At 36.6% G+C, this 144179-nt stretch overlaps 1 protein-coding gene across 3 annotated transcripts; it reads left to right on the top strand.

Annotated features, from left to right (window-relative positions):
- The first annotated feature begins 68792 nt into the window (after nt 1–68792).
- On the top strand, nt 68793–138710 carry LOC131048284 (uncharacterized). 3 transcript variants are annotated; one of them, XM_057982179.2, is made up of 11 exons: nt 68793–69163; nt 70509–70604; nt 78144–78295; nt 78452–78545; nt 78732–78802; nt 78912–79018; nt 110838–110959; nt 137619–137698; nt 137788–137859; nt 137935–138042; nt 138140–138710. In XM_057982179.2, the coding sequence occupies exons 1-11, from the start codon at nt 69007–69009 to the stop codon at nt 138260–138262; spliced, it is 1182 nt and encodes a 393-aa protein (XP_057838162.1). In that variant the 5' UTR covers nt 68793–69006; the 3' UTR covers nt 138263–138710. The 3 variants fall into 3 exon arrangements, with proteins under 3 accessions (XP_057838162.1, XP_057838161.1, XP_057838163.1); XM_057982178.2 differs by having other exon boundaries at nt 68794–69163; nt 137610–137698; XM_057982180.2 differs by having other exon boundaries at nt 68795–69163; nt 137610–137698; nt 137788–137847.
- Nucleotides 138711–144179: the final 5469 nt, after the last annotated feature.

Raw genomic sequence — 144179 nt, 5'->3', positions numbered from 1 at the left:
GTCTCCCTGTTAGAATCAGGCATAGGATGAGACGTAGGGTCTGTGGAAGGTGTTTCCAGTTCAGGAACCCAAGTGGTCTTTATCTGTGCTTCTCCGTAAACAGGGATGTCTTTGCATGGTGGAGGTGGTGATGTGTCTTCCTCATTTGAAGTGTTAAGCTGTACAAAATCAAATTCCCACTCATGTGAGTCGGTCTCTGAGTCACTTTCCAGCATCCGATTGCTATACCATACTGGGATGTCATTGGACTTAAATATCGCAGGTGTGATTGGTTTATGGACCTTTATAGTGATCGGTGTTGCAGGAAGTTTGATGGGGATCAAGGAATCTAATATGGGGAGTATTGGTAATATTGACTCAGTGGTTTCTGCTGGAACTACTGGTGCCATAGATACTGCTGCAGGCTTCGATACAGTTGCTGCTGCTAATGGTGTTATTGATGGGATTATTGATTTGCTTGGTGGGATGATTGGTATTGTAGATGGTGGTGTTGGGTTTGTGAGCCTCGATGGGGCAGTGGGGATAGTGTTTGATGCTGCTTTAATGATGAAAGGTGTCCTTTTCGCAGTAGGCTGACATAATGGTTTGCTGGGTTTTCCTTTGAATCTGAGTTTAGGAAAGATTTCTTTCTCAAAGCCTAGGCCTGTATTACCTTTGGGCTTTAATTCTGGCAGCAGAGGTTCATGTCGTCCTTGTTTGCAATATCCCAAAGCACTCTGACCATCATACCCCATTCTTTGCATAATGAGGAGACCTTTGCCATATTGATCTGTAGGAAGTTTAACTGGTGGGATATCAGTGGTGATGGGATCTTTATAGATCCATTCCGCTAGGTCCTCATATTAGGTTTCTTCCTCTTGACTCTTTCCAAGGATGAAAGGCGTCAAAGCACATGCTGTCATGATCAGTGGTTGCTGGAGTAACTGTTGTGGTTTACCATGTGTTCTAGGAGAAGTGGGCATTTGTCCCACACAAAAGAGTTGACTCAAATTGTATTCTCCAGGACCTTCCTCTGCTACTTTCATCTTAAGCTTTTCTTGCTTGGGTATAGTGGTGTTTGAACTGGCAAGAGAGGTTGGGCTTATATATGATGTAGAGGAAATGGCTTCTCTATTATTAGGAATGGTAATCTCTGGCTGATGGCTGATATTATGGCAAAAAGCAAAGGGATTTGCATCGCCCAGGATTGTCATCTCTGTACCGTTATGTGGGAACTTGATACATTGATGGTAGGTAGATGGGACTGCTTGCATGGCATGTATCCAAGGTCTCCCTAGTAATAGATTGTATGGTAGAGGAAGGTCTAGAACCTAGAAGATGATGTGCTTTACCACAGGGCCCACTCGGATTGGGAGTACCACAGCTCCTTTGGATGAACGCTCTGCATCGTCATAGGCTTTGATGGTGATCTTCTTACGAGGATCTACTGATTCTATCGCATATCCCAATGCGGTGACCAACTGTAGTGTACAAATATTCAGGCCTGCTCCATTATCGATCAAGACTCGCTTGATCCTATGCTAGTTGATAAAGCCTTCAATGTGTAGCGAAGCATTATGAGGTTGCTAGAAGGAAGAGTTGTCACTTTCAGAAAAGGTGAGACAAGGTGATGACTTTAGACTTCCAACCATGGCTTGAAATTGGTCTGTATTCAGATTTGCAGGGACTGATGCCTCTTGGAGTGCTTGATCCAAGATAGTTTTATGAGATGGTGATAGGCGTAATAGCTCTAAAATGGATATAAGCGCAGGTGTTTTGTCTAATTGTTCCACAAGATTGTACTGCTTTGGGATGGAGGTGGTACCTTGTGGAGCTGCTTTGATGGTGAACTTGCCACAACGTGTAACAACATTGCAATTTGAGTTGGGATTTTTGAAGGTTATAGTTGCAATTTGTTCACTGGCATCATACAGATGATTTATAGTGTAATTATACGCAGCCTGTGTATAATCAGTGGTATCAGTGCCTTGCCTGGAAGTGGAAGGACCCCTTTGGTCTTGTGATGGAAGTGATTTTTGAACATCAGATGATCATTATTTGTTGTTTTTGGGTCATGTCCTTCTATTTCAATTTCTCCTCGGTCAATAAGATCCTGAATGAGATCTTTCAATCGGTGACAATTACTTGTCTTGTGTCCTCTTCCTTGGTGGAATTCACAGTGTTCAGTATCTCTCCACCATGCTGGTTTGACTTGAGGCTCGTAGTTTGATAGTTTAGGTAGAGTGACCAAATTTTGAGAAATGAGTTGTCTCAAGACAGTTTCAATGGGTTCCCCTAAGGGAGTGTATGTGCGTTTCTATTTTTGCTGACGAGGTCTGGGCTCATCGTGAGATGTGATGCGACCTTGATTTGAGGAAACATTTGTGTTATTCTGAGGTGGAGGATTTTGTCCTGCAAACCAAACCACAGGTTGTGCATTTTGAATAGTCCGGGCATCTACAACCCCATCATTGACGATATTCTTGTTTTTATTCCAGAAGCTTGGTTTATCGCTATTGAACTGCGGGCGAGGACCATCTTTTGGTTCATTAAAGATTTTGATGAGTCCTTTCTTGATGAGTGCTCTTTCACATTTCAAACCCTTGGTGATCGTATCATTAAAAGAGCCTGTGTCTTTGACATCCAGGTGAAATTTCATTTCTTCATTTAAGTTGGAAATGAATATTTCCACTAGTTCTTGTTCAGGTAACTGAAGAGAACGTCTACTAGACATTTGACGCCATCGTTGCAGGAATACTGAGAATAGTTCACCTGGTTTTTGTTTGGTGTTGCATAGATCAGCCATGGTGATGTCGCATTCAATGTTATGAGAATAATGAGCCAGGAACTTCTGGATGAGTTCCTCAAATGTTCTTATGCCACCTGATAGTCGAGAAAACCATGATGTGGTGGCTCCTCCCAAACTTTGGGGAAAAAGGCGCATTAGGTATGTGTCTTCATATGCCACTTCGAGGCAAGCGGAATGAAATTCTCGGACATGATCATGAGGATCTCCCTTTCCTCTATATTTTTTGAATTTTGGTGTTTCGAACCCGCGTGGAAAGGGTGGCATATAAATATTCCTATCAAAAGGATAGGGATAGATGTCGTTAAGTGAGAATTGATTGGTCTTAACACCACTATGAAGTTGTTGGGTGAGATTCTCGACTTGTTGCCGCAACATCTCCATTTCATTTGGAGGAGGAGGTGGTGGGTTACCTCGAGGAATGTTATATCTGATGGGATCTCTACCTCTTTCCTCTTCATGGCGACTTTGTCTTTCTGATGCTTGTCTTAATTGGGCAAGATCAAAGTCAGAGGGGAGTTTTTCTCCTTCTTGAGCGAGTCTTAAGAAGTGAGCATCTGCATTGCTCCTGACTATTTCATCAAACAATCTGTTAAAGAGAGGGTTATGCTGAGCCCTTTCAATTGTTGCAGGAGTGGGAGTACTTGGGTTTTCATCATCTGCATTTCCTCCAAGTGCTTCTTGAAATTCATTGAGATTTTCCTCTTCTTCTGCTTCTCTTTCTATTTCACGTTGCCTTGATTGGGATTGGGTTTGAGCCATTTTGGTTATGAGTCTTTGTTTGAAGTTTGAGTGAAAAATGATGATGAGTTTGTTTGATGAAATGAAAGATTGACGATTGGTAGATTGGTGTGGTATGTGGATCTCTAACACTTTTAAGGTAGATGTAACCAGAATTCCTTCTTTGAATTGCTTGCTTTTTTCTTTTTTTTTTTGATAAGTTTGGATGTGATAAGGTGTAGAGAAATCTGAGATGTGTTACAGATTTAACTACCTAGTAATGAGAGGATTCACTCATGAACTAGTTTTAACCTATGTAGATGTGTCTCTTAGGATGAGCTTATCCTAGATGTAGAAACAATCTAAAAAGTGATGTGATGTGTTTGATTCAAGCAATATCTAAAAGAGAACTTTGGGACGAGAACCTCTTAATGTTTTGAGAGTTGCAATGAATTGATAATGAAGTGATGATGGATAAGTAAGATAATGGATGAAAAATGTTTTCAACTTCAATAAAAACTTTGTGTTACAAATGGGACAAACTCTACCTCTTCCCTTTCGGGTGTTGGTGGTATTTCTCGAGCTGTGTTGTATGTGATACAGACGTTTGGGAAGAAGTTGGGATTAATCTTTCCTCCTTGGTTTTTGTGATAACTCAGAGCTCTATATTGCATAAAAGCTCTGCGGTTCAATGATTCTGAATCAAATTCGTTTTTTTTGCCTTGAAGGTAAAGACGCATGCGATGCAGAAAGACTCTATGTGAGACAAAGATTTGTCTATTTATATAGAAGAATTTCCACTTTTTGATCAAAGCCTTTGAGCTTAATGGTCTTCTTTTCAAGTTGATATTCTGATGACGCTTCTTCTTTCGCAAGATGTGAAGAATGGTCATAAATTTTGACTCTTTGTTGTTTGCACTTTGTTTTTGATGTGTTTGGTTGGATGAATACTTTGTTTTTGGGTTTGATTTTCTGATTGATGTTTCTTTGACAAGAAAACAAAGCAAGCACACAAACACAAGAATGTTGCCTAAAAGGCACAAATGAGTATGGGTCTAGATCAACCCAATCCTTGGACTTGTATATGACCCTTCCTTTAAATGTATTTTAAGGTGTATTTCCAAAACCTGAAGTCGGCTCAATTTGCACTTGGTCTTTAAAACGAACACACTTCAAACACTTTTTATCCCTAAGGTCAAATGGCCAGTTGTGATAAATTTAGCCCACATCTTGATATATTTCTTCGACTTTGGTACTACATACCTTATGAATCCCGTCGTGGCAGGTAAGGATGTGATATACTAAGTCTTGCATGAGCATAACAAATAGATGATCCCTATGATGGGGGAGTCACCACTTTTATCAAGCCACAAGTGACTTTTCAAAAAGCTATGTTTCTACTCAAGGAAATATGTATGGTGAGTATCTTGGGAGCAAAACCATCTATGCTCTTGCACTAAATTATATCACAAAATATCCTCAATCAATAGAACGGGTGGGCTACTACTTAAAGGTGTTTAGTCATGTTCGATGTTTTTGGACATAAGTTCATTCTGCAGTGACTCACTTAAGAGCCTTGTAACTAATGGTGGGGCCCATTTGTCCTTTCGACCAGTTACACTGTAGGAACAGCTATACCCAAGGTTACAACTTTCGCTCTCACCTGATTTCTATAGCGGCTCGAAGGATTTATCGCTCGAGGTCGTTCCCAAGAGTATCGATCCCTTGGCAGGCCTCTCTTTAAAAAGATAAAATTTTGAGTGTTACTAACACTTTTCTCTTGCACCTAGGACCACGAGAGCCAAGGGAGAGGATAGTGTGTGTTAGAGGTAGGACCACTCGACTGACTTTTTGCACAAGCGTGCCAAACACGTAAAACACTTGTTCTTTTTAATCCATCATTTCAAAATGTGGTCTAACTATTTGGAGATGTTGCTCCAACAGCCATGGTGTTCTTTTTAACTTTAAAAGCAATGTGTTTTGTAATCTAGAATTCGAAAATCCTGGTCAACTTAATGAAAAACACGTTTTTTTTTTTTGCTTGAAGTAAAATTTGTTTGCAAAAATCAAAAACAAGTGGTTTGTTCTTTTTACTTGCCCAAAATTGAAGTGTGGCTTGTGATTTTTAAGTTTGATGCAAGGAAAGAAACTTTGTTTGTTGATTTTAAGCACCAAAAAGACAAATGGTCCTAACTAGAAAGCATGAAAAGTTTCTTTGTTTCAAGTTTTTAATGCACCAAAAGGAAAATTTGTGATTTTTAGGGGTTAGTTTTAACCTGCAAAAACCACAATTCGTTAGTAAAGTCTATGTCCAACGGAGGCTTCCACAAGCCTAAGATTTTCAATTTTTTCGGTTACAAGGTGAGTTTTACAATATTCTGTTGCAATAGCGCTAGTCTGCGTTTACACAGAAGCGCTATTTTACACAGAAGCGCTGAAAGAAGGGTAAAACCAGAGAGACAAAAGTGCTAAAAGATCTTCAATAGCGCCAGAATAATGACCAAAGCGCTAAAATAGGGTCAAAAGTGCTGAAACTTTTACAATAGCGCTATTTTAAGAACAATAGCGCTAAAATAAAAAGTGTCGGTAGCGCTAGAACGTGTTCAATAGCGCTAAAGCGCAACCTCTGTGACACTTTCAACAAGCAAACATGTTAGTTTTTTAAAAAATGATATGTTTTTGGTGTTCGATTCACGTCGGGTTCACCAAATGATGCCCTGCAAAATGGCACAAGGTTAGTCAATGATAAAATAACACAAAAGACACAAAACCATTATTGTTAGTCAATCAAAAACTAATCTAAACAGGCATATCAAGAGAGACACTAAAAGCATGCTAATGTATCTAACTAAAGAAGCAAAGATTATGAGACATCTCCAACTGCCTCTTAGCGTGGCCTTAGCTCCTTCTCCCTTGTTCCTCTCCTCTCCAAGTTCCAAAATAGTGTAGCTCTCAGCAGCGTTTTGGACTATGGATGCTTATGGAGGATTGAGATTGTAGTATAGCTCTAAATGTGAAATAAAAAGCTAAATACTATGATATTGATGCTAAAAATGATATATTTTAACCAAAATGATAAGATATTAGTTGATTATGCTAAAATGCTCTCTTAAAATGCCTATAGCTTAAATGCATACAAGTTTTCAGGATCTGGATTATGAAGAAATGGGCTCTATTTATAGGAAAAATTGAGCAATGGATGGTTGAGATTGAGCAATCTCAACAAGGGTCAAGATTGAATGATTTCAAATCCATGTGAGGGCTTTCAACCCAATCCCAGGATGACAAGTGTCAATGTGAGATAGGTTGAGAGGGGGGGGAATAAGCATTAAATGTTTGATATGACCTTGAGAGTTTAAAGTCAAGGTTGGTTGAATGAATAAACTCTTTATTCAAAGAATAAAGCTTTTATCCAATGGATAAGCTCTTGTGCAAATGTGAAATGGATGAATATGGTCAAAACAATAAATGTTTGGGGAGACAAGTTTGAAATAACCATAAATGGTTATGTAAGAGCCATAAATGGTCATGTAAGAGCCATTAGTGGTCTTGGAAGACTTTGGGGGTTAATTTGTTGAACACACAAAGCATTAAATGTTTTTCAAAGACTTTGGAGTCTTTGAGAAGTGACTTCATTTTGCTTAGGAATGTGACAATAATTAGGGGATGGATCAGGCTAATTAGGAAGGGATTAGAAGAATCTAAAAGGGGATTAGATTTGCAAGTGGATTTGGTGGGTGAGGGAAAATAGGATTTTATTAAAAATAAAAATTCATTTATTTTAATAAATGTGTGCAAGTTGCATTTGTAGGAAAATGCAAGTTGGGGGGAGGATAATGATTTAAATAAATGTTTTATTTAATTTATTTAAAAGAGGAAAAGGGGGATTTAATTAAATAAATTGATTTTATTTATTTAATTGAATGGAATTTGATTTAATGAATGAATTAAAATAAATTGAATAATTTATTTAATTAATAGAAGAATGTTTGGAGATGAATTAATTAAATATTAATTTAATTAACTGATGGCTAGTGGATTTTTAATCAAATAAATACAAAATATTCATTTAATTAAAATGGACAGATTTGTGTGACTACATATATATATATATATATATATATATATATATATATATATATATATATATATATATATATATATATATATATATATATATATATATATATATATAGATAGATGTGTGTGTGTGTATGTATGTATGTATGTATGTATCTATCTATATACATACATACATACATACATGTGTGTGTGTGTGTGTGTGTGTGAAAAATCAAAAGCCTATAGACTCTACAATCCTGGCACCAAGAAATTTGTGGTGATCTTCTTCAGTAGAAAATAAGAGAACTAGGAAATATATGAGCAAGAAAATGCAATTGACCAACAAGATATTTTTTCCTTTCTTTCCTATCAACCAACCCACTTTGAAGAAGTAGTAAAAGAGGAACATTGAGTTGAAGCAATGAATCAAGAAATTGGAGCAATAGAAAAGAACAACACTTGGGATCCTGTTGACCTACCAAGTGACAAAACCAACATTGGTGTGAAGTGGGTATATAAGACAAAGTTGAATAAAAATGGAAAAATAGACAAACACAAAGCAAGGCTAGTTATATATGTGTGTGTGTGTGTGTGTGTGTGTGTGTGTGTATTACATGTATATACACATATACACACACACATATATATATGTATATATGTATATATACATATATATATATACATGTATATACATATATATATACATGTATATATATATATATATATATATATATATGTATATGTATGTATAGATATATATGTATATATATCTATATATATGTATATATATCTATATATATACATATATGTGTGTATATGTATGTATATACATACATATATACATGTATGTATATATATATAGACACACACACATATACATATATACATACATATATGTATGTATATATATATATATACATGTATATATACATGTATATATATATATATATGTATGTATGTATATACATACATATATACATGTATATATATCTATATCTACATACATGCATATATGTATGTATATATATACATGTATATATGTATGTATATACATACATATATGCATGTATGTAGATATAGATAGATATACATGTATATAGGTATGTATATACATACATACATACATGTACATATGTATATATGTATATATATATATATATATGTACACACACACACACACATATATATATGTATATGTATATGTATACATATATGTATACATATACATATACATATATGTATATATGTATATATATACATATATCTGAAATAGAAGTTACAGTATAAATTCATAACAGAAATAAAATGGTTTTTTCTGAAATCATGAACCCATTAAACCCCAAATTTAATCAACGAAATCAATCTAACAAATATTTAAAGGAAAATAAATGGATAAAGAGCAATTTAGGATTGCAAAGGGCAATAGCCACAAAATCCAATAAGCCTTTTTGAATAACGAATCCCAAACATGAATCCAAACAGTCCCAGATTTAAACCCTTTTTTTTTAGAATTAAACCCAAAAAAAAATTAAAACATGCAAGAGAAATAACCAGATTTCATACCTCTTTCGCTTTCCAGGAAAAGAACAATGAAGAAGCAATGTATACAGGATATCAAACAGAGAGCTCCAACCAAATTTTACAAGCAATTCCTCAAAATCCTTTCCCAAAATTTCATTTTCCAAGAGCCAAAAATATTTCCCCAATTTCTTCCTCTCCAAAAATCCCCAAACCAGATAACACGTGAGAAGCCAAAAAAAATCCAAAGCAAAAATTCACAGCAAACTTTTTTTCAAAAAGCCAAGAAACCCAAAATAAAATATCCTTTCAAAAATGTAACTCCTGACATGCAGATTCCTCCACATTAAAATTCATTAATTATTTTATTTATTAATTTGTAACTCCCACTCACATGCAAAATATTCTAATTAAATATTAATTCTTTTCTTTAAAATTGATTTTTAAAACAAATAAGAAATAATTGTATTTTTAATAATTTAATACAAAAGCAATGAAAATACTAAATTGAATATTTATAATTTTCTATTCAATTAATCCTTCCAATTTATAAAATAATCTAAGCCCTCAAGTTACTCAATTAAACAAGCCAAATGAAGAAACTATAATTAATTATAATTAATTAATATTTAAAATAGACAATTACTCCTTTTGAGTTAATTAAATAATTTAAATCTTAAAGTACCACCAATTCCAACTTATTAATTAATTAATCAACCGCATACCAAATACTAAGAGGGGGTAAAATATTAATCGTTTCACAAAATTATTGATTATAAGCAAGAGCAACAATTTACGACAACTCAAAACACTGAGTACTAACAAAGGGTGATGACTAACAAGACCTGACAAACAAGGAACTAGGGTGCCTGACGGGGTCTGACTGGTATCTCCTTGTCCACTTTACCATTGGGTTGGAGAGCATGCTGAAACCTGAAGATTCAGGTGGAGTCGATGCTCGGTACCTACAACTACATAAACAAACGTCGAACATGTACATATAAACCACATAATATCATACCGTGAATAGGGAATGGAAGCGATGTATCTTGCCTGTAAAGAGCAGTGTGTCTCTTTTACCTTTCACCCAAGCACATCAAACATAGAAGCAGTGTAAATCAAGTCAGTTTATGTCAATGAATGTAAAGAACTCATAAATAAACTAATCCAATAATGAAATATCTTATATGAACAACATCTAAATAATCACATCAGAGATCATAAGGAATGCAAAATCAAACAATTATGCATCTAAGATCATCAAGATAGAATTCTATTATCACCAAAATATCCCATCTATAAACATGTAACATACACATAGAGTGAAGAAATATCAAATAACATCATTATTCTAACTATCCACATAACATGAAATATCATAGTCATATAGAAATCTAGGGAGCATAAACAAGCATCACACTCCAAAACCAAAATCAACGAACACCAAAATAAGGGTCGAACCACACAACGCAAAACACAAGGTATGGAAACCCAAAATAGGGAGGGGCACTACACTTTTGGTCTTACAATGTCGAAGCCCAAATAGGTAGCAACTATAACTTTCTCCATACCATGTAGAATGTTCTATCTAATCAAAACCCTTGTCAATGCCATAATCATTGCCTTTAATTCATTCAAATCTATCAATGAAGAGGGGAAATAGGATGAGATATTTGTATTGACATGGTATATATCAACCAATGCTATTAATTCCTTCTCTAAAACCATCTTAATTGTCTCTAACATTAATCTATTTTGTTCTACAAAAAATTCCTTCAAACTCTGATCTTAGATAAGTCCTAGAAAAACCATATGTTGACAAGGGCATACCAATTGGATAAACATCTCCATTATTATAAAAATTATTGAGTGACACCTCAAATTAGCGTTCCCACTTAATTTAAGAACCTTTGTTGTTTAGTTTGCACATACAATCTTAACTCTACCAATGAGAAGTTATGATTCTATCATTAATGTAATAGTTGTATTCTTTTGATCACCATAATACCACATTGATACTGTGAGAGTGTCATTCCTTGAATATGTGGTCATGAATAGTTTAAGGGTCATCTACAAGTGGTTGGGCTAACTCAAAACACCTAACCAAAATAAGGCCTCCCCTTGACATCCTATGATGATCTCTATTAATCACTTCTCCATAGTGTCCACTATAGTAGCATTGGCAAAACATTCTACATTTTCATTTTCTTCTTTATATGTGTGTTTGGTACAGAAGTTTCTAAAGATGTGTGATTTCCAAAGCCACTTTAAGCAATGCCTAAATCTTCCAACTTAGAGTGTTATCTCTTTTGATTGCATTAATGCATAGTCCATGTTGAGAGCCTGAAACTCTACCTCATTATCAGTTCCTCTATGGAGAGCTCTCAATAGATAACATTTTTTAATATTTTCTAGTCTCTTACAATACACCTTGCTCTAGATGCTTCCAAGTTTCCCCTTGAGGCTCTGTCAAAGTTCAACTTGTGCTAACCATGTTGCAAATCCTTCCATTCAACCTGAGCTCTCAACATCGAAGTCTCCAAGCCCCTTGGCTTTAAGATAGGGGTGAATTTTAATCCATACCAATGTTTCTTAATCTTTGTATCCTAATTTAAAATTTTGAATATTGAGTTCTATGACTAATTAGCTTATTATTTGCTATTTCAACCACTACTAACTCTACTTTATTCAATATGGAGTACGAACCCATCTCCCTGTCCTAGAAGATCTTTTAGTTCCTCTCTTTCCATATCTCCAATATTAAGATGTGTGGGCTAATAATTGATAGACAATAGAACATAACTAAATTATTTAAGATTGACCAATATATAAACAATCTTAGAATATCATTCTAGAAGAGCACATTCCCATCCAAGTTTAGCACAAAGCTACCTCCAACACTCCTACACAAATGGACATCCCAATAACAACTGATCAAATTTTTCCTTACTACCCCTACAAAGAGAGCATATGGATGGTCCATAAAAACCCAACTTTTTTAACTTCTCTAATGCTAATATATTTCTTTGTAGAGTAACCTGAGTGAAGGTGTCAGCTTTGGGTGGATAGAATTTATGCCAACAAATGTGAATTGGTATGAGGATACCTTTATTCTCAATATCTCTCTCAAGCATCTTATACTCATATTTTTCATTGTTTTATCCAGTCTTGGATCCATTCAATACAATGGTGTCGTTCCCATCCTGAGATGGATATGACTCTCTCCTTGAGGGATTCCTTTAGCTTCTCAATCTCATCCCTTGGTGGAATTAAATAATTTAGATCCTTATAGTACCATCCATGAACTCCATCCTTAAAATATTTCTATAACTACCCCTTACATGAAGCCCCAAAAGTGGCTCTAATGCTCCTTTTTGTTTTTTCCACTTTAATAACCTTGTCTAAACAAATATACGTGCCCCGAGAGTGTTCTTAGAATAGGGATAATTTTCCATCATGAATACCCACGTAAGATAAGTAGTTAATAATGTCCTACAACTCCTCATAAAACTCCAAAATCGTTAGCCTTGTAGAATGTTTTTTGCGGTGAGGATACTTGATGAATCATTGCCCATTAAATACTTATTGTGTAGAATTTTAATCTACTTTAAATTTAGTTCTTTGAATGTTCTCCCTACTAATATTTCTCCTAGCACCTTGTTCTAGAGTATTTATTTCTCAAGTCCAACACTCCCTCTTTTTCTTTGCAAACCTTATCCTACGCAATCGAAGCAATTTTGTCTTTGTCCAATATGCCCTACCAAAAAAACCTTCCCATTTTTCTCATTTTTTGACTTTCCCTAACAAAAAGAGAGAGAAATGACAAGTATATGGGAAGTATAAATAATATCCTTCAACATTGTTATTCTACTAGCCTAAGACAACCACCAATCCTTCCACGAGGCCATTCAATTAGAAATTATTTTCACCTAGTGGATGCCACAATCTAATTTTCCTAAGTCCCTTGGCCAAGGGAAGTCCAAGATAAGTGCATGGGAGTTGGCCTTTATTAAATTTGTCAGTTCTAATAATTTATCGTTCCTTCCTAACATTGGTTAGAAAGAAGTGAATTTCTGACATATCCTTGTTGACCTCCTGACCAAAAGCATTTGTGTAAAGGTTCAAGATTTCATTTATTTGTTCCACTTCTTCCCTCTTTGCAACACCAAAAAACATTGTTTCATCTACAAAATGTTGGTGAGATATGGAAGGAATGTTGTTGGTAACTTGTATTCCCTACAACCTACCACTAATAGAGACCTGATTGAAGGTTCTATCCAAGGCTTCTATCATCACTATAGAAAGGGATGGTTATAGGGTTCCCCCTATTATAGACCACTTGAAGCCTCAAAGAAGCCCTCAAGAGATCCGTTGATGACTACCAAAGCCCTTGGTATGAGAATGTAATTGAAGGTCCAATCTAGCCATTGTCTGCTAAATCCAAAGACTTACATCACTTTGAGAAGAAAATTACATTCCACCCAATCGTAATATTTTTGACATCCAATTTAATAAATAGAAATTTTTCCTAGTTTAATGAATAAATATAATATTCTTGGGCAATTATCACATCATTCAAAATTTATTTGCTTATAACAAACCACGTTTGTTCATTCAAAATGATGGTGGACAAGATTCTCTTTAGTCTATTTGCCACAACTTTTGTCATTATCTTATATGTGCTATTACAATGTGAAATCAATTGAAAATCATCCAAGGAAATGACTTGTTATTTTTTGGGAATAGGTATAATGAAGTTCTTGTTTATTTCTCTTAGTATGTTCTTTGAATTCTTTAATTCCTTGATTGCTTCCACCACCTCCTTCCACACTATATCCCTACACTTTTAAAAGAAAGTGGTCGTGAACCCATCTAACCTTGGTGCTTTGTTGAGATGTCATTATCTAGTAACCAACTTTATTTCTTCTATTGTAAAGCTTGGTGTTAACATTTTTTTTTTCTCTTATCTAATCAACCTAGGGATGTTTTGTAGGATTTTTTCCTAAGACAACAAGTTATATCCTTCCCTATTGTTAAGAAGGTCCTTGAATAAATTTATTGTTTCTCCTCTAATTGCCTCTGGGTCTTCAGGATGAGTCCGATTTGCTAACCTGATTTTTGTAATTTTGTTAATATTTTTGTGAAACTTTGTGATATTATGGAAGTATTTGGAGTTCTTATCCCCTTCCTTAATCCAAATTTCCCTTCATTTTTGCTTCCAAAAGATCTATTCCTTTGCTAATATCTCTTCATACTCTTTCATTAGGTTCTTCTCCTTCATGAATCTATCTTGATCCATATAATTTAGGAAAACCTCCTTGTTGACTTCTTTCAAATCCTCTTCTAATATTTTCTTAGTCTTGAAGATGTTTTTGAAATGCAATTTATTATACTCTTTTGGATTTTACTTAGCAAATTTTAATTTGGTCGCTAATTTAAACATTTTGGAGCCTATTGTCTACCCCTCCCCCCACTACCTCTCAATTAATTTGAATAAATATAGGTTATTCATCCACATGTTTTCAAATTTGAGTGGACATCTCATTGGCTTCTTTTCCCTTGTGATGTTTCATTTGATTGGGAAATGATTCGACCTAGAGCAAGGTAGAATGTTTGTTTCTGGGCCAAATGGGAAAACTCCCATGTCTCCCTTGTAAAGGAACGTTTCAAGTTTTTTAGCCATGTTACCGAAACATATTCTCCTATTTGTCCATGTGTGGGTTCTATTGATTGTTTAAATTTAAATTAGGTGTTTTCTTTCAACTAGGTATTCAAAATCTAATTGGGACTCACATTTCTTTGTACCCCTCCCCCCTTTTTTTTTGGTCGGTAAATATTTAGTTTTTTATTAAAAAATAATTTTTTTTCATACATCTTCATCAAAGTATCTCAGAAGTAAAGAAACCCCAACCCTTACCCTTCCAAATCTAAATCCATCAATCAGGTATACAAAAATTCACCCATGGTAACTTCCACCTATGTCCCATTCCAAAAAATTCAGTAATTTTAGTAAAATACATGATGTACAATATAAAAAAATGTAAAAAAAAAGATGACATTTCAAAATATCAAGCCTGCATTTGCTTGCCCCTTCTGCCTTCAACTTGCTCCACCTCCCCACACCTTTGATTCCTCCTGGATCTTCGACCTCCTACCACCCTTCTGCCACGGGAACCTCAGCCACTATGTATACCCCGATTTTGCTCGTCCTGCCAATAATCTACTAGCTTGAACTTCAATTGGGTAAGATCTACCATCTCATATGGAACCCCAAAGACAAGAACAAGCTCCCAGTCTGTAATGTATTCCCTCACCACTCACCACCCTTTGACCTCTTCATGTCTTCTTGCATTTATGTCCTCTATGGCCCTTCAAAGAGTGAAGGGGTGCACATGTAGAGGATAGATAGGCATGACCACCCAATCCCCCAAGGACATGATGAATCCTCTGCCTAACTCTACCCATTCCAACAATGCGTTCAACCCCTGCCTCCATTTTGGCTTCACGCATCTCTCCATGATTCTTTTCACCTCTCGTATGTTTGAACATTCCAAACTCCATGCACAAAACATGGAATATATATATCTATGTTTGTGCGATATTTGCGGTTTACAAGTAGGAAATCATACTTGAGGACCCATCACACCTAAATAAGGAAAAATGGATCATCAGTAGTGAAAACAATCTTCATGCACTCAATGGTGATCTTGCCCCAAAACACCATTTGTTGCTTGGAATCTTTCAGACTAAAATTTGCCTCCATCTTCCACATACATATTTCTCCACACACAACATGAAATGAAATGAATAAACACACTATGGATAAAAATCCCCCAAAGCGTGACATCCATGATGCCCAAGAAAGCAATAAATTCTTCATACTCGTATCATGCAAGTAGTAAATGCAAATCAGCCACATCCTCCACCTCAATGTATGTCGACCATCCTATCAACCCAAAAGTTGCCAAGTTCAAATGAAATAAACATGATAATCATACTGCCTACTCAAAATGTTGCATTTTCAATTTGCCTTCAAACCTACCAACTGGGCCACTATGTCGACTCCCTCCATGTCATCCTGCCACATCGATCGCCATCTTGGATAAAGAGTCTACCAACATATCACCCTCCCTATACACATGGGTCACTTTTAAAAAATTGAAGCCCTATATTTTCTTTCGAATAATACTTACCCATTTTTCCAATTTCTACACATGAGCACCCCCATTGGCTATCACATTGATGACAACCTGGGAATCTCCTTTCAGTTGCAACTGTTCAACTTAAAATAAGTTTGCCGAAACACCGCCATCAATTCCACGTGTGCTTCAACATCATTGTTGGTGCCTATCCCCATAATTTTCCTTTTGAAAGCAAGAATGTTGCCATCAACATTCTAAGCAACACACCCAACACTTGATGGTCCAGGGTTCCCTTTTGATGCTCCATAGAAATTAATTTTCACCCATCCAGGTTTTGGTTTGGATCATTCTACATCCTCCCTACTCTTTCTAGGATCAACCCTGTGATGCTCATTAGCGAGCATTGTACCCCTCCCCCTTTATCACAACTATTAAATATTGCATTAAAATTCCCTCTTAGAATGTGAATTTCATTTAGGAAAGCAACAATAAACTGTTCTATTTCTACCTAAGTTTCCTTCCTTTTCATGCATGTAATGAGACAATATATTTGCTTATATGAATAGTAAATCTACAATTAGGCTTCTTATCTTATCACCTGTACATTGATTGTGGTCTCTAAAATATAGAAATCCCTCCTGATGCACCTTCTAGTTTTACCCATTTAGCCTAGCAAAACTTTGATTTCCTTTTGAAAAGTTCTCCTTTAATGTTGGTTGGCTTTGTCCCTTGGATCACGAATATGTCTACATTTGAAACCTCCTTCGACTAGTTGTTGTTTGTTAAAGGCTTTTAATCCCTTAACATTCCATGACAAGAGCCTCATTGATGCTTGAGAAGGGGGGCTCCCTTCCCCAATCTTAGAATTTTTTTTATATTAACTTTTCCTTTTTCACATTCTCATCAATGCAATATTTTTCTTGACCCATCTTTTTTCCCATCCTCTTCTCTCCATAGTCTAGGAAAGTTTTAAGTTCTTCCTTTGGCAGATTCATAATTTCTTTGCACCCTTCAAAGGCTCCATTGAGTCCTTATCCCTCTCTTAGTTCATTAGGGAAAGGTTCCCACCTTCTTCTTCTATCTCTTCCTCATTCCTTATCTCAATATAACCTTTATCACCCCTATCCAAGTGAGGATCCAGAGCCGGATTCATCTTAACCTCCCTAGATGTCTGAGTCATTGTTTATTGGTTATCCCAAATAATTCACGTGCAACATCTACGATAGATTTGTTTTTGTCTATGGAATGATTGTGGATTCCTTCTATTATTTAATTGAATGAGCTAGGGGGGGGCTCTATATCCTCCAATATTTCCTTCACTCCCTCACTTTAGGTTGAGATAGTTGAATATCTTGCTCTATGGTTTGCCTAAGTGGATTCCTGTGTGAATTTCGTGTTCTCTTCCCACTTTCACCCACTTGGTAGTGAATTCCTCCAAGTTTTTTTTGTCCTTCTCACTTTGATCATTCCTTTTCATTTCCTTTTCCTTAAACAATTTCAATGGTAAATTGATCACATCTTCCATTTTAGGTTGATGTCTAACAACCCTACCCCTATTGTTGACCCTTGAATTTTCAAGCACTTCCTATTGCTTCCACCTCCTTCCATTACAATTTATTATTACATATAGTAATCAACTTATAGATCTATTTCCACAAAATTCCAAACTCTCATTTAACAAAGTTTTCATCAACCTCCACAAAGGATCCCACCTCTTCTCTTACCTACTCCAATGATTGTTCATGCCAATACTCAAAGCGTAAGTTGTATAGTCTAATCCAAATTGGAGTCTTACCAATTTTGTGTTAAAGGATCAGATTTTGGCACCCAATCTTTGAGATAAAATCCCAATCCATCCATCATCAACAAATATTCTTTTAGGATCTCCTTTTTGAATTATGTTGTGTTACACTCAATTAGTAAGTGATCATTTGGGGTAGCCTTGACATATGCCCCTCATCTATTTGTCCACCACTTTATGATTCTATTTGATCTTGATGGCCATTGACTAACCATTTTACAAAGAAATCTCTATCCTTACTTGCACCTTAATGGGTTCTCATTTTTTTGTCAATTTGATAATTGCCTTGCTAATCAAAAGTTTCCATAAACCATGCTCCTATTTGTCACCCCCATCAATACCAAAGCCCTGGTTTTGAATCCTCTTATACCTAGTCCATTTCTATTTTCCCAATATTTCAAAAAGCTTGGTGTGGGTCAATCCTCCCTCTATAGATGTGATTTACATAGTCTCTACCCCAATGGTATCCTATTTCCCCTCGTCGTGAAAGGGGAACCCCCTTATGTTGAATTCTTCTACGTGTATTTTTTCTATCATTCCCTACTTGGTTTCTCATTCAAAATTCTTCTTATTGCATATGTTCTGATATTGCTACCCCAGTTTCGGTTACATCATTTTCTTTGTGCTATGGATATGACTAAATTATCATAAACATAAGTAACATCTTCCATTCTATCAAAGGCTCCTAGCCATTGATATTGGTTGTACTTACATCCATATATTTTTACATCATAACATCCATTTGCATATTTTACCATTGGTATTGGTATTTTACACTTCACATTTTACAACACCTATATATCTCCCTTGTTTCATTGGATGTTTGGACTTTGTAGTAATTATAGTGAAATCTAGAAATGCTTGATTATGTTCCTTAGATTCTTGATGATTTGGTTGTTTGATAAATTTATCCATCTTCCTATAATTAATTTACCACTCATTTTTGGTTATAATAATTCAATGCAAGTACTATTACACATTTAGCTAATTTTTAATTTGATCTCTTGTAAATGATATGCAACGACAAATTAACCATCTTAGCACTCTTGTTGGAAATAACTAGCTTATGATAAAATATTGATCTTTAACAAAAGTAATCTTGAATATACCTTGTTTGAATGAATTTTTTTCCTTTGTTGTCGATGTTTTAAATATTTGTTAACATGCAAAATTACAAAGCTCAAGCATCAATTCTTGCATAATGTTTGCAATGCGCTTCTTAAAATTAAGAGTGAGGAAAGAATCATGGCATGAGAAATGATATGTTGTACATAGTTAATTAATTCTGGAGTAGTACAACAAGATGAGTATGATATTGATAGTGAATATGAAAAATGAGTAGTAAATTGTAAATGAAACAAAGAAATACAACAAGTATGGGTAGATAAATTATTAGAAGGACAAAGGTCTAAAGTGTAATATTATCATAAAGAGGGTCAATGATCATATTATTTGTTGCAAGCATTAAATAGAAATACTTGTCTAATGAAGAAGATAAATAGTAAGCATGAAATGGTCATGAAGATATTACCACGAACAAAAAATAATATATAATTTTAATTCGCATATACATATATAAATATATGCAATGCAAGTGCAATAATTTGATAAATAAAGTTACATAAATTTTTGATATAGATTGAAAGTACAACAACTATTACAGATATTGTAGTCACATAAATCTGTCCACTTAATTAAATGAATACTTAGTATTTATTTGATTATTTAACCATCAATTAATAATTAATTAAATTAATATTTAATTAATTCATCTTAATCCTCTTCTCCTATTAATTAAATAAATTATTCAATTTATTTGATTTAATTCACTTAACCAAATTCATACCATTAATTAAATAAATAAATCATATTTGTTTAATTAAATCTTCTCTCACATTTAAATAAATTAATATTTATTTAAATCCCCCAAAATCCCACCTCTCACATTTAAATAAATTAATATTTATTTAAATCCCCCAAAATCCCACCTCTCACATTTAAATAAATAAATCATTTATTTAAATCACCTTTATCCTCCACCCACTGGTATTTTCCTACAAAAGCAAGTTGCACAATTATTTTAAATAAATAATTTATTTAAATCACCTTTATCCTCCACCCACTTGTATTTTCCTACAAAATCAAGTTGCACAACTATTTTAAATAAATTATTTATTTAAAATTCTATTTATCCTCACCCACTTGAAACCTTTAATGGTTTCCCTTAAAGTATTCAAACTTGATGGCTTTAAAGTCTTCAAACTTGATGGCTTCCTTCTATAGTCTTCTTAAGACTTTAATGGTTTTCCTTAAAGTCTTCAAGCCTTTAATGGTTCCCCTCAAAGTCTTCAAGCATTTTAATGCTTTATCTTCCTTTTTCTCATTTAAATAAATTAATATTTATTTGAATATTTATCCAAATACAACTTGCACACATTTATTGAAATAAATGAATTTTTATTTTTATAAAATCCTATTTTCCCTCACCCACCAAATCCACTTGCAAAATCTAATCCCCTTCTAGATTCTTCTAACCCCTTCCTAATTAACTTAATCCATCCCCTAATTATTGTCACATTCCTAAGCAAAATGGAGTCACTTCTCAAAGCCTAAAAGTCTTTGATAACCATTAAAGACTTTCAACCTTCAACCACTAAATGTCTCAAAGTCTTGGATAACCTTTGAAAGCTTCCAACCTTCAACCACTAAATGGCTCAAAGTCTTTGATAACCATTGAAGGCTTTCAACCTTCAACCACTTAATCCCCAAAGTCTCCAATAACCATTAATGGTTACCTCAAACCCTCCCACATGGTTAAAACATTTGTTTTGACTCAACCTCTACCCAACCCAAGGGTCTCATCAAGCCTTTAATGCTTTGACCATGATTATCTCTTAATCATTTGCACAAAGGTTTATCCTTGCATTAACTCCTAATCCAGTGGGTAATCATAATTTAGGCTTGACCCTTACCTTCTAGATAACCATGAGGTCTCCTCAGGCATTTAATGCCTCCAACCTCTTCTCTCAACCCAATCTTATGTTGACACTTGTCACCATTTCATTGGTGCAAATTGTGCACATGGATCCCCAACTTTCAAGCTTGACCCTTGATTAAACCTTTCAATCTTGGCCATCCATTGCTCCATTTTTCCTATAAATAGAGCCCATTCCTTCATAATCCAGATCCTGAAAACTTGTATGCATTTAGGCTATAGACATTTTTAGAGAGCATTTAGCATAGCATAACTAAAATCTTGTCTTTTTGGTAAAATCAATCATTTTAGCATCAATAGCATAGTATTTAGCTTTTCATTTCATATTTGAAGCTTAATATTAAATCTCAATCCTCCATAAGCATCCATAGTGCAAAAAGCTGCTGAGAGCTACACTCATTTGGGACTTGGAGAGGAGAGGAACAAGGGAGGAGCAACTATGAGCATCTTGATTAGCTATTTTATTCTATGTTTATATGTTTTCTATTTCATGCTTAATATCTCTCTTGATATGCCTGTTTAGGATAATCTTTTGTTGCTAACACTAACGTTTGTTTCTTGTGCTCTTGTGTGTGTTGCCATCAAACAGATTTTCTAATCCTTTTTGCAGAGCATCATTTGGTGAACCCGGCGTGAATCCAACACCAAAAAGATCAACTTTTTTTTTTTTTTTTAAAAAAAACCAATAACATGTTTGAATGTTGAAAATGTCACACAGGTTGCGCTTTTGACACTGTTTTGGTGCGTTTGACATTATTTTGGCGCTATTCACCCTATTTCAGTGCTTTTCCCTTCTTTGTCTTTCCCTTTCTTTTAGTGCGTTTGTGTTAAATAGTGCCTCTGTTCAAACGCAGACTAGCGCTATTGTAACAAAACGTTGTACAAATCACCTTGTAACCAAAAAAAAAAAAACCAAAAAAAATAAAAAAATTAGGCTTGTAGAAGCCCACCAAATAGGCGGATTTTACTAACTATTTTTCTCTTTTGTGCAGATTTAAATTAGATTTATATTTTTTACTAACTTGTTTTTTGAAGTTGGTTTTAAAAATGAATTCACTTTTTATTTTGGTTTAAAATTAACTTCACATTTCAAATTTGGGCTTTTAAAAAAAGAACCACAAACTTATACAAAAACAACTTTATTTTTTTGCAAGTTAGGAAACAAACTTCGTTTTGGTGCTTAAAATAAACAAGGCAAATTTATTTCTTGCATCAAGATAAAACTCACAATCCACACTTCCATTTTTGGTGCAAATAAAATTCACAATCAACTTGTCTCATTTTTAAAGCAATTTTACTTCATGCAAACGTATTTTTCATTAAGTTGACTAGGATTTTCAAATTCTAGTTTACTCAAACAATTGCCTTTGAAAATTAAAAAGAACACCATGATTGTTGGAGCAACATCTCCAAATAGTTAGATCACATTGCAATGATAGATTAAAAAGAATAAGTGTTTTTCGTGCTTGGCACACTTGTGCAAAGAGTTGGTCGAGTGGTCCTACTTCTAACACACACTATCCTCTCCCTTGGCTTTCGTGGTCCTAGGTGCAAGAAAAAAGTGTTAGTAACACTCAACATTTTATCTTTTTAAAGAGAGGCCTGCCAAGGGATCAATACTCTTGGGAACGACCTCGAGCGGTAAATCCTTCGAGCCGCTATAGAAATCAGGTGAGAGCGAAAGCTGTAGCCTTGGGTATAGCTGTTCCTACAGTGTAACTGACCGAAAGGACAAATGGGCCCCACCACCAGTTACAAGGCTCTTAAGTGAGTCACTGCAGAATGAACTTATGTCCAAAAACATCGAACATGACTAAACACCTTTAAGTAGTAGCCCACCTGTTCTATTGATTGAGGATATTTGAGATATAATTTAGTGCAAGAGCATAGATGGTTTTGCTCCCAAGATACTCACCATACATATTTCCTTGAGTAGAAACATAGCTTTTTGAAAAGTCACTTGTGGCTTGATAAAAGTGGTGACTCCCCCATCATAGGGATCATCTATTTGTTATGCTCGTACAAGACTTAGTATATCACATCCTTACCTGCCACGACGGGATTCATAAGGTATGTAGTACCAAAGTCGAAGAAATATCAAGATGTGGGCTAAATTTATCACAACTGGCCATTTGACCTTAGGGATAAAAAGTGTTTGAAGTGTGTTCATTTTACAGACCTAGTGCAAATTGAGCCGACTTCAGGCTTTGGAAATACACCTTAAAATAAATCTAAAGGAAGGGTCAAAAACAAGTCCAAGGATTGGGTTGATCTAGACCCATACTCATTTGTGCCTTTGAGGCTACAATTTTGTGTTTGGGTGCTTGCTTTGTTTTCTTGTCAAAGAAAAATCAGAAAATCAATCCCAAAAACAAAGTATTCATCCAACATCTGTCAAAACAACCAAAAACATCAAAAACAAGGTACAAACAACAAAGAGTCAAATTTTATGACCATTCTTCACATCTTGCGAAAGAAGAAGCGTCATCAGAATATTAACTTGAAAAGAAAACCATTGAGCTCAAAGGCTTTGATCAAAAGGATGAAATTCTTCTATATAAATAGACAAATCTTTGTCTCACATAGAGTCTTTCTGCGTCACATGCGTCTCTACCTTCAAGGAAAAACAAACGAATTTGATTCCGAATCATTGAACCGCGGAGCTTTTATGCAATATAGAGCTCTGAGTTATCACAAAAACCAAGGAGGAAAGATTAATCCCAACTTCTTCCCAAACGTCTGTATCACATACAACACAGCTCGAGAAATACCACCAACACCTGAAAGGGAAGAGATAGAGTTTGTCCCATTTGTAACACAAAGTTTTTATTGAAGTTGAAAACATTTTCATCCATCATCTCACTCATACATCATCACTTCATCATCAATCCATCCCAACTCTCAAAACATTAAGAGGTTCTTGTCCCAAGTTCTCTTTTAGATATTGCTTGAAATCAAACACATCACATCACTTTTTAGATTGTTTCTACATCTAGGATAAGCTCATCCTAAGAGACACATCTACACAGGTTAAAACTAGTTCATGAGTGAATCCTCTCATTGCTAGGTAGTCAGAATCTGTAACACATCTCAGATTTCTCTACACCTTATCACATCCAAACTTATCAAACAAACAAGCAATTCAAAGAAGGAATTTCGGTTACATCTACCTTAAGGTGCTAGAGATCCACATGCAACACAATTCACCAACCATGAATCTTTCATTTCATCACCAACTCATCATCATCTTCAATCAACTTCAACATAAACTTGCAAGCAAAATGGCTCAAACTCGATCACGGTCAAGGCAACGAGAAATTGAAGTTGAAGGACATGACCCAAAAACGACCAATAATGATCATCAGATGTTCAAGAATCCACTTCCATCACAAGATCAAAGGGGTCCTTCCACTTCTAGGCGAGGCACTGATACCACTGATTATACGCAGGCTGTGTATAATTATACTGTAAATCACCTGTATGATGCCAGTGAACAAATTGCAACCATAACCTTCAAAAATCCCACCTCAAATTGTAATGTTGTTACACGTCGTGGCAAGGTCACCATCAAGGCAGCTCCACAAGGCACCACCTCCATCCCAAAGCAGTACAATCTTATGGAACAATTAGACAAAACGCCTGCGCTTATATCCATTTTAGAGCTATTGCGCCTATCGCCATCTCATAAAACAATCTTGGATCAAGCACTCCAAGAGGCGTCAGTCCCTGCAAACCTGAATACGGACCAGTTTCAAGCCATGGTTGGAAATCTAAAGTCATCACCTTGTCTCACTTTTTCTGAAAGTGACAACTCTTCTTTCCAACAACCTCATAATGCTTCGCTACACATTGAAGGCTTTATCAACCAACACAGGATCAAGCGAGTCTTGATAGATAATGGAGCAGGCCTAAACATTTGTACACTACAGTTGGTCACAACATTGGGATATGCAATAGAATCAGTGGATCCTCGTAAGAAGATCACCATCAAGGCCTATGATGATGCAGAGCGTTCATCCAAAGGAGCTATGGTACTACCAATCCGAGTGGGCCCTGTGGTAAAGCACATCATCTATCAGGTTCTGGACCTTCCTCTACCATATAATCTATTATTAGGGAGACCTTGGATACATGCCATGCAAGCTGTTCCATCTACCTACCATCAATGTATCAAGTTCCCACATAACGGTACAGAGATGACAATCCTGGGCGATGCAAATCCCTTTGCATTTTGCCATAATATCAACCATCAACCAGAAATTACTGTTCCTAATAATAGGGAAGCCATTTCCTCCACATCATATGTAAGTCCCACCTCTCTTGCCAGTTCGAACACCCCTATACCCAAGCAAGAAAAGCTTAAGATGAAAGTAGCAAAGGAAGGTCCTGGAGAATACAACTTGAGTCAGCTCTTTTGTGTGGGACAAATGCCCACTTCTCCTAGAACACATGGTAAGCCACAACAGTTACTCCAGCAACCACTAATCATACCAGCATGTGCCTTGATGCCATTCGTCCTTGGAAAGAGTCAAGAGGAAGAGACACAAGATGAGGACCTAGCGGAATGGATCTATAAAGATCCCATCGCCACTGATAAACCGCGAGTTACACTTCCTACAGAACAGTATGGCAAAGGCCTCCTCATTATGCAAAGAATGGGATATGATGGTCAGAGTGCTTTGGGATACTGCAAACAAGGACGACATGAACCTCTGCTACCAGAATTCAAGCCCAAAGGTAATACAGGCCTAGGCTTTGAAAAAGAGATCCTTCCTAAACTCAAATTCAAAGGAAAACCCAGCAAACCATTTTGCCCACCTACTGCAAAGAGGACACCTTTCATAATCAAAGCACCATCAAGCACTATCCCCACTGCCCCATCGAGGCTCACAACCCCACCGCAACCGTCATCAATATCATTCATCCCACCAAACGAACCAATAATCCCATCAGCAACACCATTTGTAGCAACAACTGTATGGAAACCTACAGCAACATCTATGGCACCAGCCATTCCAACAGAAGCCACTAAATCAACACTGCCGATACTTCCAGTAACAAATCCTTTAATCCCCATCACAGTTCCTGCAGCACCGATCACTACAAAGATACATAAACCAATCACACCTGCCGTGTTTAACTCCAAAGACATCCCAGTATGGTATAGCAATCGGATGCTGGAGAGTGATTCAGAGACCGACTCACATGAGTGGGAATTTGATTCTGTACAACTTAACACTTCAGATGAGGAAGACACATCACCACCTCCGCCACGCAAAGACATCCCTGTTTACGGAGAAGCACAGATAAAGACCACTTGGGTACTTGAGCTGGAAACATCTTCCACAGACCCTATGTCTCATCCTATGCCTGATTCTGACAAGGAGAGTACCATTAATGACCTTCACCATAACGTCTTAACCCTCACTGATACATCTCCCGCACTTAACCTAATCGATGAAGTAATGCCCATTATCCACCCTGAACTCATCGAATGGAACCAACCAAATCCCCCATGTCTTGACCTCTTCCAAAACGATGAGGCTATCATTGACTTTTTGGAATTAAGGGATAATCTACCAAGCGGGGATCACAAAGCTGGATTCGCCATTGAACTTAATAGCGCAGCATACTTCGAGGCGGATGCCAAACCTTTCAGCTGCAAAAATATAACAATAAAACATGGATCTTCCAGTGAAAACCACACTGTGGCACTGTTTGATCCCACAAAAGTAAAAAGAAAGAGTGTATCCAATGGTGAAAACCTCTTTGAGGCACCTGAGGATGAAGGGTTTGACATTCTCCCTACTAATGCACAATAGGAATGATCAACGATTCTCATCGAGGAAACCAAAGAATACAATGTGGGGACTCCTAAAAATCCTCATATCATACATCTGGCATCTCTTCTCACTCCAGAGGAACAACCTAAATTTATAGAGTTCTTCCAGAAGCGTCAGATCAACTTTGCATGGTCATATGCGGACATGCCTAGGCTTGATCCTAATTTAGTCATGCATCACCTCACCGTAGCAGAAGGAGCCAAACCTGTCAAGCAGAAGCTTCGTAAGATGCATCCCCAGATTGCAGTGCTAGTCAAAACAAAACTCAAGAAACTCCTAGATGTTGGTTTCATTAGACCAATTGATTATGCAGAATGGATCTCCAATATTGTGCCTATTGGCAAACCAAAAGGGGGCATCCGCATTTGTACTGACTTCAGAGATCTAAATAAGGCCTGTCCTAAGGATGATTTCCCCCTACCAAATATTGACATCATAGTGGATCTAACAGCAGGACATGCCATGCTTTCACTCATGGATGGCTTTTCCGGCTACAATCAGATAAAGATCGCACCTGAAGATCAACATAAGACAGCCTTCACATGTCCATGGGGCACATACTGCTGGAATGTAATGTCTTTTGGTCTAAAGAATGCAGGAGTGACCTATCAAAGAACAATGACCACCATCTTCCATGACATGATGCATACTATGATGGAAGATTATGTGGATGACTTACTAGCAAAATCACTTACTAGAGAAGGACATCTCCACATCTTAGATCAAATCTTTGATAGACTGGAACAATATCATGTTCGACTCAACCCAAAGAAATGTTTCTTTGGAGTGACCTCCGGGAAGCTTCTAGGATACATTGTCTCAAGCAAAGGTATTGAGGTCGATCCAGCAAAGGTTAAGGCAATAATGGACATGCCACCTCCAAGGAATATCAGTCAGCTAAGAACACTACAAGGACGGCTTCAATCCATTCGAAGATTCATTGCACAATTGGCTGATAAGTGTCACCCATTCACACACCTACTACACAAGAACATCCGCTTTCAGTGGGATGACAAATGCCAGCAAGCATTTCAGGCACTTAAAGACTATCTCATGAATCCACCATTGTTGATGCCACCAGATCCAAGTAGACCGTTGTTACTTTATATCTCAGCGACAAGTACAACATTAGGTGTACTACTGGCACAACATAATGCAGAAGGCAAAGAGTGTGTTGTTTATTACATCTCTCGCACACTGGTTGGCTATGAACTCAATCACACACCTATTGAGCAAGCTTGCCTAGCAGTAATCTTAGCAGCCACTAAACTGAGGCACTATCTGTTAACACACAAGGTACAACTCATTGCAAAGATTGATCCACTCAAGTACTTACTCAGCAAAGCAACATTGACAGGTCGTTTGGCCAAATCGGTGATGATTCTAAGTGAATTTGACATTGGGTACGTGGACCATAAAGCTATCAAAGGTCAGGTTATTGCAGATTAGTTGGCTGATGCACCACTCACAGGCGATCATCCTCTTATTTCCAATTTTCCAGACGAAGAGATATTCATGATCACAACAACACAACCATGGAAACTATATTTTGATGGTTCATACACTAGGCATGGCTCGGGGGCAGGCATTCTGTTTATCACACCTCAAGGTAATAGCATCCCAAAGTCTTACAGGCTCACATTTCCATGCACAAACAACATAGCAGAGTATGAGGCTTTAATCACAGGACTCAGATTAGCCATACAATGGAAATTACAAGAACTGCAAGTATATGGTGACTCACAACTGGTCATTCGACAAGCAACAGATGAATATCAGACCAAAGATGATAAACTCATGCCATATAAGCAAATGGTGGACACTCTAAAGACATCATTTACTACTATCACTTTTGAGCAGATACCAAGAGATCAGAATCGAGCTGCTGACGCCATGGCTACCATCGCATCTCTACTAGATCTTCCACATAATTCAACACGCTACGAGTTCTTGGTAGAATAGCTTTGGATCCCTGCTTATGATATCCCTAAATCCGAAATGATATGTCGCCTTGTTGGTTCTGAATCCCCATGGTACGGTGAGTTCTACACCTATCTCCGCGATCACACCCTTCCTCCCAACCAATCAAATAACCAACGTAAAACCTTCATTTGCCAAATTGCTCAATATACCATTATTGCCGAAACCCTATACCGACGTAGTCTTGATGGTACTCTCCTTCGATGTCTGGAACAAGGTGAGATAACAAAGGTTTTGGAAGAGGTACATGAAGGAATTTGCGGGACTCACTCAAGTGGTCCATCACTAGCCAAGAAGATCATGCGAGCTGGATACTATTGGCCATCTATGGAAAAGGATTCCTACTGCTTTGTCAGAAAATGCAAGAAATGTCAAGTTCACAGTGACCTGATACATGCACCAGCACAGGAACTGCAACCAATCACAACACCATGGCCTTTCTGTCAATGGGGCCTTGACCTTGTGGGTAAGATTCATCCATCTTCATCCAATGGCCATAAATTCATTATTACCGCCACTGAATATTTCACAAAGTGGATCAAAGTTGTTCCACTTACTCAAGTCACCGGTAAGCAGATCGCCTCATTCATCCTCAACTACATCATCTACCGGTATGGTGTGCCCATGTCCATCATCACAGATAACGGTCTTCCTTTCAAAAATCAGGATGTCCGTGAGCTTTGTGAGAAATTTCATATCCAACACCGCTTTTCCACTCCCTATTACCCACAAGGCAATGGTCAGGCTGAAGCATCCAATAAAAACATATTGAGAATCCTAAAGAAGACAGTCAATGATGCCAGTCGTGATTGGCATGTTCAATTGAATCCAGCATTATGGGCATATCGAACTAGCATTCGAACCCCTACAGGTGCAACTCCTTATTCATTGGTCTATGGTGCAGAAGCTATCTTACCTATTGAGGTTGAGATACCATCATTACGAGTTTCCTTGCATAATCTCATCGATGATGAAGCATACAGAGTCTCACGTCTTCAGGACTTAGAGTTACTTGATGAGAAGCGACAAGCTGCATACAATCACCTCAAAGCCTATCAGCAGCGCATGAGTAGAAGCTACAATCACCGAGTTAGATCTCGTACATTTGAGGTAGGTGATCTTGTTCTTCGAGAGAATCCTTGCAACCAACCAAACCGAGAACATCAAGGCAAGTTTGAATCAAATTGGCTCGGCCCATATGTTGTCACTGCTGTATTCGGGTCCGGGGCATATCAGTTGGCTACATCAGACGGAGAACTGCTCGCAGATCCAATCAATAGCATGCACCTCAAACGGTTTTATACCTAAGGTGTACAAGGCATCAGGCTCCCCTGCATATCAGAAAATACCAAAAACATTCAGAAAAATGTCCTAAAGAAAATACCAAAAACATTCAGAAAAATGTCCTAAAGAAAATACAAAAACATTCAAAAAAGTAAAGAAAAATCATGCATCCAAACGGTGAACAACCACTCCAGTGGCACCTTGGGTAAGTATGATGGCGAAAACCTGGCAAACAGGCGCCACTCGTAAAGGCAATAGCTCCAGTATCTTTCAGGCTCGTTGCGATCCCATTCATACATACACACATCCATCCATCTAACCATGGCTTGTTATAAATCTACAAATCCAAGAAAGTACTACATGCATCCTGCATCCCGCTTTTTCATAAATCATGTCCAACTTGGGGGCAATGCCCTTACAATCTAGATGATGGAAGTGGATTCTACATTACTGGTGATTCATTGGCAAAAACATTCAAAAATGTCTCGCAAAATACAAAAACATTCAAAAATGTCTCGCAAAATCCAAAAACATTCAAAAATGACTCACAAAATCCAAAAACATTCAAAAACTATTACACAAAATCCAAAAACATCGAAAAACCCATCGAAAATCACACAAAAACATGGCAACACCTTGTACATATTCATTCGAGCAGATGCAAAACTAACATTAACACAGTACTCACACAATGACCATTTATCAATCGACCACACAATCCACATCCAACAAATCAGAAACTGTCTTTAAACAAGGATGCATCCTTCCTTACCAAAACAAAGACAAAAGTGACGTTTTCTTTGACAAGAAAATTATGTTAAGCTATCAAATACTTGGTTGATTTATGGTCTAGTAATTTATATTAGGATCTTTCAGCATTGTTTTGTATCGTTTGCGCATTACTTCCGATGAAGTTCCGGGGCATGTACTAATGGTGTCTACGTGGGAAGTTCACTAAGCTATGTGATCATAGGCAAAAACACAGTCATAGATCACTACGGCTTGCTGACTACAGCGTATACCTCGACCATATGAGCATGAACCATTACCAAGGATCCATATTCTTTATTCTTTATGTATATACTGTTTGTTTACAGGTACACTGCTCATTCTTTGGTTCCTCCTCATCCAATTTGGATAAAGGTTTTTATTTCTTAGTATGGTATGCACTTGTCTCAGGATATGATCAGCCTAAGATCAAGGAGGACGATCCAAGTCATGCATGAATAGAGATAATCCTTGTCTGTTCCGCAAGCAATACTCTGGTCGACTTGATCCCTTATATCAAGTCGTTTGTATTAACTTGCTATATCAAATCCATGTAAGAAATACTCTGGTCATCTTGAATCATTATGTCAAGATGCTTGTATTCTCTTCCAACATTTTAAAGCTCAATGATGAAAATAGAGCACTATGGATCGTCATTCCATCTCATCTATATATACTGCATTCCGTTGCATTCCAACCATCCATACATTCATAATAGCTGCATATCATGCATACATAGTCATAATAATGCATACTCTATTTTCCTCTTCTTCCATAGGAATGAGTCATAGGTCCTCCATTTCTTCTAACATCAAACCCCCCCAACCCTCCCCATCTCAATAATCAACATCACATATCCTTCATCGTTTCCCATCAACCCAATCAAGCCACGTTCATCACCATCCATCTCTAATAGGAGGGATTGTGTTTCCCATCCTCATTCATCCACACAATCAAGCAAGTTACTCTGTTTACATAGATACATCGACTCCCACACACCTAGACTATCAACAGATACTTTGATCAAGTATCTTCGGGTCTCAACAGGTAATCGATTATGGTAATCCTAGACTACATCAGGCATTTATCATAATGACCTAGTCTCAACGGGGCTGCCATGATTCCCCACAACCATCCATCACACGCACATACTATCAATTGATCAACCAATCAAACACAATCCAACGGACAATTACATCAATTGTCTACGTCTCAACGAGTATTTTGCTTCATATACCTTGACTTCATCGGGCAATTACATCAATTGTCTAAGTCACATCAGGTCACTTTGATTCACTTACTCAGACTTTATCATGTCCAAGCGACCAACTGACATCAACTGTCACGCTTTGACTTGACCGGGGCAATTAAACCGATTGCACCAGATTGTCCAACCAATTTTGATCAATTGTATAGCATCAATCCAAACCCCACACTACATCTGCTATGTATCTCTTGCATGACCTCAGGGTACTCGTTGGCTTGTTGTTTCTTCATATTCACTCCATTTTCTCCCATTCTTTCATCATTAGTTCTAATTTCTTCTATTCTACCTCCCCTCCACTTTGCATTCTTTTTCGAGAGATCGCCCGATTTTTCAAAACAAAATTCGGCCCATCTCTCGAGGGGGCATACCACCCATTAAATTTACATTTTATGGGGCATTTCTTCACACCTATTTTTTTTTCTTTGAAACGACGCGATAAACTGCACCGTCTCAAAGAGGGGCAAATGTAGTCACATAAATCTGTCCACTTAATTAAATGAATACTTAGTATTTATTTGATTATTTAACCATCAATTAATAATTAATTAAATTAATATTTAATTAATTCATCTTAACCCTCTTCTCCTATTAATTAAATAAATTATTCAATTTATTTGATTTAATTCGCTTAACCAAATTCATACCATTAATTAAATAAATAAATCATATTTGTTTAATTAAATCTTCTCTCACATTTAAATAAATTAATATTTATTTAAATCCCCCAAAATCCTACCTCTCACATTTAAATAAATTAATATTTATTTAAATCCCCCAAAATCCCACCTCTCACATTTAAATAAATAAATCATTTATTTAAATCACCTTTATCCTCCACCCACTTATATTTTCCTACAAAAGCAAGTTGCACAATTATTTTAAATAAATAATTTATTTAAATCACCTTTATCCTCCACCCACTTGTATTTTCCTACAAAAGCAAGTTGCACAACTATTTTAAATAAATTATTTATTTAAAATCCTATTTATCCTCACCCACTTGAAACCTTTAATGGTTTCCCTTAAAGTATTCAAACTTGATGGCTTTAAAGTCTTCAAACTTGATGGCTTCCTTCTATAGTCTTCTTAAGACTTTAATGGTTTTCCTTAAAGTCTTCAAGCCTTTAATGGTTCCCCTCAAAGTCTTCAAGCATTTTAATGCTTTATCTTCCTTTTTCTCATTTAAATAAATTAATATTTATTTGAATATTTATCCAAATACAACTTGCACACATTTATTGAAATAAATGAATTTTTATTTTTATAAAATCCTATTTTCCCTCACCCACCAAATCCACTTGCAAAATCTAATCCCCTTCTAGATTCTTCTAACCCCTTCCTAATTAACTTAATCCATCCCCTAATTATTGTCACATTCCTAAGCAAAATGGAGTCACTTCTCAAAGCCTAAAAGTCTTTGATAACCATTAAAGACTTTCAACCTTCAACCACTAAATGTCTCAAAATCTTGGATAACCTTTGAAAGCTTCCAACCTTCAACCACTAAATGGCTCAAAGTCTTTGATAACCATTGAAGGCTTTCAACCTTCAACCACTTAATCCCTAAAGTCTCCAATAACCATTAATGGTTACCTCAAACCCTCCCACATGGTTAAAACATTTGTTTTGACTCAACCTCTACCCAACCCAAGGGTCTCATCAAGCCTTTAATGCTTTGACCATGATTATCTCTTAATCATTTGCACAAAGGTTTATCCTTGCATTAACTCCTAATCCAGTGGGTAATCATAATTTAGGCTTGACCCTTACCTTCTAGATAACCATGAGGTCTCCTCAGGTATTTAATGCCTCCAACCTCTTCTCTCAACCCAATCTTATGTTGACACTTGTCACCATTTCATTGGTGCAAATTGTGCACATGGATCCCCAACTTTCAAGCTTGACCCTTGATTAAACCTTTCAATCTTGGCCATCCATTGCTCCATTTTTCCTATAAATAGAGCCCATTCCTTCATAATCCAGATCCTGAAAACTTGTATGCATTTAGGCTATAGACATTTTTAGAGAGCATTTAGCATAGCATAACTAAAATCTTGTCTTTTTGGTAAAACCATTCATTTTAGCATCAATAGCATAGTATTTAGCTTTTCATTTCATATTTGAAGCTTAATATTAAATCTCAATCCTCCATAAGCATCCATAGTGCAAAAAGCTGCTGAGAGCTACACTCATTTGGGACTTGGAGAGGAGAGGAACAAGGGAGGAGCAACTATGAGCATCTTGATTAGCTATTTTATTCTATGTTTATATGCTTTTTATTTCATGCTTAATATCTCTCTTGATATGCCTGTTTAGGATAATCTTTTGTTGCTAACACTAACGTTTGTTTCTTGTGCTCTTGTGTGTGTTGCCATCAAACAGATTTTCTAATCCTTTTTGCAGAGCATCAGATATAATATAAACATTTTGTTTAATCTTACTTATGTATTACAACATAACCAAGTTCCAATACATTAAAGAGTTGTCATTTGGATAACTCTTAAGATCTATATTAGTGAGTGGGTGAGCATAAGACTCTTATAAATAAAAGATGATATATAGTTAGAATTATACATCGTGTTAATCTATTGTTAAATGTCTATTTTTATATTATATAGCAATCAAGTTGACCACTCAAGTGTCTACATGTCAACATACACCCCACTGTCTCTTTTACCAAAAATATCAAAGGTACTATAAGAGAAATTTAGATTCACTCTAATATAACTCCAGGTTATACAACATCTAATATTTTATCAATACAATACCTAGTGTCTCTTAATAGATTAAACATATGTCATGATACAAATATGCAATTACATGCATTGCCTCCCAACTTAAAGGGGATAAGGGTGATTTCATTCGGTTTATGAAAGATAATCTGAGTTGGTAGTAGATGTCAGAGTTGCAAATTTTATGGTGGATGGACAAGATATACTAGTATATGTCAATAACATCTTAAACTAAAATCAGGGGAATGAGAAATAGAAAGGACAAAATAAGATGAGACAAAAGAAAATCAAATTTGGTGTAAGGAATCTAAGTTTCTGAAAAAGAATGCAATGAAAAAGGGTATAATATCCACATAACCAATAATCCACATTGCATATGGTTAATTTAACTAGATTTATCTCATTATAATTGATTGTAAGATAATGGAAAGGTCGGATATGGATTGACACTCTAGTTGGAATTGCATAATTTGTTAGATGCTTGCTTACTATAATTTCCAAAATATTTTCCTTCCAGAAACTAGGATATCTAGATGAAGATATAGACTCTATTTCATCTTTAGATGCTTTCAGTAGGTAGGTTTTAAGGAAAAAGAGAGAAAAATAGTTTATTAGCCATTAATGATTCAAGGGTAGTACGTATCGGATATGTAAGAATATATAGTGTGTATGATGGATTTGTGATACAATTGGATAGATCTCTTCATTAAAGCATTTATGAAGGCATCCAAGATGCTTCCCATTTTATTAAAGAGCATAAATCCTTTGATCAATAACTTACTATCTAAGTTAACAACTTGCGACATTTTAACAATGCTTGTGGGAGTATTGCATACTTTGATAGCTATAATCAAATTCCAACCACTATTAACAATTAAGAATAACCATCCTTACATAACACTATTAATTCCAAATTTTTAACATCATATAACACAAATACTACTGTATGCTAGGAATGTGAATTAATCAAACCTAACACACCAATTAGACATCATATTAAGGAATGAATCAATAAACAAAGTAAAAGAGAACTCCACAATGACGTCCCATTGTACTCTATCTCCATGGACCTTGTTGGTCTGTTGATTGGCTCTCGGCAACATGGACCTCCAAGATGACAACCTGAAGAATGAGTATACTATACTATGATCCTATGATCTATGATAAATGATTGATGGATGATCATGATTCTAGATTAACATGGTTGCTATGATATGATCAAATAAACACTATGCTAAATATAAAAACTATGGATGTTTCTATGCTCAATACATATGCAGAGTTTTAAAAATGCAAGATTAAGGATCCTTTCAACCTAGAGAGATAGACGGTGAGAGATGAAGAGGTTAGGATAGGCTTGGGGAGATATGGCACTTGTCATTCAAGGAAGGAAAAGTGGCAAGTGAGTCTCCAACAAATGCCACACATGTCCTACAAGAGGGAAAGTGGCATGGAGAGGGAGGACATGTGACTAGGAGGCCAAGTGTCCTCATGAGGGAAGAGACACTCCATAGGATGTTAGGATAGGGGTAGTTTAGGTTACGAGATATGTGACAGAATTTGAATTAAAAAATTCAAATTAAGTGGGAGGGAATAATTAAATAAGATAAATTAATTAAATTTGCTCATTTAATTAGGAAAATGGAGAAAATGATTTATGATGGGAAGGATTTTGGAAAATGAACTATAGAAATAAATCATTCAATTTATTTATAAGTAGACAAATTAAGGATCCATTAATTAAATAGTTCATATTTAATTAATTCTCTCCAGGCCAATTTTCAATGTATATATTTTGCCCCTCTTTGAAGCAATGTTTTTGCAACATGTTGGTTCAAATAAAAATTTGCTTGATGCTCCAGATGCTGATAAAAAATTTGATTTTGCCCAAGACCTTGATCATCGTTTAATAATGTGTGCATGCCCCCTCAGGAGATGAATCAAAGAAATTTTTGAATTTTTAGGGTTTTTGATCATTTTTGAAATTTTATGATTTGAAATTTTAATTTTTTTGGAATTTTTGAAGATTTTTAAATTTTTAGCATTTTGAACGATTCATCTCTCGATAAGATGAAGGAATGATGTTGTGCAGAAAATGAATGGGGCAAGTGGAAAATAAAATCCAACTTAATTACCCCTCTTTCCATCCATTAATACGGTAAAAATTGAAAAACAAACCATTTGAAGTTCATTTGTGCATTTTGATTCTAGAAGTGAGCTTAAAGGCAAGATGGTGATCTCTTACCACCAACATAGATGTGAGCGGGTTCAACGATTTGAGTGACCTCCAGCATTTGGCCCACTAGTACATACCTCGATAACCTCTTTTGTCATTAAAATTTATTAATGTTTGCCTATTTTTTCAGTTTTTAGTGCATATGATAGTTGTTTTAGCGTATCAAAACCCTATTTTAGCGCATAGGATCTAGGGTTTGATTTTAGTGCATAGGCTATTTTTTTTGTAGTGCATAGGGTAGATCTTTTAGAAAATAGGTTGTTTTAGCACATATGATGAGCAGTTTAGTGTATTCGATACGCATATTAGCACATGGAATTAGTTTACCACATGCATGCATTTTTTTAGCGTAACTGTGAAATAGATTAGTGCATGTGATTTTTTTAGTACATAAACTACATAGTTTAGGGCATCTACACCAAAAAGTCAAGAATTTGATTTTTATTCCTCCTTTTTTGAGATTTTTCAATCGGCTTTTACTTTCATCATGTTAATGTTGATAAGATAGATGATGACCTCGTGATTAATGAGATTCAATGATAGGTTCTCAACAAGATTGATTGAAATCTCAAATGAGTCGATTATATTGATAGATAAGTTGATTAATTAAATGTTGACACTATGACATGTCATGATTATAGGAGGATTTAGAAGTATTACAGTCTCGGGAGCGATACCCAAAGACTTGGTAGATGATACCCCATCTGGTGCAGGCAAATCTTGATATTATTGGTGCATGCAGATTGTCTTCCCTATTGGAGATGCCCCAGTATAGGATAAACAGGGGGTTTATCGACTATGCTAGCTGAGAGGTGGTACAATGACCACAACACCTTTCACTTACCCGTTGGCAAGATGACAATGACACCCAAGGATTTCTACAAGATTTTGTGGATTCCTATGATAGAAGAGTTAGTGATATATGATTAGGCGGAGCAGGAAGGTATTGAGGCCCTCCGGAGGATCTTCCAGGATGCAGAGATCAGTGATTATGACATCCTTTGGTGGGATATACTTGATCATTACGAACCATTACCTTCTCTGTTAGCTAGATTTGTTGGAGGTTTTATATGTCCCAACCATACATTGAAGGGACTGTCAGTTGGTTGGGGGTGAGGGCTAGAGACCATGATCATAGATGGTGCTCGTTATGCCTGGGGCTCTTGCATGTTAGCACACTTATATCATGACTTACATCAGGTGGTGTACCTTGGTGCTTCTAGTCTATCAGTTGGAGTGACACTGCTTCAGATTTGGGCATGGGAGCACATAGTTGTTACTTGACCCATGGTTGAGAGGGATCAACTCTATATCTTTTCATATGTAGGTGTTTTCCAGTGTAAGCTAGGAAAACTAGAATACCGGAGACAGATCTTAGATGATTTGGACATAGTCATATGGACACCCTGTCAGCCTCCTTTAATGGTTTAATAACTAAGCCCTTAAATCCATAACTCAAAGATAACACATCTATACTAAGTATCTATCAGACTCGTTATGGAGATTCATTTAACTTATCAACCTAGGGACATGAACTTGAAATGGGTCAGTATTGTATGTGCACTAAGACTATGTTATGACCATCGTGACTTAAGCAAAGAACAATGTTGAAATTGAAATGTTGTAAATAACTAAAGAGAAACAAAACTTAAATTAACAACTAATTTGAACATGAAAATCTTAAACTAACACAATCTACAGGAATGAAATTCCAAACAAACAGACAAGAAACTACTCAGACCACTTTGGCTATAGGAATAGACATGGAGTAGAGTTTTGTGGCTGTAGGAATAGTCAACTGTTGGAACGATACTAACTATAGAATGGAGAATAACTACTAAGATAGTTTAACATAGTTCTCACCAAGTGGGCCCCTTGAGTGAGACTTCCAAGATTAACACAAGTGCTAAAAACTTAGAATATCATTTTATTCATCAAAACAAAAGTGTTGGCAACAACAATGAAGGAAAATTGAGAGGGGGTGAATTGGTTTTCACTGGATCTACTATATTAACCACAAATAGAGATCTGATAAACTTCTGCAACAACAAACATAAGAAAATTAATATCACAACACACAACACCAACATTTTGACGTGAAAAACCCGGTTAAGGAAAAAACCACGGTGGGAACCAACCCACAAAAAGATGATACTTTGCAGTAGTACATGTGAAAATATTACAATGGGGAATGTACATGCATTCAGGCACACTACCTGGAGCTTATAGCTCAATATACAATAACCTGGAAGGCCACAACCCTCAGGGAAGCCTCACTGACTTGCAACAAGATTCAGACTACAATACGCAAGAAATAAACTACAATAATAACATCTGCTAATGCCTGATGATAGTTCTAGTTAAGCACATTTATCTTCTCTACAACACCAATCTCTACTCAATACACCATACTGAAAGATAAATCCTTGTCCAAACATACACCACTCTCTGATAATGTAGAAACAGCCTCGACACACAAATTACATGACAATGACAGTTATTTATACAAATCAGCAACCTTGACAACAAGGTCGGCTATACAAAATTATATCACATGATACAAAGATCAACCACCAGACCAATATAATGATATGCATGACATAACATGGACCTAAATCAAATTTCCAAACACTCATCACCACTGGTAATCAGGCCAAGATCAACTGCAACACACTACACCACCAAGAAAACCGCATAACACAAAGAACATCACTAGATCAGCAAAATCACCAAAAACTCACACAATGATCAATGCAGATCATCAAAATAAATAGGAAACAATTAGGAAACACAAGCAAACATGTTAGAATTATCAACAACAATTGCACCAACACCACTTATCAAATATTCATCAATCAACATCTGAAACTCAAGAACACTCAAACAACAACAACTGTCACGAAGAAAGATAACTTGTAGAGCACCAAATCACAAACCATCTATAATAAAGATACACAAGACCATCCCAAACAAACTCCCAAAATCTCAGCTCAAGATCTAATCACAGCAGAATATACCGGAGGAAATACCGAACTCTGCGAAGCATTGATCATAAAAACAACTGCAAACTGGATGATATGATATGATCAATTAGGTTTTCTGGATTAGTGAAACCAATATAGAAGGATGTAATGATACTAGAAATACTCCATACACCAAAACATGATCCCAATAAACCAATCTGCAATCACCAGAGCAATAATCATAGGAATATGTTGACATCAATGACAACAACATATCCTGGCAGCAACAATGTTCAACAAGTACATAAGCTATGACAACATGCCCTTAAACTATATTAAAGCTAAAAGTAAACTTACAACATTAGAATGTTCAACCTCCTATAAAAGATCATCTGAACATTATTTATAGAAGAAAAACTACCAACTATCCTAGCTAACTAGGCGACTAGCTCCGTAACATAAGGAGGGTGTCATTTATTGAAGCATAAAAAGAGGAAAGGAAAGATCATGCATGCACTTAGCCAAGTTAGATAGGACTTCCTCAATGGAGATATAGTGCAACATGTCCCTAAATAGACTCAACTGATTGTACATGATTAATTAAGAAGGTAGTTGTAGCATTAAGTAGAGAAAGCTCCTCTACGTTGGTTACTCTTTGACTTCTTCAACAACCGGCCAGTTGGTAAGAGTCTCGCTCCTTGTTGCAAGCTTCATCATAACACCACTTTCTTATTACAGACCTGCAAAACACGTTAGCACATACAAACAACCACATTTCCCAAATCATCTTGAAACAACATTCTTTTCAACACATGCACATTTAATAGATAATTACATAGCATATGCATTAGTATCATGGATTGTTTTATGGTTACACTTAAGCCTAAAAGGTAGTAGTTTCTAAGGAAATAACATAGTAAATAATGAAATCACAATATCAAAGTCTAAATTATCATCATGAACAACATAATAAAATAGAAAATAGGACTATAAACTTGTCTCATCAGACCCTACCTTGATTGTGAGCCTTGGCCCGAGGATGATGTTGAGATGCCATATGTCTTTACTTCACAATATCTAATTGGACGGACACCATTTGTTATTGAGAGATTTATTTATACTAGAGTGTTCTGACAGTATGGTTGGGTCCAGGGATTCCCACATGGTGTTGCGTTACATGCACAAAGACAGTAGGATGTAGCAAACTGGGGTCCCATGATCTCTTATGAGACTACATGTACTGAATATATTTCACTTGCAGCTCAAGTATGGGATTATTTACTGGGTATTACAGATGGAGGGGTGTCTTTAGAGTACTCTCATTACTTTATGATGCATTCATTTCCTAGGATATCATGTCTTGAGGAGTTGATGCTTCTATTTGATGATGATAATAAACCATAGCAAAGAGGACCTAGACGAAGGAGGGATGGAGATAATGGCAGAGATGGTGGGGATAGTGGGAGTGATGGTAGTGATGATGGAGATGGTGGAGGTGGTGCCAATGGCTCTAGTCAGCAGAGAGAGCAAGAGGAGAAGCCGAGTGGGTGGGAGACTAGGGTGTGTCAGAGGAGGAGATTCTGGAGACCTCCTACATAGGATATAGGCAAGGTAGATTCCTCTAGTTAGGATCTAGTGCAACAACAACTAGCCCAGCAACAGATTTAGATCAGAGTACCTTTGCATCAGTAACAAGCACAGTTTAGTGCATTGCAATCTTTAGTGCAACAGTTACAGGGACAACTTACACAGGCACATGCTCAACTTGCTTAGATACAGGGTCAGCTTGCTTAGGCACAAGCTCAGATTGCCTCTCTGACTACAAAGAGAGATACAACACGCTAGCATTGACAAACTGCTCAAGGTCATATGGATTATGTGCAGATGATTATAGATTTGGGACCCACAAGAGATACTATGAGAGAGATGAGACTAGCAGGAGTAGAGATCATGTATTGGAGATCATTATATGAGTAGGTCGTTATTCTTGATCAATGGACACCCAATTTTGCATAGGTTTCACATAGTCGAACTCGGATAAAGAGTCTAGGAGTGATAGGACCTCGTCGCAATGATCCTAGGGGTGGTCCATCAGGTGCATGACAACAGAGTTTGGCTCGAAATCATGTTGGTCACTAAATTCACTTCTTATGTTAATATTTTGTACCCATTTGATGTATACACATACTTGTTCAGAGGCCATTTGATTCCTGCCATTTTTTTATGTATCTCTCATATTATGTGATATCATTGTACACTAGACATTGATTATTTTTTGAGTATACAAGATGCAGTGGAGACTATTGATGGATGTCTTATATATGCTTTATGATGTGATTACGTGTTATTTACATGATGGATGCATTTAGTTTACATGTTAAATATTTGACCTATATGATGGATATGTGCATTTGTTTACTTAATTATGATATATATGATGCTCACGCGACTTATGATGCTTTATGTGATCTTTACTTGATGATGAGATGTATGATGATGGTTTTCATAATAATTATGATGTGGTGATCTATGTTATGATTGATGTGTATATGAAAATGATGAAATGGTGATGACCTACTATATGATGTATTTTATGACATGATGATATGATGTATGATATGAGATCTCTGTTAACACTTGATGCTTGATGATTATGCATGCATGATTTCATTATGTACAATGAGAATGATATGATATGAATTGAAATGTGATTAATGGAATGAATGAATTGTGAAATGGTGTAATGATGAGTATAATGTAATGACATGCAATGTTTAATTATATGCAACAACATGCAAAAAGAACCTAATAAAATGATAAATGAAAACAAAGATGATTAATGAAATGAAACACCTATCATGAATAATTACAATAATGAAATAAAATGGACTAGAAATTAACTAATAAAATGATAATGAAGATGAACTGGTTGTTTTTGTTAATGTCCAACGTACTCAATCCCTTAATAAGATAGATAAAAACATTTTAAAATCTCAAGCCTTGGAAAAGTAATGCAAGATATGAATGAAATTCTTATGCAAGACACAATATGAATGCAACCTATCTTAAATATGTAAAAGGTAATTAATGCAATGTTGTCACCTGGTCGACCATTTTGTCATGCTTTTTATTATCATTAAGCCTTTAAAATATTGTTAGTACAAACACTGATGATATAATTAGACCATGATGACCTGAGTACTGCTTACATGGATTTTGATATTGCAAGTTAATACAAGAATCAAGATATAATTGAACCAAGATAAATTGAGTATTGCTTGCATAAAAAAGACAAGAGTTAATCCTTTTCCTATGCAAATTTGAAATGTCCTCGATGATACTTTGCCAATCACGCCTTGCGACAAATTTGCATATTACTAATGATTAACTCATAGACAACAAACAAATAAAATAGCATGCTCCCTCATTGCTCCTCTAGTTCAAGACATCCTCAATTCACTTAGGAGACATGATAACAAAAATCAATATACAAAAGTTTAACATTTCTGCTAAAGTGATCAAACCATGATTCAAAAGAAATCATCCATTAATTTTTGTTTATTGATCTTGATGTTGAGTTTATAGCCGTTTTTCTAAAATTTTGCTCGATATTCAATGTTGAATTTTGTGATCATTGTTTTACGATTGTTGTCTTACCGTCGTTTGTCTGTTGTTTTGAGCTCAATGTAGATTGTCCTGACTAGGTTCAGGATTTTGCCCCCAGTCTAGAAATCAATCTTTTTCTTATGCATGAATCGCCAAGCCATGATGAGAATTTCTGTGTGATGCCTCAATATACAATGACGATGGATTTGGAAAAAAAGTGGAAAGATGCATCCACTAATAGATGGAAGAGCTTGTTTACAAATAGCATTTGTTTCCAGGTTTTCACTATTTATTTTATTGCACTTTTTTGTTAGACATAAAACTTTATGAGATGCAAGTTGTTGATAAGCTCTTCGATAAAATCACCTCTTGGTGTTGATAGCTAGTAAGCACCAAACCCATATGCAACCACAATTAAAAAGGACCCAACCAATTTGATTCAAACTTTGCTTTCTTCTCACAATTTTGTTGATTGTGTGGATTCTCCTTTAGTACTAGATCTCTAACCTAAAACACCCTATGTATGACCCTATGATTATAGCTCCTTGCCATTCTCTGCTAATATGATTTCATATGGTCAAAATCATTCTAATGAAACTCTTGCAATAATTCCAACTCTGGTAGCTTAGATACTCGATATTCTTCATTTGGAATTAGACCTTTTAGTGATACTCTCAAGGAAGGTATATGAACCTCAATGGGCAAGATTGCTTGAGATCCATAGACTAGGGAATATGGCATGGCTCCAATGGGTGTATGGATACTGGTATGGTAGGCCCACAAAACAAGATTTAATTGAACATGCCAATCTCACCTTGCATCATTGAATATCTTTTTTAGGATTTTTAAAATAGTTTTGTTAGACGCCTCAGCTTGACCGTTTCCTTGGGGATAGTATGGTGTGAAAAATTTGTGTTGGATATGAAATCTATTACAAAGTTATTTTACTTTTTAATTCTTGAGAGGCCTCCCATTATTAGTGATAATGGATATTGGAATGCTATAGCGACAAATGATGTAATTAAGGATAAAAAAGGCAATTTGTTTTCCTGTGATAACAGTTAGAGGAAGGACTTCAATCCATTTTGTGAAATATTATGTGTCTGTGATGATGAACTTATGGCTGTTAGAAGAAGGAGGAGGATGAATTTTGCCCATGAGATCGAGATTCCACTGACAGAAAGGCCAAGAATTGGCAAGAGTGTGCAACTCCTGAGCTGGTGCATGTATGGGGTTGCCATGAATTTGACATTGTTTACATTTTTTAACAACCTGAAAAGAGTCTTTCTTCATAGTTGACCAATAATAGCTCAATCACATGAGTTTATTTGCAAGAATAAGACCACTTGAATGAGTGCCACAAATACCTTCTTGAGCTTATTTCAAGGACTTCTTAGATTCTTCACATTCAAGACACTTGAGGAGAGTATCATCTAGAGCTCGTCGACAAATTGTGTCAATAATGATGGTATAATGAACAGATTGTCGAATAAAGTTTCATTTTTGGTTTTTTGATAGGTCATGAGGAAGGGTATTGTCTTTCAAGTAGGTATAAATCTTCCCATAACGAGAGGAATCAGGTCCCACTAAGTGGCAAATGATTTGGGTATCAGGGCAATCGTAGGCAGGATGAAACAATTCTTCCACTAGGAATTCATAACAAGCTTGATGTTCTTGGGTCTGTAGAAGATAAGCAATTGTTTCTATAGCATCTAAAACTTTGTTGTCAGACCTTAGAATTTGTGCAAATGTGATTTTGACAAAGTAATTCTTGAAGTCATCAATCATCCTTTTCTAAGGCATCAACTTGTCGTCTTTTGTTTGCTAATCATCGTTGACTTGATTAATTACCAGTTGAGAATCCCCATAAACATGTACCTTTGTGATATTCCATTCGATATCCATTTTGATCCTAGTAACTAATGCCTCATATTCTGCCATGTTGCTGGTACAAAGAAGCCTCAATTTGTATGACTTTGAGATTGTATGTTCTTGCGGTGTTATGAACAATAAGTCAACTCTTGATCCATGTTGAGTATAAGAGCCATCAAAAATACAATTTCCATGTTTGTTTTATAACCGTGAGAATATCTATGTCTAGAAATTCAATGTGCAAAGGATTGTCATTACACAATGGTGCTTCGACTAGTTGATCCGCTATTACCCGACCCTTGATACCTTTTTTGTCTACATACTCAATATCAAATTCACTCAAGATAATAACCCACTTAACTAATCTCCTTGTTAGTGTTGCTTAACTAAGAAGATACTTCAATGGATTTATCTTAGCTATTAGCTTGATTGAATGTGTCAACATATAGTGTCACAGTTTTTGAGATGCAAACACTACTAAACATGTTTTTTCAATAAATGTATAGTTGAGCTCGTACCCAAGTAAGGTCACTTTGATGTAATAGATAGCTCTTTCTTTTCCTTCATGGTCTTGTTGCGCTAATAGAGCTCCCAATTATACCTTCCTGGTTGATATGTAGAGAAAAAGTGGGTTGTCTTCGATTGGTAACATTAAAATAGGTGGATTCATCAAATATTTTTTCAGTCTATTGAAACCTTCTTCACACTTGTCATCCCACCTGAATGGAACATTCTTGTGTAGCAGACAAGTAAATGGGTGACATTGATCTGCTAACTGAGAAATGAATCTTTTGATAGACTGTAGTTTACCTTGTAAAGACCTTAATTGACTGATATTATTGGGAGATTCCATTTCCATAATTGCTTTCACCTTTGTTGGATCCACTTCTATGCCTCAAGCTGAAACGATGTATCCTAAAAGCTTGCTAGATGTGACTCCAAAATCACATTTCTTTGGATTGGGACACAACTTGAATTTTTCTAGACATTGACAGATCTTAATCAGGATCTCAAGATGTCATTCTCTAGTGAGTGATTTTGCTAGCAGGTCATCTACATAATCTTCCATGAATATGTCCATCATGTCATGAATAATTATAGTCATTACTCTTTGATATGTTGCAACTGCGTTATTTAGTCCAAAAGGCATGACATTCCAATAAAATGTTCCCCAAGGACATGTGAAAGTTGTCTTCTCCTGATCCTCAGGGGCTATCTTGATCTGATTATATCCTGAAAAACCATCCATTAAAGAAAACATGGCATGTCCAGCTGTTAAATCCATAATGATGTCTATGCTAGGCAAATGAAAGTCATCCTTTGGACACACTTTGTTGAGATCTCTTAAATATATACATATCCAGATACTTTTATCTGGCTTAGAAATAGGTACAATGTTTGACACCCATTCTAGATAGGCAAATGATCTTATGAACCCCGTGCATCTAACAATTTCTTCAATTCTACTTTTACAAGTATAGCTATGTGGGGATGCATTTTTCTCAATTTCTGGTTAAATGGTTTAAGTTCAGGAGAGACATTTAAATGAAGCATTATTAGATCAAGCTCTAAGCCTGACATATCTGCATATGACCAAGCAATGTTTATTTGTCTCTTTCTGAAAAATTCAATGAAATATTGCTTCTCTTGTTCTGACAGTGATGTTGTTGGGTGTAAGATCTATAGATTATGTTTTATACCAATGTTGACAGGTTTTGTTGGCTTGATCAATATTGAAGACCTCTCCTAATAATACTCGAGAAGAGTGTCAAGTCTCTCATCCTCTAGTGCCTCTAGGAGGTTTTCACCATTGGATATGTCCTTTCTTTTTACTTTATCTTGATCTAATATTGCAATTAAATGGTTTTCAACATTAGATCTGATATTTAATTTATTTATTTTACTTTTGTGACTGAAAGACTTGGCACCCTCTCGACTAGAAGCTGCATAATTAAATTCGCTGGTGGAAGATGTTTTAGGTTCTAAAACAACGAGATATTGAGCAATAGAATAGTCATTAGGAAAAGTATTTATCTCGATGGATTCATTTTGTTCTCAATAAATAAGCTCTGGATGTATCAAAGGTAAAGGGTCATTTGATTGGTTAGTCTCAAAGGCAGTAAGGGTCATAATGGAAATGTCAAAGTTTTCAACGACTACTTCCAGGTCTATGATGTTACTCTCCTTAGAATGACCTCTCTTGATTAGTCTATGATTGTCCTCGCTATAGTCATAACTGATATGTTGTGATTCTACTTCAAGTGGTTTATACTCTGATGTTTGTCCTACATACAAGTGAACCACATCAATGTTGACATCTTTTGCATAATAGTATCCTTTGGAGGATTCTTCAAAATGATATGAGTCCCACTCCCACTCATTGGAGTAAGTCTCACTAGAAGCTTGTAATCCGAATATTTGTTCATAGAGATTATGGGTAGCTTCTTCTCTCTTGCAAGCAAGTTCTTCTTGTTTTCAACTATTCTCCTCCTCTTGTTTCTTGCAGACTGCTTCTTGTTGTTGTCTCTTGCAGATTGCTTCTTCTTCTTGTTGCTTGCAAGTTGTTTCTTCTTCTTCTTGTTGCTTGCAAATTATTTCTTCTTCCTATTGCTTCCATGCCACTTCTTCGGCTTGCTATTTTCTAACTACCTCTTGCCATTGTTGTTGTTTAGGTGTTATTTTCCTTTCTTGCTTATGAGCAAGTTTGTTTAGTCCAAAACCTACACCCTTCTTGTTCTTGACATGCTGAGAAGGAAGATGTATAGGTTCTAGAATACCTTCTTTTCTTTTGCCTACATGACCACTATCGTCATATCCCATTTTATGTATGATATAAAATACTTTTCCTTATTGTTTAGTCGGTATGTTGACATTGTTTACTTCTTGTTGGGATTCCTTTTCATCTTTGTATAGCCACTGTAGGATGTCTTTATCTTCAATTTCTTTAGATAAAGTCTCGCTTTGACAAATGATCCATCAAATATTTTGAGTAGTTTTGGAATCGGTTGCTGCTTTGACATTGATGGTTTCCCATGTGATCTAGGAGAAAGTGGCAAACCTAATAGATAATATTCGCATATTCCTTTATCCTCCAATTGTAGTTTTTTCTCAAAATTTGCCAAAGTGGATGCAAATGAACTCTCCTTAGGTGGTGAATGATGAGGCTAGGATGTGTTATATCTTTTACCCTTAATTTGCCACTATTTGTCATTCCTATGGTATCCATGTCATTCCTGTCACCATTTGGTAAGGAAGGAAAGAGGGAATTCAATAAATATGAAAGAAAAGTCAAAACCAAAATTATGAGTGAAAACCGTGGTCATTTACTGACTCAATTGTTTAATTGCCATGATAGGGGATCTATAGGTGGACAAGTACTTGGAAGAAAGGATTGCTTGGCGCATGGATCATGTGAATGAGAGAATGACATGAAAGTGATCTATTTTTTATGGATAGTTTTGGTATAATCTTGAAATGGCATAGACTTGTTGAAGTTGTTATATTGTTTTGATTCGGTGGCCTGCGGCCCTAGATTAGTTGATGGCTATCATTTTGTTTTGTATAAAACAAGTTTCATGGTTACAATCTTGTAATTAGTTAGAGACAATATTAGTAAGCAGTGTTATATAAAAATGTATGGGATTGTTCAAAAGGATAACCAGATAATATATGAAAAACATTGTTGTTCCAATTATTATTCTTTGATTGCGAATGCATGGTTTGAAGTAACAAGCATTGATAGTTTCAACACTTGGTGACCGAGAAGGCAGGGCCCCCTTGCTTGCGTTCTCAGGTGACTTCGTTATAAGTGTGAAGTGAGTAATTTTATGTTCTGTTTGCATGATTTGTGTTTATTGTTTATAATGATAATTGTGTGATTCTGTAAACAGCTTAGTTGAGATTCAACGTAGTATTGTTTGAAGGAATTGTGAGTTTGCAGAATATTTAATAATCCACACAGCAGGACATCTTTTTGTTTTATTTGTAATTCACAAGTCTAATCAGAAATTGTAGGATAGGGAAAATATCTCAGTTCAAAAATCAAGTTATATCCATTTGAACTTATGTTTGATCTGATTGAATGAGCTGTGATTTAGAATTCTGATACTCGGACAAATACGCATTTAAATCAATAGGCTGTGACTCATAATTCTAGTATTCTTACATACTGTTCCACTTCCTGTCACTACCGTGACAAGAAGCAGAACCATCTTATTTTCACTCCTAGATTGCTAAGCAAAACACAGTTGAATGTTCTAAGTTGGTGTTTATAAGGTAGGTGTTTAAGTAAAGAGACTTGATTGAAAGTGTGTGACTTAAGTTTAAATATTTTAAGTGTGAGATTTAATTTGTTAGTGAATGAGCCTTATATTTGTTCTTGGAATAAGTGTGTAAATTAGAAATGCATTCATAATCATTTAACATGCTATCTTCATCCCTTGAGCAAATAGCCGCTATACCTCTCATCAGTTTACGAATCCCGGATTGACACTTTTAGGTGTAACTGAGGGTGCTTGCATCAAATTAGTCCTAAGTTAATCCAAAGAATCAGACCACAGTTTTACCCTACATTTTTGGTGTCATTGCTAGGGAGAGGTATTAAAGGCGTGAAGCCGTAGTAAGTTAAGATAGGAATAGTGCGCCTTAGTGAACACTTGAACAATTGTCGACCTTGCTTGAGCTAGTACCTTAGGTTTGCATTGTAGTAATTCATTTAGGTGCATGAATAAAGCTAGAGATAGTATGTTAGAGTAAAGGTTTTAATTTAATCATGTTGATTAAATTACCTTTATTCCTCTCTTAAGATTTCACTTTAGTTTGCATTTGTGACATTTAATAATTATATTAATTATTAAATGTCTACCTATTAGGGTTTCTTTTAGGGTTGCACAATATCCTTTTATAAGGATTCATCATTGTAATTTATCTCTCTTGGATGAATACATTTTTCAGCTTTCAGAGCACCCTTGCTTGTTTGTCTCCATCTCTTCTTTCTGTGACAGGTTATTTGCATGCAGGTGATCTTCGGGGTCTGTGAAGTTGGCTTTCTCAACTTCTACATGGTATCAGAGCTCCAGACCTGCTGCTTCCTGTTCGTCTTCTGAAGAATTTGGAGCTACGAGGGTTAGATCTGATTTTCCGGTTTTGGTTGCATCAGATCTGTGTGTCTTCTGTTTTTTTATTTTGGAATAGGGGTATTTTTTTTCGGTGCACTTTGAGCCCAAACGGACCTCACCGTTGAGCTCGTAGCACCCAAAAACCCCTATTTCCATATAAAATTCATCCAATTTGGACACAGTTGCACCAGGAGGCAAAAAAATTTTGGCCCCAAGGCCGTACGGCCCTAGGGCACGAAAACCGAGGCGGAAAAATTAAAAAAACAAACAAAAACCACGGTTTTTTCAAAAAAACCGGGCGCAGCCAGTGTAAACCGCCGCGCCGCCGGTAAGCAGCCCGGCGGCCACCCGGCGGCCACCGCCGCCGGCGGTATCTCGCCCACGCGCCGCCTGCCGCCTGCGCGCAGCCAGTCGGCCCGCTCTCAGCCCGCGCCCAGCCAGCGCGCCGCCAGCTACGCCGCCCCAGCGCCGCCCCCGCGCCGCCACCTCCTGCGCCTGCCCCTGGTCACCCAGAGGACCAGGGGCTTATTTTTTTTAAGCCCTTGAGGGCTTAAAGGGCCTATTTGGGCTTTTTTGGAGCAGTTTTACTAAATTGGGTATAACTCGGGCATTTTAGCTCGGATTTTCGAATGAAAATAGGCGTTGGAAAGCTGGTTCCGAGCCCGATCTAAAAGATGGAGATCTTTTTTTCTGATTTTTCCGTTTTGTAGTGTTTTTTGCCAGTCGAAGTCAGAACAAGTTTTTTGCACTCCAGGAGCCATATCTTTTGCATACGGACTCCGTTTTTCGAAAGCAAATAGGCGTCGGAAAGGTGGTTCTGTGCTCTTTCCAGATCTATCATGTATTTTTCCAGAATCTGCACCAGGTACATTTTATTCAGTACTTTGTGTTTTCACACATCTGTCACTTACTTGGACGTTTTAGACTTGGAAATAATTTGTTTGCATGGGATGGCTTCATTTGATCCGCTTTATCAGTATTAAAGTCATTTAGTCTCAGATTTGTTAATTTGAAGAGTTATCATGGGTTTTTCTACTCACCCTTCAGTTGTATTTCTAGAACGGGGTAATTATGAGTCATGGGCAAAGGGCATACTTACACACTGTAGGTGGCTTAATATTTTGCCTTATTTGTATGATCTCATACCTGAACCAGCAACTTTAGAGGGAAAACTAGCTTGGGATATCATTAGAAATCACATAGTAGGAGTTATTTTGTCTAGTGTTGATTCTGACACTGTGTGGGCTATATCGGGCATTGATTGTCCTCACTCACTTTGGACACGTCTTTGGGAGATCTATGGAGACCCCAGTCTTTCTCCATTCCCAAAGGATCCTGCTTCAGATTGTCTTGTACCCATTGGTTGGAGAGATAACACACCTTTTGATCATGATACTTTAAAGGAACTTCAATATTTAGACACCCTTACATATTCCGATGAATCAGAGGATTGTCTCATAGTTCCTACTCTTCAGACTGAGATTATACATGTATCAACATCATCTCTTTTTGTTCCTGATCAGTTTGATATTGCCTCTTCTTTGGCTCCTATTGATTCAGCTAAGCAGGACATCACACATCTTTCAGACATGGCTACTTGGGATTCTTATCTTGCAGGCATTTCATCTTTGTTTGTAGAGTCCTATATTGCAGACTTGGAGGATTACTTTGAGGATTTTCAGCTCCTCTTTGTTGATAGCCATATTCCAGCTATTAGCCCACCATCATCTGTGCATTCAGAGGTTGCAGTTTTTGAGTCTTCAGTTCAGTTTGGATTTGACATCTTTTGTTTCAGTTCAGACAGAGGGATTCTTCAGCATCCTATTATGGCACACATCTTGAGACAGATTGATTCTTCTCTCTTCACAGGGTTTCTTCATCTTCGTCCTTTGGATCCATTTCTTCCCAAGGGGAGGAATATTATATGCCGCTTCAAGATCTCTTTCTGGATTCTACCTCACGCATCCATATGTGCGACAGGAGTTTCTTCATTATGGGGGGGGCTTCTAGTCTCTTTCTTTTTCTCCTATGGAGACCATTGTATATGTACTTATATGATAGAAGTTGTCTATGGGGGGTATCATGTTATCCACCTCCTATCTTTCTGTTATTAGTGCATTTATTTCTTTCATCTCTTTTTGGAGTAGAGTTTTTCCCATGAGGTTTTCTCTATTTCTCCACTTTACAGAGATTTGGTTGTAATTGGGTACCTGATTAGGCCTTGTTGCCGGGACCCAAGTTTACTTTCTTGCATTGTAGTTACCTTTGCTTTCTTGCACATGTTTGTAACTGCACTTTTGCTCATCTTAAGGGGGGGTGTTAGAGTAAAGGTTTTAATTTAATCATGTTGATTAAATTACCTTTATTCCTCTCTTAAGATTTCACTTTAGTTTGCATTTGTGACATTTAATAATTATATTAATTATTAAATGTCTACCTATTAGGGTTTCTTTTAGGGTTGCACAATATCCTTTTATAAGGATTCATCATTGTAATTTATCTCTCTTGGATGAATACATTTTTCAGCTTTCAGAGCACCCTTGCTTGTTTGTCTCCATCTCTTCTTTCTGTGACAGGTTATTTGCATGCAGGTGATCTTCGGGGTCTGTGAAGTTGGCTTTCTCAACTTCTACATAGTAAAGGTAGATTTGTTAAGAAGTAAGAGTCAACTTCAGAAAAATCAAAAAGCAAGTCCAAACTTTTGAGTCCTCAAACATCTTTTAAAGGGAAACAAATACAAAAAGAGAACTCGCAACAAGAAATACAACTGAAAGGGGAAGTCAAAGATAATAAAGAAGTTGATGGTCCATTGAAAGACACGTCTAGTGAACTAGATCTAGAAAAATGCGCCATTGAGTCTACTCTTGTAGAGGCTCTAGTGGAGCAATCTCTAGAGTCCTTAGAGGAAGCATATAAAAGGGTTGCCAAATAGTTCAATTAGTCCTACAACTTAAGAGCAAGTTCATCTTTGGTAAATAACAAGCCAACTATAGTTGTTTATACTCCTTGGGCAATAGGTATCATGGGTGATGCTAATAATAATAATGGGGAAAACTTGGGTGGACACTTGAGAGGTCAAAACCAAGGTAATAATAATGAAAGGGAATTAGTAAACAATGAACCTATTGCTTTTGAGTTCCCCATTGAACACCCGGATGAGGACACCCCCATGAAAAACATTCCTCATTTTGCATTACCTATTTTCCGTGGTTTATCTATTGAAGATCCTGACATATTTCTATTTGAATTTGAAGTCTTATGTAACAGCTATGATTACAGGCATGATGCTTAGAAGCTTAAACTATTTCCAGCTACACTCAAGGATGCAGCATTGCAATGGTTTATGAGCCTGCAAAACATCCGAACTTGGGATGAGATGAAACAGTTGTTTATGGACAAATATCAAGATTACTGCAAAACCAAAGACATGTGGGATGAAGTCTTTTGCATGAACCAAAAGGAGGAAGAATCTGTGGAAGATTACCTGGAACGTTTCATATTTAGTCTTCAACGATCAAGACAGCTAGGACTCACTCCTGACACTACTAAAATGTTATTTCTTAGAGGAATAAGGGATGAGACTATGTATGCTTTAAATTTAATGGGTAAAGGAAATATTTCAAAATTGAGTTTTGATGATATTATTGAAATTTGCAGGAATTACTCCAGGTCTCAACGTCCCCTAAGGAGTCACTCCAATAGGTTGCCTACTTCAGGAGGAGTATCAGGTATTTCAAAATGTGAAATAGGTAATCTACTTGAGGATCTTAAAACCAATTTATTAAATCATATGGGAAAACAGATAGACACTGTGTATACCCGCAGGAAACAGGAAGAAGCAAAAAAGGCTTTAGCAGTATATTGTCCTACATGCCATAAAAAGCATGGTCCTGAGGATTGTCCGTATAATAGAACAAATATTTCATCCCTAGAGGAGGCAAGTAAGCATTCTACCTTAAGACCTTTTCCAGAAGGACTAGCTAGTATGGAATATGCTGAGGAACCTGTATATTTTATAGCCCCACGACATCCTTTTCCGCCAAGAGCAATGCAACTAGGTTTCCCTAATGAGTATTTTCTTAGTCAAAGTCAAACCTTCCCCAATTCAAATACATGGTATGGGGGCTCGAAACAACCTTCATCCTATCCTCAATGGTCCCAAAATTACCAATTCAGAACTCAACCGTGGCAACAAGCATGGAGGCCGCATGCGCCACCACCTACATCATATCCACAACCATACCCCCAACCTTATCTACCACAAGCTCCATTTCCACCTCCACCTTTAATAAATCCTTATCAACAACCACAACAATTCCTTCCACCTATTCCATCATCCTCCTCTAATCCGCTACCTAACCCACCACAACCACCAAAGCCAACATCAATGCCCACTCGACCAAATCCCAATCCTAATAATAAGCCATCCCAACCTGTGTATAATAATGAGGTGGTAGGTTATCCCACTTATCCGGTTAATACAGTAGAACTGGAAGGAGTACAATTGAGGTCGGGAAAAGCCCTCCAAGGTCCCACAATCACAGAAATAAATGAAGAACCTGAAGCGGAGTCTGAAAAAGAACCTCCATTTCCTAACCGGTTGCTTTCTAAACCTGTACAAAAGGAACCTACGCAAATTGAATTCGATCTCATTAATGAACTCCGTAATGTTAACATTAAGATTCCTTTGTTACAGGCTATCAAGGATATTCCGGTGTATAATAAAATAGTTCAAGAGTTATGTACACGAAGGCAAAAGAAGAAAGAAGATCCAAAAATTGTTCAAGTTATTGGGCAATTGGCGGATCTTATGCTTGGCAATTTGACAATTCCCAAATATGCAGATCCCAGAAGCCCAGTCATCCAGGTAAGCATTGGTAAGATTACTATACCTAATACACTTGTGGATTTGGGTGTTGTAATTAATGTGATGACTAATGAGACCAAAACAAAATTATCTCTTGAAGGACTTAGGCCCACACCTACAGTTCTCTAGATTGCTGATCGTTCACTGGTCAAGCCTGAAGGGGTTATTGAAGATGTGGTCCTTTCTATTGATTCATGGGATTTTCCAACTGACTTTATGATCTTGCAGCCGAAAGTTAAGCTGGGGGGATATCCCTTAATCTTAGGATGACATTGGCTAGCTGCTGCTAATGCTTTTATCAACTATCGGTCAGGTAATATGGTTATCTCTAATGGAGAACAAACTAAGCAAATAACACTATATCCACCTGCTTAACCCCTGTTAGAAACAAAAGATCCTATTTGGGTTGATAGTGACTTGGAAGATTCCTTACCGATCCTAACTATTGAACAAGCATATGATTTTGAAGAACCCACAGAGGATAACCTTCTTGTTAATTTTCTTCAGAATAGGTACGGGTCGAATGACATTTTAGACAACTTGGTTTTTCCCTCGCATATAACTACTAGTTGTCCCTTTGGAAGTTTTCCTCTAGTAGGTGGTTCTCGATCCATTCAATACTTTTTCATATTACATCAATTGTTACCTCACTAGTGTTTATATAGTCCATTACTATCTTTAGAAAGTCATGGTTCATCACAAGTGTTAGCTCTGGATTCCCCTGTACAGTCACAACCTATGGAGATTTTACCAGGTCGTACCCTTAATATTAATCCACAGTTAAGTCCATAATAGATTAAGGACCTTATTACCATGCTTAGGGACAATAAAGCCACATTTGCTTGGGAGTACCAAGATATGTGTGGTATCCATCCCGACACTTGCACACATCACATCTACATTGAGGAAGAGAGTCGTCCTGTCAGACAGCCACAACGAAGACTTAACCCTATTTTGCGGGACATAGTCAAGGAGGAGCTACAGAAATTGTTAAATGTTGGTTTCATCTATCCTATTTCGGATAGCAGGTGGGTACCTCCTCTAGTAGTGGTACCGAAGAAAAATGGTAAGTGGCGTATTTGTGTCGATTACAGAGCTTTAAATAAAGCAACTAAAAAGGACCATTTTCCATTACCATTTATTGATCAAGTTTTGGACACTCTTGAAGGGAAACAGTTCTTCTCATTCTTGGATGGATTTAGTGGATATAATCAGATCCGCATAGCACCTAAAGACTAGGATAAGACCACCTTCACTTGTCCCCTGGGGACATTTGCCTACAATGTGTTGCCATTTGGATTATGTAATGCCCCAGCTACCTTTCAGCGGGCTGTGCTAAGTATTTTTGCCGACCTTGTGAATGATTGTGTAGAAGTTTATATGGATGACTTTACAATTCATGGCAATACTTATGAAGAGGCAAAAGCAAACTTAGAGAAAGTGCTTAAAAGATGTATAGATACTAATCTATCTTTAAGTCATGAAAAGTGTCACATTCTTATGACTGAGGGTATTGTGTTAGGACATTTCATTTCTTCTAAAGGTATTCAAGTTGATCCTAAAAAGGTCCAGACAATTCAGGACCTACCTACACCATCCAATCCAAAAGATGTTAGGAGCTTTCTTGGCCATGTTGGGTATTATCGACGATTTATTCAAAATTTTAGCAAGATTGCCTCTCCTTTGTTTGCTCTTTTAGCTAAAGATGTTGTCTTTTCTTTGATGCTTGAGTGTCAGGAGGCTTTTGAAACTATTAAAACCAAGCTTGTGACCACCCTAGTCCTTAGGGGTCCAAATTGGGAATTGTCATTCCACATCCATACCGATGCCTCTGACTCTTCTATGGGCGCAGTGCTTGGACAAAAAGAAGACAATCTCTTTTATTCTATTTACTACACCAGCAAGAACTTCACAGGCGCAGAAGTAAACTATACGGTAACTGAAAAGGAGTTTTTAGCTATTTTTTATGCTATTAATAAATTTCGTCATTATATTATCGGATATAAAGTGTTTGTTCATACAGATCATTCAACAATTCTCTTTCTAATCAATAAACCAGTAGTCACTGGCAGAGTCATTAGGTGGTTGCTTTTATTACAAGAATTTGATGTCACTATACTTGATAAGCCTGGTCGAGAAAATGTGGTTGTAGATTTCCTATCTAGGTTGCAGCTGCCGAACAATGAGCCCACTCCAATTGATGACACTTTTCCAGATGAACACCTCTTTGCGATCTCCGCATAGAGCCCCTGGTTTGTTGATATTGCCAACTACTTGGTCACATGCAAGTTCCCTCCTCACTTTTCTCCTCGTGAACGTCGAAAGTTGGTGGGTCTCAGTAGACAGTATACCTGGATTAATGGTTTACTATTCCGTACTGGCATAGACAACATCATGCGATGTTGTGTACTTGAGGAGAATGTCTTTGATATACTTCAAGCTTGCCATACTGAACCATGTGGAGGACACTTTGCTGCTCAAAGGACTGCTCAGAAGATTATCACTACTGGATATTATTAGCCTATGATCCATAAGGATTGTAAGCGATATGTTCATCATTGCGATAAGTGCCAGCGGATGGGTCATCCTACATGCTCCGATGAGATGCTGCTACGCCCTCAGCTATCCATAGAACCCTTCGAGAAGTGGGGCCTTGATTTTGTGGGTCCTATCAATCCACCTTCAAGGAACAAGGAATACATTCTTGTTTGCACCGATTATGTCACCAAGTGGGTTGAAGTTGTCGCCCTGCAGCATGCACGAGATACCAAGGTGGCTGATTTCCTATACTCGGAGATCTTCACTAGGTTCGGTGTGCCTCGGGAGATAACCACAGACCAAGGACCACAGTTTACTTCAGAACTTATTGCTGCTCTAGTCAAAGAATATGAGATCCATCATCGAAAGTCCACTCCTTACCATCCCCAAGCTAATGGACAAGTTGAAGTCACCAACAGAGAGCTAGAGAACATTCTTACCAAGACGGTTTCTCTTCATAAGCGTGATTGGGCTATGCGGCTTCCTAAAGCTGTATGGGCCTACCGCACAATGTGGAAGACCACTACTGGTTTGACCCCTTACGAACTTGTTTATGGTAAGAAGGTAGTTCTTTTGATCGAGTTTGAAATTAAGACTCTACGAATTGCCTCACAACTCAGCCTAAGTCTCTCTGATGCCCAGAAAGACCACATTGCCCAACTACACTCTTTAGATGAGCTCCGTCAGGATGCGCTCTTTCACACAGAGGTCATCCAGAAGTAGCGGGCTCTGTGGCATGATTGACATATTCACCAATGATCCTTTCAACCTGGGGATTAGGCGCTCTAGTATGACTCCTGATTTCAGGATTTCAAAGGCAAGTTTCATACAAGATGGTTGGGACCTTACGAAGTTGAGCATGTATATGATAACAGTGCTATTCAACTTTGCACTGTGGATTCTGAACGGCGCAAGCTCCTCGTTAATGGTCACCGCTTGAAGCTGCATTGAAAACCTCTATCAAAGGAAGCCTTCTTTCTTGATGTGGCTAAGGAACTCACCATGGTTCCCTTTGGCCTCCTTCAAAATTGAATATGAATTTTTTTTTTTTTTAAAAAAGAGCAATAAAAGATCCGATAGTGAAAACCTATGGCCGCTATTGGCCGGTTGCCAGCTGAAAACCGGTTTCCCAATGACTGTCCACTGCTAAATAATCTTAGGGGTGAAAATCGGTTTTTCGATGCCCCTAGGCGACAATAGACTGAAAATTGGGTCTCCGACGGTTTATTGTCGAAGAACAAAAGAAAAATATATATAAAAAAAGGAAAAAAATAAAAATAAAATAATCCAACTAAATCAAACAATAAAAAATCCCATCACCACATGGAAAACACAGCAACCCTGTCCACTCAGACTTGGACTCCTACACCTTCCTCTCATTTTTCGGCCAGGAACGTCCTCTCTTCTTCCTCTCATTTTTCTGGCAGGAAGTCCTTCTTGCCCCGTCCACGTCCGTGCCATGCTGGCCTAGTGTCTTCCTTGGGCACGTTTCCCATCCTCCACGTGTTGGGTCGTGCCTCTCTTTATTTTGCCTGCAGATGCAATCTTTCTTTATGATTTGTGGCTACTTGCTCTCGTGTGACGTCCGATCTGTTCGCTCCACTTTAACTTTCGGTCACATCCCCCGTACTTGGTGCTCCTTGCCATCTCTTGTCATCAATGGCCTCGGTATTCGGTAATGGTTTTGTTTTGTTTTTCTTTCATTTATTTATTTAAATTCCTATTTTATTTTCCTCTACCCTATGGTGACATGCCCCGTGGACGGGTCTGCTGCTTAGCTGGGGGGATGTTGTGTTGTCTATGTGTCTCGACCGTCATAATCTCTCTATCATCCCTTAAAAGCCTTTCCTTGTCATCATTGCCTTGTCTGTCTTATCTTACCCTCATGATTGTAACTTTCTGTCACTATTTCTCACACGGTGGTTTTGGTAAAGTTTTGAAATAACTCTATTACAACCCCGTCACCATTTTCCTACATAGTTAGCGGTTTGGGCGAAGGCGGTTTCCACAGGACTCTATGTTACAATCATGGTAGGAGAACGATGTCCTCGGTATGAGCCTTCGACGATGGATGAATTAAAGGACCTGAAAAATGCAGAGGTGTATAAGGTCTTTAAGCAAGCTAGATGGGATGTGTATTTTAAACGGCTACGAGGTTACGATGAACACACTGCTCAGGAATTTGCATAAATTTTTTCCAAAGGCCGAGCCGTTGTCCGTGGGTTAACTATTTCTATCATAGTGGATTCTATAGCTGAAGTTTCAGGGTTACCCATCAGTGGTCAAAATTATTTTCTTGAAATCTCAAAGAAAGTAGTGGCTCTTAAGCCGCTTCGGAAAAGGTTTTTAGATAGAGGGTAATTCGTTGTCATTGTCTCAGGCCAGGGCACTAAACTGCTTTCACTTCTAGCTCATTGGAAACATGTGGCCAGATTCATCATCTAGTATATCACATGCAAAGGCAAGTATGTTTATGTGTATGCCCACCATTTTCGCTTACTGTTACATTTGCAGAGAGGAATGCTTGTTAATGCTCCCTATTTTCTTTACTCATCTCTACAACGTATGAGTCAAAATGTTCAAGAAGGTCGTGGTCATGCCCTAGCACATCATGGGCTCATCAGGTTACTAGTTATTAGGGAATTGCAAAAACTCTCTCCCCATGGTAATTGTGACTCTTTTGTTAGTTATGATTCAGACCAGGAACCTTTTGATAGGGAAAATTCTATTGAAGAACAGAGGGGTGATAACTCTGTGAATGAAGAAGAAATTAGTCCCATGAGTAAGGAGGAATATAGTCCTGTTGAGAAAGAACATACTTCCGAGAATGAGGAAGAACAAGTAGAGCCAGAACAAAACCCTAGTGTTTCTCCTAGTGTTTCAAAACGAAGTGTCTCTGAAAAACGTGCCAAGCATTCTTTTGAAAAATGGGCTAAGAAATACTCTGAGACTGTTAGTACACCAAGCCCCTATCAAACTCATAGCTCAGCTGCTAAGGCTAAGGCAGCTTCTGAAAAATCCTCTGGCTCTAGTCACAAGAGGAAGCTGACCTTGGAGAATCAAGATGATCCCTGTAGTCCTCGCGGTGACATGAATGAAGCTCTGCAATCAGAGCCTAAAAATCGGCTCCAAAATCTGGCTCATATAGCCTCCACTCATGAGGATTTGCAGGTTTTGTCAGAAGTAATTAAGAAATAGGGTAAGATGCAACGAGAATTGAGACACAACAATCGACGGTGGAAAAAGGAGAGACAATCTAAATAGTCTGAACCCCTTAGTCCTGCTTTGGTAGATACCCAAGAAGGAGAAATTCCTCCTCATGGTGGTGAAGACATATTTAGTGAAAATTTGTTTGAAGAAAATGTGATCAATGAACCCATGGGGGAAGAAACAATTCCTGGAGACGCTGGAATTAATACATCCATAGAAGGGTGTACTGAAATACTTATGAAAAATCCAATAAATAATGATAATCCTTTACTAGTTAAACCCTTGTCCATAAGCAAGGACCAAGGAAATTCAAGTGATACCGAAGGAAAAGAAGGGTTAACTGAAGAACAAGAAGAAAATGTTCACCAAATCATATAGAGTGTACAGAAAGATCCCAGTCATGAGAACTTTGATCACCAAGATCTGCAGGATACAACTAATGTTACTCTCATGACCTATGTTGAGAAGCATACAGATAAAGAGGGACTGTTGATGAAATAGAGAGAAGAGATTTGGGCATTGAGGCATTCTATTGCTCAGCTAAAAATAGAGAATTAGTCACTTCAGAAACAACTACAGGATGCACAAGCTTTTGTTAAATTACAGGCAGAAGAGTTGAGTAAACTCAAGGCAGAGGCAACACAAACAGTTGCTACTTCAGAACCTTGTCTGACAGTCAAAGAACATGAAAAGCTTGTAAAGGAACTAAAACAACATTGGGTTTAGGAGGTTACCAGCAATCTACAAAAACTACTTCCTTCATTTGGTTTGTATTTATATTCTTTCTTTTGCATGAGGACATGCAAAACCCTCAGCTGGGGGGGATGATGAGGCTAAGATGTGTTATTTCTTTTACCCTTAATTTGCCACTATTTGTCATTCCTATGGTATCCATGTCATTTCTATCACCATTTGGTAAGGAAGGAAAGGGGGAATTCAATAAATATGAAAGAAAAGTCAAAACCAAAATTATGAGCGAAAACCGTGGTTATTTACTGACTCAATTGTTTAATTGCCATAACAAGGGATCTATAGGTGGACAGGTACTTGGAAGAAAGGATTGCTTGGCGCATGGATCATGTGAATGAGAGAACAACATGAAAGTGATCTATTTTTGACAGATAGTTTCAGTATAATCTTGAAATGGCATAGACTTGTTGAAGTTGTTATATTGTTTTGATTTGGTGGCCTGCGGCCCTAGATTAGTTGATGGCTATCATTTTGTTTTGTATAAAACAAGTTTCATGATTACAGTCTCGTAATCGGTTAGAGACAATATTAGTAAGCAATGTTATATAAATATGTATGGGATTGTTCAAAAGGATAACCAGATAATATATGAAAAACATTGTTGTTCCAATTATTATTCTCTGATTGCGAATGCATGGTTTGAAGTAACAAGCGTTGATAGTTTCAGCACTTGGTAACCGAGAAGGCAGGGCCCCCTTGCTCGTGTTATCAGGTGAATTCGTTATAAGTGTGAAGTGAGTAATTTTATGTTTTGTTCACGTGATTTGTGTTTATTGTTTATAATGATAATGGTGTGATTTTGTAAACAACTTAGTTGAGATTCAACATAGTATTGTTTGAAGGAATTGTGAGTTTGCAGAATATTTAATAATCCACATAGCTGGACATCTTTTTGTTTGATTTGTAATTCACAAGTCTAATCGGAAATTATAGGATAGGGAAAATATCTTAGTTCAGAAATCAAGTTATATCCATCCGAACTTATGTTTGATCTGATTGAATGAGCTATGATTTAGAATTCTGATACTTGGACAAATACACATTTAAATCAATAGGCTGTGACTCATAATTCTGGTATTCTTACATACTGTTCCACTTCCTCTCACTACCATGACAGGAAGCAAAACCATCTTATTTTCACTCCTAGATTGCTAAGCAAAACACAGTTGAATGTTCTAAGTTGGTGTTTATAAGGTAGGTGTTTAAATAAAGAGACTTGATTGAAAGTGTGTGACTTAAGTTTAAATATTTTAAGTGTGAGATTTAATTTGTTAGTGAATGAGCCTTAGATTTGTTCTTGGAATAAGCTTGTAAATTAGAAATGCATTCATAATCACTTAACATACTATCTTCATCCCTTGAGCAAATAGCCGCTATACTTCTCATCAGTTTACGAATCCCGGATTGACACTTTTAGGTGTAACTAAGGGTGCTTGCATCAAATTAGTCTTAAGTTAAGCCAAAGAATCAGACCACAGTTTTACCCTACAGTGAACTAGAAGAAGATGCCTCTATTATGCAGAACAATGGTATTTGTTGCGGGTTTGACCGTGTTACAATATCGAAGAGGGTTTGAATCTCCAACAATCACGAATTCTTGGTTGTTGAAAGGAAACTTCAAACATTGACGGTAAGTTGATGGAACAACCTGCATATCATGGATCCATCGTCTGCCCAAAAGTATGTTGTAAGATAGATTCAAGTCTAAGACTTAACACATTGTATCTTTTTGCATGGGTCCCACTCTGATTGGCAAGACCACTGTGAAGAATGTTCTTCTTCATCATATGCCTTTATTGTGATCCTTTTTTGAGGATTGACTGCATTTTCAAAAAATCCTTAAGCACGAACAAGACTTGATGAACAAATGTTTAAACCAGTACCTCCAACTATTAGGACATGTTTGACTCGCATTTTATGAATGAGGACTTCAACATGAAGAGGAACATTATGTGGATGTTGTAGAAACGTGTCATCATTTTATATAAAGGATAAACAATGAGGCATTGTTAAATGTCCCACCATGGCTCATAATTGATCAACAACTAAATCATTAGGGACAATGGTATCCAGTAGAGATAATTCTAGATTTTTTTTTTTATGTGAATTAATCAAATAAAACACCTAACACACCAATGAGACATTATATTAAGGAAATAATTAATAAACAAAGTAAAAGAGCACTCTCGAATGGTGTCCCATTGTCCTCTATCTCCAAGGACCTTGTTAGTCTGTTGATTGGGTCTCAACAACATGGACTTCCAAGATGACAACCTGAAGAACAAGTATGCTATACTATGATCCTACGATCTATGATAAATGATTGATGGATGGTCATGATTCTAGATTAACATGGTTGCTATGATATGATCAAATAAACACTATGCTAAATGCAAAAACTATGGATTCTGCTATGCTCAATACGTATGCAAAGTTTTAAAAATGCAAGTTTAAGGATCATTTCATGAATGAAAAGTGGGGGTATTTATAGCTTTTCCAAGGTATGAGCTTGGGTGGTAGGATTCAACGATCGAGATTCAACTTGGAGAGATAGACAATGAGAGATGAAGAGGTTAGGATAGGCTTGGGAAGATATGACACTTGTCATTCTTGGAAGGACAAGTGGAAAGGGAAACTCTAACAAATGCCACACATGTCCTACAAGAGGGCAAGTGGCATGGAGAGGAAGGACATGTGACTAGGAGGCCAAGTGTCCTCGTGAGGGGAGTCACACTCCATAGGAGGTTAGGATGGGGGTAGTTTAGGTTAGGAGACATGTGACCAAATTTGAATTTAAAAATTCAAATTAAGTGGGAGGGAATAATCAAATAAGACAAATTAATTAAATTTTCTCATTTAATTAGGAAAATGGAGAAAATGACTTATGATGGGATTTTTTTTGGAAAATGAACTATATAAATAAATTATTTAATTTATTCATAAGTAGAAGAATTAAGGATCCATTAATTAAATAACTCATATTTAATTAATTCTCTCCAGGCCAATTTTCAATGTATACAACTACAAAGAACATATAATACAAAATAAATAAATTAAAACACCTATTTAAAGTAACATAACATAAATTGAGGCAAAATGTTTGTAGATGAATTCCTTCTAACTTCATAATTAGCTAGAGTCATATTTGAATTGAATTTTGATTAGATTCAAGCAAGACCATGTATAATAGGTAAGTATCCATTCCATATTTGGTTTCTTGATGATAATTGCAACCAAGATCTATAAAAAAATATCGAAAAAATAAGGCGTATTATTCGTGCAACCCAATTTGGAAGAATAGAACACTGCTAGTGAGGGATAAGGCTGAGATAAAACTTTATTTCTAGTGCATTAATATGCTGGATTTGTGATGATAAAATTAAAGGGAGCACCTAAAATCATGAGATAATTTTGTTTGTTTTCACTTTTTCTAACACTAAACACTAGAGAAGCATATCACAAGAATATGAAATTGGTTTTAATGGCCTACTTTGTTAATAATGTTTTTCAAACAATTCATTTAGTTATGAACTGCATTAATCATGTTTCATTGAGACATGCTATCATTCATTTTGGAACATCTAATATTCTATTGAATCAACAAAAAAATGATTTTAGTTCAATATAATTAATCATCAAATAATTCTCTACAACCTTATTGAAATGCTGATTACCAATGATAAAAAATAAACACAAAGACGAAGAACCTAAAAAAGAACCCTTGAATTAGGCTCATGTTATGTTGATGGCAAAATTCTTGTATAAAAGATAATACTAAATTCTAAAAATTCAAGAATGTTAGACAAGACAAAATCCCTGTTTGATAATTTATCTCAAATAAATTTGTTTTGCTAAATTTCAATGATTGCGGGATATGTAAAATATTTGTTTGTTCAAAATACTCTATATACCTTATTTTGGGATGATGATGGTCATTTTGTAGATCACATGAACACAAAGAAAAAATTAGATGTAAATATTTTCATTTGATTTTCTACTACTATCAATAATTTTTTTGTTTACTATTTCTTTTATACAACATACAAAAATACAATTGTTATAACTCATAATAAAAATTTGTTGGCTTTTATAAAAGTAATTTTATTTCATTGGATTTTCTTTTGTTATAGACAATAATGAAGAAATGGTAGATTGATAAAAAAAATTATCTCCTAATTTTCCATATTAATTGAGATTGTATATAAGTCATGAAATCTACATATAAACCTAATCACACCATCAATTGTCTTTTTGTTGTCTTTTTATGTTCAACTTGAAAGTTTGAGGAAGAAATAGTGCACAAACAAGACCTCTTTTTTTTTTTTTTGATCAGTAATAATAGTATTTTTATTCATATAAAGTAAAAGTATACATACCGTTCTTCAATTCATTCTTGAGCCAAACCATAGTTTACCATATCGACTACCACTAATATTGCATAATTACAACTCATATACAAAATTGCAATGACAACCTATCTTCCAAACCCTACTCACTACTTAACATCCATATTATCACCATTATATCCATTGACACTACATCTTTAAACATTACTACATTGTATAAAATTTGAAATATTTTTTTTTAGTATAAACCCTTGACATTATACGACATTTGTTGTTCAAAATAGAAACATTAAAACTATAAACTTACTATGAATTTATGAATAGAACAAAAATAAGAAAACACAATCTTCATTCTTTTTTCACAACTTTGAGGGGGTAATTTACCTAGTAGTCACTCAGAACAAATTTTGGCCCTTTGTTGCCCTTCTGCATCTCCTCATCCTTGGCCTCATTTCGCTCTATTTCTTTCTTGCATGAGAAGTCCTTCAAGGCTTCCCAATTATGTATGCCTCAGCTCACAACTCATCCTTATCTAATGTAGCACTCTAGCATATAAATGGACGCATAGGTGGTTCAAGCTCCCTGACCTATATTCGATCCCCATCACATGCTAGAAAACTAACTCCAGGTTCTGCCTTTGTCATCAATGACTTCATACCATACGACCATTCTTCCTTTACACATTTACGCATCACCCACTCCACCTCTTCTTTCTTTCCAAGTTCTAGTCCCTACGCCATTACCATTGAAACAATATCAATATTGTTTTAGTATCAATGCTCCACATTCATAAACTCTTTACCAAGTAGAGTGTGCAAGATTTGAAAAAAAAAAGGGGGTCTTCAAAAAATGGGGTCTTCATACTTGAACAAGCTCCACATTCTTTTCTCCATCACCTTCCTAAGAAAGGATAGTTGCTATTTGGTGGTGATGAGGGTGAAATTTGCTTCCATACTAATCAGACCCTTGCCACCCATACATTCATTTAGCTCACCTGTCACCAAACCATTGCACAATGCAACAAAATTGCCACCTCCACAACTTCTTTATAACTTCGCCAACTTGCCACATTAATATCCCACATTAATATCCCATCACTTTTCATAATGGAGCTTGTGGATGGTGGCGGTGTATGAACTTGCTCAAAGGTCAAGTTGAGCATTTCAAAATTTTTCCTCAATCTCACTTGATTGCTCATCATTTAATGATACTACATATTTGGATAATGTATCCGTTATAGAATTAGCACCCCTCGAAATAGGTGAAACTTTAAAATCATTAAAGAAATTAAAATAATTTTTTATTAATTTAATATATTTATTGAGTCTCCATGACAAGGCCTCTCCTTTAATCACTGCATTGATTATTATCAAAGAATCCCCTTCCAAGTGCAATCAAGAAATTCCTAATTTTTTGGCCATTCTTATTCCTAAAAAGGTAGCTTATGCCTCCGCCTCATTGTTTTTTCCCTCTAACAACTTCTTTGCCCCTAAAACTATAATACTTCCAGCCCAATCTCTCGCCACAAAGCTAGCCCCAGAAGGGCTAGGGTTAACATTTAACACTCCATCAAAATTAACTTTGATCCATCCATCCTTAGGATTGCTTCGTTCAATGTTTGATTTTCTCTGTGAAGCCTAATTAACCCAAGTTGGGCCATTAACAGGCCCAAAAACATGACCTCTTACTAAAATTGAACAGGTGCATTAAATGATAGGCATATTTGAGATCACAAAATGATAGACAATAAGCTCCCACTACAATGTTATAAAGGCGCGATAGCAACCAAAAGAATATACCTCTTGTACTCAAGATTATGGAAAGATCTCCTATTTGAAAAATTGACCTAAGTGACAAACATAAGATCATAGTATGGAACAATATTATTTACAAGTTTCTATTATAATACTATGAAGGTAATGAAGCAACCAAAAGAGATCTGTCTATTATATTGAAACCTAAAACAAGGCTTTTCCCATAAACAAATGACTCTATTACATTGACACTCCAATATAAATTATATAAAATATTAAGACTATTCATATCTATTATCCAATAAAATAATATAATACTATTCATATCTATTATTTACAAGTTTCTATTATAATACTATGAAGGTAATGAAGCAACCAAAAGAGATCTGTCTATTATATTGAAACCTAAAACAAGGCTTTTCCCATAAACAAATGACTCTATTACATTGGCACTCCAATATAAATTATATAAAATATTAAGACTATTCATATCTATTATCCAATAAAATAATATATTAAATATCTTTTGATATTTTAAAATAAATTTAGAAAAATTACATATTAGAAAATCAAATCAAAATGTTTTAATGTTATCTCATTAATTCATTTGTTACAACTAATAAAACTTTATCAGATTCATTGTAATTCTGTGTGAGAGGAACTTAAAAAAATATTCAAAATCAGAAGAGATACAAATGCCTTCCCATTTAAAAATCCCTCGAAGGAGCTCTGATACAAGAAAGGTTTAAGTAGGGTTTACCAGAATTGTCATCTAACTTTTTTGCCATGAGTAGACTCGAACTCTGATGTAGTTTTTTGTTTGGGATTACTGGGGTAAGTTTCTCCGAAAATGCAGGTTGCTGGGAACAGAGGTCTCCAGAGGGCTATCAGAAGCCCATTTTTATTTTCAGTACAAACTATTTTAACTTCAAAATCCGCACAAGATTACGAGCAATTGAATGTCGTTAGGAGTTTCGGCGCATTTGTCCAAGGAAATAATACGCCAGGTTCATATTCTTTTTAACGTGTTTTGTATTTTTAGGGTTCATGCTAATTTAAAAAAAAATCAGTGCCATGAATGACATTTGTTACTTCATTAACCTCGTGAGTTTGGTTACTATTGAATTTAATGATTATTCTGTCGGATTCGAACCTTAGACACACAGTAAATCGAACTTATTTTGATTTTCGTTCCAATGTTTTTCTCTATTTAGGACAAGTTAACGTCGATCTAGTTTTTTAGGGCCTTTTAAGAAAAAAAATTCTATCTCAACAACCTGATAGGCAGAGATCTCAATTCTTTCAAGTTCTCGGTGTGCTATGAAAGTCGTAAAATTGCAGCGAATGTTGGGCTTACTGCAGTGAATGAATATTTGCCACCTCGGAGAACAGTCAAATATACTTAGAGCAAAAACACTTATCGGCATAAATCCAATTTTTCACTTTTCCCCGCTGTATCCTGAGTTATATTACCACTCTCCGTATATTTTCCCGATGCTGTTTATAAAACTTACTCATGGAATCTTTTATCATTTCTAATCTATTTGTCGATACCAATCAGCAAACTATACTAATAAATTTTGGAGCCACCCAAAGATAGCATTAATAAAATACCATACATATCTTAATATGTAATTCACATGATTAATGGTACTACTGTTGATCTCTTCTACTTCTATTTAGAATTATATGAAGAACTGGTCATGTATTGATGTGTCTTAATCAGGTATAAAATATTTGTTTTTTCTTTAAATTTTGGGAAGATTATGAATTAGAGACATTGAAGACGTGACAGTAGACCTTGATGAATTTTGTTTTCTTGATTTTTGAGCTGCCCTGCAAAATTGTTTTTTGAAAATAATATTTTCTAGTTATATGATACAACACCATGTAATATCCTTACAAGCTTCAAAATCTTTTCGCTAGCCATACGCAAATATTCTTGGATTTGGAAGCATTATAATGTGCATTATAGTACATTTTGGTTTCATTTGCTCTGTATTTTCAAACTGCTCTTTCATGTGCAAGCAGATCTGCATTAGATGTTTCTTTATAACCCTTGAGTTAAAAATATGGTGTTTTTTATTTCTTATATGAATTGCTTTTGGTTTTACATGAATGTCGTGTAGTTTTTTTCTGTTTAATTTTGGTTCAATGTGATAATTCATTTCTACTACCATAAGAAAAGTTAAAGGTGCTTTTCCTGTCTCCTATTTTGCTTTTTGTTTGGTTTACATTTACAGGCATGCATTTGTACTTTCCTTCATCAAATGATGCTTACATATGCATGGATATGCTGTATTTTTAAGTTTACACCTCAGCTATCATTCTTAGAGTGAGCATTTCTGGCAGGTGGTGTTTGCCAATATGCTGGTCAATATTTGGTGAACAGGAGAATGCAACGGTTTCTGTCCACAGAAGTTGAGAAACCAAACTCAAATCCTACAGGTTGAGACTTTTTGCTACATCATCTCTCTTTATTGATTTCTTTTACTCGTCATTGTCCTAAAACGAACAATCTACATAAAGAGTATTATGATGACTAGACTATTGGTGCTTAACTTATTCTTAGCCATATGTGCTTCTAATTCAATTAAATAGAGTATGAAGAGAATTTAAATAGATTCCTTTCTAGATGGCCATATTAACATTGTTAGGAGAAAGCTGTAGAAAAATTGTGCAAAAATATTTTTAATATTTTTTACTAAAAGCATAGTTTCTAACTTTCTGGTATATATTATTTTGTAGAAATCAAAAAATCAAGCTTGATTGGATATTATGAAATATTCTTTCCGGGATATTAAAGTTCCAAATGGGACATTACGAATGATATTATAGCAGTAGTCCTACCAACCTGTGGGTCTAAATCCAGTTCATGTAGTGGAGAGAAAAGACTAGAGGCAGCATTATAAGAGGCTAGTCTCTAAATTAGAGAGAATAAAATGGCTGATTGAGAGGAAGAACAAGTGAATAAGTGGAAGGCATATTTGCAAAGGCATGAACAAATGACTAGATTGCTCCTTCAAGTGCTTTAGAATGTGAATAATACAAATAGTTCCCGTGGGCCTTTCAAACTAATGGACGAGAAGGTGGTTATTCAAAATTTCAAATCATTCAGGGTCAGAAAAAAACAATAGAACTCCACTTGGATCGCTACCTAGAATAACACAACCCACATTCTTACCTAGAGTTGAGTAGACACGGGAAGAGGAAGATTAAATATGGCACCAAATGACTTTGATGAATGCAGAGATGCATACTCAAGACTTGATCCAGATATCAAAAGACATTCCATTTATACAATTTTATAATGCAAGATCAAGGAATATTTTAAGAAAAGAATAAGAGTGAAAAAGAACATTTAGAACCACAATCCGAAGTGTTGGTTTTATATCAGAATTGAAATATAAGCAGAAATGTGACACACAGAACAATGAACACAGCAATTTATCCTGGGAAAACCCTTCTACTTGAGGGAGAAAAACTCAGTCATATATCTCTTATATATAGTTCAGATGAACAAATTCTGGATACAATTGAGGAGACACTTCTCCTATGAAATGCAAATAATAATGCTGATGCTGAAAGACAAACTACTACTGCTGAGGATCGAATTGCTGCTCTGCTTGTAGGAGCGAATTTATTGAATTGCATTGCATGATCAATTGGAGGATTTGATCCTCAATATATATGTGTGTGGGGCGCCAATTTTCTAGGTCGGCTAGCAAGGTATAGGTGGCTGACAGGAGAAATATCTCCTGCGGCTACCTTAAAAAATAACACTCCCTCTTAGCTAAGGAGATATTTCATCATGGAGTTTGTCAACATGACAATCACAATGACTACACCCATTTGTGGAAGGACGCTTATCGTCATGGATGACGTCCACAATGGCTACTCCCATGCATGGAAAACACATCTCATTCTCAAAGATGTCCAAGAGTTCATCATGGAGTCTCTCAATGTGATGCCCACAATGGCTACTCCCATTTGTGGATGTCACGGAGTCTCTCAACATGACATACTCAAAGGTAACAAAAGTATATAGAACCACATCTCCGTCTCAGAGAAATGACAAGACTCACTAATGTTGAATCTCCCTCTCAGTATGGGCGGCATTCTCCACAACCCCAAGCTTGTCTCTGAAATATGCAAACTTCACTTTGGAGAGAGGCTTGGTGTGAATATTAGCCGTTTGCTCATCAATGGAAATGTACTTGAGTTGAATTGCTTCCCTCTGCACCATGTCTCAGATGTAATGATACTTGATCTCCACATGCTTTGACCTATCATGAAAGACAGGATTTTCTGCGAGCTTTACACAACTTTGATTGTAACAATGAATCACAGTCGGCTCTAGTGTATAATCGAACAATCTTGCAAGGAGCTTACGAAGCCACATTGCTTCTCAAGCTGCAACACATGCTGCAATGTATTTTGTTTCTGCGGTGCTTAGAGCTATAGATGTCTATTTCCTGCTACACCAAGAAATCATGGCTGATCCTAGACTGAAATAGCAACTAGATGTACTCTTTCTGTCAGTTGCACTCCCGACCCAATCAGAATCAGAATAGCCTTGTAAAATCAGACCTTCACTGGAAGTGTATCTTAAACCATAACCCACTGTACCACGCAAATACCTCAGTATATGCTTTGTTGCAACAAGATGTATTTGTCTGGGTTCACACATGAATTGACTCAGGGCATTTACTGCATAACAGATATTTGGTCTAGTGTTAACTAGATACATTAATGATCCAATTAACTGTCTATACATGGTAGGATCTACCAAATCTGAATGAGTTGCAGAGTCACTCAACTTCTTCAAGTTTGTCTCCATAGGTGTAGACATGGACTTGCAGTCCATCATCCCAAATCTCTTCAAGATGTCTATAGTGTATTTCCCTTGAATTAGAATGATCTCATTAGATCTTTGCCATACTTCCAGTCCTAAGAAATAATGCATAAGACCAAGATCCTTCATTTCAAATTCAGAAGCTAATTCTTTCTTGCATTGGACAATGAGTTTTTCCTCTCCAGTAAGAAATAAATCATCAACATAAAGTACTAATATAAGAGCCTTACCTTCAACGATCTTGAAGTAGAGGTTGGAATCAACATCATTTTTGGAGAATCTTAAGCTTATCAAATATTTGTCAATCCTTTCATACCATGCACGAGGTGCTTGTTAAAGGCCATACAGAGCCTTCTTTAATCTGCATACATGAGACTCCTTTCCATGAATCACAAGACCATTTGGCTGTTCGATGTAGACTTCTTCAATCACACCATTAAGGAATGCAGTCTTTATGTCCTTTTGATGTAACTTCCATCCTTTAGTAGATGCAATAGCAATGATTGATCTAATAAAAGTGTACGGGGGCGAATGTCTCCTCATAGTTTATTCCCTTCTTTTGAGAGAATCCTCTTACCACAAATCTTGCCTTGTATTTTTCAATGCTACCATCAGCTGCATGCTTGATTTTGAAGGGCCATTTCGAAGATACTACAGATTTTCCTTTACGTCTAGAACAACATCGTATACATCATTTTTAATGATTGATTGATATTCTTCTATCATTGCATCTCTGCATACTTGCTGGTTTGATGCCTCCTCATAATTGGAAGGTTCAGAGTCAATGATGTGACTCATAGATGCCACATAGACTGGAAACTTCTGAGGTCTCTTCCTTTCCTTGAAAGTGCTTCGAGGAGCTGCAAATTTTTCTACCTCTACAGTCTGGCGAGCCCACAGAGGCCTTTTATGACCTACTGCAAAATCTCTAGGTACATTAGTTGGTTCTATAGGATCAACTGGATCAATAGACTTGGGTGATATATCAGATTCCCTCTAAATGTCAGGTGCTTCATCAGAAGATATGATCATATCCTGAGGAGCCTCTTGCTCCTCACAGTTAGTTTAAGTTCCTTTGGATCTTTTGAAGGCAACTTCTTCTTCGAAAGAAACATCCTTGCTGATCTCAATCTGTTGTTGTCCTGGAATATATATTCTGTAGGCCTTTGAAGATTCACTATATCCTACGAATATACCTTTCTTGGCTGAAGTATCTAGCTTTGATCTTTTATCCTTAGGTACATGAATGTAAACAGGATAACCAAATATTCTTAAGTGACTAACCTCTGGTTTCGTACCCGTGAAAGCCTCCTCGGGAGTCATGTTTCCCAAAATTTGGTGAGGGCTCCTGTTTTGAACATATACAGCTGTTCTGGACGCTTAAGCCCATAAGAAATTCTGCAAGTCTTGATCATGAATCATCGCCTTGGCTGCCTCGACTATCGATTTGTTCTTCCTTTCGGCAACACTATTTTGCTGAGGATTGTAAGGAACACAAAACTCCCTCTTGATCCCTGCCTCGATACAAAAGTGATGAAATACTCCAGAGGTGTACTCCCCCCCCATTATCTGATCTTAGAACTTTAATTCTGGTTTGAACATATACAACTGTTCTGGACGCTTAAACCCATAAGAAATTCTGCAAGTCTTGATCATGAATCATCACCTTGGCTGCCTCGACTATCGATTTGTTCTTCCTTTTGGCAATACCATTTTGCTGAGGATTGTAAGGAACACAAAACTCCCTCTTGATCCTTGCCTCAATACAAAAGTGATGAAATACTCCAAAGGTGTACTCCCCCCCATTATCTGATATCAAAACTTTAATTCTTTTCTTAGAAATGTTTTAAACTTGGGCCTTGAAATCTTTGAATCTATCGAGGACTTCCTCAGATTCCTTAGATTTTAAGAAGTATATCCAAGTCTTCCGAGAATAATCATCAATGGAGGTTACATAATACCAAAAACCACTTAAAGAAGCCACAAACATTGGTCCACATAGATCAGAATGAATAAGATCTAAAATTTCCTTTGATCTACTGTTACTACTATGGAAGGAACTCTTGTTGTTCTTACCAAGTGCACAACCTTTGCAAATGCCATCGTGCTCGAGACCAAGCTTTGGAAGGCCAGTTACCATCTTCTCCATAGATGGAAGAGCTTTGAAGTGTAAGTGAGCAAGTCTCCTATGCCATAGCTCACTTGGACTGATAGAACTGTGTAATAATGCCTGAACTGGTTGAATTGATAATTTGTATAGGCTGTCTTGACGAACACCAATCACGCGAGCATTTTTTATGCTAGAGTTCTTGGGCCATGCAAGAACTTTCCCATCGGAAAAAGCAACCTTGTACCCTTTGTCCTCTAATGCTGAAATGGAGACAAGGTTTCTTTTGATCCCTGGTACAAACAATATGTTGCTCAAGTGAAGAGGAATACTTGAATTTAGTTGTAAAGAGGTGGCCCCAACTCCCCTCACGGAGTAACACGCATCATCACCAATTATGACTTGTAGGTTTGACTTTTCTTCTATTAGGTTGGTGAGATGCTCATTGTAGCCAGTGATATGACGTGAAGCACCACTATCTATCAACCAGGTATCACTGTTGGTTGGAATATGACTTGAGAGGGTAGAGATGAATAGAAATCCCCCCGAATCGTCTTTGGATTCCTTTTGAGACGATACGTCTGCAGTAGAAGGATGTTGTTTTGATCTAGTTAAACAATCTTGAGCATAGTGACCATACCTGTCACATCTGTAACACTGGATGTGAGAGATCCTTCTTCTTTGGTTTTGGAGTGGAATCTGATTTTCCGTCTCTGTTTCTTTTGAACGAGCCTCTCTTTCCTTCTCTTCTGGAAGTATGTGTAGCAAGTACATGATTCTCTTCATTGTGAGAATTTCACCCATTTCCGCTTGCTGCTAGTCTGGATTCTTCTTGAATGCAATCAGCTTGAAGACGATCAAACTTGGGCAACTTGGATCTACCACTGATGCTTTGAATAAATGGCTCCCAAGATTGAGGAAGACCATTTGGAGCCAACATGACTAGATCTCTATCATCAACGTTATCTCCAATATTGCCTAGCTGATCTCTCAATTCAGAAATCTTCATAAAGAATGACATGACTGACTCACCTTTAGTCATCTTGATGTGATGAAGCTGTTGTCTCAAGGCAAGTGCTTGGCTAGTATTGTTGATCTCATACAATCCTTGTAGTGCTTTGAACATTTCTTTAGCCGTCTTCATTTTGGAGATCATCGGAATTAGGTGGTCCTTTACGGAGTCTATCATGATCTTTCTAGCCTTTGTTCCATTTTTCTTCCATAGAATTTTCTCCGCATCATCGTTTGGTTCAGGTACATCTTTTTCCACGAAATCTATAAGATCATTCTCCTCTAGGGCAATTAGAACTCTGAATTTCCACGAGTTGAAGTTTGACACACCCTCAAGTCTATCATCAACTTTGATGCCGTTCACCATCTTGAATCCTTGAGAAACTACCTTAGCGAGTTGCCTTGACTGCTTACACAAATCTGATCAGATCTTTTCTTAAGCCCGCTTTGATATCATGTTGGTTTTAGATCAGAATTGAAATATAAGCAGAAATGTAACACACAGAACAATGAACACAGCAATTTATCCTGGGAAAACCCTCGTACTTAAGGGAGAAAAACCCAGTCATATATCTCTTATATATAGTTCAGATGAACAAATTCTGGATACAATTGAGGAGACACTTCTCCTATGAAATACACATAATAATGCTGATGCTGAAAGACAAACTACTACTGCTGAGGATCAAATTGCTTCTGTGCTTGTAGGAGCGAATTTATTGAATTGCATTGCATGATCAATTGGAGGATTTGATCCTCAATATATATGTGTGCTGGGCACCAATTTCCTAGGTCGGCCAGCAAGGTATAGGTGGTTGACAGGAGAAATATCTCCTTCGGCTACCTTAAAAAATAACACCAAGAAGTCATCAAAAAGGTTACAACACTAGAGCAGTCAATGTCTTGGACCCAAATCCATTCTAAGGAAGTTTTTTTCAATCAACAAAAGAAAGATTTATTCCTATCACAAGAAAGACCGAGGACAGCCTAAACAAATTTAGAAAAGAAAGTCTTTGCTTCTTATGCAGGGAACCTTGGGTGCCAAGCCACAAGTGTTGGAGCAAAGAAACAACGACTTTAGAAAAAGAGTTGGGGAAACATATTGTAGTATCAAAAAATAAGGAGGTGGAATATGAGGAAGTAAACACATTAGAGCCACAAGCTAAAGGGAAGATTTCAGTAGTTACTGCCATTGGTTTTGAGTATGCAGGAATTGTTAGATAAAGAATTAACGATAAGCAATTTGGAAATGTTGACACTAACTTAGTATAATTGCAAGGGCTCCTGCTTTAGTTAAAGAATTATTATTATTGTATTTTGTGTTTCACATAAATGTGGACCTTAAACAATAATACGAACACTCTCAAGTAATTTTTAGGGTTTAAGTTAAAAATTTAAAACGTAAGGTCGCTTCATTCTTTGTTGGGTTCTAACCCAATCATAAGTTATGTATTTAAGCTTCCATTAACATATTTGGGTTCATGTATTGTTATTCTGTTTCCTCAATTGTTGTTGTCACTAAAGAGATTTTAAGTTGGAAGAGTTAGCTTTTTCTATAAAATATGGTAGCCATGGTGAATATTTCTCTTAATATACACTAGGCTAAGATGGAAATCTCTGTTGAGAATGCTATTACATTGGATTTTTTTATGTCTGCATTTATCTTCTGCGTCAGACATTGAGAAAATATGGTAGCCATGGTGAATGTTTCTCTAAATATACACTAGGCTAACATGGAAATCTCTGTTGAGAATGCTATTACATTGGATTTTTTTATGTCTGCATTTATCTGCTGCGTCAGATATTGAGAACCCTAGATTGCATGCATATGAGCCTGTAATATCAACATTGACAACTGACTTTCCTAGTTAATTACGCCAACATTATTTTTTAAGTAATTATTGTTTAAATACATTAAATTTTACTGCAGAGTGGATGCTATTTTTTTTCTACATAATGCTATCTTTAGTTATAGCTGACCATTCTAACTTTTTGATTGTTGTTAGTTGTATAGAAGCTGTACAGGAGTTGTACCAGAAAATTATCGAATCACTGGATTCTAAAAATTTACCTCCAAATACCCTGCGGGATTCATTTCTGGAAAAGTGTAAGAACACTGAAGATGTGAAGCTGGTGTTTGAGCTCTTGGAGAAGCTTCGGATTTTTGTAATATACAAATCCTTCAGTGTAGTTTTAAAATTTTTGTTATCTTTTCACCAATTTACTTGTTATGTAAAATTATGCACCCAAGTATGTAAAATTGGATCAGAATCCAACACATACAGCTGGATAACTAGTTCCTGAAACTTGTTTCGGATGCAGAAAACAGCAGGCTTATGTCAGCACGCAAACTGGCCAAAACAGATTACTAGAGCAGTTGCTTCTGCATGCATTCGTGCAAAAGCTCCAGAAATTGGTATTGAATGGATGAGCCTGTAATTCTGTCGTTGGCACCAATGGTCCTTAGAGTTCATTTTTCTGATTGCCTTAATTGTTTGTAAACTTTGTAATCATACGGTGCTTAAGTTTTAAGTGACAGGGTTAGTGTTTGAATAAAATGAGTTGAAAAAAGTACCTTAAGACGAGATAAATTTTTCTACAGGATTAAAGACTCTTTGGAGACACAATGTTTATGGACTCACGCCAGATATTGGTGCTGCCCATATTCTTCTGGTAGCAGAAGTTTCTCATTAAGGATCATTTAATTGAATTTCTTAGATTTATTTATTTGTTAGTACTTTAGAATCTACTATCCCATGAAAATGATGTTACATTTCTGCAGCTTTATTCAAGAGAGAAAAAGAACATTGTTCTCATGAACAAAATTCTGGAGACCGTGAAAAAGAATGTCTTGAAAGCACACCCAAAAACTGCAGATATTGTTCTCAGGTTTGTCTTTCAAGTTTTATTGACTTATAATTTGTTTATATTTTGCCTTTTTTATCCTTCTCAGACTGGAAGTTATTGAGTGCATTAATTGGATCTTTGGTCATTATTAATAGTTCTAGTTGTTGGTTTGAGTGCTAGCTATTGATAGGTTTGGTAACCAATGGGACAACTCTTCAAATTTGTGGTTTGATCAAATTATTGTCACTAGACTTTTTTTTGCATCCCATAATCTTTTCATCGTCCTCAAACTGGGAGTTATTAAAGGACGGAGTTCTTGTTTCTGTTGTGCTTTTGTTTGCATCTCAGAATCTTTTTGATGAAAACCCTTGTTCAACATAAATTACCTTAAAAAGAAGTGATCCGTGATGTCAAAATTAAAAGTGTAATTCTGATTATCTGTCGAGGATTGTTAGGATTAGCAATGTCTATTCAAGGCTAGGTGTTCACTGTTTACATAATCCATGTTAGGAAGACACATGCATGCACCTCCAATATCGTAAGATTTTTTATAATATCAACTTGATACAAATGCAAACAAACAATGTCCATTAATTGGAAACAAGACACAAAATAAAACCATTTCCCTCATTAACCTGTAAAGGAGAATATCACAGTAATCAAGTCTACTAGAATTTCAGCAGCATTCCAACATGTAAACATTGCTTAGAGAATAGCAAGAATGAGGGAAGAAGAATGGGAACAACCACAAGAAGAGAAAGATAGTTGATGCAGATATACCCTGTCAATTGGAAATCCTTTCAGGAAAGCCCCACCCTTTAAAGTACACACATTCAACATATTATTCAACAGCATCAATGGTTTCAATACATTCATAGGATACCCTTTTGAGCTTTAATGGGATGAACACTCTTGCTCATTTGGTGGAAAACTGACAACATGGTCTTGCAAAATGCCTTCTATACATCCTCTATCCCTTCCCTCCAATATATAGACTTAAGGAGGTCAAACTGGCAAAAAGCAATACAAGGGGCCCAAAAAGGTCCCAAAATACTAAGGTATGGATTCTAATGACTTTCACATGTGGAGCCATTGTGGAATAGAAAATAACTTTGATACAGGTACCATTGACTTCCATTGTGCAAGCTCAAGCACTCCCCCAAAAAGCATTAATTACATCCTGTACTCTCTAATAGTACAAGATGCTTTTACAAGTCCACTATTTAGCTGCCTATTCAATGCCTCAGTACAAACAATATATTCAAGGCCCTAGAGAATAATAAAATAATAAAATATATCCCTACCCTCAAATAGGCATTTATTTGCCCATTCCATAACTTTTGCAGATACATTATTTACACATCGAGTGAATAATTGAGTTATATAAACACTTAGCATATGCAAGGTGATTAGCACAAAAGCGTAATGGGCTTCAACAAAGATGAATCAACCACCAAGGGTATAAGCATTTTGCACCGACTTCATGTGCTCATGAGCTTATAAAGGCAACTTGTGAAATTGACCAAGTGACCATTATATTGACTGCAACACTCTCATCCTCTATCATGCCTAAGCACAAAAGATAGGAAATGAAGGCCAAGAACATGCTTGGAATGTTACATGAAAGCTATTGTATCACGCCTCAACTTGAACACACATTGAGTATCTACTAAATACTCAACTCAATAGCTGGAATTGCAATGACAACCAGTTGCTAACACATCCAACTAACCATATTTCAAGAATATGGTAAACCATCATAGGTAGACCACCTACTATCAACAAATCCTTCCAAATCTGCAATCACAAGTCTCTATATATTCATTATCCTGCACAAAGTCTGTCTTTATTGGCATTGAAAACTAAAGACCTTAGTACTGTAGTCCATGACACATTTACCTAGGATTTCCAGTACATTGACAATGTCTAGTCTGAAACCAACTAAAACATCTAAAAGTCCACCAACAACACTCACATAAAGGATGTGGCTCAAATTCTCTATGCCACTAAGTATTAAAGAATTTTGGTGTCCCCAATTAAAGACACTAGGAAAACTATGCAAACTTTTGTATTTCATGTGTATATAATTTTCTTGTGAGTTTTTATGAATCATAGAAAGTTGGAAATAGGAGCTGAAAGTAACTAGTAATTGTGTAAGATAAAAATAGGTACCATCTAAATCCATCCAAACCGTAACATAATATAAATTTCAGAAATTGAATTCAGTCTAACTTAGCAATTAATGGTATTAACTATTAATGTAAAGAAATGTCAAATTTGATTACTATTACAAACAAGAGGTATCAGCAGATAATGAAATGAAATTAACACAACTAAAGCAAGATCAAAGGGCAACAATGCTGATTTAATTATAAAACCTTCTAGAACTGGCTTTTAAATAAATTATTCAAACAAGAAAAATAATTGAGCTCTGTTTGTTGCAAACTTGATCTATTGTGGCAGGTTTAGTATCATTGACGTCAATAAATATCAAACATTAACATATATAACAGCTGACAGTATGATGAGGGGCTAGAAAATGCTCTTGTTGTGAGCTGGTACAGCAAGGTTGGATTATTTAGACCTAGTAAATGATGCACGGCCTGCCCCAAACCCTCCAGCATTGGCGATCAGATCTGGAAAAGTTGCAGTGATTTGTCCCATGCCCTTTCCAATAGAGGCGATCAGCCCCTAAATGATTAGCACCGTGTTTTGACTCATGGTGGCAACATGTTGATATGATTGACCTTACAAAATGGATATAATACAGTCCTGCAACAACAATTAAATTACCCTAAAATCAGAGTAGCTGGAAACGCCTTTGTCCCTCCCTAGGCACGTTTATCATCGTATCCGTTCCGGCATCCGATACAGCCCAGATACACGTCAAATTATGTACCCGTGCATTCCCAAAAAACCTTGATATCCAACCATGCTAGATACTATGTCATTTGATTTTTTTAAAATTTGACGTAAATCTGCCTAAATTTAATTTTAAGAAACTTCATGAATTTGAAAAAAAAAAAATTGGTATAAACAAAGCCTACACCAAATGAGAAAGACAAATGAGATGTTTTCCTATTTCAGTGACCCATTTTTTGGGTTATCTTCCAATGCAAGTCAACTATTTTTTCATATTGTAAAATGTTAAATCAACTTATCATTATTTATGTAGCAATTATGTGTCTATATTGCTTTTGAAGTTATGAAAATCTCCTCGAATAACTTGAAAATTGTGTTAAATATATGTGTACGTTTTTTTTATGAATGACGTATCCAGCCGTATCCATATTGGGGGTCTTAAAAAATTGCCGTATCCGTATCCGTGTCCATGCACTTTGCCTAAAATATATAATATTTTAATCCTCAAATTAGGTGTTGTGCAAATTTTACAATAATTTGATCAAAACACAGATTTGTTTGCAATTAATAATCGTTTGCATCTGAACCAATGAGTACAATTGTGATGCTTGATGTGGAATCACCCCAGTTTGGATTTTGATGGTTTTTGTCCTTAAATTCACAATGAATGCCTCTAAGGGTTTTCATCCTTTGGAATTAGCAGCCAAGTGTTTTTGTCCTTTGGAATTAACAGCCAAGGGGTTTTGTCCTTGTTTGCACAATTTTAAAAATTTGAATTTCCAAATGACAACGGTGGTGATGAAAAGAGGGCACTAGCTTTGGCCTCTATAGGCACTACAAATTGGGCCCTCAAAATAAATAAATAAAATAAGTACTTTTTTAATAATCAAATACATAGGCAACAAGGTCTTATTTAGGTGCCGTCATAAAACAACACTAAAATACTCTAAATAATTGGGTGCCAATAAGTAATGTTGTCAAATTCAAGAAGGTGACATGACAAGAACACCCATTGATTTGCAAACTTGAAAATATAACTGCTGCAAAATATATCCTACAAACCAAACCATGTCCACAACCAACACCAACACCAACTGGTGCATGTTTGTGACAAGTAAGGTCTCTATCTCCAAATGCCCAATAGAAAGGCCATCTCAACATTGCAAGGTGAAGTATAACAAGAAGAAACTGAAAGGATGTAAAGCTCCAAAATTGAAGGAAGATCAAACAACCATTCTTGCAACTAGGGGCTATGCCCAAAGCTAACAAACATCTCTTGTATTTTTCAAACTAGTCTTTAGAATTGACATGCATGGCTCAAGACTTGAATACGTGAGAATAGAAGACGCATAATGGAATGCTTCTGAATAAAAAGTGGGAAATACCTATCAAACCATTCACTATTGAGTGGACCAGCAAGAGTAGTTGTATGAGATTGTTCTACCTTTGAAGTTCAATCTCCTCAATAGGTTAATGCTAAAATCATGTCGAACTCACACGTAGGCCCCTTTGTCTTTTTGCTAAAATCTCATCTAGCGCATCACCATTCTAACATTCAATCTCTAATTTCTAAGAGATGTCTAACCTCACCAATTCTAACATAGGTGCACAATTAATCATCTCATGCCAATTGAGCTCCAATTGCGACACTGCAATAACCACAAGCTCACAATGCACAATGATCTTAATGTTGATGGAGTAGATTTTTTGTAAATCATTGCCAAAGCTTCCACTTTTTAGTACAGAATCTTGGAACTTATCGTCATGCTATGATTGTCATCTCTTGAATATAAGATTGTCTATCTCTAGTCAACATATTTGCTCAAAAGCATCCAGCTCATGCAACAACTCCAATTGATAATCAAGAATGCATCATGGTACAACAATACCATCCTTGAAACCAAGGATCATTTGTCCAAACTAACAACTTACAATTGATAACTCAACTGAAAACTCTTGGAGCCCTTCATGGCAACTTGCCATCTACATCTTCAAAGAACATGAAGATGATCATCCTTTGTACTGCCAAAGAACTCTCAACGTTTGCATAAGGTAGGACTGAAGACCTCCTCGTGACAGCAATATACACTGCTAAAGATTATCCATCACAAAGTAGCATATCAACATCATTGCCAAAGCTTCCACTGAAAGTGGTCTTGAGCTACACATGGCACCATGATAAACATCTCCTAATTGGAGATCACCCATTTCCCTTACACAATCAGAGTATTTAGTTGCAAAATCAACAACCTCTTAAAGGAAAATTAGAACCATGATCTCTAACCAGAAACATACCATTGTTTATGTAATTGCGCAAAGCTTCTTCTGATTGTGATCTAGGGCCTCTTAAAACAACACAATCAATTTCTGTAGGGTACCAAAACACATTTGCACTCCCTAAGCCGTGCTACAAGAAGGCCACAAGCATATCAAAGTATTGTTGTAGGCAAAGCAGCAAAATCCTTTTGGGGAAAATATCGACAAACCAAAAGTATAAGAGTTTTTCAAAAGATTGAAAAAAATTGGGGAAACAATTGAGACAAAATTAAATTATCAAAGAACATATAAAAAATGAAAAAAACAAAAAAAAATGAAAAGAAAAAAACGACTGCATTTTAATTTATAGGCATTTTAATAGCATAAACATATTGAGAGAAAATAGAAATGAGACTAGAGATCTAGGGTGGTAGCATCTATCTTGGTCAAGGGGCAATGCTTCAAATAGGATCTAGGCAGCAATGCCTGCAGCAAGGTTAAGGAGTATGTTGTGCGTTATGCACACCCCACCCCTGTTACAGGGGACCCCCTTGTTCTCTTCTTTGTGGTCTACCCGATTGAGAGAGAGAGCGTCACAAAGAGGATCGACCTTTCAAAAGACGTTAGAATGCTGAGTAATTTCCTGTCAGAAGCCAACGAAATGCTGAGTTGCATCCAGGTGAATGACAAACGTCTTCAACACTCGCAATAAACCTCTTCATAATGCGAAACAAACAATTCGCGCATTCTTCCGACCATGCTCGATAAAATGCCGATGCACCAATGATTTAATGAAAGAGGGGTCGATCTCATGGATTTTGAAATTGTGGTTTTCATTTTGCCTCACAAAGCCGAGAAATGTCTAGAGCGCTTTGTGCCTTCTTTCGTGAACATATTCAAAATGCTGATAAATCCCCTATGAAGCCCGATAGGAATAGTCGGGAGATAACCAAGGATGAAGTGAGAACCTGAAGGGGCTGAAGTTCGGCATTTTTCTCCCCTAGAGTTCGACCTTTTTGACGGGAAATGAAATCGCCATTTCTAACAAAATGGCTGAATTCCAAAGTCGGGCGATTTTAGCGTTTAGAATAGAAGTTCGACCTTTTCTACCATTTTGCAAAACTTAGACTAAAACCTAAACTTGACATTTTTTATGTTTTTTGTGAGAAATAAAACACTTCGCGCAAATTATCCCAATAGCCCGAAATTCCTCAAAAAGAGAGGGCGTTTAAATTTCGAAGCTAAATCGCCTAAAGGCCGAAATTTCACTCTTATTCGCCCAATTCAAAAAAAAAAGGCCGAATTCCAAAGGGGGCGAGTAAGTCAAGTTCGGCATTTTTATTAGATTTGCAAGGAAGGAGAAATCACTCATTTTTGAGCCAATGGCCCGAATTGCAAAGGGCATTACAACTTAAATGCAAACAAAGAAAATCGTGCAAAAGGGTCAAAATACTCGAAATGAAGAGCAAAGAGCATTCAAATTAAGCTTGCAAATGGGACTGAAAGACCCGAACTTTCATGAGCAAACTTTAACGTTTAAAGAGAAAAATTGCACAAAAAGAGATAAAAGCCCGAAAGTACTAAATAAAGTTTGTTGGAGATAGGGCATTTTAAAACAAACAAAATTTTGCACATTTTGGTGCAAAATGCCGAGGTTTCTTTTAAGATGGAGAATAAAGGGGCAAAGTTCGTCATTTTTTTACTTTGCAAATGATCCAAATTGGCCAAATTTCTTCTCTAGAGGTTAGGCGTTTCAAGTCAAAACAACAAAATCGTGCACTTTCTTCCACTTAGCCGAATTTCATCACGAAGGCAAAAGGCATGAAAAAAGAAACATCTCACAAAGAGTTTCTTAGGCCCGAAAACTAAAATGAGAGGTATTGCGACTTGAAAGGTCATCTCGCATTTTAATTTAAAAGTCCAAATTTGGCAAGCAAAGGCATTTTGAACTTAAATGTAATCTCTCAAAGCTACTAAAAGGTCCGAAAAACCCAAGCAAGTTAGACATTTCACTTGAAAGTCAAAATCGCTCAAAACATGTAGAAGGCTCGAATTTCGTCTAAGTAAGAGAGCAAATCAAGAGCAAGGACCGAACTTCATATTGGAGAAGAGGGGCATTTAAAGATGAAATTGAATGTGATTATTAAATTATTTTATTTAATTTTTTCAAAATGATTATTAAAAGTGGAATTCATTGTTTGCAAGACGACGTCGGGAAGAGCTAAAGTGAAAACCAAAATGCAAATTGAGGACTTGATCACGATCAATGCTAGGAAGTGCTGCCAATGCAAGAACGTGCTGCAGAGTGCAAGGTCGAAGCGATAAAACACAAAGAAGCGTGCCATCACGAGACCACGAGTGGAAGTCCACCAACAAGATTAAAGACAAGGAACACTCAAAATGCTACCAAATATGCATTCTCAGAAAGATACACAGTTGGATTTAATTCTAGAAAATCAGTTTAAAAACTGAACTGTTTTATTGTAAAAGAACTGCTTGTGGGTCCCGCTCAAGATATTTTAAAACAAAGGAACACAGGTTAGTTATGTGCAACTACTGGATTGACCCGAATTGATGTCAAATAGTTGTAGGTAGTTGAGAAAGTGGTTGGGGGGATAACTGAGGATTAATTGGGCATGGGTTAAAGCTGCCAAGATCTAGAAGGTAGATTGCAGCTGTTGGATGCAGTCAATCTTGCCCATTGATTCAAATTTGTAAAATCTATAAAAGGCAGGATGTTTCTCATTGTTAAGGGTTAGATTGTTAGATTCTAGTTAGATTTTAGTAGTTAGGAATAGAGTAGAACTGCTGCAGAAATTGTTGTAATGACAGCCAAAATCAATATATGAATATTGAAGAATGGCGCTTGTTATTTTGGTTTTCTTCTGTTTGCATGGTTTCCTTCAGTAGGTTTTGACAGATCCTTTTTGGTGTGCAGGTATTTGATGAGGTTCATACCATTGGGGGGATATGCTGATTGTGTATCCCTGTGTATGGTTAACCTGAGCCTTTAAAATTGTGTTTAGTTCAATTGTAGGTGTCCATTTGAGTTGCGCCAGAATTGGGTGCTCAGGCATGCACCTGCAGTCTAAAAATCTTCTAAGTCCCCTTGAAGATTGCACCGTTGTTGTGAGGTTGTGAGTTATTCTGGCCAAGCAGGGATTGGTTATGTCGAATCCATCTCTACTTGCACACCAATCTTGTTAATTTTTGGTCTCCTAAACCTTTCTCTTTTGCTTTTATTCCCCAATTTGAGAAACACAACATCATTTTAGATGTAGACCAGCTTGTTGCAAAGCATAAGGCCCCTTGTGCTCCCAGCAAAACGCATCAACCGTTGAGTTATCCCGTAGTCATGAACTGGCATTTGGAACCTTGAGGTTGTCCCCTTTGATCAACTAAAATAGCATTAGGGATTCCTTATACAAGAGAGGATAGGATACTCAACGAGAACATTCTATTCTACGTTGGCCAGATAGAGTTGTAGCGATACAATTTTAGCCACGTCAACAAAGTAGCGTGTTATCAATTCCTTGTGGGGGTTTGGGGGCGACACCTGTAGAGGGGTTGAGGGGTAGTGCCCTTCATAGTGTCTAAGGGCGTTGCCCTAAGTGCCCTCCCTGTTGTGATATAGGGTGAGATCGAGAGGCAAAACCCTCGCCACCAAATCCAAATTAAAGCCTTTCAAACGACGCAAATCTTCATGGGGTATTGCTACTTTTCATAATTTTATGGCTTTTAATTAAGTTTCAAGACTAGCTATTTAATTTTTGATTTCTTATACTAATTTTTGATATATATTTATTAATAATATTATTAAAATTATATCAGAATTTTTCTTTTTCTTTTTTTTTAAATGCCTGGTAAACTTTTTAATGTGACTAGTGACTTTGGCACTACACGTCCTCCGGCTCCACATGAAATGCTTTTAGCTCGAAGCTTTGAACCAGTGAGGTCACAAATGGGGGACCTCATTCCCATATAACAATGCTAAGGCTCAAATCCTTGAGCACATTGGATCAGTGAAGGCTCAAGCTTGTGATCACAATGGCCCAGCGGAGGTTTGAACCTTGTTGGTCACATCAACACCACTACCACTTAACCAAAATACTATTGGAAGAACCCATTAATTATATCGGTATTAATTAATTAGAAAATATTTGAATTTATATTAAAAAATGTTTTTAAAACCATTTTTTAAATGTTTAAAAAATTATAATTCATTATGTATTCAAATTAAGCAACTTTTATCTTAATTGAAAATTCCTTTACTTTACAAAGTAAAACAATAATATTTTGTAAAAAATTAGAATATAACTTCATAATTTGTAAATAAATACATAAATATATATGTATATATATTAAAAATATATATACTTTGTAAATATATATTAAAATATTTATAATATAGAAAATGTGTAAAAAAATAATTTATTCTTTAAATACTTATAAATATTTAGTTCATTCATGGGGTGGGGTTTCAAAACATTATGAGTTGTGAGGTTTGTCATATATTCACAGGATAATAGGTATTTTTCCCTTTTCAGTTTCTGTGATGGTTGCCACTCCATAATCTGTTTTATCTTTGCCCATGGAGGGGAAGGCTATGGATGGAAGTCAAGGAAGAATAAAAGATAGAGGGAAGAAGATGAGATTGCTACAGAATAAAAAAACAACACCTTTATGAATTGCTTGTAGCAACATCATTTGAATCTTGAGCGTTGCAGAGGATTAAAGGAATGGAACTTGAAATCGTTAAAGGACAAGAATTCTACCACTTGCTTTGTAAGAAGTAGAGAAGAGAGGTGTGAAGAGTGTTGAAGATTAGAGCTCGGAGTAGAGTTTGAGTGGAAATTCTAATTGTGGAAAAATAGATTAAAAATGGTTGAAAATTGCAGAAATTTGCACAATGGGATTTAAATGTGATTTTAATGCTTGTGAATGAAAATAATTCAGTCAATAAATCTCGACCACAATTTTCTTTGAAAATGCAATTTCTTTTGGGTAATTTTTTTGCCAACTACCATGATTCATGATTTTGGTGATTTTTGCTTCTTTGGTTTTTGGAAATAAATGTACTCCTAACATCCATCTTTCTGTTTTACTACAATGAATATACCAATGCACCATGATGATTGATAAGGCCAACCAAACAAAATTTACATCTGCATGGCATGCTCCAAGAAAACCTTGTTGCAACAAGACACAGACATCACATTGAAAGTCTATGAGTATAGACAATCCACATTTGAGTTCTCTGTGCAACATGTAGGTATGGACAACCCACACATAGGCACAAGATATGGCATCCAAAGGTGAGGGGAAAAGCATAGCCAATGCTCCAATTGAAAACAAAGAAGCTATAAAACACTGTAATGTCCCCTATCAGTCTAGGTCCAGAAATAGGGACAATTACTTCAATTCTTCACACTTGCACTATCTAATCTCTGTAACTGAATTATGGTTTGGACAATATCACTTGCTATTTCTGTTATGTACAATAATCTATATGCTAAAAGTGAATTTGTATGATATGCAATAGTCCTTGCTAAGTTCGATATAGCAATATGGTTATGTGACTGAACTATATACAAATTGCTTTATCTGATTTGACAGTCTGAAATATGCAATGACCCATAAAACAATAACTTCTATGGTGATCCAACTGCTTACAATCAGTGGTGTTGTATCTAATGTAGAATTACATGCTTGCTATCAGTAAGAGACAGATATGCGGATGTTCAAAGAGCAGATCCAAATATATGGATAAGAGTTAATAAGTTTCCAATTCCCTGTTTGTCTGCCCTTTATATTACAGCAAACTATAAACGTTGCATTCATATACTCATGTTGCATTTCCATCCATAACCTACTAAATTCAGACTGATAATATTAGATCAAGTTCTGCTCTTATTTGTCTACTTTCCTGATTATCAGATGAATTCCTTAGTTCCCTTTTTTTATACCTTCAATAAATGACTTCTATTTCTTATTATATCTTTATTAGAAAAACGGTCACAATCCTTCATCCAAACCGTTGCCCTTTAATACCTTATAGTTTATTTTAATTTAATCCTTTTTTTTTCCAATTGATAGTATGGAACTGTAATGTCCCCAACTCAAATCAAAATGCTTAACAGCAGTTTGGCTGCCCTTTCCTTGGCTTACCCAAGAGGAAGAGGACATAGAGCATCATTGGGTAAAATATGGAGTCCTTGGCTTGTTATAATTTCTAATTTTAAGTTGAGTGCACATCTTTTGATGCAACTTAAGTGAACTTAAGTTATTTTTAAGTGAATTTAAGTTATTTTAATTTGGACATGTCTTTTTAGGCAATTTTAAGTGATGCCTAGCCAAGGGACTTAAGTTGTCCCCTCTTTATGTACTTAAGTGACTTAATTAAAACATGTGACAAAAGCCAAGGTGGGCCCCAATTTCAAGAGTTCTTATTGGTGTACATTTTAGGTTTTTATTTTGGAGCCTTGGATTAAGAGGTGGCCTATCAAGGGTTGAGATTCATTCATCTTTTTAGAAGTTGTTATAAAACACCCTAAGGGCTCATTTTGAGGGGATTATGTGATGAATTATTCTGAGTATTGCTACAACAACTTGGCTTGAGGAGTTAAAACCTTGAGTATCCCTGTTTTCGGTGTGACACATGGGCTCACCCTAGGCAGAAGAGTGTGTTTCGGCGGAACAACCTTAGGTTTGTGAAGCCCTAGCTCACTATCATTCAGAGTTGCAAGTACAGATCAGGTTGGAGACCAAATTGGAGAACAAACTCAGTGCTGAAGACTCAGATCTGGAATCATCTACAACTGCAAACCATCAATTTCTGAGTACTTTGTGGACAGCTACTGAGGAGCACATAAAATAGACCCAGCATTGACCATTTTGGGGAGCCTAGAGCCACTTTGAGGGTCAGCTAGGGTTTGGAAATCATTCTGAACCACTTTGAGGTATTTTTGGTATTGAAATCTGCATATTTATCTCTACTTTTTCCTCAAAAGTTGAAGGAAAATTCAATGTATTTCATTTGTGAAAATTCTGGGTAGTAATGAGGGTTTTTACTTTTTATTGTATTTTCCTAAGCTCAGAAATAATCTAATATCTATATTTTTAGCTGCACAAATCAGATCTGAAATCTGATCAGGATTCTGGGTTTGAAATAGGCATATTTACGTGCAAATAAATTTCCAGATTTGTGCCCGAGTTTGTAGAGGTGTTTTCTTTTGACAGTTTTGCCCTAGTTTGCAGTAATTTTTGTATTTTTTTTAGCACCCCTATTTGGGGATATTACAGTGGTATTAGAGCTGCAAGACTTGGCAACCTGCTGGGTTTTATTGCATGCATGGAAGAGGTGGTCATAGCCTAGAGAAATTCAAAGGAACAATGGCAGGTTCAGATTAGCCACCATCATCAAGTGAAGAAGAAGCAAAACAGATGTTTTCAGACATGATAAGACTGCTGAATGATAACAATCTCTAATTGAGTCAGTTGGCACATAACAATGAATGGGCTGCACATGAATGGTGGTATCACGGTTTTGTAACACCAGGACATGATGCCATAGTCTCTTATGACCAGTTTTGCACTACATTGATGGATAGATTTGACCGAAAGGATTCAGAGGCACATTCTAGAGAGTTGGCTCAGTTGAAGCAGGTTGGCACACTTGATGCATATATTTCAGAATTTCAGCGATTATCAGTTATGGTTACTGATGTGTCCAAAAGGAGATTGATTTTTATTGGTTCATGGAGGGTTTGGCTGAACCTCTTAAAGGTTGGGTCAAAGCTTTTGACCCACCATCCTTGCAAGATGCTATTAAGCGTGCAAGGAATATGGAGTTATCCACACCACAAGCTAGGTTTTCCAACAAGTTTCCACAAAGATCCTCACCATAGAGTTGGCCACAAAAAAAGGACAAGAAACCTGAAAATACCAAACTAGCAGGAGAGATATCTAAACCATTTGGTGGGATAGCTTGTTAGACAAGGGATGAGTTGAGATGGAAGAGGCTTTGTTTTGATTGTCGTGAGCCTTGGACACCTGGACATAGGTGTAAGAGTGGGGGCAAAGCCCATTGGATTGAGGTTTTTGAAGAATCTAGTGATGATGAGTTGGACGTTACATAGTTTCAGGATGCACAACATGAGTAGATGGATGGAGATTCAGGCACAGATGAGCATCAAGATGATTTGGCAAAAATGGAGGGTACAATTGCAACTCTCTCTACCACTCCTCATTATAGTGCTTTCCGAGTTAAGGGAGTTGTGCAAGGACAACAGGTAGTTGTGTTAATTGATTGTGGGGCTATCCACAACTTCATTGATGCATCCTATGTGAAAAAGAGGGGTCTGAAATTAGAGGAACATGAAGGCTTTCATGTGAGGACAACGAATGGCACATTGTGCTGTGCAAATCTTGTTCCACAATTGAGCATGGCATTAGGTAATTACACCCTTACCGAGGACTTTTATCTAATTGACATTTAGGAAACTAATGTTGTGTTGGGTGTTCAATGGTTGTATACTGTAAGTCCATATTTGACAGACTTCAAGACTATGCAATTGAGTTTTACAACAAATGGCAAAAAAGTGGTATTAAGGGGCTTATCTTTAGATGCACCTAGAGTTGTTTCAGCTAAGAGGATGGAGAGAATTTGTTGTCATTCAGAGACTGAGTGGGTGGTGCAATGTTTTATTACAGATAAGCCCACAGATACAGGACAACAAGGATATCACATTGACATACATGGCTTGTTGGACAAGCATAGCATAGTGTTTTTCAGATTTACCCCATGGTTTACCTCCAAATCGTGGTTTTGAGCATGTCATTGAGCTTGTGGATAACAAGCCGGTTGCTACAGATCCTTACCGTCATCCCAAGTGATTCAAGGATGAGATTGAGAAGACTATTTGGGAGTTGTTGGATGCAGGACATATACGACCTAGTTCTAGTCCTTTCGCTTCTTCTGTTGTCTTGGTGAAGAGGAAGGATGGCACTATGAGGATGTGCATAGAATATCGTGCACTTAATAAGAAGACCATCAAGAACAAGTATCCCATTCCGCGTATTGATGAGTTGTTGAATGAGCTACATGGAGCGGGCTACTTTTCCAAAATAGACCTTCGGTTAGGATACCATCAAATCCGAGTTTGGGAGTAGGATGTGCACAAAACAACATTCAGATGCCACTATGGACATTTTGAGTATTTGGTAATGCCCTTTGGATTATCAAATGCTCCGGCTGCATTTCAATCTTGTATGAACTATGTGTTCAACAAGCAATTGCGGAAATTTGTGTTGGTTTTCTTTGATGACATCCTAGTATATAGCAAGACGTGGGAGGAGCATCTTCGGCATCTTGACGAGGTATTGAGCATTTTGGCAGCTAATTCCTTTTTTGCAAAAGCTTCTAAGTGTGAATTCGGTATGACCGAGCTATTGTATCTCGGATATGTCATTGGGAATGGTGGAGTGAAGGCACATAGGGAGAAGATTCAAGCTATACTTGATTGGCCACCACCGAAGAACGTGTCACAATTGAGAGGCTTCATTGGTCTATGCACATATTATAGACGGTTTGTGAAGGGCTTTTCTTCATTAACCGCTCCTTTGACAGATTTGACCAAGAAGGATGCTTTTGTTTGGACATATGAGTCTCAAGGGATCATGGATCATCTTAGGAATGTAATGGGTACTTGTCCTGTTCTGGCTTTACCGGATTTCTCTAAACCTTTTGTGCTTGTGTGCGCTGCATCTGGTATTGGTATTGGGGCTGTTCTAATGCAAGACAAGCATCCCATTGCTTATGAAAGCCGAAAGTTGAATGAAGTGGAAAGGAGGTTTTCTACATATGATAAGGAGATGTTGGCAATCATGCATGCACTTGAGAAGTTTCGCCAATATCTTGTGGGCAGCAGATTCACAGTGAGGACTGATCATAACAGCCTCAAGTATTTCATCGAGCAAAAAGGATTGAATGAAAGACAACAACGTTGGGTAAGTAGGCTACAAGGGTATGATTTTGATATTGAATTTGTTAAGTGGAAAAATAATGTTGTTGCTGATGCATTGTCTAGAAATCCTACATTTTGTTCACTTTCAGAAATTTCAGCCACTTGGAAGGATCACATATTAGCAGAATATGCCAAAAATCAGCATGCTTGTGATATTTTAAATGGTAAAATTGATGATGAGAGGTATATTGTGCTTAATGATATCATCTATTACAAAGATAGAATCTACCTAGTGCTTGAAAGTGAGTTTAAACATAAGATTCTTGCTGGTGTTCATAACAATCAGCTTGCTGGTCACCCTGGTTATTTGAAGACATACAAATGCATTCGTAAAAGATTCTAATGGCAGGGAATGAAAGATGATGTTCTTAAACATGTGAGAGAATGTCTTGAATGCCAAAGAAACAAGGCTGAAACTTCTTTTCTAGCAGGGCTGCTACAACCACTTCCAATTCCAAATCAGAAATGGGAGCAAAATATCAATGTACTTTATTACTGGGCTGTTTAAGGTGAATGGTAAGGATTGTATTTTTGTTGTAGTGGACAGACTAACAAAGTATGCTCATTTTATGCCTATGCCTTTTGAATTCAAAGCACCACAAGTTGCTGGCCTGTTTTTTGAGCAAGTTTTCAGACTACATGGAGTGCCAAAGAGGATTGTAAGTGATAGAGACCGTATATTTATCAGTACGTTTTGGCAAGAATTGATGAAGCTAGCTGGAACAGAACTTGATCATAGCACTAGTTATCATCCTCAAACAGATGGTCAAACCGAAATCGTAAAGAAGTGGCTTGAGGGCTATTTGAGGAATTATGTTTTGGGTCAGCAAAAAGTGTGGGCAAGATGGTTACATTTGGCAGAATTTTGTTACAATACTACATATCACATGAGCATTGGCATGACTCCTTTCAAAGATTTGTATGGGTATCAAGCTTCTACATTTGTGGATTTGATCTTTTCAGATTCTAGAGGCCCGAAAGCTCTTGAGTGGGCTAAAGAAAATCAAGATATCCTCAAAGCACTCAAGGAGGATATTCAGATTGCACAGGAGCATCAGAAGAAATATGCTGATCGGCACCGAGTTGAGAGGTCTTTTGAGGTGGGAGACTTGGTATTTGTGCGTCATCAGCCTTATAGACAATCTTCATTGAAGATGAGTGGGGTAGAAAAGCTTAAACCCAAATTTTATGGGCCTTTCAAGGTGACTAAGTGAACTGGTGAAGTGGCTTATGAGTTGGAGCTGCCGTCTACCAGCAAGATTCATAATGTATTCCATGTGTCATGCCTCAAAAAGGCACTTGGACAGCATGTCACACCTTCTATTGAATTACCTCCCGTGGATGAAGAGGGTAAATTGATACTTATTCCAAAAACAATTTTACAAGGGAGAAAAGATTGAGGAATAAGGTAATCTCTGAATATCTTATCAAATGGAAAAACTTGCCCTTAGAAGATGCAACATGGGAAGGAGAGGAGATTCTTAAGCATCCTAGTCTTCAAATGCTTGAGGACAAGCATTCTTTGGGTGGGAGGACTGTAATGGCCCCAACTCAAATCAAAATGCTTAACAACAGTTTGGATATCCTTTCCTTGGATTACCCAAGAGGAAGAGGACATAGAGCATCATTGGGTAAAATATGGAGTCCTTGGTTTGTTCTAATTTCTAATTTTAAGTTGAGTGTATGTCTTTTGATGCAACTTAAGTGAACTTAAGTTATTTTTAAGTGAATTTAAGTTATTTTAATTTGGGCACGTCTTTTTAGGCAATTTTAAGTGATGCCTAGCCAAGGGACTTAAGTTGTCCCCTCTTTATGTACTTAAGTGACTTAATTAAAACATGTGACAAAAGCCAAGGTGGGCCCTAGCTTCAAGAGTTCTTATTGGTGCACATTTTAGGTTTTTATTTTGGAGCCTTGGATTAAGAGGTGGCCTATCAAGGGTTGAGATTCATTCATCTTTTTAGAAGTTGTTATAAAACACCCTAAGGGCTCATTTTGAGGGGATTATGTGATGAATTATTCTGAGTATTGCTACATCAACTTGGCTTGAGGAGTTAAAACCTTGAGTATTCTTGTTTTCGGTGACACATGGGCTCACCCTAGGCAGAAGAGTGTGTTTTGGCGGATTAACCTCAGGTCTGTGAAGCCCTATCTCACTATCATTCAGAGCTGCAAGTACAGATCAGGTTGGAGACCAAATTGGAGGACAAATTCAGTGCTGAAGACTCAGATCTGGAATCATCTACAGCTGCAAACCATCAATTTCTGAGTACTTTGTGGATAGCTACTGAGGAGCACATAAAACAGACCCAGCATTGACCATTTTGGGGAGCCTAGACCCACTTTGAGGGTCGGCTAGGGTTTGTAAATCATTCTGAACCACTTTGAGGTATTTTTGGTATTGGAATCTGCATATTTATCTCTAAATTCAATGTATTTCATTTGTGAAAATTCTGGGCAGTAATGAGGTTTTTTATTGTATTTTCCTAAGCTCAGAAATAATCTAATATCTCTATATTTTTAGCTGCACAAATCAGATCTGAAATCTGATCAGGATTCTGGGTTTGAAATAGGCATATTTACATGCAAATAAATTTCCAGATTTGTGCCCTAGTTTGTAGAGGTGTTTTCTTTTGTCAGTTTTGCCCTAGTTTGCAGAAATTTTTGTATTTTTTTTAGCACCCCTATTTGGGGATATTACAGGAACTAGCCTCAACTTTCCTTAATTATTATCTCTATAGGATTATATGATACGATGCTACTTTAAATGATTTCCTTATTAGTTAATTTGGGAGTATTATCATTGTCTAATGCTGGGGGTTTCAATCTCTGATGCAGGCGACTCTCTTTGTATTAATCGATTAGATATCAATCATTGTTTGCCTCCTTGACTAAGTCAAATCTGACTGGTTTTGATTACATTGCTGACTTAATCTAAGGTGGCGATACTTGGTATTTCATAAGTCTTTATCAATTTCTGATTTCATTTACATGATTTAAAGAATATTATTAAATATCAATTAAATAATAATATTTAATAAATAAATATAAATAAATATTTAATAATCTCAATTAATCATTCGTTAATAATTCTCATATTAATAAGTGTTTCATTATGCTATAGATATTGATCAAGGAGGGGCATGACAAACACATAGATCTTGATTAAGGCAACATAGATTTATCACCATGTCAATAACATGCGAAATAGAGACAACTTGAGATAACATCTAGATTCTCCATGATTCCAACATTACATCAAATTTAGATCCAACTTGTTTGAAACCCACAACAATGTAACCACTATTTAGGAACCCAGCAAGCAACTGCTGCAAAAATGTCAAGCAATCAAACATATATCAGTACTTATGCACCAAAAGTGGTGCAACCAACCTCTGCAAACCATGCATTGAGCACACATGCAAATATGAACTTTTTCCATTTAAAAAACCTAGAACAATAATTGTTTCACGGACCTACAAAACTATATATTTTTGATAAACATGTAAAATCTGTAAAACCATACATGCAAATTTGAATCCAATTAAATATTCAAAAACTCACAAATTTGAATACACCAAATGTGTAAACTGAAACAATGGAATGTCATAGATAAGCATAACCATAGATTTTGAATAGGGAATGTGCAAACCTCATTGATCCAGATAACATGAATTTGCAACATGCAAGTACAAGCATCTAAAAGAATCAAAGGAATGTTCAGGAAATCTAGGCCATTAGAAGACTAATTCCACACATTATCATCGAGTACATGCAGGTGGAGGAACCAGGTTGTTCGAGAGCTTCTAGGTTGCTGAAAGAGCAACTTCACAACTTGCATGCAATTCGGAGCTAATCATCCAATGTTTCATGCAATGAGGGATTGAAACCACAAACTTTATGCAAGCATGCCATATAGTAGGTAACACAACTGGTGCTTTCCCAAACTAGAAGCATGCACCCAACATGAACACTCTTTTGCTGTAATGACCTTAGGATAAAGGAACAAACCCACCGTGCTAGATGGTAGTCATATATTGCCAAATAGGAGCTCTAGGTTGTCACCAATTTCGAGATCATCTACCTTGAGCTTCTGGTTCTCAAAATTGGTTGCTTGAATCTCCTTGTCATTCTAATAGTGCTTGCCATAATATTTTCTGAAATAGAACAAAGATCCATTGCATGCAACTATATGCAAACTACAAAACCTCCTTGGCTTTGATACCAAATGTTAGGAAATGACCTTTCATGCACATCCAATACCATAAGATTTCTATACATTAGCTTGATACAAGTACAAACAGACCATGCTTGTAAAGTAGAAACACAACCACCATATCTATCATTAATCCTTCATGGAGAATATCATAGTAATCAATTGTGAATGGTATTTTCTCATTTGTGGGAATCCATTTTGATGAACTTTACTATTGGTCTGTCTAGTGGGCTATTTGATCCAGATTAGATTCTATGGATTGGATGCGTTATAAGTATAATAATATTCTTTACAATAAATCATAAATGTTGAATGATCGTTAGAGAAAGATGTAGAAATTAGGTGTCAGAAATAGAATATAAAACTATATCGATTTGTGCATTCTTGAAATGACATACTCTCAAGAGAGATGTGTAGTTGTCTATCTTTATGCTATGATGATGATTATCATATCTGATTATAGAACTGCAAAAGTATTGTTACAAATCCATGGAGGCTAAAGAACCATGATGAAAATTAAAATAGTTATTTTTTGATATGATTCTTCACCTTCTAATTGTTGTGTTGAAAAGTGTTAGCTTGCAATGTATTGTCTCTTAATCCAGCAAAGAGAATACTCTAGTTGTTCATAAGGCTCTACCCTTGTGAGGATGAAGGCTGAACCATTGCTTGCTCTTGACATCACCATGGGTTGTGAGTGGACCTTAATAACCTGTTTTGTTAAAGTGTGCAACCCTAACACACCAATGATGATGAAGACCACATGAGGTTTGATGTGCACTTAGTTGGAGCCACGTTTAATCTTCCCAAATTATCTCACATTAATGGAAAAGTATGTATTGTATTTGTTAGTTATAGATTGATATTCTTGGATTTATCATGAACCTTGGAAATGTGTTCAAACCATAGTTCACAGAATTGGACTCGAAGAGTACTCGGCAAGCCCAAATTTTTTGACTTGGCAAAAAATTGGCAACTTAAAAAGTACTAAATTGCTTATAAAAACACTTTTTTTTTGCTGCAAAATTTAATTACAAAATGTATCAAATGAGTCTAAAAAACTATGAGGAAGTGTTTTCTATTAAATGTGATTTTTGAATACATGTTGATTACACAATGGCTTCATTATGCAAAGCTGGATAGTGGATACAACTAATAACTATTATGAATTTATGATGATTGTTTTTGAAAGTCAATATAAAAAATTTCATATCTAGGCAAGCTAATTATTGCAAGTTTTTTACATTTTCCTATTCCCCACCCTAGTGAAAAATTGAGAGGTAGAGGGTATGGTTCTCTTGTTTGATTTTGGCTCCTTGCTTTGCATAGAAGGTTGTGCTTGTGGCTCCATCCTATTGATAGATGGCAATGGCTCCTTCTCCACCATATCAATGTCATCCAATCCAATCTCCACTACTTTTTCTGCACCCACATCCTCCATAGCTTGCCCACGAAATCAGCAATCTCATCCTCTTTAAACAAGGAGGCCCATCATTTGCACAGTCCAGTCACTATAGGGATCTATCTCATTCAAATCAATGAGTTCGTTTGACTGGTCCTGCATGTTTCTTGTGTGAAGCCGAAGGTTTTATTGCAAAAACACAAGATCATTGAGCCATTGTTGAGTCAACTTATTACACTTCTTTATGTGAATGGTATCAAATAAACTAAAGTTTCACTCACAGTCAAAAGCCCTACTAGGTTGAGACAAAATTTGGAGGACTAGCCTTTGCAAATTTGAGGTATTTCCACCCCAATCTTCCCACCAAGAACTTGCCAATAAGATATTCAAGTTTTGTAAATAAGCAATTTTCTATTAATGATTGTAATTGATAACTTGCAAGATATAAGTTACATTTTCTTACTTGGTGTTTGGGTGTCTCTTCTCGTATAGCTAATAGTTAAGAAAACAACCTACCCATAGCTACCTTATAATTTCCAACTCAAATGATGAGGTATCTCACTACATCTATAGGTGTCATCCTCTCAATACATGTGGATAGGCCCTCCATAACCTACCCATTAGCATTCGTGAAGCTATCAAAGAAGAAGAACTTGGGGTTGAGATAGTACCCTCTGCATGAATGGGTGGAGTTGATTGTCCACCTTTGATCAACAATCTCTTAAATGGGGCCAAACTTACTTGCATCCCCCTCATAATAGTTTTTGAATGCCTCTATATCCCATTGCCTTTTTCTTATCATCCACCAAGTGCAAAACCCTCCCAACGGTTCGGTTACCTACAAAATACAAAGTAGAGGCAAATTTAAATTACAAATTACAATGAAACAAAAATATCTTGAAGTTTAAAATAACGGATTCAATTTGAAAATTAAATTAAGTTGAAGTGACCTTGACAATCTCTAATGCTCTAGTTGCAAATTCAGCATCAATAATTATTTTTGCGATCCTTTCTCCGTAAACCTTCTCTAAATAAGTCCAATCTACCCATGGTTGAATCACAAACATCTGGTTTAAGGGAGTCAATAAACTAGTAATACTTTGCAACATTAGAAAATTAGTTGCAAACCTTGTAGCACATTATCCCACAAGCTCTTTCCCCCTTGGTGTGATCTCTCATCAATTGAAGAACTCATGGGTGATTATATACATTTTTTTGTATGTCTTGCTTCTACAATTGGTTTTACCTAATCAAATTTTTTCATGTCCTCCAAAAGAAGGTCAAGGCAATGAGCTACACAAGGGTTCCAAAAAAGTGTTTGATGCCTCTCTTGGAGCAATCTTCTAGACACCACATATGCCATTGCATTGTTAGCAAGAACTTGGCCAACATTTTCTATGCCAACCTCTAAAGCAATCTTCTCGAACATCAAGCTCAATTTTTTTGCTTTCTTTATTATGTTAGAGGCATCAATTTGCTTTAGAAAAGCATCTCACCATTTGAAGCTACCAAAAAATTGATGATTGTGGTTCCTTCCATTTGCCCATCCATCTGAAAGAATTGAGCATCCAAACTTTTGCCATTGCTTCTTTTCATCTTCCATAATTTGTTTTGCATCTATACTAGCATTGTTGAGCAACTTGCCACTTGAAATCTATAGGAGTGGGGGCCTTGTTCTGCAATGTCCCCAGTTTTTAGTGACAATTAATTAAATTGATTTTTGTGAAGTTCTCAAAAAAATAAAAGATATATTCAAAAGATGACTTAATATTAATTAATATAATTAAATAAAATAAAATAATAAAATATTATTATTTTTCATTTTATTAAATAAAGATTTCCAATATTCAAGTTAGCCTAATCTTCTAGATGTCTCCTAGGGCTCTTTATAAGGAGGCTAGTTGGGAGAAGTAAAGCATGCTCGAATTTGATAAACGGTTTATGATTTCTGGAGATGAAAACCTTCAAGAGTTGATCGGAGAGTTGGACAAAAACTTGGGTTTTTCAAAGGGGTGTATTTGTGACGAAGTCTACATCTGTGGCAAATTTGTTGAGTCTCATGTGGAGACAAATTTGCAGTAATAAGGGTATCTAGACTTGAGGTATTTTCTATGTATTTGAGAAATAAGAATATTTTGTTCATTCTGAATAATATTTGCTGTTGGGTCAATAGTGACGAATTGATACTGTGAATCTGGGATTGATTTATATCATTATTGTAAGCTGTGAGTTATAATTATCTGTCTACAATCTTATGTTTAAGGTATCCATATTGTGACAAAGGTTGAATATTCTCACTTTGTAGCTTGTATGTGCGATTGAGAATATTTGGCAGATATTAATGAAGTCTTGGCGTTAAATGTATATTGCGAGAGTTACTAAAAGAAGGCCGTTTCAATAAGAAGACTGTGGGCTTCAATATTTTATGAAAATATTATTTCTAAGCGCCACGTTAGAAGAGACATTAAGATTTTGGGCTATAATTCTTTTGAAATATTGATTCGAAAGGATTAAGGTACTGACTCAGTATTTCTGTGTTGCCCCGTGCAAGTGTGACATCCATTATCAATTGCCACTATTGTAGAAGCTTAGTATTTGTGTGAGTTTGGAAATGGTTGTTATGTGAGGATCTTCCACCTGTTGGTGGGTTATTATCATGGCTTCCAAAATTGCTGAAGGGAGAAAAGGGGTGAAGAATTGAGTGTTCTTGGTGCGCTGATTGACCACAAGATTTCATTAAGTTGCCATTTTGAGGGGCCGGTTTCACCATTTACAATGTGGGCTTAGATGTCTACAGTTAGCATTTATCGATCATACAGATTGGGGAAGAGGTAGACAAAAGCATCAGCATACCAACAAAACGCTACAACAGTTTATGTGTCTCAGGGGCCATTGAGTGCATAAGGTGCATGGGCTGCAACAACATTATTGCTTGCGCCTTCCAAAACAAACAATATCAAGGATAGATACATGAATGAATCCCTTGAGGATTGGAGACAACTCGATTAAGTTTGGGATCAGCGAGCCTGTATTTGAAAGGTGCAAACATACATTCATTATAAGACTAGTAGTTTGATCTGTAAGCTGTATAAACTAAATTATGTTGAAGGAGTGGCCCTCTAGTTCTATCAAGAAATAATACAGTTATATGTCATATGATTACAATTGTCGAGTCTTAATATTTCTAAATTGGTGATGATTTTAGTTGTTATATTTGATTCCTTGTTCTATAATACACATATCGTCAAGAAATTTTTTTGCTTCATAAGTTGGTACCTTTCAGTGGTATTAGAGCCTTCAATCTTACCAGCCTGGGGAAGGTGGATGAGTGAGAGGGAGATTTGGTATCAACAGCGCGAGAAAAAGAAAGGGGCCTCCATGGTTGATAAAGAGGACATTGCGAAAGCTTTCTTCAAGAGGTTTGAAGAGTTCCTTGTTAATATTTTAGAAACCATGAGAGAAATTGTGCAATTATTGAGGAGTCTCTTTAGTGTCAAGATGTTAATAGGCTTGCAAATGATAGAGGTGAGCTATGTCACTGCATTCACCGAATTCTATGCTTGGAGTTCGGAATTCGGCGAACATTTAAAAAAGGTATGGAATTCGCAAAAATTCATGTCTATATTCGTACGGAAAAAGCATAGTTTTTTTAAATTTTTGGCAAAATGTTTTCGTAGGGTTTTCTTTACAGGTTTTTTAAACTGGGGCACACATTTGTTTTGCCAACGATTCTTAGCTCATCCAATTGCCTACTAGCAACTTGGGCATTTCATTTGTGGTGTATGATGGGAGTCGAAGAGATGAGCCACACATTTCGGTTGATGAGAGTTAGAGCCACGATCCACACATTTCTTCTTTGACCACAGGATAACTTCGTGCAAATTTTTCTGGAATATTTGCATATTTGCTGCGGCTTGAACTAATTTATATTTATTATAAGTTTTTCTCTAGCTCTTCATATGCTCTATAACATCTTAAATATGTAAACTGAATTTACAAAAATATAATATTATTTTTATTTTGATTAAAATTTTATTAAAAAGTAACATCTAATAGATTTATATTAAATATTATTTTATTTTATAATATAATTAATAATTAAAATTTAGTTCTTAATATATTTTTAATTTTGTGGATTATAAGCTGAATCTAATGTCGATTTTTTTTTTTTCGAAATTTCTCCCCTTGTTGAATTTCATTCGAATTTTATTGTTGCCGAACTCGAACTCGAACTCGAATTTGAACTTGGTGACTTAGGAGGTGAGCATAGTAACTCTAATGAGGAAAGATGTACTGTAGAAGGAGGAAGAGCATCAACAAAAACTAGGTCATTTAGGGCCAAGTTTTTGTCAAAGGAAGATATGGGCGAAGGACAACTTGATCAAGCTAATTGGACTTCATGCTGAATACAATGATTCGAGTGCAGCAGTCCGTGATGACATGAGCTTCACTGAATACTGTAGACTGAAAACAAAAGGAGGGTATAGGAGGAAGGGGTATGATGAGAGAAAGGATATCCAACACCGATTGGGTCAGATCACAATCCCTTAGTTCAATGGGACAAGCAACACATTGGCAAGGTCATGGTTACAAAAGCTAGATACATATTTTTTGTTGAACCCCATGCTTGAAGTGGAAGCCATAAAATTTGCTACCTTGCATTTGGAGGGAGTAGCTCATGAATGGTGGTATCATGGAATGGTGACCAAGGGGCATGACTCTGTCAACATTGTAGAAGAATTTAGTCAAAAGTTGATTGAGATATTTGATAGGGCAGACCAAGAAATCATTTCAGGGGTCTAGCATAGTTGAAACAAAAGGGCAAAGTGGAGGATTATGTAACATATTTTTAAAGACTTGCTGTTCTGGTGCCCGATGTGACAAAAACGAGACTTATAGTGCTCTTTGTTAAGAGATTAGCTAAACCCCTAAAAGGGTTGCTTAAGGCCTTCAATTCGATCATACTAAAGGAGGCTATCACAAGAGCCTTCAATTTGGAGGAGTTCACGATGGAGAAAAATTTTGCCTCCAAGAGAAAACACAATCATGAGGATAGGCAGAAAAAGGTACCTCAAGAGGAGCCCAAAATTACATCTAAGCCAAGTAAGGAAGATGATAAGAAGCTAGATATTGAGGTCAAGAATGAATTGTGTAGGAAGAAGTTGTGCTTCACTTGTAAGGAGCCATAGGTGCTTAGTCATAGATGTTGTGGAAAGGATCAATTACATTATATTGAAGTTACATCTGGTGTTGATGATGCTATTGATGATACTTCAAAAAGTGACAATGCGGAGCAAGATGCTATAGCCTTAGTATATGGTGCCACAACTTTACTTTTAGGAACTTCTAAGTATCAAACATTTAGAGTAAGAGAAGTGGTTAGTGGACAGCAAGTGATATGCTTGGTGGATAGTGGTGCAACTCACATGTGAGTGATAGCGTGGTAGCAAGAGGAGGATTGCCCTTAGAAGAATTCAGATTTTCATGTCATGACGGGTGATGTGTTTAAGAGGAAATGCAACAAGATGTATGACAACTGAGCGTTGAACTTGATCATTAGACAATCTTCTATAATTTCTACATGATTTAGATTGTTTGTTCCAATACCATTTTAGGAAATTTATGGTTGGATTCTCTTGGACAATACATTCAGGACTTTCAACAGATGGAGTTGGAATTCATGGTGGAAAAAAAGAGAGAATACTCAAGGCCTTGGTGGATGAAGCACCACAAGTAGCAGCAGCAAGGATGATCACAATGATGAATAATCATCTTTGTTATCCATATAATGTATTTGAATCCATTTGGAATGATTTGTAAGACTTGGAAGCCTAAAAATGTAAGCAAGTCCTGATTATGTCCTAGTTGTCCATATAGGCCCTTATAGGTCAAGATGGTCAAAATTGTATAAAAGGCCATGAGAAGGCTATCAAGTATGTAAAAGGTATTAAATAGATTATTTGGACATGTTTATGAGGTTTTTACAATTTGGAGAGTCATTAGGAAAAAGTGTCAAAGTTGCAAGAAAATTGCAAAAGTGCAACATTTGCAAAAATGTAAAAGTGCAAAAATTGCACATAAAGTTGTAAAAGGGAAGATGAAGGGTCATAAAGGTAGTTGGATGGTTTATAACTACTAAAGAGTCTATAAATATGTTGTATTGGTCGAACCAAATCATTATTGGAAGAATAGAGAAGAAAGGAGAACATTTTGAATACATTTTGGTGCATTCTACTATTGTTATTTTGGTTGGCTTTCCAGTTTTTGTGTTGGTTCTAGGCCTTGTACGACCATGTATGGCCTGGAAACCTTTGTATATGTATAATTTATAGTTAGATATGTCAATTACCTTTCTTTTCCTTTTTGTTTGGAGTTATTATGTTTAGAAATGAAGAAGATACGGAAGTTTTGGTGAAAGTTGTTAATTGCAGATTTGACACTTCCTGAGAACAGTCACATTGCAGCGTATGGTATGAACTCATATGATATTATTAAGACCTCTAAATAGACTTATTGGAAAGATATGTGAATCATCTTTCTTTTCCCTTTGGTTTGAGGCATTTTTGTTTATATTTGTGGAAGTTATGAAGATTTTGGTGAAAACCGTTTGGAACTACCCAAAACCATGATTCACTGCGACCAGTTTTGGAAAACGCATCATAACTTTGGATTTAACCGTTGGATCTTTCTATAATTTGGAGAAAAGTTTTATAACTACCATTTCTAGAATCTGACCGGAGCGATTGTCTGGGTGATTTATATTTTAAGAGTTATTAATGACTGTTCATGACTGTAATTTCATGACCAGAATAGAGTAAATTTCACAGTTTGGACAAATTCTTGGTTTTCATTTGCAAGAAATGAATAGATGAAGGGTTTAAATCATTCAAGTTTAATGCATGATATATGGAGAATATTTGATAATGGTTATTTGGTTGATGTTTTCATGATGCTCCGCATCAGCAGCCTTACCAGTTAATTCTCCAAGGTATGAGAATGATGTGGATGCAAGTGATTTTTTAGGTATAGCATTTTATGATGAGCTTTTGATCTATTATGCATCCATGATGGGCAGATTGGAGTATGTAGAATGGATGGCTATACAAACACTTATGAGTACGCAGCATGTTAATCAAATTTTAGTCTACAACATGAGCATGGAGTGGTGGGATTATGATGAGACATTGTTGGAAGGAGAGTGGATAAGCATAACAATGGGAATACTTTCGCATGACAGAGTTGTAGGTTTCCATTATGTTGATTGCATTGGAGTGGAACGACAAAATGATATAGTTTTCTTCATAAGACTGGTTTGGGATCTTGGTGGTGCAACAAAGAATTGCTTGAGGACAAGCAATGTTTGGTCTCGGAGGAGTACCCCCAATTTTTAGTGATAATTAATCATTGTTCCATGACCGTTGGGGATGGGGGGGATGTGGGGACGGGCTTTGGGGACGGGGGGACAAAGGGAAAAAGTTTCGGGGACAGGTTTCGGGGATGGGGGGACAAAGGGAAAAAGTTTCAGAGATAGGTTTCGGGGATGGGGGGACTTGGGTCTGGAGGGGGGAAACACGTTTCCGTGGAACACTGCAATTAATTAACCTGATTTTTATTAAGTTGTCAAAAAAATAAAGGAAATATTCAAAAGATGACTTAATATTAATTAATTCAATTAAATAATAAAATTATTATTATTTGTCACTTTATTAAATAAAGTTTTCCAATATTCAAGTTGGCCTAATCTTCGAGATGTTTCTTGTGGCTCTTTATATGGAAGCTGGCTAGGAGAAGTAAATCATGATTAAATTTGATAAACGATTTATGACTTTTGGAGATGAAAACCTTTAGGAGTTGATAGGAGAACTAGACAAAAACCTAGTTCTTGAAAGGGGTGGATTCGTGATGGAGTCTACATCTGTGCCAAATTTGTGAAGTCCCTTGTGAAGACAAATTTATAGTAATAATTGTATCTAGACCTGAGCTATTTTCTTTCTATTTGAGAAATAAGAATATTTTATTCGTTTTGATTATTATCTATCGTTGGGTCAATAGTGACGAGTTGATGTTGTGAATTCGGGATTGATTTATATCATTATTGTAAGCTGTGAGTTTTACTTATCTGGCCACAATCTAATGTTTAAGGTATCCATATTGTGACAAAGGTTGAATATTCTCACTTTATAGTTTATATAATTGTTGTAGCTTGAATGTGCAATTGAGAATATTTAGAAAATATTAATGAAATCGTGGTGTTAATGTATATTGCGAGAGTTATTAAAAGAAGGCCTTTTCAATAAGAAGATTGTAGGCTTCAAATATTTGATGGAAATATTATTTCGAAGTGCCACATTAGAGGATACATTAAAATTTTGGGTTATAATTCTTTTGAAATATTGACGAGAGGCATCAACCTGTTTGGTGTTGGATTTGGCAGGCAGACCCCTTGTGGGTGCAGAGTTCAACTTAGGGTGGGATTTAGGAGGTGGAATAAAAGTAGGGGTATTGAGAGAGCCCGAAGATTTGAGGTTGTTAGTAATCCTCTCATTAGGGTTAGGGTTTGCCACAAAGTTTGCCTTCCTCCTAGGTTTACCATTTTGATTTTTTACTTTTCAAAAGTGGGCAATGCTTCCTAATATGCCCCTCCTTTCTACAAAGAAAGCATGCATTAATTCCACCCAAAAACTCTATAGGGCACACAAGGTTCTCATTTTCCAGTTCAATTCTTAATTCCTGCGGAATATCAATTCCAAATTTGGTAGAGATCAAAAGTCAATTCCAAGTTTGGTACAGATCAAAAGTCTAGCATCCATATGCAAAAGTAAGGAGGAAGTATCATCCATCCTTATAACATTACGAATTGTTTCCAAAGCTCTTGGTAGCCATTTCCATAGAATCAAGGGAATATTTCTTATTGTCACCCATCTAGGGCACAATAGGGCAAGAATTTCTGCATTATTAGCCTCGAGAGTCCACCCAATGGCTCTTAAAACAACCACTGGCCGACCAATATTCTTTGTTAATAACCTCCTTCTGGCTTTTAGCCTCTTTGAAAAAAATAATGTATAAACCCTTCTAAATCATTCTGTAGAATGTAAATTGAAACCCTAATCTTTTAACCCACACATTCTGCAACCGGTTATTCGTATAATTCCTAGAGGGAAGTTTGCTAGAGTCAAGCATAGCCAGAAAAATGGCAATATCCCTAAGTCTATTCCTCTCTTCATTCAAAACTATGCTCATTTCAGAATTAGGCTTCATGATGAGAGTGGCATTGGAAGAATACTCCATCCTCGGACCTCTCCTCACTTGTAGACGCTTGAACAGCCACCAAGCAAGCATCCATAAGAGTAACTTGGTTTCCCACCATCACTTGCAGACGCTTGAACAACCACGAAGCAAGAATGACTTGCTTTGCCCTTCGTCTGCCACGGAAGAATCATTATGAGGATCCCCAAGGGAGTCATGTCCCATAAACAATCCCCCACGCGCTACAAGAGATTGTAGTTAATGCTCCTAGCCCCATCCACGGAAGGCCGTATTCGCCCAGGCCTTCGCTCGTGCGGAGTCGACCTTTGCAGGACAAGGGACCCCAAGTTGCAAAAGAAGTCCTCCCATTTTCTTTTAATTCATTATTCTTTCAAATTTATAAAACAATAGTGTCCTTTTGATCACTCACTTTTTAGGACCTTGGGTTTAGCAGCAGTTAATAATCAACTTATATTGTATAAAACAATATAAGTTGTCTTTTTAAATTATAACAAAAAGTTGCTTTTTGACAATTTAAATTTAACTGTTTAATTATTTCTTCTTTTAACAATCCCATTAGCCTATAGGAAAATTGAGAAAAATAGGCTAAGTGTCTTCATTAATTTTATGCTAGAGAAGGAGAAATGACATGTTCCTTCATAGGCTTTTAAGATCTCAAATTTGCTTGGAAAATTTTGGGCTGCCACTCGCTGCCTTTTCTTATCACAAATCGCATTCTTCAATCACTTGTGGCAAAATATTGCAGAAGCTTCTTGTTTGTCTTAGTTGCTTCTCCACTTCATTTCATCTACAAACTAGTGGCCAAAGTGAGGTTGTTTGTCATAACTTAATCTATGATCTCCCCATTTATAATCAGTGATTATCAATCATATAAGTGTGTTTTCAATTTTTACTACTTAATTCTTAATTTATCTTCGACTGTTTTGATCTTCTTAACAGATAACGCTTATGAAGTTAGTGTATGGATGTCTCCTTCCAAATGGAACTATTAATCTGTTCTTGTTTGATCTGATTAAGGTGAACTTGATGAAGAGCTTGGAAGCAGTTGGTGGATGAGCATGTAATTTGGTTATAGCTGTGTGTTGTGTTGGAAAGAGTAGCTACTCCCAGGGATGTTGCTCTAAGTATTTCTTAGGACATAAATATTTATGGTAATTTCCTTGATTATCCAAAGTATGTCAATGTGACTAGAAAGTACATACAGTTTAAGTTGAAAAGTACAAAGAAGAAATAACCTGACGTGCTGAAATTAATTTAAATAAACAAACACCAATTTATTGAAAGTTATAAACATTATAACCATAACTAGAGAATTAAACCCAAAGTGGTTAAACATTAGAGTTCTATGGGGGAGGGAACGTGCAGAATAGAAAGGAGCTTATGAAAACTGAGGTTGTTGCCAGATGCTGGTAACTAATGGTGTAACTTCTATAGAAATGCTTATGCTAGGAGTATCACTATCATCTTCCACCACCAAAAAGGTCCAATTGCGTTCTCATTAGTATTCATCCCAAGACTTTGCAGCCACTCTGAACTAAAAAAGATATTTACTCTTCTATTGGCTACATCACTGTTTGCTAAGTTTGTGGATTATTTATCTAAGAGAGCCTGTTGCATTACCTACTTATTTCTATGTGGGTCTGGGATTATGCAGATGTTTTTGGGCTGGAATTATTCTGTCATGATTTATGTATGCATTTTTTGGTTTTCTATCCTTATCATGGATTAGGCTTCACATAGTCCAGAATTTACCTTTATCCTGTTAGTCAATATTGCACATTTGATTTTTAAAACCTATTGAATTTGACAAGTGTCAACTTTTCATCTTCGCAGCATATGCAATGACACCAAGAAATGGAGTTCGATGATAATACATGCTAAAAAATTCCTCGATGATGGGGTGAAGCTTCATCCTGGTGCTTATGACAAATTGATTTCTTGTGCAGCTAAATTTGGTAATTGACTTGGACAATGACCCCTTTTTGATTCTGGGTTAAATGTCACAAGGTGTTATCTTGTTCTTTATTTATCTATATTTTTCTTGAAACACGTAATCTCTAGCATAAATATCATCTTTATGTATTAGACTGCTAGTAGAAAATAAGAGACTACCTATTCAGAATTCTAGTTTTGTTTATTTTTTGGACCATTAAAGTAATTATTATTATATTGTATTTAATGGTCATTTAGAAGTTTAAGTAGTTTCTATTTTTTCTTGTTAGTTGTTCAGTTTTTTCTTAGAAAATGTCTTTTGTGTTTCTATTCTTGATCGTTTCCGTTATGGAAAGATCTTCTTGTAATCTTCTTTATAAGGAGCCTTTCATCTCCTCTTGTAATTAATCAGTTTAATCAATAATATTTACATGGTATTAGAGCAGAGGTTGCTCTAAATTTTTTTGACGATGTTTAAAAAAAATTGTGGCTTTTACTTAGAAGATATTTTTGTAGAAATTTTTTCATCTTTTTTTTTTAATGAAAAAAAAAATGTGGTTTTCTCTCTACTAGTTGAGATTGTTTCTTAAAGTTTTTCCAGAAAAATCGTGGGTTGGATTTCTGAAGGAATTTGTGGCAGATTTTATTTTTTCAAATTGCATTTTTATTTAGGCAGGTTTTCGCAGGTTTTTGATACGCCTTTTTTGTCATTTTTTGAAGGTTTTGCTGAAGGAATTCAAGGGTTGTGTTTTTGTAGAAGAGTCTCTGATTATGCTTGCTAAAATTGTGATTTTCCTGTACTGTGCAATTGTTGTTACGGCCACGTTAGTAATTCTTCTAGTGTGACTTGTTTTTTTTTTTCAGATTTTTGCGTGAAGTGATTTCTGTTCCACGACGGGAGTTCACAGTCTCTAGTTTTTCATCTGGTTTTTGGTGACTTAATATCATAGGTTTGGGAAAAATTGTGTTTTCCTGTGACGGGTGACTCGTTCTGTCCAGAGTTCTTTCAGCATCGTTTCTCTGAGACGCTGACAATTTGTTTTGCAGTTCAAAGTTTTTTCCCTTGCTCCCACAAAGGTTTCATGCTACCACGTGAAGGATTTGCAGCTGTGTGAAGGTTTTTGGACCTTTTTCTGTTTTTTTAATGGCTAGGGTTTTTTGAGATGGGCTGTACCAGGCACTTTGTTTTGATGATTGGTTTAATTGTTGGGCTGCTTGCCTTGAAATTCGTGCCTGCTGGTTGCTGAAGGTTTTTGACTAGTTTTTGACAGAAAAATCGGATCTTGAAGTTTAGTGAGAAGTTGACCTTGTTGGAAAGCGGGAGGGATGGCGTTGTTGACCAATATCATGTTTGGAAGGCAATCAATGCTTCAACAACAAGAACATCAATACCTGGAAGCAAAGGATGCTTTGTATTTTTGAGTATTGGTGCCTAGACCAGATTATTCTAGGTACGTATACTCATCCCACAGTGGTGGGCAAAGATCAAGACAAGTTTGATGAGTGTAACTGAGAAGCAGTTATTTTGCTGAAGGTATTAGTTACCAATGAGATGCTTCTGGAAGTGCAGTCATGCAAGATTGCTAAAGAGATCTGGAGTCACTTGAAGGATTTGCATGAGACATCAGATAAAGGCAAAGCTTTTTTCCTTAAAACATGATTTCAATCATGATGGACAACAAGATGTCCTTGCAGGAGCATTTTATGAAGATCAAGGACATTTGTGATCAATTGGAGGCCATTGTTTGCAAGATGGAAGAAGAGGATATGGTGGTGATCAAGCTCAAAAGCTTACGATGATCCTTTGAGCACTTCATCAAATCACTCAACATTACATCCACTAATGTTGACCTAAAGTTTATGAGTTGTGCAATAAGCTCTTGTAGCAAGCCAAGTGGAGACAACAGTTTGGTAGAAGTAGTGACACGACCGGTGTAGAATAGGTTTTTACTGCCAAGGACAGAGACAAAGGTGAGTCCATTCAGCAGAAAGGGCAAAATAATTTTGATGAGGGTTTACTATTGTGGTAGGCTTGGTCATCTCTAGAGGTTCTGCAAAAAGTGGTTGGCTGATCAGAAGTCCAACAAAGGGAGAGTCTCAGCAGCAGGCTCATGTTGTAGTGTGTTCCGACGAGGAGTCAACCTTCTATGCATTCATGGCCAAATGACCTGCAGATTATGTCAAAGTCTTTTGTAGGGTAGTTAAGCGAATGACCATTAAGGGAGTGTCTTAAAGTAATTTTTATGATATTGTATTTAATGGTCATTTAGTAGTTTAAGTATTTTCTATTTTTTCTTGTTAGTTGTTCAGTTTCTTTTTAGGAAGTGTCTTTCGTGTTTCTATTCTCAATTGTATCCGTTATGGAAAGATTGTCTTGTAATCTTCTTTATAAGGAGCCTTTCGTCTCCTTTTGTAATTAATCAGTTTAATCAATAATATTTACATGGACTACTTGGTATTGATCAGCAAAAAATAAATTTCTATATTTGGATAGAAAATGCATGGGTGACATGTAGAAATGTTTGCTTGCAAAGTTTTTGTAGTTACTATTGACAAAGCTTTATCATGTGATCCCGTGATATTTTTTTGTTGTAGTAGACTATCTTCGTTACATGGCTCATTAGTTCAATTGGGTACACTTAAACTATTTATAAATTCATGTTAAAGGGAACCTGTCAGAAAATCAAATTGGTAGTGCTTCTCTTTCACATGAATCCATCTGAGGCCTTACCTTCAAGTATGTAATTTACTATCAGAAATATCCAGAGAAGCTTTGACATATCAAATAATTCCTGATAAAGCATAACTGATATGTGTATGTAGTTTGATAGCACACCATTTGATCTCTCACTGAAAGTGTAACCAATTATTATGCCTTAATGATATCCCATAAAGTAAATGCCAAGAATTTGAGTAAAAAAAGTGTTTTAGAATCCTAAATATACACAAGGATCTCATTTCAAAGGTGATCTGCAACAGGGGGCTCAAGATGGTGGCAGGAAGGACAACCTAATAAAATCTGCCCTGTAAATTACTGAGTTGTGGAATCTACATGCAACAAAAAATATGGTAAAGTATCACACATTCTAAAGACAAGCAATTGCAAGATAATGCTCACGAGTAGGTATGATACATGTGAGTGCAAAGGACTGGAAGGAAATCTTATATGCATGTGTGTCTATTGGCATTAACGGTAGGGTGCAATTGCATATGTACAAATACAAGATGAATGGTTTCAATCAAGATTGATTGGAGGGCTGTTCAGAATTTAGAATAGTTGACAGTTTGCCTTCCCTCTCAACATATTGGTTTGTTTTCCAGATGCATACTATGTGGGCTGGTTTTCTAATGTGGCACAAACCATGTGCATGTGGTTTGGAATGATGCCATGTAGGGTGAAGGTTTGATGGTAAGCCTCATGTATGCAAAAAGGCCCTTGAGGAATTCTAATTGAGTTGAGCCCCGACTGAGACAGTGACTTTACTAGTGTCAATTTGCTGACATGATGCCACTCAATTTTTGTGCCATGTGGTTTGGCACTAGCACCATGCAGAGAAGTTACAAGCTGCAGGGGAAACTGGTGTGACCTAAGACTGATGACATCATGCATTGCTTAGATCAAGTCAATAGGTGCTGAATATATTCTCCGAGTTAATTTACTAGACCCTTTAGCTGTACGTTTGACTACACATCCTTAATCCTGTTGATTGTGGACTGGATCAATATTCTTAGTTATTAAATATCTCCTTTTCTGGCAGGCTTTCCCATTGCCACATTCTATATTTGGTATTCATTAGCAAACATCTCCTCTTTCTTTTGTTAAATAAAGCAATAGCAATTTGTGTGCTATCAAATAGAACTGTCATAGGGACAAAATCTAGTTTGCCACAACTTGTGAGACAAGGTTCATCTTCTATTTTAAGGGGAAGCTCTCTAGTTATTCAGTATTTATAGAGGCATTCAGAATATTTACAACTTTACACATTTTAGCAAGGTTTACATGAATAACATAGAATGAAATGATAATAGCAAGAAAAATTGTATAATAAATTTTAATAGTTTAAATTTCCATTCAAAACAAAGATAGAATCAACTTGGACAATTTATTACGTTCAGATCTTCGTAACATAATAGTGGAAGGCAAATGCGTATCATATAAAGAGTAATACCACATAACCAGAGAACTAAATATGACACAAAATTCAACATTTGATTTCATCTGGTTGGGAAGTCAGTTCCTCATAAACAATTACTAAGTTCAATCCCCTGAGCATTGTTAGAGCTACAGATACATGTCAGTACTGAAAAGGTTTCTTGACAATTACAAATTATCACTATATCCCAGCTAACTTGTAAAAATAAATTACAATTTGAAATTTCAGTAATCTAACGAACGTGGGAAACTTAGTTGCCATGTCTTTTGTGGAATCATCTTTGTCCTTGCCAGCATTTTTGACCCCATTAGTAGAAATTTTATTAATTGGCATCTTAGATGCTTATTCTTTACTTGTGAGATACATCCTGTGATTGTCAACTGCTTTTTGGTTACTTATCCTCATTAGGGGTCTCATTGTAATACAGTCCTACTCAACTGGAACATTACATCAGCACTGTCTGTAACCTGTTGTGTATGTTTGAGTTGTGGCATCTCTGCTTTAATGATTGCAATCAAGATTTTGACCAAGTGTTTCGTAGACTCTTTGTTGATGTTGGCTGATTTAGTAAGATCCCCCTTTAGGACATTGTAGAGTTTTTCTATAATGGCCTTTGAAGAGTGAAGCTTGCCTTTATCTTCTAATTGGATAATGTGAAGCTTTTCAATGAATTCACTGAGACATAACATCCACATTTTCAACTCTCATGTCATGGAATTCAGTTATGTCTGTTTTTAGTGAATCGAATCTGAATTTGATAATTTGTACACAATTGTAGGATGAATTATTGCTCATCTTAACAAATATTTTGCAGCAATCAACTTGTCGATTGCCAACTTCAACACTGCTTTTACATCAGGAATCCAATTGTTTTACATAGGATGTTCATTGTCAAAACTTTTATGTTCTTATGCCAATGTGAACAATGTTCTCACAAATTTATCAATAGCTTTCAATTCATTGAGATACAAATCATGAATCCAAGCTTGCATACCTCTACAATATTTTCAGATCTCACTCACTTTAGTTATTGCTTGTTTGTCAATGGTGAGATCTGGTAACTGTGGTGGAGGTTGACCTTATTTGAATCTACTGAGGTTATGAAGTGTTAAATATATTCTTTGAGCTGATTCATCCAATCCTTCATATGCTTTTCACTTCCCCTCTTTGATGCCATCCACCATGGACTGCATCACTATTCTTTGTAATCGAATGTTTCCATCCTAGCCGGGCTTTCCCATTGCCACAATCTGGATTTTAATTGAAAGCCAACATCTTCTCTTTGCTTTTGTGATCTGAGGATGTAGCAATTTGTGTAGATATGAATACCAAATTCATCCATTTGAATGGTGCTTTGTGTTTTGGCTTCAATGGGTGGCCTTGTTTTTTTAAGGGTAGAGACTACATTGAGGTTGGGTGTAACTGATCTGACCATCCTTCTCCTTTGATTCACCATTTGTTGGGTGGACTTAGACGGTATTTTGATAAGTTGACTTGAGCATGGAAGGTGTCATGTCAGAAAAAAATATTTCAAATTTGTGGGATTTTAGAATCAACCAAGATTGCAGCATTTGGAGAAACATAATCAATATTTTGGAGACAGCATCACTTCTCTTTGGTGAAATGGCTTTTGCTCCTTGACCAAAAAACAAGGGATGCAAAAAATAGGTTAACTTTTTATGTGACTGTAAAGTCCCCTTTAGTAAAATGCCCTAGTTTGCCCTAGATTCCAATTCTCAGCCAATATGGGAGGGTTAGAGGGGGAGTATCTTTATCTCCTTAAAAGGAAAAACCTGCAAACAAGTTAGAAAATAGCCTACAAATTATATTATATAAATGAATAATAATTTCAAACAACTAGCTATGATGACACATAAAGTAAAGAATGACTGATTATGATGCATAAAGTAAAGATTCCTGACTATGATGAAACATAAGGCTATTAGCCTATTTACAATTACAAACAACTGTAAATGTAGAGATCAAGATCATAGATCATAACTTACTAATTGATTACAAGGTTTTTTAACTAACTAACTAAAGGGACTCCGAACACGTTTGCACTTCCAGCCACTATCAAAATGATAGCACAGAATTACTGAAAATGTATATCGGACCTCTGAAAAAAGAGAGAAAGCACCACCAACACACACCAATCTGAAACAAAGCATCAATCACACCAAAACCTTTAAACCCATATCAAAATACTGAGAAAATCTTCATGATAAATCTCCAAACTTGTAAAAAATCAGAAAACTCTGTGCATTTATAGGTGATCCCTGTAGTAGAATCACTCCTTCCAGCTAGGGTGGATCTCTCACCACCGAAGCCAGTGTCCCAGCTGAGTGTTTTTGTCCTCTAACCAGCAGTTTCTGTTCTCTGGAGAAATTCCAGTAGCATTATGTTATATTCACCAAAACAAAGATGCACAAATGAAGGCTTAATCTCCCTTTTAAAGAATGAGAGTGAATTAGGGCTACTTTAGGGTTTTCCCACTTTTTTGCCTTTTTAAAATATTTTGCATTTTAAATATTTCTTTTCTCCCTTAGGCATCCACTTTCTAAGGCATTTTTTTAGCCTTAAGTCAAGGAAATATAATGGTGTCCTTTTAAAAACAATGTTATTCAACTAGGCCATGGGGAAAATGGTCACCCTTTTAAAAACAATGTTATTCAACTAGGCCATGGGGATAATGGTCCCCCTTTCAAAAACAATGTTATTCTACTAGGCCATGGGGGATTCTTCCAAAAGGCTTAAAGGCAACATTAAAAAGATTGAAATGGTCAATAAAACAAGTATTTCTTTGAAGCGTTTGAACTCACCAATGTTAAAGATGGTAACCCCTCACTGACTGAAGAAACTGGTGGCCCACTGACTTACTATAAATAGTAAGTACTAAAAATAATTCGTTGCCACAAATAGAAAACTTTGCTGGAAAGCCCAAGAAACTCCTGCACAATCTCAACCAGGACACAGAGTCCCCTAACCAAAACCATTTAGTCTATAGGAACTTGGAATAGCCTAATGGTTCTCCCATGCTGACTAGTAGATGTATGGTCCCCCTTTCAAAAACAATATTAACAGCAGCATAACTTGTCATAAATATGCAGAAGTAGATGTATAGTGACATTATACTAAATTGAATAATTTTAAGTAGCATTATATTAATCTGGAGAATGCAGATATAAACATTATTACTATGTATGTAGATCATACCACCAAACAGAATATATAATCGCACAACTAGGTGTCAATATTGCTGTAGTTATCCAGTCTATCCGCTGATGGTTGAATGATTGATGAATAATTGATTAATTGAATGAATTCTTTTGATTGTATGATTGAGGTATTGGTGAGTGATAATGTAATGTAAGGCTGGTTTGATATGTTGGTGAATGCTGATTGAATGTATGCTGATTTGATAGAATGCTTTGCTGCTTGATTTGAATGATTGGAATGATGATTGATAAGGGATCATTGAATAATTGGAATGATCTCTTTTATACTTTATTGATAAAAGGGTCACCACCTTTGATAAGACTTGGGTCATCCCCCTTCATTAGAATTGGGTCACCACCCTTCATTGCTACCTTTTAAAATAGTGTATTCTTTCCCAGTTGTTCACTCTTTCTCCCCTCCTCAAATGAGACCTTCTTCGCTTTATATCGTCCATTGTGAAGGAGAAGTCACACCCCTTCAATCATGCCTTTCCTTCGAAAGAGTCACAACCTTTCACAATCACTGCCTTTCAAATTAGTCACAACTTTTCACAATCACCATCCTTTGAAAGGGTCATAATCTTTCTCAATCACCACCCTTCGAAAGGGTCACAACCTTTCGCAATCACCACCCTTGGGAAGAGTCACAACCTTTCATAATTTCTGCCCTCTTTTGGAAGAGTCACTTCCTTAGCTACTTCCCATTCCTTCCTTCTTCCATTGACTCTTCCTTGATTTACATGCTCTCTTATTTCTTTTTATCCTCCCTCTCCCCTCTCAAATGAGGTTCTCTTCTCCCTTTTAATCTCATGTTCGAAGGAGTCACAACTTTTCATTTTATGCCTTTTGACCATTCATTAACTTAGTTAAATTTTAATTATATTTAGTTTATATTTTAATTTAAATGTTATTTATATTCTTTTGTACTTTAATTTTATTATTATTATTATAAATTATTAAATCCCATTTCAAAGTGGGGACATTACAGTGACATGTCAGTTGTGGACACATGTTAGGTAGTGTTGCTTATCAACAAAGGGGTGTCTAAATCCAATGCAATATCTTGTTGCATAGGAGCAATATTTTTAAAATTTTAGTTAGCAATGACAGTGTATTTTGAGTTTCTCAAGGAAGAAGGATATGGAATTTCAGACTCTTTCAGTGTCATCACAAGTGGTGTCTATCTTTTTCTTCTTACATGGGTCATTGGCACCGTCATCCTCTCCAACACCGCCTCCAGCTACATTTGATACCCTTTACCAGAAGTTACACATCTTGCTAGAGAGACAGCTTAAGTACCTGATCTAGAGTCCAAGCTGACTCACCATCATATGTATAAGTAGTCCCTCCAGTGTACTAAACAACTCTTTTTCTAAACCACAATGTGTAGTCTACAACAATCCGAGTCTTGTTTTCAAGAGAGTGGTCCTTTGGCTTTAATTTGTCAATGGTAGTGACTGGCTCAAGAAAGACTTTTACTTGTAGGTACAAGGTGTTGAGACATGGACCAGCTAGGACTCGAACCTAGGACCTTCCATATGCTGCTGGAGTGCTCTACCACTGAGCTATTGGCCCCTCTTGGACCAGTCCATTGTCAATCCGGGTGTGGCTTATTTCCAACACTAACACCCCCCCTTAAGCCACACCTCTCGTGTGCTTGGGGCTCTTAGCCTGGACCTGGCTCTGATGCCATGTTGAGACATGGACCAGCTAGGACTCAAACCTAGGACCTTCCATACGCTGCTGGAGTGCTCTACCACTGAGCTACTGGCCCCTCTTGGACCAGTCCATCATCAATCCGGGTGTGGCTTATTTCCAACACCAACACAAGGGTGAGTATAGATGACATCAGTGATTCCTGTAGGAATCGTTACCAACTGGAAGACAGCGATTTGCTTGAATAAGAGCTGTGGGTAAGCCCATTTCCTTATGTCTTCTTCATCCCTGCAATTTGTTCAACAATCCTTCATAAAGGGGAATGCCCATGAATGTTTCCTAAAATAGACATAGTCCTTCCCTTTCAAAGAAAAAACATTTTTCAGTTAAAATGAGATTCTACTCTGCAATATCTTTTTCCACAGAAAACCCAACAGGAGTTGGGAAAAGCATATCTGTTTTACATGGTCTCTTTTGGAGGGTAGAGACAATTTGCTTTCAGTTTAATGCATTTATCCCATTAATTTATCATTAACATATTTTGGAAGTTTATACAACCAACCATTTAAACTGTTGAGACATGGACCAGCTAGGACTCGAACCTAGGACCTTCCATACGCTGCTGGAGTGCTCTACCACTGAGCTACTGGTCCCTCTTGGATCAGTCCATCGTCGGTCCGGGTGTGGCTTATTTCCAACACCAACACCCCCCCTTAAGCCACACCTCTCGTGTGCTTGGGGCTCCTAGCCTGGACCTGGATCTGATACCATGTTGAGACATGGACCAGTTAGGACTCGAACCTAGGACCTTCCATACACTGCTGGAGTGCTCTACCACTGAGCTACTGGTCCCTCTTGGACCAGTCCATCGTCGATCCGGGTGTGGCTTATTTCCAACACCAACATAAACCACATACTGGGATTTATGTGAACATCAGGAATTGGATGAATCAATCTGCATATTCACCAGTTATTACCAAATACTCCTCTAAAAATGACTTCCCTATTGTAGTTTCATACCTGTTTTATGCTCTCTTTTGGAGGATAGAAGCAATTTGTCTGTGAAATTCTATCACAATAATTTATTTTTAACATATTCGGTTGTTTATCTGAACCATTTTAACTACATACTTTGATTTATGTGAACATTTGGATTTGGATGAATCAATCTGCCAATCCACAAGTGATTACCATTCTTTTATCTGAAATCCTCCTTTGAAAATGATTTTCATACTGTAGTTGCAGTTGAGGGCAGTACATAAAAACAGGTGGTGTTGGTGATGGAGCACCTTTTTGACATTTAGAGAAAGCATAAATTATGGCCATGGCATACACCATTAGGTAAATCATGTAGAAACTAGCTTATCGGGTTCGCCCCTAGACACCCCTGGTTCGGGTTTGGTACGGTTCGAGTCCTTGGTTCGGGTCTGGTCCGGCCTTGGTTCAACTATGGTTTGAATTTCCCAGAGGGGTTCGACTTGGTTCGAACTCGGGTGGACCAAGATCGAACCAGGTCAAACCCGAGCGGACCCAGGTCGATCCCGGACAGCTGGGCGGCCCAAAACACACTTTTTAATGCAAAATTCTAATTTTTTTTGAAATCCGCCATGTAAAAAGTCAATTTTATACCTAAAGTTACTTCTAAAACATAATCTTGTCTCATTTCTCCTCATTTGTGTTGCAAACAAAAATTTTTTAACAACAGGTTGAAGGAAGGGTGAACAAAGTTTGGTTTCCAAGATCAAATAGGAGTTGAAGACTGATTTTTGAAGCTTCAACAAGTGCTGCAACATCATTTCCATACATTTGCAAGCTCCCATTGCCTACAAGAGGTAGATTTTTTAACATTTTTTTCCAACTACTTTTGTTTCACAAATTTTCAAACATGAAACATTAATTGTTTTTCATTATTTTGTTTTTGTTTTTGAATATGTTTATGTTATTTCTTTCCATAGGAACTAGAATGGCATCTACCTTTTCCTCCGTTGGCAATGAACAGACAATTACAAAACAAAGAAATGATTCGAATTCTCCCTTATGGAAGTATGTTGACATTTTAAACCCACTTCCAGGAGGTGGGGGAGGACGTTGGAGATGCCAAGGATGTGGTATTGAACGTAATAGTTCATATTATCGGGTAGTAGGCCATTTGTGTGGAATAAAAGGAAGAGCCATCAAAAAATGCCCTGGAAAAGATGGTAAACCTATACCAGATGAGACAATGATGAAATATTTTAAGGAGCATGAGGAGGCAGAAGAGAGAGAAGCCCGTAGATTGACTCAAACCACAGCAAAAAAAACAAGGGGAATGCAAACCCCATCTCATCCCGATGTTGTAGAACAAGACCACCCCTTCTTTTCCACAAATGAACCTGAAAATGAACCACCCTTGACACGCAAAAGAACAAAGGGGCCTTTAAAAACCACATTTCAAAATGAGAGTAGAGACATTGCTGACCAAGATATAGAAAGGTGCATTTGTGCAAATGGGTTGGCTTTCAATGTAGTTCGCTCCCCATATTGGAAGCAAATGATAAAAAGTGTTAGTGAAGCTCCAAGAGGGTATAAGGGCCCAGGTTATGAGAAGGTACATGGAACATTATTGGACAAAGAGGTGAAGAGGGTTGACGATGCATTGAAATCCATAAGGGATTCATGGGCAGAGACAAGTGTAACAATTGTTTCAGATGGGTGGAAAGATGCTAAAAATTGTCCCTTGATCAATGTCATAGCGGTGTCCCCTAATGGGGCAATGTTTTTGAAAGCTGTGGATTGTAAGATGGCCAATTTATTGCAGAAATTCTCATCTCCGCCATTGAGTTAGTGGGACCCCGCAATGTTGTCCAAGTCATAACGGACAATGCAAGAAATTGTAGAGCTGCTGGTTTGTTGGTTGAGGAACGCTATGATCACATCTTTTGGACACCTTGTGCGGTCCCTTCACTCAATCTTATGCTACAAAGGATTGGGACTAAAATAAAATGGATCAGAGATGTGTATGCAGAGGCTGAGGACATCCAGATGTTCATCACAAACCACCACATGTCTCAAGGGATTTTAAGATCCTTCTCGAAGTTGGAGGTATTGAAGGTAAGTGAAATAGTAATTTAATTTTACGTTTCCGATTTTTTTAATTTCAATGTTCATAATATCATTGTGTAAGCTATATTGTGTATTCTTCTTTAAAGTTTGGCTTTATTTTTTAATCATTTTGGCATTAATTTGTGTTATAGGTTGCTGAGACCTGTTTTGCAAAAAACACAATTGTCTTAAGATGACTTGTGAAAGTTAGAGTGGCACTATGCAATATGGTGATCAACACAATTGGACTATATGGAAGCAGAGTAGCAGTGAGAGGGTAGAAAAAATTAGGAAGAGAATATTGAATGAGAAATGGTGGGATCTTGTTACATATCTCCTAAGTATCACTGAGCCCATTATGAGTATGGTTTGCTATACCGACATGGATAGGCCTTGCATTGGTGAGATTTATGATGGCATTGACTCAATGCTTGAAAAAATAAAGCTCACTATAAATGCAAAAGAGAATGACCCCGAGGAGCAATTCTTCAAAGAAGTGAAAGCAATTATTGTAGAAAGGTGGAATAAGATGACCACTCCTTTGCATCTTCTTGCCTATGCATTGACACCAAAGTACTATAGCAGTTAGTTTCTTGATAAACCAGGAAGGATTCCACCATGGAGAGATCTAGAAGTATCTGATGGGTACAAGGCAGCATTTCTTAGACTATATCCTGATGATGATTTACGAGATATTGTTACAAATGAGTTCATAAAATTCGCAAATGGGAATGGTCTAAGTGTTGAGGCACTTCGTCATAGATCCAAGAAGGATGCTCATAGCTGGTGGTACTTCCATGGTGTATGCTTCCAACACCTACAACCCTTCGCTGTAAAAGTTTTATCACAAGTATGTTTAATTAATTAAAATTATCACAAGTTTATTTATAGTTTACTTTGTCTTCATAGGTTGCTAGTAATTTTTAATTTTAATTTTATTAATGTATAACTTTAATTGTTTACTTTGTCTTCATAGGTTGCTAGTTCATCTACTTCAGAAAGAAATTGGAGCACATACTCTTTCATCCACCCAGTAAAGCGCAATAGGTTGTTATCAAAAAGAGCAAAAAATTTAGTATATGTGCATTCCAACCTACATCTTCTTTCACACAAACAATGTGACTACACACAAGGGGAAACAAAGATATGGGATATAGAGCTAGAGCATACTGATTTGACACCTGATGACTTGGAGGGCGAGCAAACTTATAGTGCAAGTGCAAGTGGCGTTGGCTCATCTAATGTCAATGTCAATGATGATGAGGAGGAGGAGGAGGAGGATGAATTAGCTGATCCATTTGATGATTAAACTTTATATTGTTGAAAGTTGAAACAATGATACTTGAATATTTTGTCATCTTGATATTAAACTTGATGTATGTGATGCTATTATGGTATGATCATGATGCTATGATTACAAGTTTATGTTTGTTTTGTTGTTTATATGATGCTATGTGACATGCTAATCTTAATTCATGCTTACAGGCTGCACAAATATTAAAATATATATATATATATATATATATATATATATATATATATATAAATATAAAATATACATGTTTTTGTACTAACGAACCCAAACGAATCCAAACCCCTTTTCAAAATTTTGCCGTACCGGTGTACCGGTTCTTCGAACCTGAACCGGTGCCCGAACCCGAACTTGCAAGCTAGTGTAGAAACAATAAATGGTTTTGATTTTCATGAGTGTCACTGAATAGGATCATTTACAAACAACCTCCAATAAATAATCTATGTTCCTAAAGAGCAAGAAGAATATACTTGCACATACATATGTGAAATTTGAGAACTTTAACACTATCCACCTTGTTGGTCAATAGTGTGACCATGTCTCCCATTCAATCTGGAAGTTGCACCTAAATAAAATCTTAAGCACTCTATGGATTTGGAAAATTTTAGTTGAATAAAATCCTAGTCATTCTACAAATCTGCAAATTTGCTTTTGAACAAAATTTTAGGTAATCTACTGATATTTCACTGACAAGTTTTAAGCTAATTCTTGTTGATAGTCTCTAGGGACCTTTTTAAATTCTGAATAATGAATGCTTGGGCATCTGATATGAGAATCTCAATAACTCTCTCATGTGGTTGGATTCTGATTAAATTGTTAGTTTTTGAGTAATGACAACCCAAATAGTGTGTGAATCTCCCTATATACAAAGGTGTTATCAAGCTCTCGCCAAAGGATGGAAAGAAGACCGCCATGAAGAATTGGAGACTGATTACATTACTTAATGTGTTTTACAAAATCCTTGCAAAGATTATTGTTGTAAGGCTGGTTGATATCCTCCCAAACTTTGTCAGCAACATCCAAACAGGGTTTTTTAAAGGTAGAAGGATCCACCCAATACCCTAATAGGGTTTATTAAGGGTTTGTAAGCAACACCCAAACGGGGTTGAAGGATCTCAAGTTAGAAGGTATTACAGTTGCTTTCAAATGGATCATTAAATCCTTGGAGGAGGGTAATAAACCCTGGAAGTTTTTTGTTAAAAACAACATTAAACTATTAACCCCAAGCAAGATAAGTCATGGGAGCTGCTTCCTCTCAGCGATTTAATTGCAGGCAACTTTCCTGTGGCTTCCATAGGATCCACTGTTTTCAAAACTATTTGGAAGGCCTGGGAGAATGTTAGGGTCTTTTTTATAATAAGATCAGTAGGGAGAGGTCTATATGGTGGAATCTCTACCATAGAGGTAAATCCGTAGCCCACTTACAAGGATACTCTTCTAGAAAGTGGTACCTTAAAGGTATTAAGTGTTTTAGTGACATTCTTGATGAAGGCCAGCTTAAATCTTGGGCCTCTCTAAGCTAGCAATTTGACCTCCCCCCTTCCAATTGGAGAACTTATACTGTGCCTAGAGTAGTATGCATCCCTTTGCATCTTTCTAAAATTTGCTATACTGACAATGTTAGTTTTATAAGTTTTAAATGGTCTGATGGAACAAATTTATAGAAAATTAATGCTAAATTGATCTACAAGACGCTTTGCAGTAACTCTCATTTATTTGATTATCTGAACCAAACTTGGCAGGCAAATTTGTCTAACAAAAATTGACATGAGATTTTCAGCAGATCGTGGAATAACTCTATTGAGCCTAAAAAGTCATGTTTTGAATGGTTACTCTTATTGCAAAGATTCCCTTATAAGATGTTTAATGCTGATACTGAATTATGCAGTATTTGCAGGAAACCTGAAACTATTACATATCTTTTTTGAATGTTTTATTGCAAAAGAAATTTGGAACCATTTTTGTTCTAGCTTGGAAGGGTGGAAAGACAATATCATTTGCTGTGAGATTTTGTTTGGCAATATTGATGGGCTGAATAAAGAATGCAACTTATTCTGGTTCATTTTCTCTACTGAAATCTTATGGCAAATTTGGATTTTGAGAAACGAGGATAAGTTTCAAGGGACTAAGAGGGCGCTTACTGAGAGACTCATTTTTGTCAATGTTGCAATGTAGGTTACCTTAACCTTGGAGGTTTCAAGATTCAAATTGATGAAGCTCTTGGAAGTTGGCACAGTCCGAGTCAACATATCTGAAGGGAAATATGGACCACCTAGGCACTCAACAGGGAGGAAAATAAACCCTTTTTGCATGGTTTGATGGAATTTGTAAGGAAGTACAACGAGGATAAGCCTACTGATGACAAGATTACTGAGAACCAACCCAAGGAGAAGGAAAAGAACAAAAAGAAAGACAAGGCCAGATATCACATCAACCAAGGAGAGAACTCAGTCATTGAATCTGTATATTCTAATGAGGATATGTCTGATATTGACCCCCCCATTGGCTGGAGGGACTTGGATCAATACACTGAAAGCAAAAACTTTTAACAGCAAAAGATAACATGTTGCCTTTTTGTACTAAGTTTTTCTTTGCTTACTACAATTTATACCATAGACTAGTAATATGTGGATAAGGCAGGTTGCAATCATATGGGTCAGTCAAATTTCAGGTGGATTAAATGCAGGTTACAGACATATGGCGTAAGCAAGAAATTTGAAGAGAGGGCAGACATTTTACTGTTTTGTATATACTCAATACACACAGAAGTATAACTTTCTTGTATATGCTAAGTACATACTGATGTATCAAATATGTATAGGCATTAATAGTTACAGTTATAGTCATGAAGCCCTACATGGCTACGACAACACTTTACATGATTTTTTGGTGACAGCTATATGTTGTCCTGATACTTAAATTGTTCATATTTGTATGTTTACAAACAATTTTTAATATAAAAAAAATAGCGAGCTGAATGAAGTGAATGAGTTGAATACCTTATAGTTGGTATTTGCTTAATGATGCATGTTGAGTAGAGGCCATCTCGTGTTGGTTCAAAGTTATTTGAATATGTTTGTGAAATTTATCTCCAGACCTATAGGACTCTATGTATAGGCTCATAAATCAGTTGATTGTGATGTACTTATCTAGGTCCACTTGACCAGTATTGTAAATCCTATTATGTATAACTCCTACAAGTGTGAGCCTTAGAGATATTTGAGTCATGATGGGCAATCACTGGAGCGTGCCAATGCTTGATGCCTGGCTACAAGGGATTAGTTGGTACTTGGTATTCACCTGGTTCACGAAGGTGAAGGTTGCGAAGGGCTACCTTGGATATGATACCGTAATAGTTGTGTGAGTAGTTACCCTATCATGCGGGTAACAATAACCGGAGCTAACCGTTGTGTTGGGAGGGTTAGCAAGCAGTCACCTATAGCATGGGGGTGATTGATGCCAAGTGCTACTTGGGATTGTGAAGAAGATAGCTGACAATATCACTTAGGTCAGTGGGTGTTTATGTTGGAAGTTACTTTTTCCTAGGTGGACAAACTTGTTGTTAGTGGCCTATAGGCGATTGAAGTTGGAATTCATTGGGCTAGGTTGGTATACCATTTGTGGAAATCTTTGGGGCAGAGGACATACCCTCGATGTAGTATGGGATACATTTAATCCTTTTCTTAGATGTCAGATGGTATGCTTGGCCCTAATGGGTTGAGAATGGACCCTTGGTGTAGTATGGTATTGTTGTGACCATTTCACACATCGCCCCATTAAAATGGGGACCCCCTCTTTTTGCTCGTTTCGCCATGTTCCTCTCTCTGCTTTTTAGGGTTTTGGGTAAGTGAGTGAGTCGTCTGGACTAGGGTTGAGCCTTAGGTTTTTTGTTTTGATGTTTTTTGGCCAGAGTCCAGTCCATTTTGAGAGCTATTGAGCATCCTCACGTAGATGCAATTTTGAGATAGGGTGAATCTGTTAGGGGGTCAAGTAAGTCTGTCTAGGTTTAGTCGGAATTTTGAATGCAAGTCCAAATTTTGCCTAAGTGTTAATGATGGAATTAGGGAATTTTGTCCGATTGGATTTTTGACCAAATTTTGGAAATCTTGATAATTGATCCCGAGCATTGGAAATAGCTTAATTTTGCCTTGTGAAGTGATTGAGGTCCTAAAACCTTGATATTTTGGCCTATGGAAGCAAGTTCGCTCCTGTCCCTCAGTCAGGGACCAGGGCGAAAATCATATTTTTATGCATCTTGGTTATTAATTTGTTTCACTTATCTTGTGCAAGGTTGCCAGGAGATGCAGTTGAACGTAAATTGAAAGTTTTGAAGATTTTGAGTTTCAAAAATGGCAAATTTTTGGAGTTTGAGGCCAAATCGCTCCTGTCCCTCATTGAAGGACCGGAGCTTGTTTCTCAAAATTTCACTGTCCTTGCAGGACCAAGACAATTTTTGGATTGGGGGATATCAAGGAGGACATCTTTTGTCCATTGAATATAATTTGAAGAAATTTGCAAACAAGGAAATGTGCCAGAAGGACAAAATCGCCCCTGTCCCTCACTGAAGGACCGGAGCTTGAAATCCAAAATTGCCTTGTTCTTGAAAGATTTGAACGATTTCGCGATTTGAGAAGATCAAAGGAGGTATGTTTTATCAGTTGAATACAACTTAAAAGTGCCATCATGAAGAAAATTGGCCCTAGAAGCAAAATCGCTCTTGTCCCTCTGCCAGGGACCAGGGCGAATTTTAATGATAGCTCCCGTCCCTCTCTTAGGGACTAGAGCGATTTGCTTGAAAGACAGGTTTTTGGCAAAGTGAAGTGAAGTTTTAAGTTTGAGGCAAGCAAAAGGTGGCGTAACGAATCTATTGAATATAATTTTGAAGAGTGCAAGACGCCAGTGAAGCCCATATTGTCCTAGGCGCTCCTGTCCCTCTCCCAGGGACCAGAGCGATTTCCTCCTAAGGCGAATTTCCCACGAAGTTAAAGTAAATTCCATGTCAAAGGTAGGTGAAAGGGAGCATAATGAGTCCGTTGAAAACAAGTTTGAAGGTTGGCAAAGCACGAACGAGCTTATAAGTGAAAGTGCGCTCCTGTCCCTCAGCCAGGGACCAGGGCGAAATCAAGGCTATCTAATATTTCCCTCCAAGTTTAAACCACTCCAAGCCAAGGTACAAGGGGGCAATGATGTTTGGAATGCCTCGAAGAGAAAGTAAAGTGTCAAAGACCGCAAAAGTGATGAAATTACCCAAGTTCGCTCCTGTCCCTCTCCTAGGGACCAGAGCGAAATGTCCAAGTGTGTGTAATTTTGACTTGCCACTCCCATTTCAAACGTTCAAGAAGGAATAAAGGGAACTATTTTACACTGTGAAGACAATTGCAAGTTGATATAAACAAGGATGAGCCCAAGGAACAAAGGTTCGCTCCTATCCTTCAGTCAAGGACCAGGGCGATATTCACTAGACTGGTCATTTCTTTCAAAAACCACGTCAAAGCAAGGTTACACAAGATCCGAAATGTCATTTGAAGGGTGATGAACAAGGAGTTAAGGTTAAAAGATAACAAATTTGAGCTAAAATGTAAAGTTTGCTCCTGTCCCTCACCAAGGGACCAGGGCGATATTCACTTGAATATCAAATTTGCCTTGTAAAGGACAAGTAAACTATGCGGGGAATGAATGAATAAAGTTGTTACTTAAATTGGTGATTGAAGAGGCGAAGACCAAGGAGTAAATGCAAAAGTTCGCTCCTGTCCCTCACCAAGGGACCAGGGCGATTATGATCTTAAGAGGCATTCATCTACAAAATTGAATGGATCAAGCTCAAGATTCCCAATGAAGATGCCAGTTTCAACGTAGAGGAAGTGGTTTTGAACGTAAAAGGCGAGAAATTCAAGAGCAAAATGCTAAATCGCTCGTGTCCCTCTCCCAGGGACCAGAGCGATATGGTTAATATCCTTTACATCTCTCAAGTGTTTGGCGCCAATAAATTTTTGAATTATTTTAAATGCTTAATTTCGATAAACCTTGAAATATTTAATTAAAATTAGCATTTAAAATAGCGCATGAAACATTTAATGATTAATTTTGCCTTTTAAAAAATCGAAATAATTAATTATAAAGGCATTTTAATTAATAAATTAAATAAAAAAGGGAGAGCGCTTAGATTTTATTTTCCATATTTTTACAAAGTCGGCCTTCCTTTTTATTTAAAATTTATTTATTATTAGCCTATTTTCAAAAGTCGGCCCATGGGAGATTGTAGAGGTGAGCGCCTATAAAGGAGAGGTGTGATATCACATTTCAAATCATCATTTAATCATCATTGTTGCATGCGATTTTGGAGAAGACAAGGAAGTGCGAAATCTCATCAAGGGGAGTGCGAATTGTGGAGTGAATTTGCCTTCAAGGCGTTGGAAGACCCCAAAGTTGGCGAAATTGATAAACGGAGGCGCCTTTGCTAGAGGAGGACCACATTGATACTTCAAATTTCGATTTTGCTTAGGCGATTTCCTTATTTTTGCATCTTTTTAGAGTTAGCTCTCAAGAAAGGTATGGCGAAGATCCCTTGTCTAAATTTTGAATATTGATCGTCAGTCTTAATCTTGAAATTTTGAATTTTGGAATTTTGAAATTTCAGTAGCTCAATCGTATTTAGGAAATGATAACTCAAAGACTTATCATGAAGTTTCCTAAATTCAATCTTTAATCTAATCTATGTTTATGCATTGCAAAATCTATTTCTTATTATGAAATGTTGTGTAGGTGTTACGATGGCGACCCCGAAGGCGGGAGCATCCACCAGTCGTCCAGCTCTCATGAAGGAAGATCAAAAGAACGAAGAATTGGAGACTAAGATCGTGTCTAAGTGGAGCAACATTGGAGATACCAACTTGGGAAACTTCAGTACGAAGAAGTTCCGAGAGGTCCCTTATATTGGCAAGCCATCACCTGTCGCCAGGAGGATAATTGAAAGTGGCATCATTAAGGCAGCCGGCTTCCCTCCAGCAGTCCAGTGCCATGAGTTGATGATCGAGTGTGCTCGCCATTATGATCCACAGTCGAGATCGATCGTATCCAACGAGGGAAACACTTTGGCTTACCTTTCAGAGGAAGCTATAAGTGAGGCTTTCCATCTTCCAGAGCACAGAGATATGATCTACAAAAGCATAGAAGGAGCCAGGTCCATGTACGAAGATGATCCAGATGCTTGCCTAAGCATCATCAACAAGAATTGGTTACTCAAGAGTCGTCCTCGCCTGAGCAAGATCCCGAACACACCACATAGGATTGACTTCCAGGAGGAGTACAGAGATTTGATAACACTGCTCAACCGAGTCACCGGAGCTCCTCAAGCCTTCTATTTTGAGAAGCGGATGTTCTACTTCATCCAAGTGATAGTTCAAGGAAAAGGAACAATTCATTGGGCTAGAATGATTAGCCATTGCTTGGACGTACAGTTAAGGAGATTGAAGGCTACCAAGTCTTTCCACATGAGTTCATACGTCATATATGCCTTGATCAGGAGCTTTGAGTATGCAAGACTACCTCACAGAGGAGTGATTGGAAGAGGACCCGGCGAGGTCAGAGTTTGTGATTCCTATGTTCACTTGCATCATCCGCCAGGAAGTAACTACAAGTTAGTCAATGATACCTTCACGATGAACATCACAAGGACGTTGCAAGGTGGGATTCACAATAGGCTATCTCAGGATGCACAAGAGCTAGTAAAGAGGTACGGTGCTTGGTTTATCCAATTTCCGAAATTTACTTATATTAGAGTTCATGGATGTCCTTCACCTCCATACATGTTGCCGAGATATCCGACAGACAGAATAGTGTTGCTTGAGGTAACTAGACAGTTGGCAGCTTATGCGAAGGCATTCAGACACAGACATGGAAATGGAGTTCCTGTGCCTATCATATTAGGGAATTTAGTTGAGGTATGTCCTAATGCTCTAGCGATGGATGATGCAGAGAAGGAATTAGCTTTATATTCATTTTCATTCTTTGCCTTAAGAGAGAGCTTTGATCCTTATGGGTATATAGAGGAGACAGTCGGTAGAAAATACAGGCATGAGTTTCAGATAGAAGACTTTGTGATGAATCTCTTAGATGATCTTGAAGTGAAAAGAAAGATGCATTCTAGATTGCCTTTGGATTTCGTCAGGAAATGCAAGATTTATAGAGTGGCCGACCAAGCTCAGGACGGTGGCAGACATCTCCAATCATCCTATGATCGAGAAAGCAAATCAGTGAGGTTAGATTGGAATGAACCCGAGGTTGTGGATCTAGATGCTTTGATGGCTCCAGTCTTGTCTTGTACTCGCAAATGGGTTGATGTGCAGCATCAGAAGTTGAGAGAACAAGGCATATCTATGACTTTTACTTTAGAGGAAAGGCCAGCTGAAGGTGGAGCTAGTGTCAGTGAAGGTAATCCTAATCCCAGAAATACCAGCGAAGGCAACCTTCGAAGCGTAAGTGAAGGCAATCTCCATCCAAGAGGCTCGAAGAGGAAAGAGAGACCTGAGAAAAGAGAATCCTCTAAGAAGAAGCAAGAGGCCAACCGAGACCGTTCATCCGGCACATCTTCTCGACCAGAGAAGAGGACATTTGAGATAGAGGAGTCTATGGAATCAATGGTACAAAACGATAAAGAAGGACAGGCACCTCGAAGGTCACCAAGTGGATCTCTCCAAGATAATGAGCTACATGAAGATAAGGAAGATAACGAAGTAACATCTCCTCCCAGAGAAGAAGAAACATTGCCTAAGGAGATACAGGTTAAAGAAACAAGATCTGCCATCCCAGATTGGTTAAAGGAAAGACTAACAAGGGTGATTGTGATCGAAGACGAAGACAATGTGATTGATTTAGAGAGCCTTGTTGGAAAATCTCAGGAAGTGACAGAGAAGAAGAAGGCTACTAAGATGTCCAAGATGATCAGAGATGAGACCGGATCCAGGAAATTGCAGATAGCTACACCGACAGTGGACAAATATGAAGGTGAGATCCTCGCAGAAGAATATGATGTAGAGACACTTGAGCTTGGTCCACTCACAGCTGAGCAGACACTAGATGAGGCCACCGATTCATTTGAAGCATTAAAAGACAAGCTTAGGGAAGAAATGGAGAAAAATAGAAAGCTTGAGAGAGAGGTCGGTGCATGGAGAACATATTTCAGCCATCTCAATCAGCCTTTGGGACGTCAGGATCCAGCAGTATCTCCTATGCAGGCACTTCCCCTTCAATCAATTGGTGAGGCAGAGAGAGTCAGGAGTTTGGTCCAGCTTATGGGCTCTTGGATTGACAAATCTCATACAGTTGCCATGGAATTTGCAACGAGGATGATGCAGACCATTCATAGGGCTATCCAGGTTCTTGAGATCATCCACAACTTGATGATAACGGTAGCCGCCTTTGCTCATACTAAAGATGTTATCATTCCTGTCTTGCAAGTAATCAGACAAACATTGAGGAAGGTCCTAGTATAGGAAAAGATAATGGATGGAGGACCTCATAGTTTACTTCAGTGGTCGACCCTACTCCAGATGAAGGAAGTTCTCTTCGAGGACATCAGTACTAGATGCAATCATGTTGAGGAGGTTATCCACCCGATCCAGGACAGAGTGTTTGAGGTACTACGTACTATTCTTGGCAGGAGGATCGAAGTTGAGACAGATGTGGATTTGCAGGAATTGGAGGAAAGAGTTAAGGTCATCTTTTGCAAAGATTCGAATGTTATCACAGATGAGCAACGGGACCAAATGTTTGTTATCATGCTCCTGATTGAGAAGACCAAAGAACTTGAACCTGGATGGGACGTTGCTCTTCTCAAGGCATTTGATCAGGTCATCCACTTAGAAGAACGAATGAGGAATCTTCCCGAGATTCCAATTGCTGAGATCGAAGGAATCGTATCTAGATTCATTGCATATGCTAAAAAGGAGCATTGGAAAGGGAATAAGATTCTAGAAGAAAGATTGCTATAGATGACATGGCACTTTAATTGTCATTGGTCTATGTCTCCTAGATTTTTGTGCCAAATTTAATATTTGGCTATGCATTTAATATTGTTCAGAAAAAATGGGGCTATTTGTAATAAACCCTAATTAGGGTTTAGGTGTCATAATCTTGGCCATTGATCTTCTTTTTGATCTGGACCGTTCATTGTAATTGAGGATGCTATATATACCCTCATTTCTTTCATTTTGTAAATAGAAAACTAGAGATTAAGGAGAAATTAGAGAATTAGAGAGATATTAGAGATTAGCAATTTGATTTGTAGCAAGATTGAGCTTTGAAGAAGGAATTTCAAACAATTGTTGTTCATGATGGCTTTGAGATCAATAAAATATTGAAGTTATGGTGTTTTATTGCAATTCTTGTGGCTATCTTCATGGTTGTTCACTTTCTTGAATCATTCTCAATCAAAGTAGCGTTTTAATTTGAAGGACAAAGTGTTAGACTTGATCTTTGGTAGGATTCACTTTCCAAACCACTAGCTTCTTGCTGATTGTAGGAACGCCTTGCGTGGTCAACTGGATAAACTTGAATCACCCAAACCTTCAATCGTCATTGAACCTTGGATATGTGCCTTTGTGGTAGTGTCCATGATCCTTGATGAATTTTAAGATCATTTGTTACCTTAGAAGATCGCATCAATTTCAATTGAGTTGTTATTTTATGGCAATATTGAAGTTGGTAGAATCTTACCAAGTCTCGTCCACATTGAGTCATTCTTAGGGTTAGATTAGACTAGATCTCTTGTAAGCCCCACTCTTTTGATATTTTTGAGAACTTGTTTAGTTTAGGAAATTCTACTTCGGAAACGTAAGGCCCCTTGATGACACAACAATCACAACGACCACTGGTGCTTATCCACACGTAGAGACCCTACTTAAAAGAACATTGGAGTCACCCTAATTGATCCTTCTTGCGATATCTTCAGCAGTTAGAGACTTTATTCAAGAGAGGATAAGGTACCCTTGGGTATTTTATTGTGTATGATTGTGTACAAAATACACGTCAACAGGTATACATCAAATCCTCTTCCTAGTTGCTCGTTGGTGCAGAAGATTGGGGAAAAGAATGTGACCCACGATGTGGTGTGCAATGTATCGACATTCCGTTTCTATCTGGGATGCACTATGTGCAGGTGTGTGTTAACCATTGTGGATTGACTGAATCACTGCATATGTAATGTGGGTTGGAGCTACTCATCATTTATATGTGACGTATGCTAGAGCTAGTCACTATGTATACGTGATGTATGCTTTAGCTGGTCACTGTGTATATGTGATGTATGCTAGAGCTAGTCATTGTGTATTTGTGATGTATGTCGGAGCTAGTTACTATGTATATGTGGTGTGTGTTGGAGCTAGTCACGTTTGGTATATGTGATGTACGTTCAAGTTAATCTCTATGGGAATTGGGTGATTATGGAATGATATGACTCCTATGTGTTTTGTGTATGTTTGTACACTAATGAGTGGTAACGTTTGGTATGGAACCAATACTTGATGGCAAATAGTTATCATGCTATTATAATTGGGCTAAGTTAATAGGTTACATTTAATTAAGAGTTGGGGTTTGTAGAGAGTCAAATATTTCACATAAGAGGAGATAATGAACTCCCTCTAACATTGGTGGGCAAACTATAAAGCCTTTTATTTTTCATAAGGGATACAAAGGTAGGGTCATCATGAATGAACTCTCAAGGCTTAGGTTTGGGTCTAGGGATGAGCCTAACCTAGGAAGCTTACCACTTTCATGTGTAAGCATATAAGTGGTGACATTGAGTTGGTGCCACCATGGAGAACAGAGAAGCTATGAAGTCGGCACTTCTAAGCTAGATGGAAAATGTTTGGTTGATTAAGTTGGTAATCATTGTGAAGTGAAAAAATAGATTTGCAGCGACCAAGGGGTGGATTATACACTACTCTGATGAATCGACAAATTTTCATTTTTCTATCTTATTTTTTGTGTTTTTAATTGTTCCTGCTTTTGACTTTGACTTTAATATTTATTTTCTTGTTTCCTGGCATTCAAGTCTGGAGATTGACCATGGTGGAAGAATTGGTAGCTATGCTCATAATAATATAAAGCTACTGTTATAACTTATAATTATATTAATATATTTTATATTTCATATATATATTTATATAAATTGATATTAGAAATATATTTTATTTTACTAATATATTTCAAATTTCACAATATCATGTTTTTGATTGTTGATATTTATATTTAATAAATATTTATTATTTATTAAAGAAAAGCCTTATATAATTTTTATATCCTTTGTTTGGATGAACCCAAACCGAATCCAACCGCAGATAATTCTTGACCGAATCTGCAAACTGATGCCCCAAACTAGAACCAGTGCCAGGATTGGCTTATTTGGTGACCTATGCCTTATTACATTAACTAAATTTTCTGTTTACAAGATTACAAGTTACATGATAAGTGAATCTTGTACACTAGGAAGGCTTTTTATTTTTTTTCTTAAATCCTTAGGTCTTTCTCTCAATAAAGCTGTTTTATAGTCTTTCTGTACCATCTTTTCAATTGCTGGCTCCTGCGAAATGTATTTCTTTAGTCAAGATGGTACTGGTGTTTAATTAGCTAATTTTACACTACAGTAGTAGTAGTTAGTCATGGTCATATCTTAGTATTCAACATTCTTCTATTGGCATGCTTTTCAAGGATGTATTCTGTATTGTGGTAGGATGGATTGCTTACCTTTAATGGAGCTAGGCTTCTTTCCTGAATTACTCATGTACTAAATTAAATCAACATTTGGGTTTGTTTATCATATTATGATTTCTGTTTCAATTTGTTGTTCACCTAAATTATTTGGAATCGCCTTCCAATTTCTAATTTAGTAATTGCTTATGCTGGGGCTTTTCATCCTTATTTTGTTTAGTTAGCTGAATCTTGGTGGCTTTTTTGTAATGAACAAGAATACTTCTGGATGTAATCATTTAAGAGTTTTGAACTTCCAAAATCATTCTTGTTCACTATTATGTTCAGTGGAAATATTATTTCTTTTATCACTACCGTTCATGGGAGGGAACTATGTATTTTTGTAATAAATATTCAGTGATTAGCCACAATTATTTAATTATACACTAACAGTTGTTTTAAAATGGTTTTACGGATTTCATGATATTTAATCCTAGTTAAGAGTATTATATAACTCATAAAATACCCAACACTCCATGTAATTTTTCTCATCTCATTCCTTTTGTAGGAAAAACAGAAAACATTTTGAGAGTACAGGAACTGCTAGCGGCATCTGGATTCATGCAGACAGTTCCAAGCACATTTGTGTGTGCTAAGGTGAAGATAACTTTGTCAATTTTTTTGTTCCTAGGCATGTATGATGGTGTTGGAATAGATGGGAAATACTAAGTTGCTGTGTTGTGTAGGCTTATCTATTGAAGCAGCAACCTCAAGAGGCAGCTAAAGTCATTTTCAAATTCAATCAGGCATGCTACCTTGTCAGTATAAGTCAAAATTAATTTTGAACACAAATATAATCATGTGCAAATTATAAGAACTGTTATTTGTCTCAGGAGAATCAGTCTGAGACAAAGAAGTCTGCAGTTTATCAGGAACTAGAACTACTGGTAGATCAATGGCCAGAGGTGGTGATTGTTAAGCAAGCTAAAGTTGACAGGAAGGTAAATTTGAATGGTAGTTGTGTTAATAAATAAGCAGTTTTATTGTTAAAAATTTCTTTTAATATATTTCATTTCTTGGCAATGTTCTCATTCGCAGGCCTTCTCTTCTAAGTTGAAGGATTGCATCTCTAAGATGTTCAATCATCTTCAGAATATGGGATTTGAAGTTTCATTGAATGTTGACGAAAGGTATTGCTCAAAAATCAAGAAGACCACATAAAATTTATGGAATTTATATTTCAAATTATTTGTAATCATGGTCAGCCAGTCTACCTGATAAAATCTGAGAGAAATTCTATTAAGTGCTTTTAATGTTAGAAGAACCAAACCAACATGTGACAATTCCCATTGCTGATATCACATCTCCAAATCATGAGGTTAATGCACAGTATTTTTGGTTCATCTTGAAAACCTGAATGCTGTGCCTTTTGTGGGGCGTGCTATAAATATTTAATTTGTTACTGTTGTAGAGCTGCAAATATATGTACCTAATTTCCTATTCTGAGAAAACACAAAGTTTTGATCAACAGGCGGAACAAAAGCTTCAAGAAACATTTAGGTGATTAAGTGCTGTTGAGTCTGCACATTTTTAGAGATCCAGAATTTTTGCTTTCGTAACTGTAGATCATTTTTAATTTGGTATTGCTGTGGGTATTATTCTGCTCTAATTCTATCCAGAACGTTATGTTTGTATTCAGTTAAAATTAAAAGCATCTTTGAACTTAAAAAAATAAAAATTTAAAACTTGTGTTTTATAATAATTGAAGGATAGTAGGCAGGGACATTTAAATCATTGGGCACAAAAAAATAAAAAATTTAAATTTTTTAATCATACTGTCAATTTAAATAGTTTCTTATTTGAGTGGATGCAACAAATTCAAAGTGCAAAGTAGATAGAATTTTGTGTTGGCATAGTAGTGAGATGCTGAGGTTCTGGAGATAATCATTTGGAATACGAAGCTTGTAAAGAGAGCTTCACACTTTTAATATATATCCATTCTTTTAAGTATGTTTATCATACATAGTTACAAGAATCTGTCAGAATCACCTCTAACCGAGTCTAGCGGAGTTTCAGTAGAATCTCAGCAGACTCTCTGAGTCTGACCGAAGCTAGCAGAGTCTCGGAGTTTGACTGAGGGTACATGAAACAAGTTTAAAATCCTTCAAAATCTCTAAATTTCTTGGGTTTTCAATTTGCTGAGTTTTTGCTGAGTTTGGGTGCGAGTCCAAAATCAGCTTGCCAAGTTTAAGGCAAGTCCGGGTCTTGTAACACTGGTTTATATAGTGTGTTTATACCTTATATATATAACCCATATTTTTCTTTTTTCATTTTATTAACAGTATAATTTTTGAAATTTCTTTGGCTGATTTATTGTTAAACAAAGTTTTGTTAGTTTATATTTAGGCAACAGTATACTAATTTTATTTTCGTTTTTTTTTAATTGATGCATGAGAATTCAGTTCAGGCTTTTTCTCTAATCTTGGAGACCAGGTTTTTATATGTTCAAGTTTGCTATGGGCAAGGTCTCATATTGGATGAAATTAATTAACTTTTCAATAGAGTACCAAGATATCAGGGCCCTGACCAAGATTGATAGTTCCTTAGAATTTGTAAAAGTGGATGAGAGTATCTATAAAGGTTGCTAAAAAGTATTAACTAGAACTTTTATCGAATGGGATAAATAAAATATGTTTACCCAATGCCCTCAATTAGAGCAAATCATGTGATTTGAACTCATCAACTTGAGTTGGAATGGCCCTTACCTAAATCTTTTTCTATATCTTTTTCTAAGGGAAACATCATTTTGAAACATGTTTGATCAAACCAAATTGTGGCACTGAAGAGTGAGAGGTTGAAGGTTAGTAAAGAGAATCTTGATGAGGAAATCAATGTGGGTAAGTAGCTGGTCATGGCTGATATTAAAGCACTAGATCTTTGAGGGTTGAAAATTACCCGCAATAGTAGTAGAGATCATATCATTGAATGTTAGGGACTTAAATTCCCTAAACAAGACACTTTCTAAGGCACCAATTGGAACCCCAAAAAGTTGTTAATTTTTTTTTTTGTCAGAAAACAAAAATGTTTAGTGATGAAAGAGAATATATGATAAATGAAGAGAAATGTTGACATGGATCTTCCTGTTGTTTTTCTGCATTGAATTGCCCTCCCAGCCATAAACAATTCACAATTGTCTCCCCCGAGCATCCTGGTATGTCAATTTGCAATTGTATTCCCTTATTATTCTATATTATGAATAAGATCACATATCTCATTATGTATATGTGAGAGGTGTCTTTACACTAGGGGTCGCCACTGTTCCAAGTGGCACCAATTAATTTATTATTAATATAATATAATAATTATTGTATTATCATATAATATAATAATTATACATTATAATTATAATATAATTATATTATCACATAATAATATAATTATATAATCTCACAACAATAATATAAATATAATCACAACCTTTGCGATATCAATGTCGACTTGTGGATTCTAACCATAGCTACAATAAAATCAACACTCCCTCTTAGCTAGGGAGGAATCCTTCTTAACATTTACAAGTTACATCACCTTATTGTGATGATTGACCACAACTGCTACATCCATATATGGAAAGGAAAGATATCACCTCTCTGTGATATCAACCATCATGGCTTATCCATAGATATCTCCTCACATGATATCCACCATTATGGCTTATCCATAGATATCACCTCACGTGATATTGACCATTATGGTTTATCCATAGATATCACCTCACAAGATATCAACCATTATTGCGAGATCTTCACCTCACAATTATGGTAAGATGCACAAGTGTTTATCATTGTGAAGTCGTCACCTCACAATGATATTCACCATGGCTCATCTAGAGGGTAAACACACGAGTATAGGAAAATCACCATAGACTGTCTCACGTGGTGTTGTCATGGCATCACACATGACATCCACCATGAACCATATCAGAGGGTGGAAATAAGGGCTTACACCTCAAGTCTTTCTCAAAGAGAAATGCATTATCAAGAGTTTACACTTCAAACATCTTTCTCAAAGAGAAGAATGCATTAATATAAAATATAAATGTATATATCAATGATGTTGAGACTCAATCTCAGCTAGGGCTTCATTCTCCACCACTCCAAGTTGTCTTGAAAATGCACAAACTTCACTTTGGCAAGAGGCTTGGTGAGAATATCAACTATCTGACCATTAGAGCTAATGTACCTCAACTGAATAGCATCCCTTTGCACCATATCTCTAATAAGGTGATACATGATCTCCCCATACTTCGACCAGTCATGAAATATAAGGTTGGAGTCTTCATTACTTTTGGTGATACGCAAGCTCTCCAAGTATCCATCTATCCAGGAATATCATGTCTTAGATGTCAGCATAAAGGCCTTTCAGCCTGTTGACGTGTATTTTGTACACAATCATACACAGAATAAAATACCCAAAGGCATCTTATCCTCTCTTGAATAAAGTCGCTAACTGCTGAAGATATCGCAAGAAGGATCAGTTAGGATGACTCCAATGTTCTTTTTAGTAGGGTCTCTACGTGTGGATAAGCACCAGTGGTCGTTGTGATTTGCTGTGTCATCAAGGGGTCTTACGTTGCCGAAGATTTTGCTAAACTAAACAAGCTTTCAAAAAATGACAAAAGAGTAGGGTTTGCAAGAGGTCTAATCTAGTCTAACCCTAAGAATGACTCAATGTAGACAAGACTTGGTGAGATTCTACCAACTTCAATATTGCCATAAATTAACAACTCAATTGAAATTGATGCGATCTTCTAAGGTAACAAATGATTTTTCAATACATCAAAGATCAAGGACACTACCACGAAGGTACATGTCCAAGATACAACAATGATTGAAGATTTAAGTGATTCAAATATCTCCAGTCGACCACGCAAGGCGTTCCTACAATCAGCAAGAAGCTAGTGGTTTGGAAAGCGAATCCTACCAAAGATCAAGTTCAACACTTTGTCCTTCGAATTAACACACTACTTTGATTGAGAATGATTCAAGAAAATTGAACAACCATGAAGATAACCAAGAGAATTGCAACAAAACACCATAACTTCAATATTTCATTGATCTCAAAGTCATCATGTACAACAATTGTTTGAATTCTTTCTTCAAAGCTCAATCTTGCTACAAAAGTAAATTGCTTCTAAACTCTAATCTCTCTAATACATCAATAATTTCTAACTCTCTGATATCTAATAATGACAAAATGAAATGAAATGAGGGTATAAATAGCATCCTCAATTACAATGAACGGTCCAGATCAAAAAGCAGATCAATGGTCAAGATCATGACACCTAAACCCTAATTAGGGTTTGTTACAAATAGCCTCCTTTTTACTGAACAATATTAAATGCATAGCCAAATATTAAATTTGGCACAAAAACCTAGGAGACATAGACCAATGACAATTAAGGTGCCATGTCATCTATAACAACCTCTCATCTAGAATCTTATTCCCTTTCCAATGCTCCTTTTTAGCATATGCAATGAATCTTGATACAATTCCTTCAATCTCAGCAATTGGAATCTCGGGAAGATTCTTCATTCTTTCTTCCAAGTGGATGACCTGATCAAATGCTTCGAGAAGAGCAGCGTCCCATTCAAGTTCAAGTTCCTTAGTCTTTTCAATCAGGAGCATGGTAGCAAACATCTGGTCTTGTTGCTCATCTGTGATAACATTAGCGTCCTTGCAAAAGATGACCTTAATTTTATCCTCCAATTCCTGCAAATCCACATCTGTCTCAACCTCGATCCTCCTGCCAAGAATGGTACGTAGTACCTCAAATACTCTGTCCTGGAAATCGATCCTATGTGGTGTGTTCAGGATCTTGCTCAGGCGAGGACGACTCTTAAGTAACCAGTTCTTGTTGATGATGCTTAGACAAGCATCTGGATCATCTTCGTACATGGACCTGGCTCCTTCTATGCTCTTGTAGACCATATCTCTCTGCTTTGGAAGATGAAAAACCTCACTTATAGCCTCTTCTGAAAGATAAGCTAGAGTGTTTCCCTCCTTGGACACTATCGTTCTGGACTGAGGATCATAATGACGAGCACACTCGATCATCAACTCATGGCACTGTACTGCTGGGGGGAAGCCGACCGCCTTAATGATGCCACTTTCAATTATCCTCCGGGCGACAGGTGATGGCTTGCCAATGTAAGGGACCTCTCGAAACTTCTTCGTGCTGAAGTTGCCCAAATTGGTATCTCCAATGTTGCTCCACTTAGACACGATCTTGGTCTCCAGTTCTTCGTTCTTTTGATCTTCCTTCATGAGAGCTGGACGACTGGTGGATGCTCCCGCCTTCGGGGTCGCCATACCTACACAACATTTCATAGTAAGAAACTAGATTTTGCAATGTATAACTAGATTAGATTAAAGATTAATTTTAGGAAACCTCATGATAAGTCCTTGAGTTATCATTTCCTAAAAAACGATTAAGCTATTGCAATTCAAAATTTCAAAATTCAAAATTTAAGGCAATGACGATCAAAATTCAAAATTAAGACAAAGGATTCGCCATACCTTACTTGAGAGCTTAACTCTAAAATGCAAAACAAGGAAATTCGCCTAGGCAAAATTTAAAATTTGAAGCTTTTCCACGTGATCTTCCTCAAACGAACGTCCTTCTTAGCACTTCACTACCTTTGACGTGATGATAGCAAGTTCGCTCAACTCTAATCAAGGTTCGCACTCCCTTTGATGATGCTCGCACCTTCCTTTGAATGGAAATTCGCACTCTTTAAACACAATTCGCACACCTCTTTGCCTTCTCCAAATCGCATGCTAATGAAGTTTGAATGATGATTTGAAAATGAAAATAATTCACCTTCCTTTATAGGTGCTTACCCTCTCTATTACCTCTAGGCCGACTTTGTAAATAAAGGTAATAAAAACAATTTTTAAATAAAAACCAAGGGCCGACTTTGTAAAAATAAAAGAATTTAAATCAAGCGCTCAATTTGATTTTATTTAAAATAGTAATTAATTAATTAAATGCCTTCGTTTTTTAATTAATTCGATTTTTTTTAAATAGGCAAAATTAATTAATAAATGCTCATGTGCAAATTTTAAATGCTATTTAATT

This window comes from Cryptomeria japonica, chromosome 9, assembly GCF_030272615.1.
Source record: "Cryptomeria japonica chromosome 9, Sugi_1.0, whole genome shotgun sequence".
NCBI lineage: Eukaryota > Viridiplantae > Streptophyta > Pinopsida > Cupressales > Cupressaceae > Cryptomeria > Cryptomeria japonica.
Note: the sequence above shows the minus strand (reverse complement) of the source record. Positions and strands in the feature narration are given on the sequence as shown.

Coding starts and splice junctions, on each gene's coding strand:
- LOC131048284 (XM_057982178.2), top strand. CDS start 69,007: ATGCAGGTTGCTGGGAACAGAGGTCTCCAGAGGGCTATCAGAAGCCCA. Junction 69,164..70,508: donor CCAAGGAAATAATACGCCAG/GTTCATATTCTT, acceptor CATTTCTGGCAG/GTGGTGTTTGCCAATATGCT. Junction 79,019..110,837: donor ACTGCAGATATTGTTCTCAG/GTTTGTCTTTCA, acceptor TCATCTTCGCAG/CATATGCAATGACACCAAGA.